Source organism: Callospermophilus lateralis, chromosome 20 (assembly GCF_048772815.1).
Source record: "Callospermophilus lateralis isolate mCalLat2 chromosome 20, mCalLat2.hap1, whole genome shotgun sequence".
Classification (NCBI taxonomy): Eukaryota; Metazoa; Chordata; class Mammalia; order Rodentia; family Sciuridae; genus Callospermophilus; species Callospermophilus lateralis.
The window spans coordinates 16,970,105-17,112,167 of record NC_135324.1 but is presented as its reverse complement, the minus strand read 5'-3'; the positions used below and the strand labels follow the sequence as shown (position 1 = coordinate 17,112,167).

Sequence of the window (142,063 nt, the reverse complement as noted above, 5' to 3'; positions counted from 1 at the left end):
GCACCCTCCAGGAGCGAGGCCACCTCTCCAGCTGGGCGTGTGACCTGTTGCGGGAGAGAGCAGGGGTGCTGGGGAGAGCCAGGGCGCCCCCCCAGGGTCAGGAAGAAGCCAGAGCTGGACCCGGGTGTTGGTGGGCAGCTGGGGGGGGGTGGGGAGGCGCAGGAAGTGGACCTGCTCCAGATTGGGTGCCCTTGGGCCGCGGATCCGACTGAACGGCGGCTCTCTAACCCTAACCTAAGTAAACCTGATCCACGCGGAAGGCAGACTCGCTGGGACAGGGCTGAGGGGCAGACAAATAGCAGCCATCACAGGAGCCGAGAGGGGGACACTGCACTGTCCGGGGACTTGGTGGCCTTGATTTTGGTTCAGTTTTCCCGGGACAAAGTGGCTCCTGTGACGATGTTGGTGTCCAGGGAGGTCCCGTCTGTCCAGTGGGGGGCACAGTCTGCCCTGGGGTCGGCTCATGTTGAGAAGGTAAAAAAGAAGCCGCTGTGCCCCAGGCTGTAGGGTGGACAGAGGGCTCCCCCGAAGGGCACAGGGCCTGGGGTCACGTTCCCAGCACCCCCGGGAAGGGGGGAAAAGGAGACTTTTGTCCCCTGTATTGAACCATCCTCCCCAGGAAGTTTGGATTCAGCCAATTGGATGAAGATGCATCCTTCCCGCCACCAGCGCCCGTGTCGTGGATCCCAAGCGCTCTGCACAGGACGCGGGACGGTGGACACCAAGGCGGTCTCCATCTTTAGGCCGCGGCTGACGGGTGGCTTCCTTCTCAGTCTCACACGGGTCATGAGTGATTGGAAACTTGGAGACCCTGAGAAGTCGGGGGGCGGGGTGTGGGGGGAAGCTGAAACAAAATTAGGCAAAACAGAGATGATGGTGCTGAAAGATGGATTTTTTAAAAAAAAGAAACCTGGAACGCCATTCGGGGCAAAATTTCCCCTTTTGGTGATCAAGAACTTCCTCTGGGTCCACACCGTAACTAGACCTTTCACCGTCACCTCGTTCGACAGGCCAACCCACCGACAGCCTGGCGGAGCGGCCTGATTGTCTGCTGGGGTGTGCGGCGGTAAGCTCGGCGATGACCCAGCCCTAAGCCAAACAACCCCAAGGCAACCGTGGGACAGCCAGGAGGACCACAGCACGTCCAATGACAGCATCCTGACACATGTCTCGGGAAAGGAGTGGACGAGCCCACTGCAGCGCTGGCCCTGCAGCAAACTGACCAGCAGGGCCACATACTCTTCTCTTCAAAACCACCCACAGGCCGGGCACCGGTGACACCCGCCTGACATCCTAGCTGCTCGGGAGGCTGAGGCAGGAGGATTGTGAGTTCCAAGCCAGCCTCAGCAAAAGCGAGGCCCTAGGCAACTCAGTGAGACCCTGTCTCTCAATAAAATACAAAATAGGGCTGGGGAGGGGGCTCAGTGGTGGAGTGCCCCTGAGTTCCATCCCTGGTACCAAAAAAAAAAAAAATAAAGCTTTTAAGGTATCCTCGGGGGACACACACTGCTCACCTCTAACACATGCGGCCTGGTGTGTTTAAATATCCACGCAGTGTGTAACTATAACCACCGTCCAGTCATGGACAACCTCCACCTGAAGGTGCCCCTTCCCGTCCTCCCTCCTGCCCGCCTACCCCTCCCCTTCAGGAGACCTCCCATCTGCCTCCTATCAGGATAGACCAGTTTGCACTCTCTAGAATCTTCTGCTGCTCCCTGGGGCAGATGCGGCACGTTTTATGTATTGACTGAGGATGGACTTTGCTCCCGTTTGGAGCTTTTCCACGTACAGCTGCCGTGGCCGTCCTGGGGTGGACACGTGGGCTCCTTGCTCCCGAGCGAGCACCTGACAGACTTTGTCTTTTTGATCCCTGAGCAAAGCAGGGCTCCGCCCTGAGCCACCTCCCGGCCCTGACCTTGTTTTAATCCCGGAGAGAAGCCTTGGCCTCAGCATCTTTAGGAGGAACCCAGGAGGCGGGGTGTGGGCATCGGCCAGGCCAGGATGCCAGGCCAGGACGCGGGGGGGGGGGGGTCCCATGGAGAGCCAGACCCCCCTCTGGTGCAGCCTGGTGAGCAGGTGTGGGGCGGGGGATCCAGTGAGCAGCTTTGGGCTTGATGCAATTGGGTGGGTTTCAATAAATCTTCTGTTAAAGACCGAGCGTCAGGGGAGGCTGCTGGGGAGGAGGCAGGGGCTGCGGTTGAAGCCGGGACCCTGGAGAGCCCCGGAGGGGGGGGAGCCGGAGGCAGGAGGAGGCCTAGCTGGGGCTGTGACATTGTCATCTGCAAAACGTGCGCGCGCCTTCCGCGAGGACCGCGGCCTCTGCAGCTCTGGGGAAATGACAGCCCGGAGGATTGCATCCGAAATCCTGCAACAACAAGCTGTTTCCAGAGTCTCCCGGCTAAAGAGCTCCCCAGCGGCCCTGAGCCAGCCAGCGAGCGAGCAGAGGCTCTCTCTGGGAATTCTTGATCATGTTTGACCAAAGAAGCCCGGTGACGTGCAGAGGCTGCTGGAGGGGACCCCGCGCCTCTCAGGGTGCACATCTCTTAGACCCTCTGCGGTCTCCCTGTGGTCACCGTCTCAGCCTGGGCAGCCTGGCTCCGGGCCTCTTGCTGGCTTCCTAGCTGCCCAGGGCAGGAGCCTTCTCTTGGATCTCGCCCTCTGCTCTCGGGCAGGGTCTGGCCTTGCCGCCCTCCTCCTCCTCCTGGGTGGCTCTGCTACCTCCGCCGACTGATGTCCCTGGGACAGAGGGGAGGGCAGCAGGACTGGGCAGGGAGGAGCCCTGTTGATGGGCCTCTGGAGGAAGCCGGGTGCTGCCGCAGAAGCCATTCGGACAGGTCCCCAGCAGCTGGGGACATGACCCCTGGCCCCAGGAGGACGGCAGCACAGCTGTGCCCAGGACACCTTCCTGCTCCCCAGCTGCTCCCTTCCCTGTCCCCGCTGACCCCTGTACTCTGGCCCCGGGCTCCGGCCTTCTGTCCTTTGTTTACAATCGGCTTTGTTTCTGTAAAACCCCTAGTAAAAGAAGGACCGAGGGGGCAGCACCCACCGGGTGACCGGGTGCACTTTGGCTCAGGGGCTCACTGAAGTCCTCAGCCGCCCGATGGCATTGGCGGGCACGAAAACGGCATTCTGTAGCCAAGGAAGGAGCCGGAGAATCGGGCACGTCCCCTCCTGCCTCAGCCACCTTCCATGGCCCCCAGTCCCGGTCCAGGTGAGAGCTCAGGCTCCTAACTCAGCACGGGGGCCTTGCACAGTCTGCCCCGAGGGAGGGTCCCTTTCCACAGGTTTCCTTCTTGGTCCTGCCCAACCAGCCCTGGGCGCCCCGCCGGCCCTGCTCCAGACTCCCGGCCAGCTGTCACTCACAAGCTGGGTTCCCTAGCTCTTGGGGCTGCCTGCGAGGCGCTGGAGATGCCCTGCTGACCAGGCAGGGCCTGCCCCGCCCTCCCTGCAGAATCGCAGCTGAACAGGAAAAGAGGAGGGTCATTCGATGCGTGCCATTTGCCGAGTGCTATTTCATTCCAACTTCGCCCTCAGAGGAAACAGGGCCCGCCACGTGGGTTGAAAGAAGAGGCTGCACACCGGAGAAGTCCCAGGGTGACGGGAACCAGCCACCCTTCCACCTGTCACCTTCCTGGGGCCAGCGGAGGTACTCCTGCCTTCCCAGCCCCCCTTGGTCCCTGACCGTGGCAAATGTGGGCCGTCCAATCCCACAACCCTGTGCGGCCCGGGATGCCGTTTCAAAGCACTCAGACACGCGGATGTCTTTCTGATGGCTGCGACGGCTGTCATTGGCTCCAGGACCTCCCCTGTGCCAGGAACTCAAAAGGCTCTAGCGCCCTGATACTGACAGCAGCGCCGGGCGGCCTCCCTCCTCGGCCTCGCCATCTTCATAGACTCCGGCAGCCAAGCCTGAGCCAGGGACTGAGACTAGGCGGCTTCTTTGGGAGCAGAAAGAAAGAGAGGTAGGTGAGCAGAGAAGTTGGGGAGTGGTGGGTGTCAATCAAAGCGACTTGGGAGGTTGAGGCAGGAGGACCGCAAGTTCAAGGCCAGCCTCAGCAACTTAAAAGCGAGGTCCTAAGCAACTTGGCAAGACCCTGTCTCTAAATAAGAAGTAGAAAGGGCTGGGGATGTGGCTCTCAGTGGTTAAATGTCTCTGGGTTTGATCCCCAGTACCCCCCACTCCCCGGCTCAGGGAATGGAAGCCTAATTCTGTTGGGGGTAACTCCAGCAAATGGTGTAAAGCACACATCTGGGTGTCACCGTCCCCAAGGGGTGGGAACGTGTTCACCAATTCAGCCCAACACTGGCTACGGGTGTGGGGGGGTGGCACGGGTGCCTGCAAGGGCTGGCATTGTGGGGGACGGCAAGCAGAGAAAGTCACACACAAGGGCATGCTGTTGCGAGGGGGCACTGGAGAGGCCAGAGTCCCACGGCTCCCACTCAGCAGATACAGAAAGCTGGCCCGGAAGCATCTGCCCAGGGTCACAGGTGCAAGACACCTGGGCCAAGAGGAAACGGGTCTTCCCAGCCCCCAAGCCACACAGGCAGGCTGAGGGGCGCCCTCGCTACACATCTCCCTGGAACGCTCGTGGCTTTAGCTTACGAGAAGCAAAGGATGACGGGCTCCTGCGTCCGCCCCCCGTCCTTCTCCAGGGCAGCCTGATCCTGCTTCCGGCCCGGTTCCCGGCTCTGCAGGTCCCTGCTCAACGGACCCCAGTGTCCAAGGAGCAGAGTGGAGGCTGGACCTGGAGGTGCTGCCGGGGCCTTGGGTGAGCATGCAGATGCCCTTGCAGACCTGTTTCTTGTCCAGGAAATCCCCCTAACTCAATGGCGGGCGGGGGACATCAATCAATTTACATGGTAACGGGAAGGGACAGCCAAATGGAATCCCCCTCTGCCTGGCAGGGCACAGCCTGGGGCAGCGGCCTACACGGCCTACACGCTCCAAGGGCGCAGCTGAAACCCCGGGGGATTTGTTTTTCTGTCCCTGACCCGGGGACTCTGATCTCTCACTTAACCTCTGACCTCCTCAGTTCAGATCCCCAGGGAACTGGCAGCTGGGGCTGGGCCGGGCTGGGCCGGAGGGGAGCAGGGGGAGGCAGAGGCCCAGGGCGGGGAGGAGCTGCGGCTGCAGACCCTGCCCCTAATCCTCCCCGGCACAGGGGGCCTCCTCCCAGAGGTGTGCACGCCCAGTTAGACCTTCCAGCACAGGTGGCTGGCGCAGGGGGCAGAAATTTAGATTCTGCCCTGACTCAAAGGCCTCCGCGGGGACTGGCTTCACCAAAGACTCACGGCCTCCCCACCCGGGCCTCCCCACCCGGGCCTCCCCACCCGCGCCGCACAGCACTCCCCCCGCCCAACAGCCCGGAGTTCCTTGCAGTGACTAGAGCCAGGGATGAGGACTTGTTTGAAATTGAATCAGCCATTTTTATTAAACCATATATTTTCATTCCTGCCAGGCTCCCTGTAGAACTCTCCCTGCATTCCCCGGGCTGAGGCCTGATCTCCACCCCCAGCCTCCCAGGCCCCCTCTTCTCTCCGGGGGCTGGGCCCAACTCTGCAGGAAAACCCCGGAATCACAGAGTCTTAAAGGCCCCCCCAGGCCCCGCCCCAGCGCCCCAGGTCTGCAGCCCTGGCCGCCACCTGGCCACACACGGCGGAGGCCCGGGCTGGAGGACCATCTATCTGGGTGTCTGCTGGGGCTCTGGCAGGAGCTGTTCCCCGCTCGCAGACCAACACTTCTGCAGCGTTCCCTGCAGCCTCCGGGCCCAGATGCGCGTGGGTGGCCTCCCCGCGTCCTCCAGGTCCTGGCGGGTCCATGCACTGACTTATTCTCCGTCTCCTTGGACGGGCACCTGGCGCGGGCGGCCAGTCAGCGCCGTCGTTCGGACTCCCAGGCTGCACGTACCGGGGGCCTCCGGCGGGGGCGGGGAAGGCCCTGGAACCCAGCCCCGCCCTCGCAGAGCCAGCCCTCTGGACGCGGTGCCGCCCGGGGAGCGCCGAGGCTCCGCCCACCCCCGACGCTCTGCTGGGATTGGCCGGCGGCAGGCCCAGGTGTGCGGGGGGCCTTTGGAAAGGCTCCTGCGGGTTTGGAAAGGACCCAGCTCTGCCCAGGGTGGATGCCAGGAGGCGCGGGATCCAGCTCCCGGCTGAGTTCGGCAGGCTTCCTGTGCATCGACGTCAGCAGAGCCCGGCCAAGGTCTTGGGAGGGGAGAGAGGGGAAACTGGGACAGTCCAGACGGAGGCCTGGGCTGAGAGCAACCTGGCCGTTCCCATAATTCAGTGTCCCTGGAGCTGAGAGCAGGAGGAGGGAACGGCCCCCTGGACACTGACCACCTGGAAGGGTGACCTGCTGGTGTCGCCGCAGGGTCTTTAGTCCCCGACACCAGGGCTTTGAACTTTGCCTAAGAGCAACAGAGGAGCATCCAGGAGGGACATGATTGGCATTGCGCTTTAGAAAGCCCCTTCAGCTGTCCGTGGACCCAGAGCAGACAGAGGGGAGTCCCAGAGAGAGGTGACGGCCTCACTTCGGACCCCAAGGCCGCGAGCTGACCCACCTAAGGAGTATAGGAGCAGGGGTGTTTGTCCCCCAAGGCTGCTCCTGGGAGGGTGACACCTTCCCTGCAGCCTGGCCCAGAGACCCCAGCAGCTCAGCCTGCCCCCTGCAGCGTCTGAGGGGACATGGCCCCCCCAGGGCATGTGCCCAGCTCCATTCCAGCCACTAGGAGGTGAAGGACTGAGGCCACTCACCCGGGAGAGGCCCGTGAATGGGAAGGTGACGGGTGCAGGGGGGGTTAGGAGGGAGCGAGACCCACACAGAGGAGGCCAGGCACTCAAGGATGCTGACCAGGGGACTAAGAGTGCAACCTTTAGCCCCCAGCCTAAGAGGAGCCCCAACATAGCATGACAGCGTGCTGGGCAGGTTCGTGGGTGCTGCTGGTCGCGCTGCCTGGACTCCTGGGTACTGGACGGAGGAACCTGGGTGTTTGTGGCAGGCCAGGTGTGCAGAACCTAACAGCTCAGCTCAGTTCTGCGTCGTCCTCGCCCGGCCTCGTGCCCCCTCTCCACAATGTCCTCCTTGGTCCACTTTCTCCTTGTCCCATCTGCTGCACAGTTGAGTTGTTGGTGAATTATTTGGGGTCCAACAGCAGAAACTCACTCAAACTAACTCAAGTCCAGCAGGACAAAGGCTGGGGAAGAGTCCAAGAAGGAGACCCAGCCAGACTCCCGCAGGCTGGGGACCAGAGACCGCCGAGACTCCAGACCAGGAAGAGGCTTCTGAACTTCTTTCCCTCGGTCTGTCCTTCTGTCTCATCACATGATGCGGCCACTTAGTATGCACCAACACAAACAGGCTTTATCCTCTGTGTCTCAATTCCTGATTCTCAGGGAAGAACCATCTGATTGGTAAGCAACAGAAGGTCCGACTCAAACAGGATTCAGGGAGGGAAGAAAACCCAAATTTATCGACACAGAAAACTCGAAAAGTCCATGTGGGCTTCAGGCATGGCTGGACCTGGGGGCTTACACCTGTCACTCCCTTGGCCCTATGTTGTGCCATGTTGTTTCTGTTCCCAGCAGGTTGCCTGCAGGGTCAGCGCCTCTGCTTGTGGGATCCCAGCAGCAGGGGGTGCTGGTGTCAGAGAAGGAGCCCTGGATGTACAGATGTGTGCAGGGAACCTCCAATGACACCCATGGGTGCCCCCACCCCAAGAGCTCCGAACAGAGCGGTTTCCTGATACCAACCTGGGAACCCACACCTCCAGGGGCCCTCCAGGCAGTGGGGAGCATCTGGGAGTGGCCAACAGGGAAGGGGATGCAGGCCATGCTCCCAGCTGCCCACTGGCTATGTGACCAGGGCAGGCAGGTGGCAGCCTTCTGGCCTCCGTAGGAGTACCATAATTCTGGAAAGCCATTAGCAGAGGCACGTGGGCATCGAGGACCACTGGCCACCTTCTCTGTCCCACCAGGAGAGGCAACGGGAGCAGCAGCAGGACAAAGTGTCCCGCTGACCACCCTGACGCGGTCTCTTGCTGCCCAGACAGGGAGGGGGTCTGGCTGCTTGCTCCTTGCTCCTGCAGGCAGCCACCTGCGGGTGGCCTGTCTGCTGTGTCCCCTGAGGCAGGTGGTGTGATTCTCTCAACCTTGGGGCTTGCATTCACTCATTCCGCAAGTCGCCTGGGGCACTCACGGACCCTCAGCTGAGGACAGAAAGGAGACAGGACCCCGCACCGCGGAGGAGTTTATATCTAGTGGAGAAATGCGGTCAGATAGGCACACTCCATTTCACACAATCAGCCCTGGGAGAAGTCAAAACCGGGCGAGGAGGCGGGGAGAGGGGTCTGCTGGTGACAAGAGCTTGGAGCACCCTGGCATCTGTCACCCAGCCAGTGAGACGCGGCCTGCCACACAAAGACCTGGAAGGGCTTCTCAGCCAAGGGGAAGGGCATGCACGGAAGCCCGGAGGCAGGAGCAGCGTCCGTTTCAGCTGCAGAAAGGCCAGAGGGGGCTGGACTGAGCAGCCAGGGTCAGGAGACCCTGGAGGGACTCACAGGGGTCCCTGGATGTTTCTGTGCTGACCTCCTGCGGGGAGGGCCCAGTTGCAGTTGGGCCCAGCCCCCAGGATCCACGTCAGTGGGTGCTGCTGAGCTCTGCGGCGGGCCCCGCCCCCGGGGGAGGGAGATCCTATTTCGTGACAGATGAGACGTTGGGGACGAAATCCGCGGGCGTTGAAAGGTGCAGCCGCTGGCTCTGTCGCTTTTCCTGCGCTCGGTGGGCGGGGCCCCAGCTGTGAATGAGGATTCCGTGGAGACCCCGGCCCGGAGCGGGTGGGGCGGGCTGTCATGAATCTAGCAGGCGGGTCCCCGAGCTTCCCCCGAGCTCATTGTACAGAATCTCTCCTTTCACCTGAGATGCACGCCCCCCCCACACCTGTCCACCCACCCACCGTCCACCCACCTACTCACACAGATGCCAAAGCCGGGGCCGGAGCAGCGGCCAGGTGGATTCAGCCGGTGGGCCACTTACTAGCGAGGGACCTCAGGGGACCCGCCTCCCTGCTCTGAGCCTCTGGGTGCAAACACCTACCTCTTAGGACTATTTGAGGATCGTTGAGATACTGCCCAGAAGGGACGGAGCTCAGGGCCTGGCAAGTACCCACGGGTGCTGGTTCCACGCGCCAGGGACCAAAGGCAGTGACCCCAGGGTTCAAAATGCAGTCAGAGGCCCGTGAGGAGCTCGCCGTTCAGGACCTGGGTGACCACGGCGTGGAGGAGCAATGTTTATTAAGTCTTCTCAGGGGCACAGAAGAGCGGGCACGGCAGGCCGCCTCCGGGGACTGGGAGTGACACTGGCATGAGCCATCGAGAATGGGTAGGGACCCACAGCCCTCGTGGGAGGCACGTTCTTAGAGGGTTGCTGGGCACAGTGTGGCTCAGGGGCATGTGGCAGGGCATCTCCAGGAAGCTTGCTGAGGGTCCAGATCCTCAGGCCCACTCAGACCCTCTGACTCGGCACCCGCCTTGGAGCAACTGACCAGATGGAGGTAGATCCACCGTGAGGGGCTACGACAGAGGATCTCTGATAAGCTCTACAATAGCAAAGGGGGGGGGGCGGGCAGGAGAGAGCTCTCCTGACCTTGGTGGGGCATCCTGGACCCAGAGGCCCCAGGTGCATGGGAGCAGAGACCCAGAGACCACCTGCAACTGGACGCGACAGGGAAAAATGGCGTCTGAAGCTGCATTTGTGCCAGTCGGCTCCGGGCGGGGGGTGCAGCCTTGCCACCCACCCCCTCGGCTCATTCATTCTAGAAATACCTGCGGGGTAGTGTGATGGGCCGGAGCCCACAGGAGTCCACCCCTGACCACATCCTGACCCCTCGTGTAAGCCGCTCTCTCCCTGGTCCTCATTTGTCCAGTCCGTCACGTGCCTGATTTCTGTTCTCGTCCCCCACTTTCCCCGCCACTTCCACCCGTGAAGAGTGGAAAATCCCAAGCCCTCGCCGGTCTTAGCTCCGGGAGGCAGAGTGAGGATTCACGTAGAAGTGACTCATTAGGAAACAGGAGGAGGGGGAGGGAACTGGGGACGGGGACAGAGGGTGGCTGTGGCTCCGTCCTGCAGGGCAGGCCCGAGTGTCCAGGGGGCTCAGGCCAAGGGAGCAGCCGGGGCCACCACCTCCCAGGTCCCTCAGCCCTGCCCTGGTGCAGACGAAGCTGTCCCGGGAGCCCTGGACAGACCCCAGGAGCCTGGCCTCCCGTGGTCCCTGCTGGACACAGCTGGCTCTGAAAGACACCAAAGGCTCTGCCAGGCCAGCGGTCAGTGCTTACCACCAGGTCTTTCCTAAGGAAGTCACTTGGCCCCTGTGCCCCACCTGGGGGAGTCCCCGCAGCTGGCCTGCAGCTGTGGGAAGGCGGCAGAGTCCGGAGTGGCCCCAAGGTGAAGTGGCCCTCGTCTGAGAAGTCCCTGGGTCTCCCAGCCGCGAGGCGCAGCACTGCCACCTCCAGCCACCACGCTCAGTGCGTCCCCTGGGGTTGGGCCCTGGGACCGGCTGGGACACAGTCCCGCAGCGCGTGCCCTCTACGCGGCCTTGCCGTCACCCGGCAGAGCTGACGAGTGGCAGCAGCAACTGTGTGGTCTGCAGAGACTCAAATATTTACTCGCCGGCTGCGCAGAGCGCCCGCCAGCCCGTGGGTGCTATTTCTGGGCTCCGGAGCCCTTGGAGTCCTAGAGCTGCTCATGACAGCCTCGGCTCTTCCTTTAAATCACTCTCACGCATTCGCGGAGCTCCCATCTCAGAATATTCCCTCTTGGTTTCCAGGGAACTCAGCTCACATGGGCTTCGGCTGCAAAGGGGAGACGGCCATCGTCTCTCAGGACGGGACCGTGCAGGGACCTCAAGTGTGCGGAGCCCAGGGTGCCCGCCGGGGGTCAGGGTGGGCAGTGAGAAGCAAGCTGCAGAAGGTCGCGGAGCCGGGCCCCCACGTCCACCGTCAGGTGCCACCTCTGCTGTGCCAGCAGTTTCCCTCCAGTGCCAGCTCATGGGCGCACTTTGACAGAGCCGTCATGCTGGGAAGTCCCCGGTGGGCATTCCCAGGAACCCAGGGGGGCATCCAGACAATAGCCAGCAAGGAACGGAGAGCCTCAACTGAGCAGCCTCCAAGATTGAAGTCTGCAGCAACCACAGGAGCTTGGAGGCAGACCCTGCCCTTCTGGAACCATCCATGGAGACCCCAGCTGCAGCTGATCCCTCAAGAACAACCTGACCAAAGACCTTGAATTAGAGGTGGCGGCTGCACTGTGCCCAGGCCCCCGACTGCAGGGCTGGGAGATGACAACGGCCTCAACAGGCAATCTGTGGGGATTTGTTACGCAGCAATAGCTGACAAATACACACCCGACTTAGACGGGCCTGGGAAGGGAGATCCAGCCGTGCACCGTGCTGTTGCTGACACACTGTGGTTCTCGGTAACAGAGGAGCTGCTGGGACAGTTCCAGGTGTCCCACAGAAGTCACTGGAGGGGGCAAGTGGTGTGCTGTAGTGCAGGTATCAGCAGGAGTGGGGAACTGACGGGGCTCCAGTACCTGAAGTAGCAACAGCCTCATTTCTTTTAGAACTGGCCTCCTTCCACTCAGTGACAGTCACTTATGACCAATGGGTGGAGTCCCCTCCCCGGCTCTCCTACACAATCTGGTTCTCAGAGACCTGGACAGGAAGTCCTCTGGCCAGTTCTAAACCACAGATTCCCTGTCCTTCCCGCCTATGGATGTCACTTGTGGCAGGACGGGGTGCTGGGTGCAGGGGGCTCTCCTCCCTGGGGAGTGTGGAACGTCTGGTTCCCGATGTAGAAATCAAACCCGTGCTTTAAACTGCAGAAATGGAAGGACACCCCGGCCCCTTATCCACACGTCCACATCGGTGCACAGACTCAGGGTCTGGACATGGACTCCGGGTGCAGCTGCCGGAGCCCTCTGCATCCTGGGCAGGGGAGTTGGGGAAATGGGCCATCTGAAGGGAGGTTGGATTCCTGAGCCCCGTCGCCATAGCAACAGACTCGCGGCTTCTGGGAGGCAGGACCCGGAGGCTGTTACATAAGAGCCAACTTCTCCACGGCAAAAGGAAAAAGAAAACTGGGGGACACCTAAGCTGCTGGATAAAACGGGGAACAGGAGCCGCGAAGAAAGGGGCCACGGCTGGCCAGAGCCGGCGAGGCCGTGGGCTCCTCGGGAGAGGAACACCCGCGTCTTTCCGTGGAAGCAGCTTCGTGGCGCAGGATGGCTGCTGCCGACTTGGGCAAGTAGGAGGTGCCCAGCAGAGAACGTGGACGCAGCCCCGGGGTGGGGGACCTGCCTCGCAGAGGTGAGGACAACAGAGAGCCCGTGGCCGGGTGGCCAGAGCCAGCCTGGTGGAGGGACCTCAGAGTGGAGGCCTGGGCCCCACGGGGCGCCACAACTGCCGCGGTCCCCCGATTTCCCCCATCCTGGGGAAGCTTTCCTTGGCAGGAAGAGAAGTCCAAGGCTCGTCTCCCCCCAGGGTCAGAAATCGCACCCCTGACCCTAAAAGGCTTGGGCTGAAACTGGGCAGGGGGAGGGGCAGCCTCCGGCCCTGGCCTCCTGCCTGGCCTCCGCCTTCCAGAGCCTCTCTGGCCCTCCTCTGGTGGGTCCTCCCCCCAGAGGGCTGGAGTCCTGGGAGTCCACTGGACCCGGGGTGCACCCATCAGAGCTCCAGGCACCTCACTTCTGGACTCCACCTGGACCCCTCCCTGAGTGGCCCAGGACGCATGTGGAAGACCAAACTGGCTGGCCAGCGTGGCCTGGGGCAGCCATGAGCAGGGCCTGGGGGTGGAGCATGGGCGCAGGGGCGAGCCAGAGAACAGGGCCAGACAGCGGGGAGTGGGCCGGGCTGGCTCTGCAGCCCGGGGTGGGAATCTGAGCCGGTCCTGTGCTGCAGGGCTCCCGGGAGGACCCTGCCCAGGCCAGGCAGCGGGCGGGGCCTCCTGCCCAGAACAGGTGGGTAGCGAGATTGACGGTTTGCAGACACCTGGGCCCAGCCCCTGGGCCTCTCTGTGCTAGGGCAACCTCAGTGCCCAGCCTAAGCCCCGCTGGGTCCCAGCCTGCAGGCCCACATTACAGGATAGTTTACAAACCCTCACACCAAAGCCGCCTCTGGTTCCCTTGCTGAGGCATGACGGGGCCACCTCTCCACAGTCACCCTCCACCACAGGGGACACACGACAGCTGCGGGGCGGGGCAGGGGGGCTCCGCTTCATCCTGGGGCTCAGCCTCCTGCACAGCCTCCTGCACCCGCCCAGGGCTCTCCTGAGTTGGCCCGAGAGACAAAGCGAAAGGCAGTTTCTCCCCTGCGCCTCAGGCCCTGGCCAGAAGGGTCCGTGGAGACTTGGCCCCTGGCCAGCTTCCGGTCACTCCGCGGAGGCCAGTCTTATTTGCTGTCCCCAGATAAAGGCAGGGCGCCAGGGCCTCCCGACAGAAGGACGTCCAAATCCTCTTCTGGGTGATCCCAGCGTGACCTGGTTTAGGATGGCCGACCTCAGGTGCCCCTGCCAGCCGCCCTCAGCCCGAGGAGGGGGTGACCGGTGAGTGGGCAGGAGGGGCCATCGGAGCTCTATCTGCCTGTGGGCTTCCCACTGACCGGGCAGGGAGGGAGGGTGGGGGCCAGGGGGAGATGGGCCAAGGCCTCTTCCCAGGCCCACTTAGCAGATGGCTGAGCTGAATTCAGTAGGTGCTCAAGCTGTGCGACGCACCGAGCGAGGGTTCTGAACCCTGGCGGTCCAAACACAGCCTCTGGTCTCTGCCCCTGAGCCACGGCCACCTGGCTAGTGCCCAGCAGAGCCCAGGGTCTCATTGCTGGAGTGGGCAGGAGGCCTTTCCCCCAAAATCTGTGTCCAACTGAACCCTGGAAATGGCACCTGCAGATAGGATCAGTGCACAGGCGGTCATACTGGATTGGGGTGGGCCCCAAATCTGACCCGTATCCTCAGAAGGGGAGGACAGAGGACTGGCGGCATGAAGCTGGCGGAGAGCGGAGCAGGGCAGCCCTGAGCCTCAGCTGGCCACAGGCCGCTGGAGAGCCTGGAAGCGGGGAGGCCAGGAGGGGTCCTCCCTCAAAGCCTCAGAGGGCACGGCCCGCGACCCCTGGATCTCAGATCCTATCTCCAGGACTGCCGGGGGACAGAGCTCTCACCTTAAGCTGCCCAATTTTGAAAACAGAGAGCATTCACGAGGTCCCCGGAGCTGTCCGGCGTGTCTGGGTGGCAGTCTGGGGCTCGGTCCCCAGCCACCAGCGAAGGGTGACTCTGTCCTCCGCCCACGTCTCCCTCTCAGAATGGCAGATGGCCATCCTTTTTTGGCCTCCCAGAGTCCACTGCCCATTCTAGGAGCCATTAGTTTTATCTTGAGGGAATTATTTCCTCCTGGGTGACTGGGATCTCCAGGAAAATCCCTGATGACCACTTCCTGTTAGAGAACCCCCGGGGACAGGTCCTGCCTCTCCCTGCCATAGTGTGGCCGGAGAACGGGTCACCTCTAAGCTCAGTCGGCTGGATTTTCTTTCCTGGACCACTGAGCGGGTCTGACCAGAGCAGGGTGGGCTGTGGGCAGACAGACTCTTGCTTTCAGAGGCTGCTGTGGTCCACACCACGGCCCCCACAGTGGCCTGTCTCCTCCTTTGGCCCAGAACCCATTTCCCAACCAACCGTATCCAGATTTCCTGTGGGAAATTGCCTTCCGTCATTGCGTGAGCAACGCCCACAGGTTAGCCAGACGGTGTCTGTTGCTTGCCACCGTGAGCTCTAAGACGGCCAGAGAGGGTCAGCTCGGTCTGAGGACTAGGTTTTGTGACCGTGAGCTCTAAGACGGCCAGAGAGGGTCAGCTCGGTCTGAGGACTAGGTTTTTCAGAACTCCTGAATAAAAACGAACGAACAAAAAATCCCAAACACTATGAAAAATGTTATCCGGGTTCTTATGTCACCGATCGGAGTGTGAATCAGCACCATCACTTTGGAAACCTGCGTAGCAGTATCCGCTGAAGCAGAATCACTTGGGCCTATGATCGCCTGAGGTTAAATACAAAACCTCAACAGAAATACACCCCTGGGTTCCCCCAGAGTCACACTGCTCACAGGGCACCCACTCACAGCGTCCCCAACCGGAGACAGCCCGAAGTCTATCTGCCGAGGAATGGGTGACCGAATTGTGCATATTCACACGACAGCATTCGGCAATGAAAACTGCCACTAGACTCGTTAATATACGTCACAGATAATCATGTTGAGCGAGAGAAACGGGGGACGGCGAAACGTCGACCTCACCCCATTTCCATCCGGCCCAGAGGCAGGCAGCACCGTCTACGGTTGGAGTGGGATGGCGGCTGCCTGGGTGGGAAGGGGGTCACTCTCATACCAGGAGGGGCGCCGGGGGAATCCTGGGCATGTTCCGTCCCTTGGTCCTGCGCTGGCCACGTGGGAGAGTCCATTTCGTGAAAATGCCTGGGACGGAAGGCTTAGGATCCGTAGACTTTCCTGAAGGCACACTGCGCTATAATAACGTCCACCAAAAACCTGACCTCGTTCTTCACCCTCTCACAGCACCCGGGCTGGTGGCTGCGCTCCCCACGTCCCTCTGGTCCAAGGAGGAGACCGCTGGAGACAGCTCAGTTCCGGTCCTGGGTGGGGGTGGCAAAGTGACCGATTCTCCACATCTCAGCCTCAAACCCCTTTGGAGTGACCACTGCGCACCATGGCCCCTCTTGGACAGAAGCCTCCTGCGGGGCGGCTCCCACGGGCTGTCCTAGGTCAAGGGCGTCCTCGGGTCCGGTCACGGCGAGGTCTGTGGTGCAGGGGAGACGGGGTCATGAAGTGACCTGGGTGCTGTGCTGCCCACCTGCTCTGCGTCCCCGTGGGGAGGCACAGGTGAATGGCTGCTCACCTCCACCCGGCCCCGGACGCTGGGCACCGACAGAACCCTCGGCCAAGGCTCCGTCAGGACTCCCAAGCAGGAGAAGCGAGTGAGTTCCATTCCATGACTGCGTTGGTGTGAAGAACGGCACCCAGCCTGGATGCCTTGTGGCTGATGCACTGTCTCACTGTGTTCCCCTCTCTGTGTACAGGAGGTCAGCATCGGGGCGTCGTCTCGGGGGTTCCTGCTGTCTGGGCCCTGCCCCGCCTGGGTTCTCAGCCTTGGACAATGACCGTCCCTCCTGCTCCGTTGGTTTGGATGTAAAACGTGTCCAGTCTGCAGGGTTTTCAGCCTGGTGGGAGCTCAGCCGCCTTCGACTCTGTCGAGACCTAACGGCCCCCCCGCTTCCCGGAGCCCCTGCTTTCCTTCCTGGGTGGCTGCCCCTCCCAGGAAGGCCTCGGGAGCCGCGGTCGGGGCACGGAGCCATGGGAGGCGCTGGCTGACCCCTGAGCAGCGCTCAGCCCCCCGGGCCCCGCCCGCCTTCCAGGAAGATGGACGGAGGCTCGGACTCCCTCTCTCCCCGCGCTTTCTTGTCTCCGTCCACAGACGGCTGCCCCGTTCCTGGGGCCATTCCTGGGGCCGAGGGGAGGCAGGACATCCTGGAGGAAGACTGTGGGGAGGAAGCAGCTCCCGCGGGGATCAGGGAGCAGGGACCCCACTCTCTGGAGGCCAATAGAGACCCCAAGCCAGGTCCCCAACTCCCACCCCACCCCACCCCCGCCTCCGGGTGCCACTCAGCGAGTCCCATCGGGGACGAGGTCCCTGCCTGGTTAAGGATGTCACAGCCCGGCCACTTGTCCCCTGGAGCTTCCTGCCCTGCCTCTCGCCAGCTCCTGGGGACACCTCACCTGCAGACCATGGCCAGGTGGGTTTAGAAGGACACTTCCTTACAGAAGAGAGAACAGACTGCTCTGGCTCCAAGACCACGGCCCGACACGCAGCCCTGCCCGAATGTCACCAGATGCCCGGCCACGTCCCTTCTGCCTGCTCTGGGAACATGTCCACGGCCTCTCCTCTCATCAGACGGGGCCGGGCCCTTCCTCCTGAGGTGTGAAGACAGCCGACCCGGTGTCCTTTGGGAGCCCCTGACCCTGGCACTGTGGCTCGCCCGCCCCAGGCCCACAAGTCCCCAGAGCGGGGACGTTGTCTCTGCACCGAGCTCTGGCTGGCACGGTCCCCGCCGCCTGGCATTCCCTCCGCTCTCCTCCACAGCAGGTTTCTGCTCGGAAACCCTCCCCCGGCCCCCCACAGCCTGGGCGGGGCCTGTCCTGTGGTCCCCCTGGCCCCCCAGGCTTGGCCCCTCTGAGCAGAGTCCAACCGGGCTGCCCATGTGACAGCAGCTGCCCACTGACCCACCCAGGCTCCACACCTGCCCGGCCGGCTGGCCAGGCAAGCACAGGCCTGGGGACAGAGCCCGGCTCCGACACCACCTGCCGCGTGCCCAGGGGCCTCGGGGCTCTGTGTGACCTGGGGTGTCACTGAGGGGCAGTGCTCACCCGGGTCTGTGTAGGTGACATGGTCAGGTCACCAGCCCGTCCTGGGAGGTCCCCACAGGTGAGCATCTGAGCCGGGGTGAAGACAGCAAGAACGTCAGTGGCCAACACCGGGGCTTCCTCTGAGCTGGCCGAGCCATGTCCCTGGGTCACGTCTTCACTGTTGTGATGACCGCCCTCACCAGGGATCCCTGTGGCCCCACACCCGGCGTTGACGCCACCTGCTGCCCGAGGGCCTGGGGAGGGCCGGCCACACTGTGAGCATGGGGGGGACGGGCCTTGGGCACCTCTGGAATGAATCAAAATGCGCCTGCTGTCATATAGATCTCATTAGAACAAATGAACATATTCAAACAGAAACAGCAGCCGTCACTCAGCACAGGGGATGGGGTCCTGTCCCCACAAACTCTTCGTCTCCATCAGTGCACACGGCCAGGCTGGGGCCGGGAGCTGGGAAGACCGACAGGTCGGACAGCCCTGGGAGGGGACAGACTGGTGCGCAAAGATCAGCTCAGGACAGAGTGCCAAGAAGAAATGAGTGGCCAGCATCCATGGCAGGGAGAAACACAGGGGGCCAAAGGCTGAGCCCATCAACCCTGCAGGCCACAGCAAGCAGGAGCTGGTCTGTCCAGGAGGCGAGCCTGCCGGACACGAGGCAGACCAGGGTGCTGGCGACAAGTCAAGCCACCAGCGTCCCCTGGAGGACTCGGCAGGTTCCGGGCTGTGGACACCTCGTCTGAGACGCCCAGGAACAGGGATCCCCCCAATGAACGGCAGGAAAGCAGCCCCGGCCAACAGAACCGAGAGCTGGCCGACAGGCTGGGCAGCTGACCGGGCAGCAATCACGGACGAGCCATTTCTCACCTCCAGGGAAACCTTGGCTTATGTGTTCTTCCTCAGGCTTTTCCCACGGTGACACAGACACCGTCTAATAAAAATGGTCAATAAACAGGGACAAACGGGCAGGGGATGCAGGTGCGGTCAGACGTCACAGAGAAGGGGCCCGTGGGGGCTCTCAGGACAACCTGGAAACCAAGCTCCCTCCAGGAAGGGCCCCAGGATCCCCTAGTTTATCTTTTGGTACAAAACACAGTTTTTGAGGGGTGGCATCTGCATGGGGACAGTTGGCTCATGGCCAGACGCACCCCCGCCCCCCGGCCCTGAGGACGCTGTTGTCTGCCAGGGCTTCGGGGGCTGGACCCATGAGCGTCTGGTCCGAGATGTCCTCCTGGCCATTTTCTGCCATCCTCAGACGTCGCACCGCTCCTCAGGGTGCCCCAGCCTGTGCACAGCAACGGGAAGTTCCGGCTGGAGTCACCACGGCCTGTTGTGCCCATTAGGCATGGCCCAGGGCCACCCTGGCCGGCTTGAGCCGTGTGCTGAGGCTACCCAGGCTACCCTCCAAGCAGGCTGCAAATAGTCTCTCCTCCCACTGGCCCCAAAGGGTCTTCTCTTCTGTCCAGGGGCCAACGTCCCTGCTTTTACCTGTCCTCGTCCCTATCCCTGTCCCTGCCATGGCCAATCTATGGAAAACCACTCCCTGTTGTCGACTGAAGAAATGGCCAGTGTGCGCGGCGGCTTCTCCTTCAGGAGGTGACGCCTGTCTCCACCGTAAGAATCCATGCTGTCCTGGAGACACGCTCTGACCCCCGGAATACAGCAGAAGTGACCTCATGCCAATTCTGAGTCCAGAAACTGGGCCCTTTCCTGGGGGCGCTTGGGGCCCTTCAGCACGTGAGCCACCAGACTGGCCTGCTGGATGACAGGAGCCCACGTGGCCTCGGTCACCTGAACTGAGACCATCAGAGGCCAACTGGACAGCTGACCCTGTGCATCTGAAACCAGACCACCCAGCCCAGAGCGGGACTGCCCAGCTAAGGCTGCTGGCCTGCAGAATTGGGGCCGAGGTTGATGGTATGGTTTTAGGCTGGTAAGTTGCAGAGCTGTTTGTTACAGAGCAACAGCTAACTGATACAGTCCCCTAAGAGAAGAATCTCAAAGTGCTGTCCCCTTGGGTCTCAAAACATGGGACACAGCACAGCAGGGAGTCCCTGCCCCAGCCCTCCTTACTCGGCCCCGGGAGGGTCCCGCCTCCATCTAGAGGATTTCTCTGTGCAGAGGAAGGCCCACCCTGACCCCCACAGGTGGCTCCAGGATCATGGTGTCCTGGAGCCCAGGGAGGAAGGAGGAGCCAGAAAGGAGGGAGCCCCAGGTGAGTCCCCAGGGCCCAGGGGGAGGGTGTCAGAAGAGGTGCTGGAATCGAGTCTCGGGGGCCACGCGGGTTGTTCTTCCAAGACCGTCATCCAGGGGACTCTGGGATGACAGCAGGTGCCTCTTGCCACCTGTCACAGCGATGGCCGTGACAGCTGCTCGGCTGGTGTCCTGGCCGCCCCAGGAAAGTTCCTGGGTTTGCTGTACAGACTGCTGGCCAGACCCGAGTCTGTCCCTGGCTGACTCTCTGGGGTTTCTGTACTGGGGATTAGATCCAGGGCACTGAACCCCTGAGCCACACCCCCGGCCATTTTTACATTTTACTTAGAGACAGGGTCTTGCTAAGCTGCTGAGGCTGGCCTTGAACTTGAGATCCTCCTGCCTCAGCCTCCTGAGCTGTGGGGATTTCTGGGTGCACCTCTGTGCCTGGCCTGGCTCACTCTCTTCAATGCGCTTTTGCCGAGCCCCTGCGACACGTGAGGCGTGGAGCTGGCTCTGGGACACACAACCGTGCCCAAGACTGCGCTCAAGCGGAGAGACACAGGCGGCAAGTAATAGCCTCCCTGTGCAGAGGGTGCCCGCTGGAGCCCCGCGGCGAGGCACTTCTGAACATAAGCCAGGGACGCTTAGAACTCAGGACTGTCCAGCAGGTCCCCGGGGACAGCAGTGGGGACATCTGAGCTCGGTGGCACAGGGCCACCTGCCTCAGCTCCCTCCGTTCCCCTTTGGCAAACTGTCACCGTGAATGGAGATGAAGAACGTCCCCAGTGCCAGCCCCGTACCCGCTCCACGCAGACTTGGGCAAGGTGCCCCCCCAGAGCCTCGGCGTCCTTGTGGGTAACAGGGCAGCACTAGGGCAGGGACCCACGGCCCCTACAACCCCCACGACACTCATCCTCCCCCTTTCTTGAGCCTGGCAGTCCCCAGGGCTGCAGCAAGACCAGCTAAGAGAGACACCCGCCAGCCTCCCTTGGGAGGCAGGGCCGACGGAGACTTCTCAGACTGCCCTCTCCGGTTGGAGAAGGGAGACCCTCACGTGCCGGCCGTCCACAGCAAAGATCCTGGCTGAGGTGACAGCGTTCAGCCACACTGAGGGAGGCCTGACAGGCGTCCACTGGCCTGTCCTAGGTGAGACGGCGAGATTCCAGCATCCTGGGCCCCGCCGGGCCCAGCGTGGGTCACGGGGCCTCCACCGCCCGGGCCCAGCGGGTCCAGTGGCTGGGCGGCCTTGACCCTCCCCTACATGTGCAGGCTGCGGAAGAAGGGTGATCTCACAGGGCCAGGCTGTGGGGAGAAGCAGGCCACCCCACGTCATCCACACGATCATCCCCAATCAGCAACAGGGAGCCGGGGCCATGGGGCGTCCACCAGGAGCTGCAAGGGCACAGCTAGGGGACCACGCGGAGGAGGCACAAGTCCCGGGCTCACTGTCCTTCCCATGGGTCCCAGCTGTCACCTGACGTTCCCAGCCTGTGCTTTCTTGCTGGGGACAGGGTGGCCAGCCCCAGCTGCCAGCATCAGCAAGCGGCCTGCGCAGGCGCATCGGGCATCGCACCCCCTGTCGGCCAGAGGTCCTGGCCCAGCAGCGGGACCTCGGTCTCCAAATGCACCTTCCTGGGCATCCCTTGGTGAGCGGCGGATGGGGCCGGGCAGCCGCTTCCAGGGTCCAGGGTCGCCCACCTCCTTCTCTGGGCGAGGCTCTTCCACCTCCTCTCGGCCAGCCCCACCGCCCTGGTGGCCACCCAGCCACAGGCTTCTCCTGCCACAGGCCTGGCCGGACCCAGAGTCCCCTGTGCCACGTGGGCTGTGCTCTCCGTTCTCGGCCCCTCGGCTCCCCCTGCTGGTCTCTACCTGCTCCCAGAGCTGCCGGAGCCCCAGGACCTCCCCTGCCCCCCCCCCCAGCTCCTCCTGGTGACCTCCAGAGGTGGCCCAGCCAGGCCGCCCTGACCTCCAGCCAGGCAGCGCGGGACTCCAGGGCCTGCAGCTGCTCTTCTGCTGACCCGGGCAGGGAGCGCGTCAAGATGGGCTCAGGAGGCCCAAGCTGGGACTGCAGATGTGGCCTGGGACTGACCGCCTGGGACCAGTGCTCAGGAGGTGTCGGAGGGAAGGACAACAGAAGCAGCGTCCTGCCCTGCCCGGGTTCTCCTGGCCTCCAGTCAGAGTGCTCCAGGCCCCGCCACGCCACTTCCCCCGTCCCCCGGGATCGGCCGCCTGAAGCCAGCTCAGACCCCGAGGGTTGGCAGTTCATATTCTTTTGGCAAAACACCAGCTTTTCTTTCCGAAGGGAAAAAGCAAAACACAGAGAGACACTCACATACCATCTTGGAAAAGTGCAGTTTGATGAGTGAGGGAATCAGAACCACGTGCGGCATCCTCCCTGGTCTCCTGGAGGGGTGGAGAGCCGCAGGGACAGCCGGCGGGGGACGGAGGGTGAGGTCCCCGAGGCAGGGTCCAGCACGCAGAGGGAGAGGTGACCTTCCTCTGAATTTCCCTCCCTCTGGACCAGGCTCCGGGGTCTTGTTCACGGCCAGGAAAGGGTAGTGGATGGACACTCAGCTTGTGTGGTTGACCCCGGAGAGTGGCCTCCAAATCTCTCCCCGAGGACAAGCCAGGGATATCGGTTGGAGCCGAGTGTCAGTAGGTGAGTGTGTTGATTTTTCTCTTTTTGAATGATCTTGTTCTGCCGATGCAGACGGGCCCAGAGGCAGACTCTGTCCTGCACCAAGCATGGCCCGGGCAGGACCCAGGACGAGCAGGCCTTTCGGCTTCCTCACCTACGGCCAACGGAAACTCAAAAGGTCTTTATTCTTGTCCCTAATCTCCCAGGGGCAGGTGACTGCACCAGCCACCCGCCTGCCCTGTGTCCTGAAGGTACACAGTGTTTAATGAGCGTCACGCAGTAGGAGACCCCAACACCACAGATTCCATCCTCCACTTCAGGGGGAGCTGCTGTCCTGCTCGTTTTACAAACAAGGCGACTGAGGCACAGAGGGGTTAAGAAAAATAACCAAGGCCACACAGCCAAGAGTTGGCAAACGTGGGACTTGCCCCAAAGTCTTTGCCAATGCAAAAGCCCGAATTTCTGTTAGGTCCTTCAAAATACCTTCAAATTTTGAAATTTGTGGCGCTCACCTACAAAGTTTTTTTTTGTGTGTGTGATATTCCTACTTTTCTCCTGTCACTTAGTAAAAACCTGTGCCACCCTCTGAGCCAGGATTCCTGGGTCCACAGAGCCTCCTTTTCTGTCCCCCCGGGGATCGGCCAGCCGGGGGCCCCCTGCGTGTTCGACAAGCGCCTACCACTGAGCTGCTCAGCCCTCCCTGCAGATGCTTGGGAACTCGGATCAGCCAGGACTGTGCCACCTCCAGTCTCTAGACACCGGGCGCCTTCCTGGGGCTGCGCAGGCGCCCCACAGCAGAGAAGCCGCTTGGCGCGATGACCGGCAGCGGGGCTTGGACCCACACACAGTGCGTTTAACCCCTTGCTGGAGAGTCTATGTGGCTCAGAGTTCTCGTCTACACAGCAGGCAGAAGGAACCTGGGTGAGAGACACGCGGCTGCCGGGCGCTGGCTTGAGCCCCTTCCCCTGACCCGGCGCTCTCCCGGGAGCGTGACGATCACTGGCTGTGGCAGGGGCTGGGTTAGGCCTCCACTCCTGAGTTTAGAGGGCAGCGGCGTGGGGCTGTGGGGGCCATGGTGGAGGAAAACTCGGAGGGAACAGGTTGCAGTGAGGACTGAGGCTCGTTAGGTGACGAGGCTTCTGGGATCAATTCATTCCAGCCTCCCTACAAACCTGGGCGGGGTGAGGGGGGGGTTGCTATTATTAATCAGCCTCATTTTACAGATGAAGAAACTGAGGCCCAGGGAGGACCTCAGACCAGAGCGAGGATTGGAACCCAGGCTTTCTGGGGCAGGGTGCAGAGCCTTCCCCGATAACCTGCACTGTCTGAGGGCGATGGCGTCCTCCAAGAGGACCGGAGCGAGATGGGTTAAGGGCAGCAGCTGGGGCGGGGGGTGGGGAGGCGGTTCTGGTCCCTGTGAAGGAGACGGGGCAGGAAGCGGGGTGGAAAGGCCGCGGCCTGCAGGACCACCTCCCACGAAGGGGCCTGTGCCGGCCTGCAGCGTGCCCTGCCCCAGACCCAGCGACAGACTCTACAGCCCAGCAGAACCGGCGGCCAGTCCCCGCCGGCCACTCCAACAAGGGCAGGAGGGGTCATGACGGCACAGGCAGAGCCAGGGCCGTGGGGTGATGCAATCAGGACGCGACTGTTGCACAGTGGGCGGGCGAGGGCTCTCCCGAGGGGCGCCCGGACGCCTCCTGGGTGCTGGGAGGTGACCCCGTGTGCCCAGGTCTTTCGGGAGTCCCTGGGGTCTGTACACCTTGGCCCGCTTCAGACGACGTTTAGAAAAAGCACTTACTGTGTGTGCTCGGGTCCAACGCTGTGCTCGGCCCTGGGCACGGGGTTCGGGAGCAGCCGGGGAGGCTGTCCCCAAGGGGCCCTGAGCACGGAGAGCCAGAGGCAGGAGGGCCCGGGGGCAGCCGCAGGCAGGTGGTCAACTCCAAAACCAGAGACTCCTGCAAGAAACAGGCCTCCCAACCCGCAGGCCCTGGGAAGCCCCTGGAGCTGCGCAGGAGGGGAGTGTGTTTGGAGAGATCGATGACAGCCCAGTTCACTGTGAGGTCCTCGGGCTCGGAGCCCCCGGGGACGGCTTCTTTCCTGGGGCCTCTCTGCACCTGGCCCGCAGTTCCTTTTGGCCTGGAGGGATCCGCTGGGAAATGACGCGGGATATTTTTCAAAGTCGGGAGGGATCCCTCAGCTCTGTGAGGGCCAATGAGACCTGAACCCACCTGTCGTCAAGACAGCGACCCCCTGGTGAGTCCCTGCACTCACTTCGCTGGTCGCCTGCGAAGAAAGAAAGGGAAAATAAAACGCAGACTCCTCCAAATGAGGCCTGTGTTTTTACAGACTAAAGCACAGAGAGGGAGGTATCTTCCCCCAGGGCCACACAGGGCTTCTCTCACCAGGACCTCAAGTGTGGATTTGAAACCAGCTTGGTCTCAGAATGCGACATCTCCGCGGCCCTCCAGAAGGAGAGATCACACATAGAATATTTTACCCGTGTCTGACTTTTCCTAAGGCTCTCTCTCCCCCTTTGAACTGTCCTATCTTTTCAGTCTGTGATAAATGCAAAAAAAGAAAGAAAGAAAATCCCACTAATGGAGTGTGCCACCTCCACCACGGGGCCATAATTGAGTGGCCCACGTCAGGCATGTTAGGAAAATGTCCACCAGGTGCCACGGCGTTCCTGGCCTGAGCTTTATTTAAACTGCCCGGATCAATCCGAGTCGATGGGACATGTCCCCGCCTCGGGGCAGGGCGCGTTTCCAATCAATCTTGAGTCCCTTCGGGGTGGAGAACCCAAGGTTATAAAACGCTGATAGGAAGATCACAAGTGGGAGCGTCTGCGGTCTGGTAAAGATGGCCAGAATCACCGTGGGGACCTCGCCGAGCCAGCGGCCCGTGGGATTCGGAGGTGACGCGGGGTTGGGGGCTTCCCAAGGTCAGTTGGCAAGAACCAGACGGCAGCGGTGGAGTGGGGGCAGGGAACCGAGTCGGGCGCGGCCTGGGGTGGATCTGCCTGGAGACGCGCTGCTCCGGGGTCTGGAGGCCCTAAGGCACCGGCAGCCCGTTCTGGTGATAAACAGATTGGGGTCCAGGCCTCTGCCCTCCACCTCCCGGAGGAGACGGGGACGCTGGTGGCCGGAGCTGGCAGGCAGCCACCTGAGACCATTTTAAGAATGGCAATGAAATATGATCCCTGCCTTCCCCGTTTCCTGCAGTTTGTCTCTCCGCCGGGTTCTGGCGCTCAGGAGAGGGTGGACACCAAGTGACAGTCCACCTTGAAATCAAGGAATTCATTAGAATAACAAAGGCCCGCCAAGACCCCTGCGGTTTGATGAATTAGATCTCAATGTTCTTAACCCCGAGGCTCTCAATCCTCACCTGGTTTGACAGTTTGAAGCACAGAGAAGGGAGGTAACTTCCCCTGGGGCCACACAGGAAGAAGGGAGGGACCCCAGTGTTCCCAGGCCCTCTACCTGCACAGGTGCATGGCGTCCTGCAGACACCTCCCCAACTCATGGGGACTGGGTCGGGAGGGGTCTCTTCCTCCTTTGCACCAGGTGTCCCAGGGGCTGCAGAAGGAACTGGCGGACCTGGTGGTGCGCATCCCAGGGACTCGGGAGGCTGAGGCAGGAGGATCGCAACCCAGCCTCAGCAATTTAGGGAGGCCCTCAGCAACTCAGCAAGACACTGTCTCTAATAAAATATAAAATAAGGACTGGGGACGTGGCTCAGTGGTTAAGCTCCCCTGGGGTTCAATCCCTGGAGAGAGAGAGAGAGAGAGAGAGAGAGGGAGGAACAGCTGTGACCTGCCCTTCTGCCATTTCCATTCCCGCGAAGACACCAGTGGAAAATAACCATTAAACTAACGTCAGAGGATAAAAGGTAGCTCGAGGAACTGGGGCTTCTTCAGTGGACGGTCCCCTCTTAAGGAAGGGCTTGTGAGCCGAGTTTGAATGACAAGGGGTGACGGTGACATGGAGATGGGGCAACGCTGATCCCCAGGTGGCAGGTGCAGGGCCAAGAGGCAATGAGCCGGTCACATGGAGGAAGAGGGCCTCGGCTGATCCATCTGCGTCCCTCCCCCTGACCCAGGTCTCCCCTCAGGACGAGATGCTGGTGGACTGGCGGGTTTTGCTCTGCGCCTGAGCCTCGGGGCACATGGCCGTCCCTACGCCCCTCGGCCCAAGCCCCAGTGTACAGGCCCGGGTTGCTCTGCTGCTGGGACCAGATGAAGGGAGGGACACCTGGCCAGCCCCAGGTGACCGGGGACACTAGCTCCTGCAGAAATCCTGCCAGACCCAGCACTTGAGCGCTGTGACCGCAGACGGCCTGGGCAGCCCACAGGATCTACCAGGTGGGAGCCCAGGAGGCCGGGCAGGTCGGCCAGGGCTGGACCAGGGGCCTGCGAGCCGGGCAGCCGTCGGGACTTCCGGCCAAGGGTGTCCAATGCGCTGATGGCCCCAGTGCCTTAAAGTCGCTCTGGCTGCTCCGTGGGAAGTGCACCGAGGGGCGGGCAGCGGAACAGAGGCCAGGTCTCCACTGAATGGCTTCCAGGCAGGGACTGGGCTGGACCCAGACGGCCCCAGTGAAGTTCAGTGAACCAACTCCTGCTGCCCTGGAGTCTCCGCCGGTTGGACACTCGCCGGGGGACCCAGAGCTGGGCCTGGGGACAGACACACAGGGGCCCACCTGCTCACTGGGAGCAGTGGGGTGGGGCGGGGTCCAGGGACCAGCCGTGCCCAGGAGAGGTTGAGACCACCCTCCGAGGCCACCCAGCCCTGGGTAGCCGAAGGTCTGGACCACCAGACGGGTGCCCGGAGCCCTGCTACAAGTGACCCCTGTGAGACCGGGTGGCACTTCTCCTTCCTGCAGGGCCCACGGGGGGGGGGGACAAGGAAGGGGGGGACAGGGTCGAGAGGTCATCCTCAGGTACCGCCACTAGCGCGGCACCCAGAATCCCAGAGATGGCTGCCCCCGGGCAAGAGCGGGAAGAGACATCAGACCCAACAGGAGGTGCAGGTTTAAATGACCCCAGGTGGAGCTGACCACCTCACGGGTTCAGTTACAGACTCCGGCTGACCACCAGGCTGCTTCGGGGGGAGAGGTCCCTTCGCTAGTGACGCAAAACAACCAACCTGTTCCTTTGATCCTGCAGGTGCTGCTGGGAGGTGTCCCTGACCCATCGTCCTTACCCCAGCCGTTAGGAACCCTCAGTACGGTCATCCGTGTTTCGCTGACCAGTCATTAAGGCCCCTTCAAGGCCACATGGCCACCCGGCGACGGAGATGAGCGTGACGTGGAAATCACACATCCTAACCAGCACCCTGACTCCTTCGGGAGGCCGCGTCCCCCACGTGGCAGAAGCCGCGAGGCCCTGCTAGCTCAGCCGCGGGCAGAGGCGGCCCCACGTCTTTAACCACTGACATGAGTTGACCATGTCCCCACCCGAAATGTCACTCATGTCACTGAGGAGCTTCCCCACCTGATGGGTCCCCAGGCGGAGTCCCACCTCTGGGTCTGTAGAAGCACCAAGCCCTGGAGGGTGGGGGATGGCCCTCCCCAGGCTTGGGATGTGAGAAGGGCTTGATGTCACTATTTGGGGACAGGCAGGAGCCGAGTGCCGGAGTGACTCTCACCAGCCGGGCATCTCCCGAATGCCTGGACAGCAGCTCTCTCAAGTTTCCAGTGGCCACATCTTCTGCCCTGTCCCCCGGCCCCCATGGATTCCGTAGCGCCCTTTCTTTCTCCAGAAGACCCGGGGCAGCTGGTCCAGCCTCACCAAGTGGAATTCAGGAGAGGGATACGGTCAACCTCTCAAAATGCCACCCCGCCCCGTGCACCAGGCGGGCAGCTCTGTGGGAGGCCCTGGGCCCTGTGGCCCCCTCCCGGCCCTTCCCCACACCCACGCTTCACACTTTCTGTCACCTACCTCTGACCGCGTGGTTTAGGCTGCAGCCCCGCTCTCTGCACCTTTATCACGACCCTTGAAAACAAAGCCGATCCGATTCTCCAACACCATCTCTCTTTCTCCCTCACCTCCACCGCAAAAAAAAATAAAAAAATAAAAAAATAAAAAAATTTTGCATCAGGGAAAGCTTGACCCGTGTGTGGGAGTCCCCAGGGCAGGACCCGGAACACCCTGACCTCAGGGACCCTGGGCTCCCTCTGTCCACCCCTCCCGTCTCTTTCCAGACACATCTCGTCTCACCTGGAAGGTCGGGGAGTGTTTCTAAAGGGAAGGAGGCTCTCTGCAGACGCAGGAACCCTCGTCACAACTTTTTAGAAACCTGAGGATTATTCCTTAATGCCGGGGTGTTGGCTGAAAGCCAGGCGGGCTCCGATTTCAGGGGTGTGCGTCGTGACACATCAGGGTGGGGGTCCAAAACCACGGGGGGGTGGGGGAGAAGAACGGGGCCTCCTGACTTACTGCAGGAGCCAGCCTGTGGCTCTGGGCAGAAGGACTGCAGTGTAACAGCCGAACCCATCGCCTGCTTTGCCAAGAACTCCAAAAAGACAGTCACGTGAGCAATAACCATGGAGACGGTGACAAAGGGGACTTCTCCTGCTCCGGGGTGCCGACCGGCCTCCGGGGCGGCTGGCACGGATGTGGGGCGTGTCCACCTGCAGGTGCTCTGGGCCCAGGCTCAGCCCGCGGCCCCCGCAGGGAACTGGGCAGTGTGGGAAGGACCGGGTCGCAGGGCTGGGCTCCTCTCCGCAGTGTCTCCTGGTGGCTCGGCCGAGGGCTTTGAGCGGGCAGCAGCACCGCCCTGGTCTGAAGAGGGTTCTCCCCCACTCCAAGGCTGGTCATGGACATCGGCCTCCCACCATGGTTCACCCAGGGACAACGGGTCCCTTCAGGCAGGTGCAGTATGAGCGGTGTGGTTACAAAGGCTTCCCTTCCGCCACCTTCTGTCGATCTAGGTGCCGGCACATCACCTAGGGAGGGATCTTGTGTTTTCTTGGTAAAAATGTTTGCCCAGAAATACTCTGGACCAGGCACGGTGCTGGACTCTGCTCTCATGCTGTGGGCATGACTGCCCGTGAGTCTCCCCTGGGCCTTCTGGGGGCTGTGGAAGGTGACAGCCCAGCACCAGGCAGGGACAGCGGCAGGAAAGCCCCTGGGGTGGTCCTCTGGAGCACTGCCCGAAGGTGCCCAGCGGGAGAGAGTCCGGCTGTCCAGGGGCTGAGAGTGCACTGAGGCCTCCAGAGCTGGCCTCGGCCTCCCACGCTGTCCCTGAGCGGGCTCCTGGGGCATCCTGGGTGGGAGAGATGAGCTTTCTTCACCCTCACCGTATTGGATGTTTTATAAAGAAGAGACGCCATTCATCCTTGCAAAAATAGACATAAAACCAGGGGCTTTTTAACAATTAAATATGTTTTATGAATTTTAAAGAAATCATTCAAGGTTTTTTTTTTTTTTTTTTTAGCGAAGAAACTAGGTTTGATCTATTTATTTTTATTTCCCCAGTCCTGGAGAGCAAACCCGGGCGCCCTGCCACTGAGCCACATCCCAGCCCTTGTTATGTTTTGAGACAGGGTCTCACTGAGCTGTCCAGGCCCTCCTCCAGGGAGGCTTCGTCACGCAGGTCACAGCCTGACGTCCCTGACGGTGACCTAGGAGCAGCCCCTGTAACACAGGCAACAGGTGGGGCCGCTCCCCTGCCCCCTGGCACCCTGGCATGGAGTGACTCAGGCATCACCGCCCACCCGCAGGTGCCCGACGCTCAAAGGCACAGCCAAGGGACCTTGGGAGCCGGGGGGGGGGGGGGCGGGGGGGAGGCAGGAGAGAAGCCGGAGCCACAGCCCGGTTCCCCGGGTGGGCTGCCCCTCAGAATCACCGCAGAGATCCAGGGGCTGTCGGCACACTGGGGGGGTCACGGAGCTGCGGCAGGTAACTGAAGCCCTGTGGCCACTTCCTCGGGACTGTGGGGCTGGGACCTTTTAGATGTTGGCCAGTGGCTCCCACGTGCACACACACGCACACGCACACGCACGCACACGCACATGCTTTGGACAGGAAGCAAGTCTCACACTACGCATTGGCCTGACACCTGCAATGGCGGGTGCTATGCCAAACCTATAACCAAAAAGGACAAGTTACGTCCTCCTCAGGGGGGGAGGAGGGGGCCCCGGGAAGGCTGGCGAGGAAGGACGGGGGACTGGCGCTCGGGCCCTCCAGACAGTGCACCCTGCCCACCCGGGGCCGCCTCCTGGAGTCCTGCACGGCCCCTGCGAGTCCCGGGCATCAACCACCAACAGCATCTCCCACTCTTGGCTCAAAACTCTAACGTAGTAAAACCCAGATTCCCAAAAAGTGTTCCGCGGCATGACTGTGGGCCCGCGGATGCTGAAGCGGGCCTGGGGACTCCTCTTGGGGCACAGACGCGGTGTCTGGAAACGTGAGAGGCAGCCCAAGGTGGCCAGGACTCGGGTGTCCCCTGGCTCCCCGGGGAGCCCCTCTTCTGCACCCCTCTGTGTCTGCATTTAAGCTAGAGATGAGGGCCGCCCATCACTGCCCGGGGGCACCCTCTCCTCCTGCCCAGGAGGAGCCAGGCGTTGCTACGATGACCCGCAGAGCTGCCCGGGAAGGAAGGAGAAGGGGACAGGTCCCCAGGGTGGTGACAGGTTGTCACAGGGGCCCAACCCCTGATGACTTCATGAAGGAGAACTGAAAGAACCTTCCGGTGGCTTCGATGAAGGCTCTGTGAGAGAGACCATGCAGGATGGGGGGGCTAAGAAGACGGTGCTCCCATTGACCACGTGGGGCGGGGGGACAGGAGCAGGCTGGGGCGCAGTGGACCCGCTATTAAATCACCAGCCTGTGTCCATCTTCCGTGGCCCCTTGACGAACTTCTGCACGTGGAGCAGCTTACACAGAAGCCACCCAGGAGTGCACACCGCTGTGTCCCCAGGCCAGGCCACACAGTCCCCTCTGCTGGGGACGCTCGGGGCCCACGCAGGAGGCACTTGGCAGCCCGTCTCTCCGCTGGAAGACTCGGTTCCCTGTGGCCATAGGCCTGGGCTGGCTGACCCCTGCTGGCTGCCATCTGGGGGCCACTCCTAGCTTTGGAAGTTCCACATTTCTTGTCCCAAGGCTTCCCCCATCTTCAACCCTGACCTGAGGCGTGGGATCCTTGGGTAGAGATGGCGGCCTCCAGAGGTGTCTGGCGGGGCTGAGGCCCGCTTGGACAAGTTCCCTGGGGACAACCGTGCTGTGTGACATCACCCTGGCCTGGGAGTGAAATCCATTATACTTACAGACCCAGGAATTATGGAGTGTCCTCCAAAAACTTCCAGGACTGGAGGGTGGGCGGAGGGGAGGGGACCCTCTGGAACCAGGAGCCTCGGGAAAGGAGGCCAGGCCCCACGTGCCTCGAGGCCCCCACGGGCCAGCCCGGGACCCTCCTGCCCAGCCCCGGGCAGCTTGGCCGCGGCGCCCAGCCTGGCAGGGGAGCCCACGTTTGGCTCCGCTCCTGGGCCTTCTTGGAAAGGCCTGGGCTCCAGGTTGGCAGCTGATTGGAAGGAGGGAAGCGAAGGCCAAGTTCCGGGGCCTCCCTGCCAGGCAGGACACCTGGGCCTGCGCTCCTCAGCCTGAAAGTGGAGGGGGACACCCAGGGCAGCCCGCTGGAGCGCCGGGGTGACCATCTGGGGCCGTGGTGCTCAGTTCCCCACCTGCCCTGAGGGGCTGAGGCTCTGACGCAGCGAGCTCACTGTGGATCAGCTGGTGCAATGGCTGCCGGCGAGCACCGTGAGGCCTGCCCCGAGGTGCCCTTAACTGAGGGACGGGCTGGGCAGGCAGAGCTGGTTCAACCAGAGGGGACTGAAGAGGAGGAAGGGGTTAGGCGGAGGGATCTGGGGTGGGCCAGCCCCCAGTACGAGAGCTCATGATAGAAGAGCTCTGAACCTGGGGGTCACGTGGCTGAGCCCCCGGCGCCAGGGGCCTGCGGTTCAGAGAATCTGCCCGCCATGTCCCAGCAAGCCGGGCCGGGGGCTACTTCCTGTAGGGATCCAGGAGGGGAGGGCGGGCGGCAGAGGAGCCTCTTGGGCCACATTTGGTCTCTGCGACCGCAGCCTGTGCTGCTCCCTGGACAGAGGGGCCCTCTCCCCACAGGGCCCACCGAGAGCAAAGGGTGACATAAAATCAGGTCTCATTCCTGGCCAAGGTGGAGGCTGTTTGAAGTCCCCGCGGAGTCGGGGCCTGGAGCGTCCCAGGACGGCCGAGCCCGTGGACACCCAGGGACGCAGCCCAGCCTGCCAGGCCCCCTGTGCTGGAGGGTCAGCTCGTCCCTGTCCCTCAGGGTCTGGAAGCCCCCTCCACCTTCCCGGGGAGCACGCTTGGCTCTGGGTGACCTTTCCATTCCAAGTGGCAGCTAGCTGGAGTCACGCGGCCCCAGTTCCCCTGGTGGCTCCTGGGCAGGAGGCTGCCTTGGACTCCAGTCAGTGTGGGGTAGACGTGGCTGCTTGCTCCCCCTGTCGGTCCAGCAGGCCGTGAGTGACCGGACTCTCAGAGGAGGGACGGGGACTCGGCCACACCCCAAATATGTCCCCCACCAACGGCCCCCAGCCCAACGCAGGCTGCAGGAGCTCGCCGGGCCGCCCTAGGACCGCGTTCCTGAAGTCCAGAGTATCCAAGGACACTCCCGGGCGGCCCGAGGGGAACGGGTCATCTCTTTCCTCCTGTTTTTCTAGAATCAGGATCTCACTTATTTCCAAAGCAGCTCCGCAGCCTTTCTGTTTGGTTAAACGGCAGCCCTTGGGCTTAATTAAATAATCATCTCTCGTTCTTCTTTCCCACGGGGCTCCGTGGTCACAGCGCGGCGGGGCACCCCCAGGTGGGTGCTTCTGGGGCCGTGGCGTGTCAGTCAGACGACAGCTGGCGGGGGGCCCGGGTGAAGGCACAGCCGAGCCCCTGGGGACTGGCTCTCTGGGTTGGCGCAGGTCCCCGGGTGGCTCTGGTGAGGGCTGTGTGCTCCGACCTCCCTGAGTCGGCACTGAGAGGCGAGCGCGGAGGCTGTCACTGCGTGAGGGATGACGACAATAAGGCGCTCACACCAGGACAGGCGGCCCATCCATCACGTTGGTTTACCCTCTCAGCGACCCGGCAGGTTGCCGTCCCCGTCTCTGGGGAAGCCACCGGTGTAGGGAAATTGGACCGCGGTGGAAAGACCCTGGGCTCTGCCGCCACGTGGGCTGCCTTCAGATCCTGGCCAAGACCCTCGGGGTCTCTGAGGGGACAAACCTGTGTGGCGCTCTGATAGGTCAGGGCCAAGGCCCTAACCCCAATTGAAAAGCCCAGACGGTCAGGCGTGGCCGGGCACCCCGGTCATCCCAGCTGCTCGGGAGGCTGAGGCAGGAGGATCGCCAGTTACTGGCCAGCCTCGGGAGCTTAGCAAGGCTCTGCCCCGATATAATTTTTTTTTTTAAAAGGTTGGGGGCTGAGATGCAGCTCAGAGGCAGAGCACTGCGGATTCAATATCTAGGACCCCCAATATATATATATATAGTCCAGGCTCCTCAGGGAGCTGAGCAGAGGGGTCCCTGGAGCCCACCAGTTTGAGGCCAGCCCGCCTAACTGTTTGAATCACCTGTTGACATGGCAGAGCGAGTGTCCCTCACCAGAGACAAAATACATGCCCCCAAGGCCCGTCCCCAGGACCTCTCGCCACACCCCAGCTGTCCCTGGCCACCACCCAGTTAGTCCCTGCGAGTGGACTAGGGCGCCGACCAGGCTGCAGCTCTCACGGCCCCGTGAACTTTCTTGACTGTCTCCCACGTGAACTTTTGGGGGACACCTCACACCCTGTCTCACAGAGAAAGGGAGGAACAGGGTGGGGGGAGAAAGGGAGAGCTAGCTAGCTGGCGGGGAGCTCGGACGTCCACCCCACGTCTCTGGCTCCGAGTTCTTCTCTGGAAAGCGGGGCCTGGGGCACCCTGCACAAGATGCCTGGAGGTGGCCCAGGCCCCCGTGTGGCGGAGCCTGGGACCCAGCCAACGTGCTCCTGCGTCTGCTTCTTTCCACTGTGATGAGCCTCGAGGCTCGCGCTGCTGTCCTGTGAGGGTCTCTCCCCTGAGGGTCACGAGGGACCCCCTCATTACCAAGACACCCAGCGGGGGAAGGCAGCCTTCCTGGGTGGGACCCGCCTCGGGCTGGGCTCCCGTGTCCTCTCTAGGTGCTCTTCCCACTGTGGCACAAGGTCCTGCTGTCCCCTAACCCCGACTTTCCCTAATGCCACGCAGATCCATCTCGGACCTGTGGCCCGCAGGAGAGGACTTCAGCATCCCTTGCAGCTAGACCTGACCAGGAGACCAAGTTCTCACCGGGGGAGAGGGGCCGTGAGGGGCAGAGAGCTGTGCAGTTCCGACAGCTGAGCTCCCCTTCTGTTGCTGCCCACTGGAATGTGGACGGGGAGCTCCTGAGCCCGCTCTGACCACGGATGGAGACCACGTTGGCCAAAACTGGAGGAGCCTGGGTCCCGGGAGGCCCTCTGCAGAGGAGTTTCCCTGGGCCACCCACCTGCCTCCAGCGACTACGGAGAAAGCAGCAGGCTTCTGGCTGCCAAGACCGTTCCCGGGGCTCCCCCAGCCCATTCTGAACTTGGATATCCACCTCCTCTCCTGAGAGCCCTTCCTTGGAGCCCGCCTTTGGCGACCCCCGTCTGGAGCTAAGATCCTCCTCCGGGGCCGGTCGGGTTTCATGATCTGGCTGCCTGTGAACCAGATCCAACCCACAGATGCGCTCGGCTCGGCTTGGGGAGCACATTTTATTCAGATTGGAAGTCACCGTCAGCTTGGTAAACGGAGAAACTTCACGTGCAAGTTGAAGCGCCTGGCTTCTCTTGGGCAGTGCGAGGGTCTGCAACCCGGGGCCGTGCTGCTTCAGACGGGGTAGACAGGCTTCGGGTCACCATGGCCAGCACCAAGGCGCATACTGCTCTGTGCGGGGGTCTTGCTGTTTTGGGGGGGGTCCAGCGGTCAGATTTCCACCCAGGTCCCGTGGTCCTTGCCCAGGGGTTCTGTCCAGCCTCGGAAGGTCCCTGGGAACAACTCACAGGCCAGAGGGGCTGGAGGGCTAAAGGAGCAGCAGAGAGCAGGCGTGAGGGTCCCCGCTCCCTGGCCCTCTGCGGGTTAGCCAGAGGGCACCTCTGGGGTCCGTGTGCAGCTGATCCTGGTGGTTTGAGTCGCGCCCTAACACGCCCTCTGGTGACCGGCGGCCATCTCTCCAGGTCGCCAGCACTCAGAGCCTTTGCCACCAGTCCCCGACGTCCTGTGACAGGGACCACACACCAGGAGGCACGGCTGTTGCCTTTCTCCCTGTGAGGACGTTGATCTGCATTTTGCATTTATTAAAAGTGAATGGAAAGTGGAGAACCTCAGAGAACAAAGCGTTTCAGAGCAAAGTGGGCCAGCGTGTCCCCTCCGGGGCCTGGACGGCCGGTCCAGGCTTGATGTGCCCACGCCGGTCGGCTCGGCTCACCCAGTCACCTGCCCGGCCTGCAGCTATGTGTGTGTGACCAGAGCTGCTAAGTTTCAGGACCCCTGACCCCGGGGTTGGTGCCTGCTCCCAGCATGCCCCGGGGGAGACAGGCGCACACAGGGCCAGTGGGCAGAAGGACCAGGAGCCAGGGGAGCAGCTCAGGGTGGCACCAGTGCAGACCTGACCTTTGCTGGACCTTGATCCAGGTCAGCCCTGTACCCAGGAGGCTGGCCAGGGGCATGGCTGCCATGGGATGGGAAGAGGGCCTCCTCTAGTCCCTGCAGAGTGACCACAGCCCCAAAGCCAGGCAGTAGGCAGGAAGTCCCTACATGTTCCAGAGCAGGGCTTCTGCTCTGTCCTCTGCCCTGTGGCCCTTTTGTATGGCTGAAGCCGCAAATTCCTTTTCCGAATCATGGTTTTAAATGCACAAAATAAAATGCACATAACTGTCATTCCTGAGGCTCTGGAGGCTCAGGTAGGAGGACAGCAGGTTTGAGGCCAGCCTCAGCAACTTAGCGAGACCCTGTCTCAAAATATAAAGTAAATAAAAGACTGGCAACATAGCTCAGTGGCAAAGCACCCCGGGTTCAATCCCCGCCCCAAAGCATTAGATTACAAAGAAAATCAGCTACACAGCCATCAAAATCTTAAGCAAGTTTATGATACAGTGATACTGGTGACTCTTTATTAGCACATGAGATCATGAGCTGTTCTGATTACTACTGCAGTTTTTAAACAGGGACTTACTGTGAAACATGGTTTTCAGGTATCTGTGCGAACCATGGTATGATATGCAAGTAACCTCCCGTGTTGGCGGGCGGCCGTCACAGGCCGAGCTACTGATCCCCGGGAGGAGGGTGAGGCCTCCATATGGAACAGAAGGAGGTGCCGATTCTCAGCCAGAGATCAGCAAGCGTAAGACAGAAGTCTTGCAGGGCACCGTGGTGCAGGCCTGTGATCCCAGCGACTCGGGGGGCTGCGGGCAGCAGGAAGTAGGTTTGAGGCCAGACTCAGCAGCTTAGGGGAGACCCTGTCTCAAAATAAAAGATGAAAGGCCCGGGGCGTGGCTCAGTGGCCGGGTGCCCTTCAGCCCCACCCCCAGTACCTTAAAAAAACAAGGATCGGCGCAGGTGAACCCCTTTCCAAAGGGGACCCACTAAGCGGCCACGTGTGTCCAGGTGGGCTAAAAGGACCCACAGAGGCCGGCTGGCATGGTGGGGACCTGGATTGCAAGTGGCCTCCTGGGTGTTAGAGGGTGGTCCCCAGCCACGGCACTATTAGGAGGTAGGGGGACCTTTAAGAGGCGGGGCCTTCTGGGGGGTGGTAGTTCACTGAAGTGTGCTCCTGAGGGGAAGTGGGAACCCTGGTTTCTCCCTCTCTGTCCTTCCAGCCACGCGGGGAACAGCGTTGCCATGTTGTGCTGCCTTAGCTCAGGCCCCAAAGAAATGGGTCGGACAGAAACCTCCAAAACTGCAAGCCAAAGCAAACCTTTTTTTCTCTGTAAATTGATTTGCCTCTGGTGTTTGTTACAGTCACGGAAAGCTGACCAAGACCCTTCCTTCCTTCTCTCCAACCTTCAGGAGGAGACGTGGGAATGGAGCTGGACTGAGCCTTCTGGAAAAGGGGAGCCCTCCAGGAGGGCAGCTTGTGGGGGCTCAGGGGCTGTGCAGACTGGGCTGGACGTGGGGGAAGCCGCTTCCCGGGGCCAAGTCCTCCAACATGGGGAAGAAGCTCCAGCCTGCTCCCCCAGGCTGGGCCTCTGGTCACCTGTGGGCAGTGCAGGCCGGGTTAGGCTTCTCCGCCTCCCCTTCCCCTTCCTGCACACCCGTTGCCTGGATCCCTTCCCAAATACAGCCCTGGCTGGGGCCCAGGCCTGGGGCCAGGTGAGGGGACCCTCAGCCACCCCCTGGTCCCCACACGGCTGCCGGCCTCAGGTTTCCTAACGTGGGCTGGAAACGCACGCGGCTCGTGGCAGACTGGGAGCCCTGGGGAGGGGCGGGGGCGGGTGTGGAGAGAAATGATGGCGGTGGGGAGGATCATCGGGGAATTATGAAACGCAGCGGGTTGAGCGGAGCAGAAACCTGGCTGAGAAGTCCCCGGAGGGGCCCAGGTTGAAAAATGTGCCCTCGGTGGCAGAGCATCCGTCAAGTGCCAGGGGAGGCTGTGTGAAGAACGGAGCCCGGGCGCAGGGTGTCAAGTGGACAGATTGGCCCAATTAAGGCCGGGGGCGCTGGGGAGGGGGGACGGATGGCCCGGCTCAGCCGTGGGGGTCTGGAGGAGCCGCTCACCGCAGGGTGAGGCCCCAGTCCCAGAGGACACGGAGGCCGTTCGTAACCTGCCACCTGCCCCTGGCTTCCCCTGCCCGTCCGTGGGGTTCTGTGGGACTCGAGCAGGGCCAGCGGGAAGCGGCTCAGGAGGGTCACTGTCACACGGGTGCTCACAGAGCCCGTCTCCTCCAGACCTGGCACAGGGACCAGGACCGCAGCAGGGAGCGGGCAGAGCACCTCCCAGGCCCGGGACAGTGACGTCTCCCGAGGAACAGCGGCCTCAGCGTCAGCCTTGGGCCTGCGTTCCCGGGCACCGCGTCACTGCAGGGCCACCCCAACCTGTGGGGACGAGAGCGGCAGGTGGCTATCTTAGAGCTGAGGAGGAGGCACAGGAAGCTCGGGGAACTGGCCAAAGACAGCCCAGTGCAGGCCTTGCCTTCCACATTAAAGGACCTGGCCAGTCCTGCAGGCCGGCGGGCCACTTGATCTGTGGCACCCATTAACAGTGGAGCTGCCAGCCCTGGCTGGTGGGGAGGAGGAGACGTATGGCCCGCCCCCTCCCACAGGCGCTCCAGCCATGGCCCACGAGGACCCCAAGGGGTTGCACTTCTCGGGACCTGGGTCGGAGGTGGGTGACAGGCCCCTGCTGGGCGGCCTGCCAATCACGTCCTGGCGCTGCCAGCCTGGCCTTGGGATACGGTCACCGCGCCCTGCCGGGAGACACCACCGGAGGGGCACTCGACGTCCATTCTCTCCTCCCCAGCAACGGGCCCAGCGGAGCCTCTTGCCGGCGAGAACCCGTCCCTGCCCTGGGCACCGTGGGCTGGATGCTCTGCTGGTCTGGCCTCTGGTGGGGGGAGACAGCGGGGCCAGGGGAGGGGACCATGCAGCTGCAAACCCGTTCGGGGAGGCGGCTGGGAGCCGTGTGACTGGGACACCAGGCCCCTGACACGCCCACCGTCCCTTGACCTCACTCCCAGACAGAGAAGCAGCAACAGGGACTCCCACGGCAGCACTCACGAGGCTCGGGACTCCGGGTGCCCGGCCTGTGTGACCACACGTCCTGGCGCTGGCCTTGCCTGCGAGTGGGCCCAGGCTGCTGTTGGCTCCTGAGAGTTCTCTGCTCTCACAGCAGCCAGGGCCCCCACCCCAGGGTCACCGTGCTGCCAGCACCCCGGGGCCACCCTTAGGGACATGCTGCCCACCTCCTGGCTGGGCTCTGGCTCTCCTTCTGCCCCTCCCTCCACCTCCAGGCCTCTCCAAGCAGCCTGTCCGGGAAGGGACAGGGAGCGATCCTTGAGTGCAGACATTTCCTCCCACCTTCTTCCCCTCCCTCCGTCTGCCTCCCCTCAGGAACCCCTTGGGCACGCAGCCACCATGTGCAGAGGGAGCCCTGTGCGCGCGGGGAGGCCGGCACCAGGTGCTCCAGCCATGAGCCCACCTGCTCCTGGGAACAGAGAAGTCCCCGGAGGAGGCCAGCCCCATGCCCTCGGTTTCCACGGAGCAGAGAGAAGCCACCCCACCGTGCCCTATCCAGCTCCCAGCCCACAGGAGCCGCGGGACGGCAACCCCTTCCCTGGGGGGGGGGGCTCCCTGCAGCAGAGAGCCAGCAAGCACAATGCAGGCCCCTTTCGACTGTCCCCCAAAAGCCACCAGCTCGCGCCAGCCCTGCGAACTTGGGCATGTCGCGTTCCCACGTATGGGCTCTTGAGCAAGGGGAAGTGGCGATGGGTTGGTGACCCCAGAGAAGCCCCAGGACGCTGCCAGCGCCGTTTATGGACCGAGTCACCCAATCGGAACCATGTCGACCGCGGTGGCAGGAGGTGAGCTTCTTAATTGAAATACTTCATTTTTTTTTTTTTCCTTTTCAGTCTTTCTAGGAGATGAACTCAACTAAAGCCATTAGGAAAGCAGAAAGGCTCCTCTCATGCATAATTCACGAGGGGAGAGTGGGCTTGACCCAGCAGGTCAGTTGGAATAAAAATGCCATAAAAATTAAATATGTCCTCCTCTCCCTTCAGCCCCCACCCCCACAAGCTAATGGAGGGAGAAGCATGAATTAAATGAGAGGAGGCCAAAGGTCAGCTGACTCACTCCCCCGCGGTCACGCCCTCCGGCCACGTCAGTGACTGCAGGATGGCAGATGTCCGGGCAGTTTTGTGCCATTCCAGAGCCCCGTGTTCTGAGTGGCAAGGCCTCCCTCCTGCCCAGGGAAGATGCAACTGGAAGACGCCACAGGTTCCCCAGAAGGGGCCACCATGGGTTAAGGAGGCACTTCAGTATGCGCTGGAGCGGGGGACCGGGCAGGGAGGGGCCGACTTCAGGCGAAGTGACTCCAGGAACCCGTGGAGAGCACGTCAAAGGAAGCCAGGGGTGCAAGCTACTAGAAGCCAGAGGCAGGAAATTTTCCACTGCCATCCCTGATACTTTGGTACATTCTCACCTCATGGTTGCAAGATGGCTGCCTCAGCTCCTTCCACAATATTCCAGGGCAAGAAGGAATGAGCAGGGGCTAGCCCCTCCCCCTTCCCCTTGGCTGTTCGTCAGCCAAGAACATTGCTCCCAGACTCCTCCCGGGTACTTTGCTTAATGTCCTATTTGTCAGAAGTGTGCAGTGTATATTTTTAAAGCAATCACCACCCAAAGAAAATAGGATAGGAATGATCCTCCCCACCCATGTGATCCCTAATGGGCTCTTGTTAGCAAGGAAGAAGGAAGACAAGGCTTTTAGGTACACAGCATCCACATCTACTACGCTGGCCAATCAGCACCCGCCATGCTCTCTGATTCACAGGGATTGGTTCCGAGATGGGCACATGACTCAAGCTCAGCCAATCAAAGTTAATCCTAAGAATTCAACTTTGCTTTCTGAGAAGAGGGGCTAACCAGAAACAGGAGCTGTGGCAGCCATCCTGACACCTTGAGGAGCCAGAGAAGACAGCAAAAATGAAGTGGAGAGGAAGAGAGAGAGGGAGGGAGGGAGGGGGGAGAGAGAGAGAGAGAGAGAGAGAGAGAGAGAGAGAGATATGATTTATTCAGAACCCCTGAATTTAGCCTTGTCTGAAGCCAACTCCAAACTTGGCAAAAATAAAAAAATAAAAAAAAAGCAGCCAGGTTTTAATTTAACCAGCTTGGCTAGGCCTTTCTGCTGCTTGCAATTAAAAGACTCATGAGTGATACAAGTGGTAATAAGGCCGACTCAGTCTCTGAGTTCACAGTGGAATGGGGAGGCAGGTCCCAGACAAGGAATTACAAGTGTGATCTGGGTCAAGGGAGGTGTGGATCGAGGGGAGCTTGGGAGGAGTCCCCAGGCTCCTGACCTTCCCAGGGGAAACAGGGAGGCAGCCTTGCTGGGGGCTGGCTGGAGTCCAGGCCTCCCCCTCCGGCCGGCTGCCTTCTCTCCCAGGCTGACCTCCATCTTGCCTCCCTCCTGCCCACGTGCCTCCTTGTTCAAAAGCTGCCAAGGCTGATCAGGTTTTCCCTGAAGTGCTGCAAAAGCCTCAGCTCTGGAGACAGACTGATTTCTTCTCCGACTGTTTTCCTAATTCTTTTCCTCCCTGTGCAAACTGGAGAAGTGCAATCAGGTCTTGTGGTAGGAGAGGGGTGCAAAGAACCCGCGTGCAACAGCAGAGAAGGGTGTGCGCAGAGGAGCCTGCAGGAGCCCTGCACCTGCCTCCTCTCATGCCCTGGTCACTGACTCGCAGGGAGGAACGCTGTGCAGAGGCCCCAGTGCCTGCCCCTGCCCTTAGCTACGTGGTCTCTGGCAAGTGTCTAAGCCTGGGTTTCCTAATCTGAGAAACGGAAATAACAAAGCCTGACACTTCTGTGCCTCCTGCCCACGATGATCAGCAGCGGCCGTCCTCCCTCTGTGGTCCGCGGTGCTCACAGGCCCTGCCCTCCCGCCCCACGCAGAGGCCCCGGAGCCTGAGTTCTCTTCCTTTGCCGTCCGGACCACCCTCCTGTCTAGCCGGTGTCCCCCACAGAGCTTCGGCAGCAGGCATCACCGGACGGACGGCTCGGCCAGTGTGTGGCCGAGGGTCACTGCTGTGACTCACCACCCTCCGCCCTTATGCTCAGGGACCGCTTCCCTGCTCCAGGCTGACTAATCCGCTCCCTTGGGGCCTGTCTCGGCTCATTTTCTGCTACTACAATCGAGTACGAGCGACTGGGTAATTGATAAAGACAGAGATTTATGACACCTGCTTCTGTGGGCTTCTGGCGAGGCCTTGTGCTGCTACGTGCGCCGTGGGAAAGAGGAAAAGTAAGCAGGTGTGTGCAAAGCCCGGCAAGGGAGCTGGACTCCTGCAATCAGAAACCAACTCGCAGAAGAGAGGCATGGAGCCATTCACCAGGGCTCTGCCCCACAACCCAAACACCTCCCGCCAGGCCCCGCCTCCCGCCAGGCCCCGCCTCCCACCAGGCCCCGCCTCCCTCCAGGCCCCGCCTCCCGCCAGGCCCGTCTCCCACCAGGCCCCGCCTCCCACCAGGCCCGCCTCCCACCAGGCCCGTCTCCCATCAGACCTCACCTATCACCAGGCCCCGCTATCACAAGGCCCCACCTCCCACCAGGCCCCGCCCCACCTCCCACCAGGCCCCGCCCCACCAGGCCCCGCCTCCCACCAGGCCCCGCCTCCACCAGGCCCGTCTCCCACCAGGCCCCGCCTCCCACCAGGCCCCGCCTCCCACCAGGCCCCGCCCCACCAGGCCCCGCCTCCACCAGACCTCACCTATCACCAGGCCCTGCTATCACAAGGCCCCGCCTCCCACCAGGCCCCGCCTCTATAGGCACCGCCTATCACCAGTCCCCATCTCCACCAGGCCCCGCCTCCACCAGGCCCCACCTCCCACCAGGCCCCGCCTCTATAGGCACCGCCTATCACCAGTCCCCATCTCCACCAGGCCCCGCCTATCACCAGGCCCCGCCTCCCACCAGGCCCCGCCTGTCACCAGGCCCCGCCTCTCCCGCAGACCCAAAGGAGAGAAGGGGCCTTTCCAGTGTCCTCACTTCAGATAGAGAAGCCCAGCTCCTTCCTTAAGGTTTGAGAGTTTTCTTGAGAGCAGGTTTCCCGAGGGAGGAGGGGGAGAGCCACCTGGGCCGCTGGGTCGTCAAGCCCATCCAGGGTTTACATCTGATGACTTGTTGCCAGCCAAGAATCTCAACTGCATCTTGGCTCTGCTGAGTTTGAAGGGTCGAAGTCCTTCCACGGCTCAAGTGGAGCAAATAGATCTGCTATTTCCTAATACAGAATCATGCGAGTGGTTCTGGGATGGAAGACCGTCTAAGGCAGCGGCGCCTCACCTTAGCGCACCGTCACCTGGGGATGTGTTGAAAGTCCAGGCTGCTGAGCCCCACGCTCCGTGTGCAGGGCTGTGGGTGCAGGCCTGGAGCCGAGCCCCCTCCCCACCCAGCAGAGCGCCCCCACCTCTCTGTGCCTCGGCTTCTCACCAGCGGAATGGGCGTGCGTTCCCACCCTCGGGGTTGTGAGGACGGCTTGAGTTAGTGAGCAGGACGCTCTGGGGCAGTGGCCAGCAGGGAGTCATCTGTCACACCCGGGGACAGCAGCCTGGGCGATTCCATGCAGAAGATGCGTGCGCCGACCCCGTCCCATTTCCAAGGGGCCAGGAGCAGGGCCCTTCTGTACCACAGGGCCATCTGGACCTGAGACGGCAGCAGCTATTTTTCCAAATGGAAGTCGCTTGTTTTTCCAATTAGAGGTGGAATACATGCCAATTATCCCCCAAATTAGAAAGGTCAGAGAGGTGGAAAGAAGAAATAACTATAAATAACCCCAAAGTAGAAAAAACAGCTAGTGAATGTGTTGTTTCTGTGCGCACACATACATACAAACAGGAAGAAAGAACTCTTCTTAATCACAGTGTGGCCGTAAGGTGATTTATTGAACCAAAGGCTCGTGCAGACATGGGCCGCTTTCTTTCTTCAGGGGCCGATGATCGAAGCTTCTGTGACACCCTGGGTGCCTCTTTCAGTGACAGTGAATTGTGTGCACTTGGCTCTGTGCTAGTCACCCTGGAGCTCGGGAAGACCCGAGGGCTCCAGCTCCCTCCGGGGGCTGTCCAACCCCACCTGCGCAGAGCCCGGGCAGGAAGCAGGTCAGGAGCTGGCAGGAGTTCCCGCCCTGAGGTTCCAGGCAGTGGGCACACTCAGTTCCACCTCCAGTCCGCTCTGCCGCTTTGGGCAGCTACTTAACCTCTCTGGGCCTTCAGTTTCCTCTCTGTAAGACGGGGCTGGTGAGGGTGGCATCTCGTGGGGCCACCCCAAGCAGCCTGTCACATGATGTGCCTACAAGCCTCGGTCTCTCAAACAGTAGGTAGCAGGGGCTCAGGAAGCTACAACACCAGAGGTGAATTTGCAGTTCAGCCAAGACGCCTTGGGACCCACGGCTAACGTCAGAGGAGCAACAGCTCAAACTGTCCCCCAGAAACACCATGCCACCCACAGATTATCAGAACGCCAGGTTTCCCCCTGCAGCACAGCAGGGTTCTCTGGACTGCTAGGTCCCTCTGTTTGGCGGGAGGAAGGCCTGGGGCCAGCACAGCCAAGGCTTGAAGTCATCCAGGTGAGGTGAGCTTGCGCCAGGTCCCTCCAAGGGAAGAGTGACGCGTGGCTTCTGTGGGCAGAGGGGCATCCACCCTCCTGTGCCCCGGGGCTGCAGCAGGTGACCCTGCCTGGACCCTGGCGTCACGTCTGCCCACCCGTGTCCATGTAATAGTCTGCGTCTGCAGCTTGGACCAGCAGAGCCCCTGCCCGTCTGCCGCGGGCCTGTCCAGGGGCATGGAAGCAGGCCTCACAGGCCCTTCCCAGGGGACTGAGGTCCGTCCTCCTCTCCAGCTGTGCCCAGCTGTGTCTGGTTTCCAGCCGCAAATCCAGGGTTACGCTTCCTAAGTTGCCGTAATGTGATACCCACAGCGTGAATGCTTCGGAGTCGTAGCCAGCCGGGCGCTCGGCGGGACCCAGCCAAGCCCTTTCACCACACCTGGGGAGGGGCCCTGGGGAAGGAGGGGACTCCTGGCCAAGAGGGGGAAACCGTATCCAGGGTTGACAATCCGAGGAATTGGAAAGTCCGTCCTCCGTCACGTTTTCTAACCGTAGAGAAAGGACGGGGCCTTTCTTTTTTTTTCCAGAGGGTGGAACACTCTCTGCCCAAAGTTTTGGCTTGATGGCCGTCATTTGGAGAGGGGTGAGATGAAATCTCAGTGAAGTGTTAGATAATCTGAGTTTCCCTAACTGCCACTGATGTTGGACATTGTTTCATTTATTTGCCGGCCATTTAAATTTCTTCTTTTGAGAAGTGTCTGTTGGATGATTTGATTGTTTTGGGTGTGAAGTTTTTTGAGCTCTTTATATATTCTCGATATTAATTCTCTGTCCAGGGAATACCTAGCAAATATTTCTCACCATTCTTTAAGTTCTCTCTTCCCATTCCAAAAAAAAAAAAAAAAAGATTTTTTTTGTTATGCAGAAGCTTTTTAATGTGATGCCATCCCATTTATTAACTCTTGGCATTATTTCCTGAGCCTTGGGGGGTCCTATTTTTTAAAATATTTTTTTTAGTTGTCAATGCACTTTATTTATCTATAAGCAGTGCTGAGACTCGAACCCCGTGCCTCACCCATGCCAGTCAAGCTCTGCCCCTGAGCCGCAGCCCGGCCCTTAGGGGTCCCATTGAGAAAGTCACTGCCTGTGCCTAAAAGCTGGACAGTTGAACCTACGTTTTCTTCTAGGAGTTGCACCGTTTCTGGTCCAGTTCTGAGTTCTTTGGTCCATGTTGAGTGGATTGTTGTGCAGGGTGTGAGAGAAGAGTCTAGTTTCACTCTTCCACGTGCATCACCAGTTTTCCTAGCACCAGTTACTAAAAAGGCCGTCTTCTCCCCAGTGTATGTGGTGGGCATCTTTGTCAAAGACAAGGTGACTGTCTGCGTGGGTTTGTTGCTTTACATTCCCCTGTGGTCGGGGGGTCTGTTTTTAAGCCACCACCGAGCCTCGGCCAGGCAGGTCCGGTCACTCTGCAGGATCAGTTGGACCCAGCCTGGTGATGCCCATAGCCTGGCTTTTTTGGCGTAGTACTGCTTTGGCTATTCTGAGTCTTTTACTCTTCCCACTGAATTTTAGGACGGCTTTTCCTGGTTCTGTGAGGAGTGTCTCGGTATTTTGATGAGAATTGCATTGAGTCTGTCTGTACATGGCTTTTGGCAATGTTCATTCTGCCTGTCCATGAACATGGACATCCTCTCCATCTTCCCAGGTCTTCTTCGTGTTCTATAGTTCTCAGTTTAGGGCTCTTTCACCTCCTTGGTTAGATTTATTTTTTGTTTGTTTGTTTTTGTTTCTGGGGGGGGCGTTATTTTGAATGGAGTTGTTTTCCTGATTTCTCTCTCAGCGGACTCATTGTGAGCACCTAGGAAATCCGTTGGCTTTCGTATGTTGATTTATAACCCGCTATGTGTCCATCGGCTCTAGCAGCCTGGAGTGTTTTGGGGGTCTTCTAGGTATAGGGTCACGGCATCTGCAAACGGTGACACCGTGACACCTTCCTTTCCTATTTTTACCCCTTTCCTTTCATTCTCTTGCCTAATTGCGCTGGCTACCTGTCCCTTTTCAGGGCAGCACCCCCAGTGGCCCAACCATCCTCCACGAAGCCCCCTCTCTTAAGGGTTCCACTTCCTCCCAGTGTCACCGCACCGGACATACGCAAACCAGGTCCAACTCATAGCACAGCCTGGCTCTCGTTCCTGGCACCACACCGAGGGTCCCCCACGTCTCTGCATGGAGCAGTAGGCTGTTCAACGTCACCACGGCACGGCCAGGGGAGTGTGGCGGGGTGAAGGTGTGGATATCCACTCTGTAGCTGATGGGCATTTGGGCTGGTGCCAGTTGGTGACTCCTGCCAATGGTACAGCCACAAACATCCCTGGGCATTTCTTCTGGAGCATTTAGGAGGGAAATGTTCAGCTTTAGGGGACTCTGTTTTCCAAAGGGGTTGAGCCCATCTCACAGTCCCGCCCGCAGGGTGAGAGTTCCGCTTGCTATCATCATTGCCCTCTGCTCTAGTGAGCTTTTCGTCGCTGGGACCAGAAGACTTGACAAGAACCGTCCATGGAGGATACTCTGGCGTATGGTTTCAGAGGTCTGAGCCTATAGACAGCTGACTCCGTATCTCTGGGCCCGAGGTGAAGGAGAACATCATGGCGGAAGGGTCTGGCTGGCTGGGACAAGCAGCTCAGGAAGCAGAGAGAGAGAGAGAGAGAGAGAGAGAGAGAGCTCTGCTCCCTAGAGCAAACTCCCAGTGACCCACCTCCTCCGGCCATCCCCTACCTGCCTCCAGGTACTACCCAGTTAATCCATTCAAGTGGATTAATCCACTTATTAGGTTACAGCTCTACGATCTAATCGACTTCACCTTTGATCATTCTTGGATCATCTCACACATGAGCTTTTGGAGGAAGCATTTCCTTGAAACAGGACTCTTTTTATTATTTTAGCCATTCTTTTGGGTGGATGCTGGATAACTTTTCGGATTCTAGCTCAGGACTCAGTGGGTGCTTAAGGGGTATTTGTTGAAGTATCAATCAGTGACCCCACAGCTCAGGAGGCCTCCTCCTCCTCAGTCCCAGACCCCACCACAGCCCAAGTCCCAGCTTCCCCCTCTAAAAGCCACACGGCAAAACAGGCTGATGAAATTGCTTTGGTCTCCTAAGATTTATAATCAATGGTAAAAAGGAAGCCACGGCCAGCCACGAGCTGATTGAGGACCCATGCCCTGTGCAAATCAGGCACCGATGTGGGTGCTGGGGTCCTGGGCTGTGGCCAAGGCAAATTCTGCACCAGCGTCACCTGCAGCGAATGTGCCTCTTGCTGCAGGCATGGCTGCCCCAGCACGGGTTGGGGTAAAGTCCCTGGAGCAAGAGGAGAAAGGGGAACACAAGGTGACTGTGGGCACAAGCCCACATGTGCCTGAGCTCCCTCAGAAGGCAGCTGCTGAGACTTCAAGACTCTTGATCCCTGGCCAACTACCGGGTTCGCTGGGCAGCGTTTCAGAGGAAGTCGAACAGATGACTGTTTTGATCTTCCAATGCCCTCTGGAGGACAGGCCTGAGCACGGTGGAGATGGCCCTCTTCCTGGGGATACTCAGAGCGCTGCCCGGCTCCCTGCCCTCCAGCGTGCCTGGGCGGAATTTCCCAACCCTCACCTGCTTTGTTGGTGGCTGGGATTGAACCCAGGGCCTGTGCATGGGAGGCAAGCGCTCTACCACTGAGCTGTGCCCCCAGCTCCCCGCCCCTGCTTCATGACAGTGCTGGCCAGGCTAGGGGAGGAGCCAGGCCAGCAGGGCCACCTCCCAGTGCTTCCTGTGTGCCAGGCCCCGCCCCAGCACCACGCTGCGTCTTCTCCTTTGATCTTCACCAATATCCTCCCGGGCAGGGATCGTCCCCTTAGCAGTGAGGGGCCTGAAGCCTGGGGAAGATCCTTGGAGACTGTCAAAGACCAAACAGCAGGTTAGCAAGAGGTGAGGGCAGGACTGGAGCCCTGCAGATCCAGGCTGAGCCAGCAACGCCCTCAAGACTCAGTGGCTCAGGACGGCCGCCAGGGAAGGGGTCAGCTCCACGCAGCATTGACTGGGGTCACTGTGAGGTGTTCAGCTGGCAGAGGGCCCCTCTGAGGGTCCGGCATGGCCTCTCTTGTGTCCACTGCCTTGGCAGGGCGGGCAGAGGCTCAGCTGGCCCTGTGGCCTGCAGGGTCCAGGTCTTGTCAATGCAGTGCAGGTTCCCAGAGGGCAAGAGGAGGCCACCTCGGGCTTCGTGGGGGGCGGTGGGCACAGCCAGACTCAGGGGGGCTCGCCAACTCTGCACCCTCGGCACCCATGAAGGCGTCCCGGCCACTGTGCCGCCACGTCCCACAGTGACGGCTTCCGTTTATTTACTCCTAAAAGAAAGGGAGGGAGGGGGAGGAGGGGGCCGTGGAAGTAGGCGCCTGTCCCATTTCACAGAGGGAGGGGCAGAGACCTGGAGAACTGAAGCCGCATGTTCAAGGTCAGCCGTGAGCAAGGGTCATCCAGGACTTGGGCTGAGCGTCTGCTTCCTTCTGCGTCCCTGAGCCCTGACCTCCCAGCTCCCACCTGCAGCCCTGCTCCATGGCTTAAAGAGACCCCAGCTTCCAGACAGGGCTCCCCGAGCAGGGTGCTGGAGACGCCTCTTCTCCTGGGGGGCAGCAGCAGTTCCGGGCTCCGCTGCCTTGGAGCCCACCCCGAGGCCTCGTCTCCTCAGAAACGCTCTGCAGAGACGCTGAGAAGACAGATGTCCTTCAGGAACACACACGTCCATCCTGGTGGCTCCCCAGAGCAGGGGGCAGCTTCGACGACCCGCTCGCGGGCTGGAAACCAGAGGACCGAGCAGGGCGCTTTGTGGGGACCACGATGCTTCAGGCGCTGACCCAGTACCTCTGGTGGGGTTCAGAAAGCAGGCTTGGAAGCCCTAATTATAAAAAGGGATCTTCCCAAGACCTTTCAATTCCCTCATTTCCCCCCCATTTCCAGCAAGAACCTCACACACATGCACCAGGACGTGAGTTTGATTGGGGGCTCCCGGAATCTCCGATAACTTGATTACTTAACCCCTCCTGGTTCAGTCTCAGAACTCCAGACATTTCTGTTAGTTTCCTTTGCTGCAGGCAAAGGAGGGTGAGAGCCTGGTTCTGGGGAGCCCTGCCCGGGCCTCCTCCAACAGCTGGTGGGGTCTGCTGGTCACCGGGGGGGGGGGGGGGGCCTGCCTCACTGGGTGACCAGGGAGCCACCCCTCGAGAACAAGGCGCGTCCTTAACCAAGCCTTATTCATGCTGAGGCCTTTCCTGTCTGCACTTCACAAAATCCCAGAAACTGGCAAAATTGAGAGTCAGTGCTGCCCTGTCCAGGCCCGCGGGCAGCACTGGGAGGGGAGCCGTCTTCGGGGACGCTGTCGCCTTTCCCATGGGACAGCCCCAGGAGTGAACACCACTGTGGACCGGACACTGTGCTCAGGGCTTGCCCAATCCTCTCCTCCCCTGTTCCCAGGAATCTGGCATTTGGTCCCCATATTACAGACGAGGAAACGGAGGCCCAAGGGGTCCCCTGCAGGGGGTGAGGAGCCGCCAGCCAGGTCTGGGGAGGTCCACATCCTACGTCATCCGTACAGCAGGCTGCTCCTTCTGTGGGCACCATCACATGCCACCAGCCACCTGCCCGGCAAAGCAGGTGGCATTAAAGGGGCAGCAGAGGGCTCTGAGAGTGACCGTGCAGCTAGGGGACAGCGGGTCGGGACAGCAAGCTGCAGGTGGTTCTGAAGAGACGCCAGGCTCAGGGGCCGTAAGAAGGAAGACACATTGAAAGAAAGTCCCTGCGTCCCTCTGCGGAGGGCACGGCTATCAGACAAAGCCCCGAAAAGGAACTCGGGGGGCGGCCACCTGAGCGGGCTCTGCCTGGCTCATTCAGGCAGCACCTACTGTGTGTCCAGCACGAGGCCAGGCGCGGTCCTGCACCGTGAGGCCAGTGCCCCGGTCAGGGAGACGAGGCGGAGTCGCTGGGCCTCAGGGCCTAGCCGCGGGCTCCCCGGTCACGCGGCTGCGTCCCCCATGCCAGGGGAAGACGGCCCAACAGCGTCAGCCAGCCACCGTCTCCACGGTCACTCCGTCTCCTACGTGAAGTAAAGGCTCAGCTTTGTGCCTCCTGAATCTTGTTCCCTTGGAAGAACCGCCCCTGGGACACGGATGGGACCAGCACTGGCTTGTGCGGGGCTGCAGGGGACACAAAGGCGGAGGGCAGGCAGGCCAGAGTCATGTGACGGCCGGCGGCCACTGGGGCTGAAGCCCAGGGGCCCTGGGGAGACGAGGTGTTGTCAAAGGCAGCTTCGTTATGACCTGGGGACGTCAGGGCCAGCAGAGCTGACTCAGCCCCAAGAGGAGGGGGCGCCAAGTCACGCAGGGCCAGGTGGGGGATGCCCGGTGGGTCAGAGGACAGCCTGGACGGAGCTTCCTGGGTTCCGTGGGAAGGAGCAGGTGTGCAGGGGCGGGCAGGGCAGGCTGGTCAGGTGGGATAGCTCGTGGCCTCTGGGACATCTGGCTGTCCCTACTGTCTGGTACCCGGCCTTGGGGGCCGCAGGGCAGGTGGAGAGTGACCCTGGGGGTCAGAGCTCAGACAGCCTGCAGGAGGGGGTTCTGGATGGGGCATCTGCGTCTAAACGTGCCCCCTCCCTTGGCCCCGGAGAAACAGGCCACCTTGGCGGGGTCACCTGCAGTGCCAGCCAGGCTGGATGTGGGGCATCAGAAACACAGACGGCAAGAGACCGGCCAGCGCACACACACCCACGGGGGCCAGCCACGGGGCAGGCGGTCACTGGCTGAGGGCTTCCGGGGTGGCGGGGGCCTGTCCTGGCACCTGTGGGGAGCAGGAGGCTGGGGCAGGGGACAGCTCAGATGCCGGCACCAAGCGTCTGGGCCCAGGGCCCCCGTGTGGAATGGCCGGGCCCAGTAGCGCAGGCCCTCTGCCTGATTCACAGCCGTATTCCTTTCTGTAAAGAAGGCCGTAGAAACTTCCTCGGGCCCCACAAAACCAGGCCTGCGGATTGTCACCGGCTGCCCCATGTGGCCCTCCAGAGCACACGGAAGTCCCTACTCAGCTCCTAGAGCGTGACGGCATCTGGAGACGGGTCTTTAAAGGGTGATTAGGCGGTTAGATGAGGTCATCGGAAGAGAGCCCTTGCAGAGGTCATTAGGGGAAAATGAGGTCATTAGGGTGGGCCCTAATCCAATCTGAGTGCTGTCCTTGTAAGAAGAGAATCAGACACAAGACACACAGAGGGACAGGAAACCAGGACACAGGGAGCAGCCGGCAGCCAGCCCCTGAGCGGAGCGAGGCCGCAGAGGAAGCCCCCTGCTGGCCTCGGATGGGCCTCTGCTGGGCATTCGTCCTGGACGCCTGCACTGTGGCCCCGGGGGGCTCATGTCCCTGCTAAGGGGGCTGCCGTTCTTGGCTCTAGCTCGCTCTCCCCGGACCCTGTGGTTTCCTAAGAGAAGCCAGAAATCTGCAAAAAAAAAAAAAAAAAATCCTATTTTTAGAAGCTGACAGTGAATTCAAGCATTTCTGGACGCCGTTCAGGTCAAACAGAGCATCTCCGCAGTGGGGTCAGGGGGCAAGCCCGCCGCGCCCCGTGCGCGCCCCTCGCTGCACGTTTCTGCTCCACGGTGTCAGTGAATCTCGTGGCAGGGACCCGGAGCTGCATCGGCCAGGGTTAAAAATCCCAGCTCTGCCACCCACCCACAGTGGCGGCTGCAGCTGGTCACTTTGCCTCATGCGAGAAGGGGCTGTGAGTGTCCCATGAGCCCAGGGACAGAGTGGACGTCAGCAAGTGGCATCTCCTGGGATGTCCCACCACTCCCCGTGGGCTGGCGCGGCCTCTGGGATCTGTGCGGGCCTGCGGGGCCTCCCGGGGCCTGACCCCCAGGATCCACCACCCAGTGCCTCTCAGCGCCCCGATGCCCGTCTCTCCCAGGGAGGCTGACCTTGAACACCCCTCTGAAGGCCTTCCAGGTTCCACAGCGCCCGCCGGAGAGAACCTCCCTCCCCAGGAAGGCCGGGCCTGACCGTGTCAGGGTCACGGCCTCTGGCGCCCCTCCCCCAGTCCACTGCGGGTGGCAGCGAGCCCCACAAGGGACGCCCCCAGGGCGAGCCAGGCTCAGCAGGTTTCTTTTTAACTCCCATCCTGCGGTGGAAGGACGAGGACACCCCTAAATGTGGATCCCAGGAAGAGGCCCAGAAGGAACTCGCTGCGTCCACCCGCCAGGCCATGTTCCTGCAGGTGGCTGCACGAAGGGGCTCATCTCCTTTTGGGCAGAGGCCGGTGGGTCAAGGCAAGAACAGGCCACGCGTCTGCACGGATCCGGGCGCACGTGGAGGAGGACAGGGAAGAGGAGGACGGTGGTGAGGCTCGGGTAGAAGAACCCACAGCCCAGCAGCCTCCATCCATAAGGATGGGCCCTGGAGCTGGTGACCACGCGCTGTCCAGCTGGCAAGTGAACACCCGGGGCTCAGCACCGTGAATGAGCCCGATGCAGATCTGCAGAGGCCAGGCCAGGATCAGCAGCAGAGCTCCCTCGGCAGCAGGGGCTGCCCCAACCAGCGGGTGCCACAGCAGCCGCCGTATGCTTCGAGCACCTGGCTGGCGGGAAGTTCATCTGCGGGTTGCTGGTGGGGGGTGGGGGAGCAGGAGCAGTACCTTGTTCCTTCATGCTGCCGAGTGGTGGCCTGTGCGTGGACACAGGGCAGTGTGGCTTCCCCGCGGCAGACGAAGGGCACATGCAGCTGGGCACATGCTCCAGACCAAAGCTTGTCCTGGGAGCTTCTCTGGTTTTGCTGCTGAAGGGTGGGCACCAGGAAACGCCGGGCAGAGGGACAGAAGCCAGCACCAGACACACCAGAGGATGCCACTGCAGGAGATGACCTAGAGACAGACGCAGAGGAGTGGCCGCGGGGCCAGAGGGGAGGACGCAGGGGAGGACGGCTGAGGGAAGGACCCTCTTCAGGGGGATGAGGCCCCCAGACCCTGATGGAGCTGGACGACAGCCCACAACTCTGGACGCCTAGGGTCCCTCGGCTTGTGCACCCTGGTGGGTGAACCGCACGCACGGGAATTGTCACCTACCAAGTGCCAGGCGCACCAAGAACCACCTCTGTTCTAAGCGTAAGTATGTGTGTGCAGCTACGTAGGGGACTTCGCTGCACCTGCCTAGTGACACTGCAGCCAGACCCTAGCACTCTTTCTCCTTTTTTTGAAACATGGATGCACAGAGAGGGTCCCTAACTTGCCTCAGATCACACAGCTAGTATATGGTGTGCTGAGACCTGAGCCCAGAAAACTGACTCTGGGGTCCATGGTGTTGAGTGGGCTCCCTGAGCTTGCTGCCCACTCAGGGTGACCTGCTCCCAAGCCCGGGGCCCTGGCCACAGCAGGGAGTGAGCTGAGGGCACTCTCGCGTCTCCCCTTGAGCAACTTGTGCTCCTGGTCTGGCTCCTTCCCCACCTCGCCCTGAGCCCGACCCACTCCAGACCCCACAGAAGCACCCCGTCTGGTCCCCGGCGGCAAAGCAGGAGCACGCTCCACTTGCTGAGCAGAAGTGTGACCCCCCAGCTGCACATGCTGGAGCCCTGGCCCAGCGCAGATGTGGCCGGGGCCGCTGCCAAGAGACAAGGGGGACAGACAGCGCTGTGCTTGCCAAGGAGGCCACTGCAACTCAGCAGTGGGCCCAGGGAGGAGGAGGGAGGGAGGAGGAGGGGAGGGAGGAGGAGGGGAGGGAGGAGGAGGGGAGGGAGGAGGAGGGAGGGAGGAGGAGGTAGGAGGAGGGAGGGAGGAGGGAGGAGGAGGGAGGAGGAGGGAGGAGGGAGGAGGAGGAGGGAGGAGGAGGGAGGAGGAGGGGAGGGAGGAGGAGGGGAGGGAGGAGGAGGGAGGAGGAGGGAGGTAGGAGGAGGGAGGAGGAGGAGGGGAGGGAGGAGGAGGGAGGGAGGAGGGAGGAGGAGGAGGTAGGAGGGAGGGAGGAGGAGGGAGGAGGGAGGGAGGAGGAGGGAGGAGGGAGGAGGAGGGGAGGGAGGAGGGAGGGAGGAGGAGGGGAGGGAGGAGGGAGGGAGGAGGAGGGAGGAGGAGGACGCAGCAGCAGGAGGGGACCCAGCCTGCACAGGGAAGGGAGAGCGTGTGCAGCATGGCGCTCTCTGTCTCTGTCTCTCTCTCTCTCTCTGTTGGAGGTGGGGCTGGACTGCACCCCGAGGCTTGCTCAGGAGCTGAGCACGTGCCCCGGGAGCTGCACCCACCTTCCTGGCTGATGACACTGTTACAAGCTGGACTTCAGCCTGGCTATCCAGTGACCCGCTGGTGGACATTCGCTAATCCCTGTCCTCGGCGGCTGGGTGTCCCCCAGGCGGACGTGTGTTTTGAGTTCTCTTGGTGCCTAAGAGTGCGACAGGTCCGAGGCTACGTTGGGGTGACCTTCATAAGAGATATCAGAACAAGTGCAAAGAGCGGACCCCAGAGACTCTCCCCGTCCTGCTGGCTCCGCTGGTGTGACCCACCACGGGCCGTGACACGGGCCCCACCACGCGGGGGACAGCGGGGTGCAGAGGCGCATGTGTGACTCACCGTTCCTGTTCCCTGGGCCCGTCTCCCTAGATGAACGTGCTACACACAATGGACGACCAACAGCCGGAGACCTGGGCGCCAGGTGGACGTGCTGTTAGGACTCTGCGTTCCTTTCCTTTCCCTTTTTGGCGCTGGGAGCTGGACCCAGGCCTCGTGCGTGCAGGCACCGGCTCCACCCCTGAGTCCCGGCCCCAGCCCCTGGTTCCCCCCACGACAGTCCAGGAGAGGCGATTGCGGAGGACGGACAGTCGGGGGCTGGAGGGGACGGACAGCCCTGGGCGGGAGGGGAGGGCGCTGCGGGTGACGGAGCGGCCACCCTGTTGAGCCAGTGAGGGTCTCAGGGGTGTGCTCAGGGGCCAAAGCTGTGTCTTCCTGTGTGGAGTTCAGGCCTCCACAGAAGCTAGGGAGCTGTGCCACCTTGGGAGAGCCGTTCTACCCGCTGGGCCTCTGCAAGACGACACTCGACACTCAGCGGCTGTGTCACCAAGGCCCCAGGGGGACTGTGCGTGTGATGAGGGTGTGCGCCACGCGCGTCTGCCTCCCATTTCCTGTTGCTTTTCGTTAAAAGATCGGGCCTTGCCATAGGGGTGGCTCACTCTACGGGAAGGTGCCAAGCCCGCGCTGTGTGCCAGGTGTGGCTCCAGGCACGCAGAATGCACCGGCAAGCCAGAGACGCAGATGTTGGCTGCTGGGTGACTGTGCTGTCAGGGGACCATAATGAATGGCACAGACAATAAGCAAGCAGACCGCGTGGCCCACTAGATGACGAGCGCATTAGGAAACGCGGGTAGAGCAGCGGGGCCAGGGGGAGGGCTTGGGGCTCCTGCAGGTGCTGGGCGGCCTGCTGATGGGTGACATCCAGGGAAGACCGGAGGCGCTCTCCACAGGGACAGAGAGGGGAGGCTGGCAGGGGGCGGGAGGGCAGTCGCGCTCCCGGTGCCTGGAGCTGGGGTGAGCTCTGCAGGGGGCTCTCCTTCTACAACAGGGGTATGAACAGCTCACTGGAGCGTGAACTGACAGTGACGACGGGGGGAGTGTCTGCAAGTCCCGGGGAGCCGCCCTGGCACGCTGCATCCCAAACCCCTGGGCTCAAACCCCTGTCAGCTACACGCTGGCCACGTGACCTCTGGCAGCAAACTCCCCCTCCAGAGCCTCGTTTCCCACGAGAGGCAGAATGACAGCGGCACCCTTGGAAGGCTGCAGGGAGGAACGGAGAGGATGCGTCAGTGATCCCTGACGTGCCCAGGGTCCCCCTGGTTTAGATCTGCAGGGCTGCCTCTGTGCTGTGAGCCAGGTTTCCACTACTGTAACAAACACTGAGATAAGTCAAGCTAAAGAGAAAAAAGGTTCATGTGGCTCAGAGCTCTGGAGGTTCATGGCTGGTTGGCCTTGCGGCTCTGGGTCTTGTGGGGGGTCAGAACGTCATGGTGGGGACCAGAGCCACTCACTTCACACTGGGGATAACAAAGGAGGAACGGTGGGGTCCTACATCCCCTGCAGCACACATCATCGGTGCCTAATGAAGCAGCCGGTTCTGCCGTGTCCCCTGCTCACAGGGCTGTGCACTGCAGGTACCCAAAAGTGGGTCCCAGCCTCAGGGAGTGGCAGCGGGGAGAACTCCGAAGCCCTGCTGGGCTCCTCCTGGTGGCGGTGGCCAGGGTGCGCCAGGGGAACCACAGGGCCTGGAAGGGGCGGAGGAGGGCTGTGCTGCAGGCTGGACACCCAGCAATCCTGGGGACGCGGCCTGGCTGGGCGCTACGCCAAGGGTGGCTTCAGGCTCCGGTCAGTAAACAGGACACGGCCAGGGGCTCCTGCAGAGTCCCCAGGAGGAGGCCAGGAGAGGCCCGCCAGGAGCAGGACTTCCTCCTTGGCTTCCAAAGACGGAGGGAGGACAGGGCCTCAGAGCTGGGGACAGGCCTGGCTTGACCATGGAGCCCCGGGCACTGGGTGGTGGGAGCAGCAGCCCCGAGCCCTGGGACAGCGTCAGGATGCTGTACACTCACGGCCCGTCACTGGAGGGGACGAGGACACAGGCAGCCCTGCAGCCTGCTGGACACAGGGGACAGGGTCCTGCTATGGCATCAGGAGGGCCCCGAGGTTACTCAGGCTGGGCACTGTGGACCCCTCCCCGGATCTCAGGCAGCCCATCCGGGACACCCTGGGCCTGGCGGGAGGACACCCTGGGCCTGGCGGGAGGGCACCCTGGGCCTGGCGGGAGGGCACCCTGGGCCTGGCGGGAGGGCACCCCTGGCCTGGCAGGAGGGCACCCTGGGCCTGGCGGGAGGGCACCCTGGGCCTGGCGGGAGGGCACCCTGGGCCTGCCCTCACCATGGCGCCTGGGGCAGGGTGGGGATGCTCACCAGGGCTCCCCTGCTGGCTCCCTCCCGCCCTGCTGCCCCTCGGGCAGGGCTTCCCGGGACCTCCCAGATGTGACTGCACCCAGGCCACCTGGGCTCTGCGTCCAGGGAGCCCCAGCCAAGGCAGTGCCGGGTGCGGTCCCTTGAGAGCCACCCTTTGGGGACACACTTTCAGTGCTGGACCTGGGTCCCCTGCGTGGCGACGCTGAGAGCCTCGTCTTGTCCCTGGCGGGAAGTCCTGTGAGCAGGCGCTGTCAGGGGCCTGGCAGCTTCCCGCGTTACCTCGCTCAGGCTCTACCACGGTGCCCCCCGCCACGTCATGGTGTGGCCAGGGGTGTCACCAGAGCCCAGCAGAGGCCAGCAGCAGGCCACCTGACCTCCCGGCTTTCTACGCAGAGCACCCAGCCCCGGGCCTCTCCCTAGACAGCCACACAGAGGGGACTCCTGGGTCCCGGGGAGCCAGCCACAGCCCAGCCTGACAAGCCCGGCAGCCAGGGCGGCCAGCGGGCACGGGCACAGGACCCACCCACTGGCTCCTCTACCGAACACCTGTGCCCTACACAGGCGCCCTGAGGCCACCACCCTCTTCTGTCACGGATTCGGGGAAGGCAGCATCACTGTGGGAGGAGACATGGCCACTGGGGGCATCTAGAAACTCCAGCGAAGCCTCTGGAGGGTCCGGACCTTCCTGGCCATCCCAGGAGGGAGCAGGGTGGGGGTGCGGCCGGGTGTGGGGACAGCTCTCTTCCCATGCTCCCTGCCCCTTCCTCTGTGTGGCCTTGGTGACTGTCTTGGCTCCCTGGAGCCTGGGCAGGAAGGGGTGGCCCCTGCATGGCCTGACCTACAGAGCCCAGGGCTGGAGCTCCTACCTGTCCCAGCCAGGCCAGCCCCTGGGCTACTGTAAAGTGACCGGAAACCACACACTGATGTGAAGGGAAGCCGGCAGCTCAGGGGACCCCGAGGAAGCGCAGGCCCCTGTTCCCCTCCTCTGCTCCCTGGCCGCTTTGTGCTGGGTAAACCGGTGCGTGGAGGACCACAGACTCCCAGGCCAGGGGGGCAGTGCCCTTCTCTGCTGGCGTCTGGACTCAGGGTCCCCAGGGTAACAGGCATGGCTGTCACTGACTCTCGGGGTCCCTGTTGTGCGGATCCGAAGGTGACTCCCAAGCCTCCTGACCTTGGGACAGACCCTGCCAGGCTCAGGAGTCAACCCAGGGAAGCGTCCATGTGACCTGTGAGAAGAGTCTGGGGGCCTGAGCCCCTGCCCGCTGCCTCCAGGCCCCCAGAGCGGCCCAGCCAGCCTGTCTCCCCCAGGAGGCCCGGCCTCGAGGTCGGGCCTCGCAAGCTCACTGAAGCCCAGGAAGAAGAGAAGCTGTAACTCCAGCTGTTGGGAGAAAGAGACCCGAGTGGAGGGTCCGCTTTGTTCACTGCCTTGTTACTGTATCTAAAGTTCATGAAGTTGTTACTGATCTAAAAACAGTCTAGGGCCCCACTTTCTGAGAAATCCCGCATCGGCAGGATGGTTGCTGAGAAAGCAGAGCCAACCGTCAATTAAATGAGTTACTATTCATAGCCAGGGAAGTTCAAACGCAAAGATTTAAAAGTTCTTTTCAAATGTGTACAGGCGCATCCATCAGATACGGTGCATTATCATGTTGGATACAATGTAAGATGAGGCTTCTACAGTCGGGTGGCCGGGTCCACGGAGAGAGGGAGTCACCATTGTTAGTTCTTGATGAACTCTTTACTAGGGTATGCACCCTCCTCTGAGGCAGTCCCAAGTTTCCCTTCAGAGTCAGTCACTGGACTGATTATTATCCCAATGGAGGAACAGAGCCGTTTTGTCCCTTAGAACTGAGAGTCTTCTTGACTGGCATCTGTACCTTCCTCCAGAGCCCTGTCTGCAGATCTGCCCACGTGGCCACTGCCTCCCGTTTCAGCCTCTGGAACCTTGCTGCCCACCGAATGTGGGAGTCCCCCTGGGCGGCCTCCACAGGGGGCTGGCTACCACGGCCACCACCGTCTTCCCACCTGCTTCTCACTGTGGATGTGGCCCCAGTCACCCAGGAGAGCTCTTCCTCCCCATGGTCACCTCCCCATCCTGCTTGAGGCCAGGGGTGGGGGGGAGGCCATTGGTCACGGGTCACCAGGAAAACCCTCAGACTTGCCTCAGCGCCTCTTGGAGAAGCGCGCCGACGTGGCCGTGTCTCCCACTAAGGCAGGAGTCTCCGGGCGGAGGCCTGCTCCTGGTGAGGAAGGCCCATCCAGGCCAGCGCTGGACATGCCCTGGGCAGCTGCCAGGCCTAGGGAGATGCCAGCAGAGCCACAGGGGACAGGTGGGAGCTGGCTCTGCTCACTCACATCCCGAGAGCCCCGCCGTTGCCGGGCACCAGAGCCCCGACAGCCCAGTCAGCACGCAGGTGGGCGGGGACAAGCCTGAGGAGGCAGCAGCGGGAGCTGGGTCCCCAGGACACCCCAGGACACTCAACTGGAATCTCCAGTGACGCCAAAGCTGCCCTCCCAGGCTGGGCAGTGAGGGGTGGGTTGTCGTCAAGGGCACAGAGGCCACGTGACACGGATCGTGCTGTGCCACTGACTAAGAGGGGTGGGTCACCCCGGTGCCTCGTGCGCTTTGTGCTGGATCCCCTCTGCCTCTGAGAGCCACCGAGAGGCAGGTCCCATGCAGCCACGGGCTCATAAATCAGGGCTCCATTCAGGAAAGGCACAGAGAGTGCCCGCCAGTGTCCCAAGGAGTGAGGGGCTGGCTTCTTTGTCTTGGGAATTTAAAGAGAAAATTCCCCTGGACCCAGGCTGAGAGCCAAGTTACCAGATTTATCAGGGTTAGAGAAGAAAGCAGCGCTCCCACAGAGGGACAGCCAGAGGGCCCTGGTCTAGGGTTCACAGATCCAGAGGTTCACGGAAGCCAGCGCCACCCAGTCCTGGAGAGGGCACTCACGCAGTCCAACCAGGAGGCCCACCAGGCACCTGCCTCTCTGGCGAGGCTGGACCCCACTCAGGCAGGTCCTGACTTAAGAGTAGCCTTCTTCTGAGTTCTCAGCACGTATCTGCAGGTGCTGTCTGTCTCCGCTGCCCAGGAAGTCGCCCAGGGTCCCTCCCACCCCCAGCCTCATCTCTTCCTCCCGACGTCACCAGGAGACACAGGGTCAGGTAGGAAGGCGAGCCCCAGGTCTCAGTGGTGCGTTCCCTTTTGTGGAATCACTGGGGACCAACAGAGCGGAACGGAGCTGCGCTCTAGGCCCAGTGCCGGGCCTCCCAGAGCCCCCAAGGAGGGCCCACTTCCCGCATCACAGAGGAAGAGGTGGAAGACCTTGGGCAAGTCTGGTAAGATGCCAAGGTCACGGAGCCCGGCGGCAGCAGATCCCAGTCCGCCTTCCAAGCGGGCAGCGTGCGTCCCTGGCCAGCCTCCCATGTTCCTGGCCCACACCACTAGTCCCTCTTTAAAGTAAAAGCAAACTCAGCTGCTGAAACCAACACTGAAGAGCTTCCCGCGCAGTTTTCCCCATCTGTAAAAAGGGACAGTCTCTGTGTCCCTCGTGGGGATTCGAGGCCGGCGCTAAGTGACTGCTCCATAAACACGGGCTGTCGTTAGGAGCAACCTCGGGTGGGCAACGGTGAGTGACACCTAGCAGATCCCAAGTCCACAGGGGAAAGGCGCGTCTTTGGGGCCAGCAGTGGTCAGAGTGTGACGGGCAGCACAGAGGGGGCAGCACACACAGGGACCACGATAAACGGCCACTGCTTCTCCACGGGGTGGGCGCTGGGCGCATCAACCTTCCCTTTCTCTCTGCAACACGCTGACCCTGCGCCTTTCTGGGGTTGCCCGCCTACTAGCCCTGCTGCTGCCCCTTCTGTCTCAGCCACCCGACAGTCTGCGTCCTCACCCGCAGGGTGCAGTCCCCTCTGCCCAGCCACTCGTCCTCACCTTCCTCTGGACTGTCTTCCTGCCCTCTCCTGCCTGGCCACGCTGCCAGCTCCTGCCGACCCACGTGTCCTCTCTAAATGACATTGCAGGGGGCTTCCATCTCCGCCACCGCCCAAACCCACAGACCCCCTTCCAGCCTGTTGGAAATGAGGACAGGCAGGAGAGGAGGGCCAGGCACCTGGCATGTGGTTCCAAGCAGGGCCCAGTGTCCCTCGCCCTGTCCTGCCACCCTCTTCAGGGGGAACTTGGCTGAGCCGAGAGCCCGGTTTCCACACAGAGGGGCCAGGGGCGCCTGCAGTGAGGATGCTGCTCCACGCCGGGTGACACCTCACGTAGCTGGGGCTGGGGTGGGCCAGGCCCCGAGCTTCTCCCCAAGCCCCCGACACACCCCAAGACCGGTTTCCCATCTTGGAAAACCCAGGCTTCCTGACTCCAGCTCGGCTCACGTCCTCTGACTCTCACACACCACAGCTCCCCGCCCCCGCCCTGGCAGGCTGTGCTAAACAGAGCTGAAGCCTCGGGAGCCCGGCATTCGCACCTGCCACGGCCCCTTCCTGCCACACCTGCTCGGTGCCCCACCCCGGCCCCGAGGCACCAAGAGCAGATGGGTGATCACTGCCGCCTTTGGCCAGAGGCCCCTGCTGGGGGAGGGGCGTGAGACACTAGTCAGTCAGTGGCCTACCCGCAGAATGGGCACTGTCACCTTGGGCATGTGGGGACCACGGCTCAGGCCCCTCTCCCCAGGGCCAGAGGCTGGGCCACCGCCGGCGGGTGCAGTGTGGGTTTCCTGGCCCTCCCAAGAGGTACCTGGCTTTGCCTTACATCGCCAGAATGAGTTATGTACGAATTAAGCCACTCATGTCGGCGTGTCATCTGTCAAGTCCCCAGGCACCACGTGGCAAGGCCTCTTGTCTGCACAGAGGACAGGTGGTGGCACGGCAGCCTGCCTACCACCCTGCCCTGCCCCAGTGAGAGCTGTGATCCAGCCTCTCCCAGCATGAGCCAGGTGTGGCTGTGAGTGACAAGGAGCAGCACCTAGTGTCCATGAAGCGCAGCTGCAGAGGTGGAGCTGCAGGCCCAGGGTGACGGAGGGCAAGTCATGCAAGCCCCAGCCCAGCTGTCTGCTCTTGCGAGGTGACGGTCTCCACCCAGGCACTGGGCAAAGCGCCTCGTGGAAACCCAGGGATCTCTCGGGGCAGCTCAGGAACCAGAGGTCAGCTTAGTCCTTGGAAGCAGGACGCCTATGCAGCGTCCCCGAGGATGGAGGCGACGGGCCAGGAAGTGGCGGAGGAGGGAAGATTGGGCCTGAGCCAGGCATCAATGGGCAGGGGGACAAGGGTGTCCTGGTGGCCCCTGCCAGGCTGGGGACGCGCCTGTAGCAGTGGCCCAGTTGTCACCTTGCCTGGGCAGGGCCTCCATGGGAGGGAGCAGGGCCTGCAGCTGGGAAGCCGAGCTGCAGGCTCACTGCTGTTTTAGGAACCTGGGGCCTGGCGCAGGGTGGGCGGCGCTGTGCCACTGAGCCACTGAGCTGCACGCCCAGCTCCCGAGGTTCTCTTCACAGAGCCCGCTGGGCACTCAGGCTGTGCTGGGGCTGGGGACAGGGGAGCGGCCACCTCCCTGGGTTAGTCCTCCAGCCTCATTTCCCAAGTCTCCCGACTCTGTCCCCGCTCCAGGTGTGGTCAGTGACTGGGACAGCCAGCCAGCACACCAGGCCACAGCGGCCCAGCGTGGACGACCAGCGATTCCCTCCGCTGGCCCCGAATGAGCCTGGGTGTGAGCGAGAGTAGGTGGCTGCAGGGTGGAGTGGTGTCCGTCCAGCGAGACAAGGTTGACATGGATCAGGGCTGTGCAGGCAGAGCCCAAGAAGCAGTGGCTGTGGGCACACCGTTGAGTGGTGGGCAAGCCCCTCCTGAGAGCCACCTGCTGCTGGGCGCTGAAGCACGTGATCTAGTAACTTCTCCTCGCTGCTTGGAGTAGCAAACTGCGAAGATCAGCAACAACTGGGACCAGTTCAGGAGGCCCAGGCTCCAGCTAGCCGCCCCAGCCCAGGAGACCGGAAGCCAGGTGGCCGTCCCCAGCTGTCCCTGATGCTCACTCCAATAGAACCAGTCCTAATGGTCGCCCTGGAAATAGGTTCCAAGACAAGAGTGGCCACTGAGGACACTTTCAGTACCAGGTGGCAGCAGTGTGGCCCCCGTGAGCCCTTCCCAGGAGCGGATCCTTCCTGCTGCGTCCCTGGTGCCTGGTCCCTGCCCACAGCCATCCCTCTGCAGCTTATCTTCCGTGACTTTGGAGAGCAGTCTTCCTTATCTCAGAAACGAATGGCCTCCGGGAGAGTCGGAAACGGCAAAGCCATTTATCTGGCCGACACGTGTTTCCCTGTTGTGTTCTCCAGCCTGGAGACGAGCTGTCTGCGTCCACTACCGTGCCCCCGTCACTGGAGACGTCCATCAGCCTCCCCGCTGCGTTTATCACCGGCCGCCTTAAATCAAGCCTCATCGACGCCTCCTCCACTGGCTGTAGGCCGGGGCCGTAGATCACCCACTGGGAAGGCGGGCGGGGCGGAGGGGATCCCACGGCAAACTCCCACCTGGGCAACACCTGCCGTCTCTGATGGGCTTTCACCGGGACCCTGGCCAAACGATCAGAGATCTGTGTTCCTGAAGCGCACCTTCCGTTTACCTGGCGTGCGGGGACTTCTGTGGCAGATGGTCATTCGGGGAGATCCCTGCGTCTTTCAACATTTTATAATGTGTTCCGAGGACTAGTGGATTTTTAGGTGGATTTTTACTCCTGTATTAAGTCATCGTCTCATTTCCATGTCCTTTAGAGGTGTCTGTTTTGTCACTGTGACCGTGCAAGATGATGGCTAGTGGTAATACCTAAAATTAAAAATCCCTCTCCGCAGGACAGCTGGGTGGAAGTCCTGTTATAAAGTACTGACTCCACAGTCTCAGGCCTAAGAAAGCTGGCTTTCTCTCTCTCCCTCAGTCCTCGGTAACAGAATTCGATCCACAGGACCACAGTGGATTTCTCACCAGCAGGTGTGCAAACCGCCCCCAGCTGTCTGTCAGCCATGTGGAAGGAGCAGCCGGTCTGGCTGGTAAATCCGTCTTGTGCCAGTGACAGATGACACTGGCTGCGTGAGGGCTCCTGAAACGCCCACAGCGTGGCCCAGTAGTCGTCAGGGACCCCGGGAGAGGACATGGAAGAGGTGGGCGATGAGCAAACCGCGACGAGGGTTCACACTTCGAGCTGATCGCTGAGCCCCGTGGACTTCCACCGCCGGCCGGCCTGCCTGCGGCTGGTGCCTCTGTGAGGGAGCAGCAGTGTCCTGTTCTGCTCTGGGGTGGTGGACACCGATGACCCCCCGCGCTGCTTCACCACGTGCATTTGAACACAGTCTCACGGGCCAGCAAGATAAGCAGCAAGACTCACTCATGCCCTGTCTTACGGCGTCTTGGCCGACAGTGGACTGCACGCACCCCCGTGGTCCCAAAGGCCATGACACATCGCCGTGGAGCCCACACTTCTCAGAGTGGAGCCCCCTCGTTGGTGACCCATGACTGTAGGCTACTCCCATTTTCCAGACGGAGGGTGAGGCCTGGGGCCTGGTGTCCACCCGCCCTCCTGGCCGTCACACCTGGACTCAGTGCTGTCCTGCCCACCTCAAGCCTCGGTCCTCCCTGCCGAGCCGCACCCAGGCGTCACAGCTTGCCTCCCTGCTCTTCAGCTAATTTCCCCTGCTCGCCCCCGTCAGCAGGGACCTGGGAGTCTCAGGTGGGTATAGGAGGTGCCCAGGGCTGCCTGGCAGGTTGCCTCCTTCAGCTGTGAGCGTGCTCTGGGTCACGGAGTGAAGCCGCAGTGAGCGCAGAGGCTCAGACAGACGGGGAGTGGGAGGCAGCAAACAGGGGGACCGCCACGGACACGGAGCCCAGGTTGGGAGCTTGCGCGTCGTCCCTATGACCACAAGTGGCCCGCAGAGCCCTGTGGCCGTGGGAAGCCAGACAAGGATCGCACCTGCCCATGGTTTGAGGAAGGCGTTTCTCTCTGACGAGTCTCACTGAACCGGGTCCCGTCGAGGTTCCTAAGGACAGAAACTGAGGAAGGAAGACAATTTCCACCGCTTGAAACTCTGAGGCAAGGCGGGATCAGCCCTACCTGCGGGGCTTTAGTAGGAGCAAAGGACTGCAGTGACAGATGGCGCCTTCCAGACTGTCCCCAGGGACTGTGCTGCAGAGGAGAGACACCATCTCGACGGCCACAGCAACCTGCCGCTCTCCAGGGAGGCTGCGTCTGGAACGCGTCTCGCCATGCCGTTGGTGGGTCCAGGCGCTAACAGCCACGTCAAGTGGCACCGTCGCCCACTACCAGGTTAACGCCAGCTGGGATTTTACCAGAAACACAGACCCTCACAGTCCTCCGAAATCCGACCCTTTCTTGGAATAAAAATGCAGTTGAGATCAACGCGTATCAGATTTCAGGTCCTTTCTTCCCCAAAGCTGCTCCACTCGGTCGGCTCACTCACCGCACGCCGATGGCGCACAGAGAGCACAGTACCGAGGCTCCTGGTGACAAGTGCGACACAGCCGCCTCCCGAGAGCCTGCACTCAGAGGGGACAGACAGGTGAGACGCGGCTGCAGACGCTGCTTCCGGTCCACGTGGAGTGACGGAGGCCAGATGGGCTCCCTGGACAGGCACAGCCAAAAAAGAAACAGGGAACGCACGGGACAGTGGTGGGCACCACACTGAAGATCCGCAGGACTGACACCGAGGGACGGGGGAGGGAACCCAGGGCCCCTGTCAAGGCCCCATGCACTGCCCTGAAGGACCCCAACCTAGGCAGGAGGGACAGTCCAGGCAGAACCCGGTGGACCCCAGAGTTCACGACACAGCTGAGGGCCCGCAGGGACCAGGACAGGGCCCGGGGAGGAGAGGGCCAGGACAGGGCCCAGGGCTGAACAACCACTGGTAGCTGGAGGGAGAGGAGGCAGGGCAGGGCACAGGAGGGCCCTGCAGCCCTCAAGAGCGCAGTCAGAGACCAGGCGACACCACCTGAGACCAACAGGCAGAGGGGAGGGACCCAGGGAGGACCCTCAGGAGAGGCAGCCTCCAGGAAAAACGTCCTTGGCACCACGCCTTAGACCCACCCAGCAAACCACCAAGGCCAGGCCCACAGGGGGACACCACAGCAAGCCACCGAGGGGCACCCAAAACAAGGTGAGGAACAGCTGCAGGAATTCAAGCCCAGCACCCACAAGATATGACCAAACCAAGGCACCCAAAGTGGCAGGACACACAACCCCCAAGACACAGAGTCTAGAAAACAACAATCTGTCTTCAAAAGAAAACTGGTGGAAGATTCACAGACACTTCAAAAAGACACCACCACCTAGGTGTCAGGAGAAGAGCCGACGCCATAGGAGCAGGGTGTGGGGTGCAGCCCGTGGTCCCGGCAACTCAGAGGCCGAGGCAGGAGGGCCGCAGGTTCAAGGCCGGCCTTGGACACTCTGCAAGACGTCTCAAAAGAAAAAAGAAAAGGAAATGGGGTGTGGCTCCACTGGACCGCACCCAGTGAGGGCAAGCCCGGGGAGGAGCTGGACTCGGGTCCTGCTGCCAGGACAGCAGATGGCCAGCTGTGAGCAAGGCTGCTCACGGGCCCTGGAAATGTCAGGGGGCACAACCTCCGGACGGCTCAGCCGCTGCACTTCCAGATGATTACCTGAGAAACAGAGCTCTGTCCACACCTCGCCTGAGCACAACCGTCAGCAGCTGTGTTTCCAACAGCCCCAAACTGGGAACGACTCAGACACTCACCAGGAGGTGAGAGGAGCGAGCTGTTCACCGACTCGGTCGTCAGCAATGGAGGAAAAGCCCCCGGAAGCTCCTGGCCCTGCTGCCACGGGGGTCAGCGTCAAGGCAGCTTCGAGGGGAGGCCTGGCCGAGAGCCAGCCGCGCTGCACGAGGACAGCCCAGGGAACCCAGTGCTGCAGGAGGGCACATCAGTGGTCGCTGGTGCTGGCCGCGGGCGAGGCCAGGACAACACAGGCTGGAGGACACGAGAGGTGACGGGAAGCCCCGACTGTGGTACTCAGCACGCTGCGCAACAGGAACACGAGGTCCTCGACGGAGCAGAGAGCACTGATGTTCCCGAGAGGCCAGCAGCAGGACCCCTGTGCCCCCTTAGACATCAGCTGAACTTCAGTTACAACACTTTAGAACTTTAATTTTCAGGAAGCAACAAAGAGTCCAATATGTATAAAAATCAGCTCACTCAAGAACAATGTTGTATGTACAAAGAAAAAGTGCCAAGCCCATGCAGCCCACGGAGGGTTCTAGCTCAGGAGAGGCGCCCACCCCGTCCTAACTCCCTGCCAAGAACGCCCGGCCCGAGTCAGTCCCCGGCGTCGCCTGCCCCTCTCCGTCCTGTGTTCTGCGGTGGCTCCTTGCAGTGGCTCCCTGAGACGTGGAAATCTGCAGGGTCGTCCTCAGACGGTCGCCGAGCTCCTCTATCAGAGGCCTGCGCCCTGCAGGCTCCTGGGGAACGGCCAGCAGCGCCCCCTGACCCACTGTGGACCCCAGGCCGGCCTCACCACCAGCAGGAAGCGGGGCACCGCTCTCCAGAAAGAGGCCCCGCGGAGAATCCCCGGGCGCACGCTGCCGCTCTGCCTGCTCCTCCTGCTCTGAGGCCGAGTCTTCAGAGTCGGAAGATCCCGACCCCCCGGAATCGCTGGGCGAGCGGGCTGCGCTTCCGGAAGCTTCCTCCTCCTGGACGAGAAGGGCCGCAGCTTCCAGCTCCTCCAGCTCCAGCCCCAGCTGCCCCTTGGTGAGGGAGACTTCTCTCAGGGCTTCCGCAAGGGCAGACAACTTCCTGGACCTTGAAAATTCATTAAGAGGAAAGATTAATTAGGAGAATCATTAACTGGCTGAGGACAACCGGGTGACAGGGCTTCAATAAATAAATATGTAAATAAAGCAACACCTGATCCCATACATGACACCCCAGGAAAACGCATCAAAGCCATCAGTGTGAAACATGAAGCTATTAAAGCATCAGGAGGAAACAGACCTTCCTTATGACCTCAGAACAAGGAGGCCAGCTACGTCTCAAAATACGGGATCTACACAAGAACGATAAACCCAACTAGATAAAACCCTACAGCTCTGTCTGCACGGGCAACAAAAACCGTCAGGAGCCAGGCGAAAGGCTAATAGAGAAATAGAGACCATTTACAATGCACCCCCCAGGCCAAGGCCTGATCTGGTGCGAGTTTCTGAACAGGGATGTGATGGGCCAACAGAAACTGCCCAGAACACCAGCAGGTGATTATCAGAAAAGGAGACACGACGACTCACATGTACGATGTTCAACTTCCGTTAAATAAAGAAACACAGTTTAAAGTCATGTGAGCTGTGTCATTCATCAGACAGGCCAACGAGCAGACGTGATGACACCGTTACTAGGCTGGGGTAAAGGCTCCACGCAGGGAGATGAAGCCCGTTACCCCTTGAAGGAGAACGTGGCCACCACTTCCAGAATTGACCAGGTCTGCACCTTAGGCACACACACTCTAGGACCTGGGTCTGTGGTCACTTACTGTGATGTTGTTCTTCTCTTATTTGGTACCAAAGATCGAACCAAGGGCACTTAACTACTGTCTCCTTCTTTATATTTTATTTTGAGACAAGAGTCTCACTAAGGCTGAGGCTGGCTTTGAACTTGCGATCCTCCTGCCTCAGCCACCTGAGTTGCTGGGATTATAAACAGGGCTACTGCAGGTGGCTCCCCGGGACATTCCTCCACTGAGCCACACCCTGACCCAGCCTGAGACAGTGTTAAAAGGATAGTTATAAACCAGGCCAACTGTAATATAATCTGCACACGTGTTCAGGACAGCTGTGCATGACACTCAGCATGTATTCTGAAACTCTAACCACCAGTGGTCACAGGTAGGACACAGCTGGCGGACACTTCAAAACATCACCCACCTAAGGCCCAGCGGCTGGCAGGAGCTCACCCGTTTCTCACGGAGGGGACACGCGGCTCTAGAGGATACCGAGTGTGTTTCAGAAGGGGGTGCTCCTCCCGCCGCACTGCACTGAGAGCTCACAGCTCCTCTTCGACAGTCCCGACAGACCCGACAACACCCCACACGGTGCCGTTCCATGTTGAGCACCAGAGCCCTGAGGGGATCTTGAATGTCCTCCAGGGCCGTGTGGAGGCCTGGTCCCCAGCCCGAGGTGCCACTGGGAGGTGGAGGGGCTTCTGGGCGGTGGGCCTCAGGTGGGAAGCCAGGCCACGGGCTGCCCTTGAGGGCTGCTGGACCGGGCCCGCTGGTGCCCCTGCTTCCCTGTGGCCATGAGGTCACTGTGCCTCCGGGGACACGGACAGGCTTCCTCCGTGAGGTACCGTGCGCCCCGGGGTGACAGCAACAGAGCCCAGCAGCCCTGGGCCATGAGCAGAAACGCCCCTCCTCCTGCTAAGCTGACTGCGCCAGGTTCTCTGTCACCGCAGGGAGAACTGGCTGACAGTGTTCCACAAGCGTCACCACGCTGGCTCCTGGTCACCTGCTGCACCACTGCATCATCCCCCAGACCCCGGGGACGGCTGGGGGCCCAGGGCCCGCAGCTCCCAGCCAGAGGAGGAAAGCCCAGCGCTCCCCCTGGCTCCCGGCTCTCAGAGCTGTTTCCTGGCTTCTTCCCAGTTGGGCTCCCCTCTCGCTGTCGAGAAGGCAGGCTGTGACCTCCCCAGGCCTTCGCTGTCTGGAGGGGGCGCGGCTCCAGCCTCAGCTCAGCACACTGACTGGGTCCCCTCCAGCTTTAACCACGCAGACTTAGGAGAGCAGGGAACTGAGCTGCTGTGAGCATCTGGGTGCAGTCAGTGGAAGAGCCTGTGTAGTAAAGCACTCTGAGGACTCAGATCCTGGCACCACCAAGAAAAAAGGGAAAACCAAACAACACCAAAAGACGTTCTCATGAACACTGCTGGATCCACTGGCTTCACCAGCTCTCCAGTGGGAACCCGTTCGGCTTTCTCATCCTCGAGCACCCAGAGGCTGCAGGGTGTAAACACATGTCAAAGCTCCTTACCTGCAGCCCGGCTCTCTTCACAGGGCACACCCCACAGATGCTGGGGCTCAAGTGGGAATGCAGCAGGCAGGAAAGGGCGAGGCCAGGCCACGGGGCCACGTCACAGCCTCGCCTGGAGCCAGCCATGTGAGACTTCACACCAGGGAAAGCTTGCCCTCACTTAGCCGTACAATACGACTGTTAAAAAGTGACCTCTTTACCCAAGAAATGCTTAAAAACACTGCATGTTCATTTCTGCTCCGTCACCAGCTCTGGCTGGCTGGCTTCCGCGTGACATCGAAGCTCTGATGGGAACTTGGTTCAGACGCAGCGCTCCAAACTCTCCCTACAGAATGCCAGGGTAGAAGCAGCTGGCACCTCGACACAGCGCTGGTGCAGAAGGGGCCCAGGAGGCGGAGGGATGGAGCTGGACATGTTGCTGCTCAATTATCCCACACAGGTGACTTAGCAAAAAAGCCAACTGTCCCTGTGGGGGAAGTTAGGCTGGGACAGAGCGGCCACCTTGCTCCTTCAACCACGCACCACCGTGAGCTCTGACCTGAGTCCCCCTCTGGAGGGGTCACACTCACAGAAAACAGCTCCTCGGAGGTGGTCAGTGCTTTTCCCTGTCATATTCAAAAGGGACCTGACTACTCCACATCAAAAAGCTTCGTCAAACAGCATCATCAGACCCCGGGTTCTTACATGCTCAAGGACTCAGGTTGAGGGAGCAGCTGTAGTTACAGTAAGCACCTTCACACCTAAGAACATTTCACCTGTTAAGAATGTGTTTAAGGCTGGGGAGGTGGCTCAAGTGGTAGCGCGCTCGCCTGGCATGCGTGCGGCCTGGGTTCGATCCTCAGCACCACGTACAAACAAAGATGCTGTGTCCGCCAAGTACTAAAAAAAAAAATAAATGTTAAAAAATTCTCTCTCTCTCTCCCTCTCTTTCTGAACAAAAAGGAATGTGTTTAAGAGAGATCTGACAATCAGACCACACCAGTGTTAAGATTTTAAAAGTTGTACCTGAAACAATTTTTTTCTTAGAAAGTTACTAGAATGTAATCCCACCATGTAATGATAAGAAAGCTTTTATTCGTTTCACGGATGTGAAGAAATATCCTATTTGATGTTGGTTTCTTTATAAATCAGAGATGGCTGACAGGTCGCAGTAAGTGAACTACTGTGAAGGAGCGGTGGTGACAGCCGAGAGCTCACAGCCCCAGCAGGGCTGGCCTGGCAGCTGAGTGCAGGGACAGTCCCCGTCTGTGAGACAGTCAGCCGGGGGCACAGAGGGCCTGGAGGGAGCGTGTACCTGCCTCCTGCTGCAGAATCCATCTGAACCACCACCAGCTTCTCTCCACTGCCTGCGGAGCGGGCCTCCTGTGGGTCTCACTTCCTCTGCCCTAACTGAGTAGCCGAGTAGCCGGCCAGGCGTGACACCTGAGACTCAGCCAGTGGCTGACCAGGAAGGACGGTGCTCCAGGGAGCAGTTAGGCACTGGCACAGGGCTCCTGGGCTGCTGGGCCAGGACACCATCCCTTCCGTGGGTTAACACTGACCAACACCATCTCAGGTTCCATCTGGGGCCAGGGATTCCTTGTGAAGGGCACTGGTGATGGTGGCCTGAGGTCATTACTCCTTCTCCTGTTCCAACCCCAGGCCCTCGGACCAGGCACTCTTCATGGCCAGACCAGGAGGACTGCTCTGGCTCCCGGTGGAGGCGGCCAGCGGGTTCCCATCTTGCACCCTCCTGGGTGACAGGAACGGCAACAGGAGGGCACGTGCTGGCACTCGGCAACAGTGGTCATTAGCGAAGGCCTCCCTCGCTGATTGAGGCTCCAGGTTGACAGGCAAACTACACCACAAGGCGCCCACTCTGGGCTCCTCGGCCCACCACACCGATCCTGAGGCCCAGGCTCAGCCACCATCTCACCATCCGGACGCTGCGAAGCTGGGGTTTCTGCTCGTTCTCCCGCAAACTCTCCAGCTTCCACAGGGACACTCCTGGGGCCAGGATCCAGAGGCCACTCAGATGCCACCAGCGGCGTGTCTCCCATCACCTCCTCACCTCCCCTACACCGCTGGCCTCCAGACCCCGTGGGGGAGGGCAGCAGGCCTGCTCCTCTCTCCGTCCTTCAGGACTTGCTGAGCAGGGCTGTCTGCTCAGGGGCTGGGCGACCCAGACAAGGATCCCGTGTGCAGGGACCTCACACCCCCGCGTCAACCCGACGATAAACACCAGGCAGGATGGAGCTACACGGCGCAAGTGCCTCGGAGGAAAGGGCTGAGCAGGGGTCGGGTGCCGGGAGAGGGGCGCTCCGTTCAGGAGCCTCGCTGAACAGTGACAAGAGCACCACCCGGGTGGCCTCCACACTGGGACCCCGCCCAGCCCTGCTCTGGCCACTCTGCTTCCTCAGGCCTGAGTGCAGCAGACGCGTCACCCCTGCTCGGCCCTTCCCACCTGGCTGCCTCGTCTCCTGGTCACCGTGGACCCTGTCCAGTGCTGTGGGCCAACTCCAGGCCCCACCTGCCCAAGTCCACCACCAGTGTCTGAGCCTGACCATCAGCCGGCACTGCCTCACACATGGCAAGTGGCCACGGGTCCTCTGGCTCCTTAGAGGAAGATCCGGAGGGCTAGCGAAGACAGGAAAGACCCTGCCTGAAGTTTACGTGATTTTATATCATAACCTATAAAACGACTCGAAGGCTCAAGCTGCGTCATTCCAGAGATGCCACAAGCAGGACCCACATCCTGCCACCATGAGGTCAAGGAGAAAAGACTCTGCACACCCAGGTTGGTGGGGCCACTCGGGACAGTCCCCTGCAGAGAGCTGCGTCGGGGCTTGTCCATCTTCCCGAGTGCTTTCATGGGCCCGGGCCTGTGGGATTCTCTCAGGTCAGCAAGCGCAGCTCTCCGTATTCCAAGACGCTCCCACTCTTGCCTGGCGAGTCCCAGCTTGCACTGAGCACAGTCCCCATGCCATGCCACTCACACTCAGGAGTCACACCACCTGGGTGAGTGAAACGCTCACCCACCACATGAAACTCAACCAAATGAACACTGGCAGCACAGCCCGTGGAGACTCTGTCCCAGTCTCTGACAGACTCTACACAAAGACCCCAGGACAGCTTCATCAGGCTGGGAGCTTCGACTTGTCCTTTCCATATTTTATCATGGTGATCGCGACCCTCAGGACTAGCCCTCTACTAGTTAGCTGGGCATCTCTTTAAACCCACATTCACTCCATCCTCAAGACTTAGGCAAAAGCTCTTCTATAATTGGAACTGAAGAGCTGCCATCATGTCCCAATCAGACCCAAATCACTATCCACAAAAATTACCAGCTACTAAAAATAAGAAGGAAAAAGTGGCTCAGAGATATTATTTTGCTAAATATAGGAAAACCCAGTGCGACTTGAGGCTCTGCTGTCAGATGGTCGTCAGAAGCAAACCTGTTGGGTGCTGAGCCTCTCGTGTTCCTGCAGGAACTGGATGCCAAGGCCCAACTACAGTGTGACTCAAACGATGATGGAAAATGCTTTCTGCACGCGACGGGACGGAAGTGCTCTGCTTCTTTCAACCCTTGTGAAGGGAGTCTGGGTGTGTTTTCTTGGGGCCTCCTCAGTCCAGAGACAAATCTGGCCCCCGGGGTGCAGGATGCTGCAGGATGCTGCAGGAGGGGCAGAGAGCTCGGCTCTGATCACAGCTGCAGACCCCACCTGCTGAAAGAAAGCAGCAGCAGCAACAGAGCCCCTCGTTGCCCTGCTCACAACATAAGAGATCAGCAGACGGGCGGACGGGGACACGAGGCACGTGGCTGCCCTGCCAGGAGGGCTGCTCGGCTCCGCTCTGGTGCTCCCACCGCACCCGAGGGACAGACGGGCAGCCTGATTTTCTTCTCCCGATGGCGAGGCACAGGCAGATGGAGCCTGGAGGATACCAAGTGCAGAAGAAAGGGGATAAATAAATAACAAGACAAGAGCACAGGCCAGGGGGAGCGCTGCCAGGGCAGCCATGAGAGGAGCACGTGCCCTGCAGAGGCCGCGCAGGCTCAGGGGTCTTGCTGACACACTCAGGCCCAGAGCGCTGGCTGTGGTCTCTGCTGGGTGTGGGAGGCGCAGAGGCACGCGCCCCAGCCTTCCTTACGCACTTGTACTCCACTGTTCAGCCCGTGTCCAAAGAAGACAAGAGCCATGCCAGGGCGGCCACCAGCCCACCACGGGGGTGGGGACACAGCAAGCCTGGAGCAGCAGTTCCTTCCTCTCACACACAGTTGGGGCATGGGACCAGCTGCAGTGGGCCTTGAGAAAGGCTCAGAGTGGCCGCCAGCGGCCCTGTGAGTCCTAGAACCGCTGCAGGATACGGCCAGCGGCCACACAGGTGCCACATGCAGAGTGCCCTGTCTGCTGGGCATGCTGCTAAGCCCTCCCCAGCCAGCAGTACAGGACAGAAACAAGCTCCCGCTCGCAGGGGGCTGCAGCGTGGAGGGAGGAAAGCACAGGGCCTCGGCCTGCACCAGGCTCCCAGCCATTAGGCCAAGGCCACCAACTACAGCCCGTGAGGCCAGGCAGATGGAGTCTGGCAAGCAGGTGGGTCTGAACAGAATGAGAGCACGTGTCCTGCGTAAGGGAGACAGCTGGCCCCAGCTCTGCCGAGTGTCACCACGTGGGGAGGGGCCAGCAACTGCTAGAGCCTCCTCCCTTGGTTCCAGGGCAGCTGTAAATCCCACTTACATAAAACTCTCCCAAGTTGTAAGTGTTGACAGCCAGTCCAAAGTCCTTAGAAACCAGGAGAAAACGTCACCCGAGGGCCACTGGCTGTCAACTGTGACACTCACAGACTCAGTTCCATCTCCCTAATTCCCTGACACACACTCAACCCGCGCCTGACCAGGCACTGTGCTCCTGCTCCCAGCCCAGCACAACCGCCTTTCCTTTTGCTCTGCAGCTGGGGACTGACCCCGACCTGGAGCTGGGCGGGAAGAGGGTACCACGAGCTACAGCCCCAGCCTTCCAGCATGAGTGTCTGGACTCCGGGGATTGCCCCAGGCCGTGTCCCTGCCTACCCATGTCCATCCACGTTTCCTGTGTCCACTCGGGCCCCACCTATCTCCAGATGCCCGCTCAGGACCCCTACTCCACCAAGCCTCGCCCACCAGCCTCCTCCCAGTCACTGTCTGGCGCGGGGCAGGGGTTCCTCGAGCTCCTCTGACCGCCTTCTGCCCCGCCACGATGAAGGCTCAATAGGAGACACCACGCTGGATTCTAGGCCAACAAAACAGGGAGTGTTCTGCAGGGGCCATGTGTTCTAGGAGACTCTAGAAGATGCCAGAGGACTGACATAGCAGGTGGTTAGGAGCTCAGGTTCTGAAGTCAAACAGGCCAGGATTAACCAGTCTCTCAGCCTCAGTTTCCATCTGGGTTACCTGGGGTTGTGATCAACGGGGTTCACAACCCAGATTCACATGCAGCCTGTGAGACGGAATGGGAATGTACACAGGTCCCAGCACGAAGCCCGGCGTGCAGTGAGCTCTTGCGACGTGGACCGACGCCTGGCTCAGCATCTCGTCCTCGGGGCCTCTTCTCAGCGAGCATCACTGACCACTGCTACAGGTGAACACGTTCTAGACAGACTGAGTGTGTTAGGTCAGCCGTGTCTCGGAGTCTACCACATTTATGGAGAGCTGAAGCCAGAGTTCAAAGGGCTTCTCCAGGGACACTTCTCACAGGGATCGGGTGAAGCTGCTGAGTGCGGCAGAGCACCCGGCCATCCACGGCCTTGCTGCACATGACCTCCCGACCTTAGCCCTCCCTCGAGAGCAGAGCTGGCTTCACGGACCTCAGGGGAGGATGGGAGAACGGCCAGGGGCTGGCTTGGGCCAGGCTGCATCTCAGAAGTCCAGGACGGAGTCTGCTTCTCTGTCATTTTGACCAAGGGCTCTCAGTTTATTCAATGAACTAAGATGAAGAAGGAACAGGAGACCCAGGAAGGCCCGCGAGACCACAGCCACTGCTGTGGAAGACAAATCTCCGGCACATGGTAATTCCGGTGGCAAAGGCATCTGCTGCTAAGGAATCAATGTACCAGCCTCTGACTCCGAGCAGAGAGGAAAGCAGCGAGCGTGCCTGCTCACTTGCAGACAGGCAGAGGGACGTGACGAGCCTGCAGTCCTGAACCAAGACTCGGGAGCGTGGGCAGCGAGAGGCAAAGTGGCACGCCACGGAGCTGCCATGGTTCTCGGGACTGCGTCTGGGTTTTAACAAGGCACAGGGCAGTCTCCTGTGGTCTCCTGATGGGCAAAACACAAGGTGCAGGGGTACTGATGACGAAGCTGACCGGGCACAGGCGAGATGCAACTCAACCTGAGGAAGGTGCCCGGTGGCAGGGTGCCAGGTTCCCCTCTCAGCCTCGCTCACTCGACAGTCTGTTGCTTTCTTAATGAAACACAAAACCTTCTTCTAATTCCTTAAGGCCAGGCGCCAAGTCTATTTCTTCAGTTCCCTGGTGTCTGGCCTGGTGCCTGGCTCACAGCAAGTGTCTCAAAACGATTACTGAGGGGTTCTGGGGTCAAGTTTTCAAAGAGCACCACAAAGGTAAAAAGACTGGGAGTAACCCACACCCAAAAGATCACAACCAGTGGACTGGGCACCCCAACCCACAGGGGACCCAAGCATGGGCAGAGGCAAAGCCCTGCAAGGGCTGGCACAGAGCAGAAGGACGTCTGAGGCAGGGACGTTGGGTCCTGGCCAAGTTTAAGCGGCATGTCCAGGCGCAGTGGTGAGGAGACCAGCTCCTAGACCACCCTGGCCAAGGAACGCCGCCAAACACAGCAACTGCTCCCCCGACTTCAGCCAGGCCTCGAGGGCTCCTCCCTCCTGAGTCTCCCAGGTCAGCGCCTTATGCTTTAAGATGTCCTGGTCAGTCCAGTATTTCCAGCCATTCGCCCATCCTGGTCTCACGCAGCAAACTCCTGCTGTGGTTGAGGGCTTTTAAAAGTACCCTCCAGGTTGAACCCAGCACTCAAGGCGAGGGACAGAGCTTAGAGGATGGGGAGGAGGACGCAGAGGGTCCAGGCGGTCAGGCTTCATCCATGGACAAGAGAACCCCGGGAACTTCTCCACCAGTCCGTCGTGATCCAACGGCATCTGGACGATGGGCACTACTGTGGGAAACAAGGCAGGGGAGTGGGCAGCCGCGGGGGCGGAGCAGAGGAACAGCCTGAGGAAAAGGAGGGCAGGGGGACCCCAGGGCGGGTGTACGTCTACAGGAGAGAGGCCATGGGCAAGAACTCAAAGGACTTGGCCATCGACCCCATGTGGTCTAACCACAGTCAGAGGGCAAGACTCAAGGGACCCAATGTGATACCTGTGTCACAACAGACCAAACCCCAAACAGACAAGTCCCAGTGGTTTCCAAATTACTGATTTATTTACATTAAATGCTTCAAACATATCTTTCACATACAAAAAAATTGTGATTGTAACTGAATTTGCTGGATACCAGCCACCAGAAGTTTACTAAAGCAATGTTCACAAAGACTCAATCTTCCCAGGACCAAGAAGCCGACACCCCAGGCGAATACTGATCCAGAGGGAGCTGGGCTGGCCATGCTGACCCCAGTCAGACAGACTGAAGGTGATACCCTCCTCAAGATGAAATGAAACCTCTGTGAAAACTGACTGTACGCTAAAAATAAGACCAATCTCAATTCTAAAACAGTACAATTCTCTAAATAAGCTAGAAATCAGTAACAAATACATGAGTATAAAATCCACCCACTGGGAAAGGAGAAAGAAACACAGTTATCACATCCATGCGCGAGGAAGCATCTGGAACATCTGGAACGGAACAGGGAGGGCGAGTCAGCACGCAGCCCGGAGAGGACGAGAGTCTTCAGGGAGGGAAGGCTCCAGGCCGACAGGGCAGGCTTCTCCGTGTCGGGGGAGAAAGGCCAACGGGCCCTGGACACAGACAAAAGCAAAGGAGTGACGGAAGGCAAGCAGAAGGGAGGGCTCCAGAGAGCCAGAGTACCGACGGGCAGCTGGCACACTGCGCCTGCAGGTCAGAGGGCAGTGGGCAGTACAGTACAGCTGTGGATGACACGGTCACAGGCACTGTGGAAGACAGGCAGGTCAGGGTAAGTACAGACCCCTGCTGGCAGACAGCTGGGACATTCAGAAGAAATGGGCACATTCTTAGAAAAGGAGAACCTATGAAACTGACTGCAAGAGAAAGAAGGAAACAGTGTTTCTATCACAAGTAGAAAACCTCAACCAATCTTTAAAAATCTCCCACAAAGTACTTTTATTTTTGATCCTATCAAAAACTCAAGGAGCAAATAATTTTCATCTTACATAAACTACTTACAAACCAGGAAAAGCAATGCTCCCAGATCCGGGTATCAGGCTGGTAGAGCCTCGATAACAATCCAGAAAAAGGAGGAGGACGCAGCACTCCAGGCCAGCCGCCCCCTCCCTCCCGCAAGGGGCACGCGCACCGCAAGCCTGGCCCAGAGTCACCATTTGTACACGGGGTGGAGCCTCCCAGGAAAGCCAGGCCCCTCCAGCTGGACCTTTATCCAGGCCGTTCATTACATTAACAGATTAAAGTGGAGAATGTCTAAAGATCATCTCAAAAATGAGAAAACACAATAAAATCCAATCACCATTTGGGAACAAAACTCTGCAAACTAAAAATAACACGAACCTTTTAAAATTTAACTTGATGAAGACTATCCTTTAATGCTTGCAGTAGTCATCCTACTTACTGACTAAGTGTCCAAGCGTCTCCTGAAAGACACAGGTGGGAGATTCATTCCCACGTGCCCACCCGGCACGGTACCAGACGGCCTGGCCAGGGCAGCGAGGTTAAGAAGGAAAGGGAAAAACAAAAGGACACACGGGCTGGACAAGGAGAAGCTGGAAGCGCCCTTCCTTGACCACTACTGCCCACCAGAAAACGGCAGAGAAACACAGGTAAGAATCAAAGTAGAGGGGCATGGCAGCGGGCATGGAATCCAGTGTGGAAAGTGAAGGCATTTCTAGACACCTTAAATGGGCTCTCTGAAAGTCACTGCTTTTTAAAAAAGAAGTTCCTGTTTACAGGAGCAATCAAAATATGACAATAAATCTAACGAAACGTGTAAGCCTTTTATGGAAAAATCATGAAATTTCATTGAGAAATATGAAGAAAACTTGAGTAGTCATGGTACTGGAAGAAGACTAAACTGATGAGCAGATTCAAAGCGATTCTAACCAAGATGCTTCCCATGGCACTTGACAGGCCGACTCTAAGGAACAAAGCCACAAGAATGAGGGCAGAGGGGACTGGCACATGACAGACCAGCAAGGTGTGGGACCCACAGACACGGAGAAGCAGACCCCTCCACGTAAGCCTGGTGTAAGACAGTGACCCAGGGAAGGCCAGACTGTTCAACACCTGAAGCGGGGACACCGTTATCCACACGGGGAAACAAGGAAACCAGACGCCCTATCTCCTAACATAGGAAAAATCCATTCCAGGTGGACTAAGAACTTACATGCTAATTGCAAATGAACGAAAATTTTAGAAGATACTAGAGCAGAGTATCTTTATGACTTCCAGAGCATACAGACTTTTAACAAGAAACAAAGCAGAGCCATAACAGAACACAGCGATAAATCCTACGACGCTAAAATTAAAAACTTCTGTTTAGAAGACACTACAATAAGACTGAAAGATAAGGTTCAAACTGGGAGAAAATGTGTGCAACATATTTAACTAATAAAGGACAAATATCCAGAGTATTGGAAGAATCCTATAAATCAAGAAGAAAGACAGCTTTACTGAAAAATGGGGAATAGGGTTCAGCTCACAGAAGAAATGCCAATGGCTCAAAAATATATCAAAAACGATGGCTGAAAGATACTTAGCATCATTAATAATCAGGAAAATACAAGTTAAAATAAGAGAAAGTATTTCATATCCCTTTGGATCATCAGATTTTAAAATATGACCATGTGTTGGCAGAAAAGCAGAATCAGGGAAGTTCTCCTGCACCGCTTGTGGGGAGCATGAGCTAAAATAAGTCGGTGCAACCACTTTAAAAAACCACTGGCTGTTACCCAGGGAGTCCACTTCACAATTCTCACCAAATCCCAGCAACTCCATTGACAGGTACAGGGCTCACCCCCAAAAGCTGCCTCAGTGTACCATGAACACACCCAGAGATGCACAGAGCTGCCCACTACCAGCTCTAGAGCAAACTGTGAACCAGCAGGAACAGGTCAGCTCTCAGAACAAGGAACACTGCAGCGCCCTCCCTCACACAACAGGACAGCCCACGGCAGGAAGATAAAAGAACCAAGGACAACTCTGTGCACGATCGTGAATACATGTTTAAAAATTAAGGGCAAGAAGCAAGTTAATAGAACAGATACAATATGATTTCATTTGTACAATATTCAAAAGCAAGTGAAACGGAAGGTAAATGTGGGAGACAATAAGTCAGTGGCTGAATAATAGGAAAAGCAGGGTACTGACCAGCACAATGCTCAGTTGCAGTTGGGGAGGGTATGAGGAGGAGAAATGGTCTTGCAGGAGCCTCTGGGAAACATAATATTTTTTTTCTTAAGATCAATGATAGGAATGTACATGTTCAATTTAAGATTCCTTTATTTGCATGCGCGCGTGCACACACACACATACATACATAGGTATATTTTATTCTTGTTTATAAGAAAATAGGGACACTCTGTAAACATACAAGAATGGTCTACCAAAGGCAAACCTTGAACAGAAAACGAAGCCCAAAAGTTCTTTTAAATAATCAGAGGCAAAGAAAATCAGTCGCTACTTAGAATCATGAACTGAAGTACAAATGGCCCCAAAGAGCCCAAGCTCTGCAGACGGGAGCCAACATGCTGACGTTTCTTTCCCAAAACCAGTTTTCACCATTCCTTCAGCTATGCCAGCCACAAACCCAGGCTAGGCCCCCTCTTCATCCCCCTAAATTCAGTTTATTTCCTACATCCTACCTCCTTAGCAGGCAACTCTCGTCCTGCACAAGGACACTATTACCAGCCTCGAAGCTGCCTCAAAACCCTCCCCACAGCCCCAGCATGCACTCTGGCCCTTCCTGGCTTTCTGGGCTCTTGAGCAAGGTGACAGCTCTGACGATGACTGAGAAGGCTCGGTGGGGTCGAGCCTGCCTACACGGCCAGCCCCACCCTGCCCCTTCTCACACACAGGCGCCCTTCCTGTCTGGCCCCTGGCCGTCTTGTGATTTCTTGAACACACACACACTTCCCTCCTGCCACGGGGCCCTGGCACACAGGAGCTCTGCTGCACCTTCCCAAAGCCCACTGCCCCTTTCTCCTTGACCTGGCATGTGCTTGAGTCACTGGCACACCTGCTTCCCAGGGAGGCCTCCCAGGCAGACCCCACCTCCTGTCCACCAGAGCCGGGTCAGCGGCACACGCTCCTGGAGATGCGCCTGTCCTGTCGCAGCACTTTCCTCGGCTCTTACTTTTTGTCTGTGATTCTCCGACCAAGGTCTCCCTCCCCAAGAGGCTTGAGTTCCAGCAGGGAGAGTCAAGTCTGGCTTTTGCTAACCACTGGAGGCCTGGGACGCAGGCCCAGAACCGGGCACACTTAGCCCTCTGTGAATGATGGACTGATGGACAGTAGAGACTCGGGGTGAAAGAGCCTCAGTTCAAAACCCACCAGCACCGCCGCTCAGGATGACCAGACCCCACGAGCCTCGAGGACACCCTCTAACCTGGCAGGCGCTCTGCCACCATCCACGGGGGACGGCAGCACACTGACCCGCGCTGCGATGGGAGGAGCGGGGCTGTGTTCAGGACTAGAGAGGCACCTCCTCACGCACATCTGGAGCCAGCTGAGGGCATCCTGGTAAAAGAGAAAGGCGCACCGAGGCCTTGTCACGGAGTCGGGGAGCGAAGCTGCTGGACCATGAGCAGGGCAGCGCCACGTTCAGAAGGAAAGCCCCCCAGGGACCACAGCTGGCCTTGACCATCAGACCAGGCTGAACAGCGCAGAGACCCTGCGCCGAGAGCCCATTGGATGGCGCCAGTGTACACGGCTCTGAGCTCTCAGCGCAGTGCCCACCATGGCGGGTGCTGGGTGCACTTGGAATTTACTCATAATCCAAATTCATTCACGAAAATAAGGCACAAAGTGCAGAGGTGTTCCCGTGGTTTGATCCAGGGATCTCCACCACCCACAGGCATCCACCTGCCGTCCTTCAGTCCCCTCACACGTCACTCCGTCTGTCTCCCACTCTGGCACATCATCTGTAGGGGACGCAGGCGTGGGAAACTCCCTGGAGCCGAGGTCCAGCGCCACTTCCTCTCCACTGGTTTCTGTCCCCTGACTCCAGACACAGCAGCAGCACTTGCCTGAGGCCCCAAGAGGGCCACTTCTGGAGCTGGTCTCCTGAGGAGGCTGCTGGAAGCCCCGATGCCTGGTTGGCACTGCTCAACACAGAGCAGGCAGCATCCAAGTGACCTCAATGTCCACCCAACCACACTCACATCCCCACATGCACTCTTATCAGAGCGTCCAGCCCATTCTGACCGCCTCACACCCAGGTACATGAGCATCACGAGAAGGCTCTTTCCTGTCACCTGTGTGGATACTCGACATCTGTGTATGAAGTGCATGTCCCTGTGACTGGCATGTCACAGGGCCTGCACTGAAGGTCCTCCCAGACAGGTCTGCCCTGTGGAAAGAGGGGTGAACTGCTTACTTCCACTGGACCTTCTAACTGAGCTGAAAAGAAGCTTCTCCAGGCTGGGGCATTTACTGAGCACCATCAGGAAGAGCTGGGCACGAGGTGGAGGAACCCTGACCTCTAGGACACCCAGAGTCCCGATTGCTTTGGGCCCTTCTTCCTTGCATCAGTCATTAACAATGAAATCAGAAAATCATTCCTATGGGTCAGACCTCTATCATACCCTACCCTACACGACTGTCCATTTCAGGTTCAATTCTTTTTTCTTTTTTCACAAAATGACAGCTTTTGTTCTTTAATGTTTTAAATTAACTTAAAAAGGAAAGAACATAAGAATCCCCAAAGCAAAGATGAGGGAAGCCAGGCGTGCGCGCCCAGCTGTGCACACTGGCACCGAGGCCAAAGCTCGGCCTTCAGCAGCCAGGCCACGGGAACTTCCACCAGAGAGCAGCGAAGGAACTGGGTCCCTGGCCACAGAGTCTCCCTCTCCAGCAGCTGAGACTGTCTTCAACTTTAAGCAACTGTCAGAGACGCTGGGAATCCCGGAAGCCAACCCTAATGTCCTAGGAGAGGCCACTCCACCCCTTGTCATATTTCTGGCTTTGAGAACAACATAGATGCTTCTCCTTGGAGATGGACTGTTGGTCCATGAAGCAGTGGCCTTGAAGCTTCTCCTGATCAAGTATTTCATCACTAAAAAATGTAGGGTACCTACCTCCTAAAGAAGCTTTTTGTCTTATATAAATATCAGTGAAGCTGAATTTCATTCCTAAAAATAAACTTAGACAGAAGGTCTATAGCTGGTGTGGAGGGCACACCTGTAATCCCAGTGACTGGACAGACTGAGGCAGGAGGGTCACTAGTTCAAGGCCGGCTCAGCCACTTGGTGAGACCCTGCCTCAAAATAAAAGACAGAAAGGGTAGGAATGTAGCTGAGTGGCAGGGCACCCCAAAATGACTGTCTCATATGCCTCCTGTGGTTAAGTGCACCTCCTCAGAAAATGATAATAGAAAGTCTGGGAGATAAAAGTGACCTCAACATCACAGGTCAGGATATTAAGAAACTCTCCAGGTAAAGAGGTAAAGCAAGCACAAAACAGAAAACACGTTTTAACCTCAATAAAAGCACACAGCTCCCACAAAAAGACATGGGAATACATGAGGGCTAATATTTTCTTTAAACCATCTAAAAGGTCACATTAAACAAAAACGTTTCAACATGGACCAGAAATTTGCTGATATTAAAATTCAATCTGTCAAACTCTTCTAACACTTAAAATTTATATTTCTGAAATCATTTCTTGGAAAGCTGCTTAAATTAAAATCAATACAATAATAATCAATGATAAAAATCATCTAAAATAAGGCTCCTATAAGTCACTAAGATCTGGAAATGCGCCTCACGGAGGTTCCTTTCCAACTCTGGTGGCCCACAATATGCTCCAGAGCTCTATTTATTATTTTCCCAGCTTCTATTTATTCAAGAAAGTAGTCAGAGGAGGAAATGGGACAAGTCAAATGATCACAATCAATCTCGTCACCTTCACAACACACAGTGACTGTAATTAATCCTCTGTTTGTTTAGGGGACTTCACACCCTTACATCAGGGCGGCAGCTCCCTGCTGGCTTCAGTTGAGATAATGATGCTGTAACAAGGATCGGGTTTCAATCATAATAGGCAGAAGAAAACCAAATTGTACTTGAGGTTGTCAAGATTTTTAAGAAGGCTTCCTTGTGACTCCATTGAAAGGCCTCTTGACAAAGCCCTCCCTACACAGGGCCCTTTCTAAGTGCGATAACCACATCCAGGCCACATTAATCAACGTAAGCCTCTTCTCCAAATAAGAGGCTAGGACAAGCCCAGCAGCAGGAGGTTCCGGTTTATAAAACCTGACTGAGTCAATCACCACCCACACCCCTTGATCCTGTGGGCCTCTTCCCCTGAGCTTTGAGGTGCAGGAACCTAAGAGCAGGAGGAGGAGGAGGCAGGGGCTGGACAGGCAGCCCAGGGCAGACACAGAGGGGCCCGATCCCGAAGGACCCCACGGGTGAGGGCCTGGCGCTCCACACCCACCCACTTGAAACCGGTGATCATTTTGCAAGAACTCCCATGTAGATCCTCTCCCCAACCTCCTCCATCTTAAAACATTAACACAAAAATGTAAACACTCAGATTATTTTTGTAAGTCATCTCTGCTTTATCAATAAACCAAAATCATAATGCCCACAGGATACATATCATTAAGAATGAAAAATGAATTCTGTTTGTAAATTCCTAAAAAGTCTCAAATACGTCAGATCTATTTTTTCAAGGCCTGGATTCATGACAACGTGAATGTCTCCGGGTTAAACTCCCTGGCAACGGGGCACCTGGAGTACTACGTTACCCCCCCAAGGGTGTCAGCTGTTAGACACCAACACCACCAAGAAGCTGGCGTGACTGACGGGAGCTCTAGAGCCTACCAAACAAAACATGGCCGACCGAGCTGGAAAAAGGACATCAGGTCAAAACTAGAGGAGTCTAAATCAACCTTGGCTAATAATCACGTTTCAATACAAGTCCATTTTCCAAGAGATTCTGGAGGGGGCATCTGGGAACTCTCTATGCCCTCTCTGTAATTTTTCTGTAACTCTAAAGCTATTCTGAAAAAAAGTTTATCTGAAAAAGCCCAAGGAGGATAAAATTACAAATGAAAAATATGAAACAAAGAAAAAACACCCATAAAAACCCCAACAAAACTTCAACACTCAGACATATAATTCTCTTGTTAGTTTTCTCAATGCACTTAGTTACAGGGAACATTCGCGTGTTTACCTAGGGTTATTTTGGTCTTAAGTCTGCAGGAACATTTGTAATCCTATGATTTATTGGCACACTCCTTGTAAGAGAGGTCTAATGAAGAGCAACAGTCCCCAGCGGCACCGCTGAACCGCTGGTGATAAGGTAAGGAACCCCTGAGTAAATCCTTTCCACACGGAACCGCGCTGAACAGAGGCAAGCGACTGGCGTGTGCTAATCTTGTCTTGTGGAGATAAAACCCACTTCCATCCAGGATGAATTTGTGGGTTTAATTAAAAGTAAACAGTAAAACTAAAGAGCAACTTGACATGCCGGAATAGGCACCTTACCAGGAATGATTTCAATTCAAGGGAGGTTTAACTTGCTTGAAATTGTGCACAATTGTTTCTTGGAATTTCTACATGCTGATAATTAGCTGCTAATGTAACACTTAATGCTTCACTATTTGTCAGAGGAGTAACTTGCTACTCAAAAGCAAAGCCACTCAGGTGGCTGAGGAGCACCCTGCATGCCGGAGCACAAGATCCTGCCAACTGCCTTGGGTACTGCAGGGAGGGTAGGTACCACGGCTCCTCCCAGCGCCGACTCAGGTGACGGGAACTGCAGCAGTGTCCTCATGAGGTGGCACTGTTCTCTGAGGAACAGTGCAACTTATTATTGTAAAAGTGGGTCTTGGGGCTGTAGGACTGCTTTAGGGGGTACCCTTGCACCCACTGTAAACCGGCAGCTGGACAGGAGAAGGCACTGGCCCACATGGGCCATTCACTGTCTCCCTCCCCTGGGACTGTAAACCAGGGGCTCTAGCTCATCTCTAATGAAAGTAAGACCACCTTGCAACTGTGAGTGGCCGCCCTCTGCCACGCGTAGGGAGAAAGAACGGCAGAGACTGCAGAAGAGGGAGCATGAGACCTGTGTAAAGCAGGCCACACTCCAGCAAGACATCAGCTCCTGAGGCCCTGCTCTGCTCCAGCACCTGGGCACCAAGGGAAGGTCAGCCTTCCAATAAGGCCCAAGGCACCAGGTCCAGAGGAGATTACTATGTGACCAGCTGACTTAAGAATTCTGCACCCTCCGCAGCACAGACTGGAAAGTCAGCAATTCTATATGAAGCCCCGAGGGCTCCTCTTCTGCTGTACAGGGATAGTCTGAGGATGACACACGCCACAATACGGCCGTGTGACACGCAGGGTTTCCACATCTTCCCACTCGCCAGGGACTATTCCCAGACCAGAACCCCGCTGCCTCTCCTGCTATTTGTTCCTGTGGGCAACAGTACCCGGCCAGCAGGGCGTCTGCATGGTCTGCTGTGATTCGGACCACCTGCCGGGTGCTCCAGTGTCTGCGCTCCCCTGCAGCGGCTGTCAGGACAGCCTGATATCCTGCTGAAGCTGCAGTCCCCCGCGATGGGTCTCCCATGCTCAGAGCATCTCTTACACCGACCTCGGCGCCTGCCACAGAAAGGCTCACAGGTGTGGAGAACACACACCACTCTCCTTGCACACCCAGCACCGTGTTGGACCGCTGCAGACGAGTCGGCCCAGTCCCTCCTTCTGGCAGACACATCAGGAACCACCAGGAGCCCAGAGAAAGAGGTATAAGCATCTGTGTGGTTCTGAGGGGCATCCAGACCCACAGAGCTCAGGCAGAGGAAGCAACCCAGGCGGCAGAGAGCGTGCCAAGAGTTTCCCTTAAAACTGAGGAAACGTTTCCCTCTACAGACTTCACTCCAGAGCCTGAAGGGTCATGAAGTGAGACTTCATTTAGGGGGAAAGATGTCAAAAAGCCATGGAGAGGGGCTGGGGCCGGGGCTCAGCGGGGGCACACATGCCTGGCATGTGTGAGGCACTGGGTTTGATTCTCAGCACCGCATATCAATAAATATAATAAAAGTCTACCTAACTAAAAAAGAAAAGAAAGCGATGGAGAATTAAGTCCTCAAGAGTACTAGAGTGAAGTACAAAGCGCACAGGAAAGAGACTCGCATTTCATTCACTTTTTCCCCTCCCCCACAACGGCTGACCTCTAAAAGGTGCCTCACTAGATGGGGTGGGGGTCCAGCTCACAGGCAGAGCACCTGCCTGGATGCACACACCATGGGGTCAGTCCCCAGCACCACATAAACAGTAACAGGAAACTCGATTAGAGAGAAACAGTGATCTAACACTTTAGTAACAAGCGCAGATTTATACTGAAGAAAGCCAGCATTTTAGATTTCAGTGTTATGAAAAGAAAACCAAACTTTCCTACGTAGAAAGACAAAAATAAAAATATACCATGAATTATGACTATGTTTTAATTCCTAAGCTACCTTAATGCCAAATTTTCTTTAATGGGCGTATGTTCCTTTTACAATGAATTTAAAAAACATATGTAATGGCTGCACATTATAAGGGGAACTTACTTGAACACTATCATAATTAAAAAACAGGTCATGAAGTGACACATGTGATATTCCTTTCAGTTGTTTCAGAATGCACTGGCAGATAACTGGAGGAAATGTCACCACACTAATACCGGCTGCATTAGATGAAACGGCAAGTCACTTACTAAGGTCCCATGGCTAAAGGGGAGTAGGGCTGAGCGTATCCCATTCCACTTTCTCATCCCGGCTGACTTAGAGGGTATAAACCGCTAAACCTTCACCAGGTCAGAACGATCACTGCTCCTCCCAGCCGCAGCCCCCCTGAGGGAAGCAGAGGAAGGCCAGGCCGGCGGCCACACAGGTCATCCGGCTGCTTAAGAGGCTCAGGCGAGAGGACTGCATGTCTGAGGTCAGCCTGGGCAGCTCAGCGAGACCCTGATGGAAAGTGAAAGAGAAGGCCTGCCTAGGAGACGTGGCTCAGGGGCCGAGCGGGGCCTGCCTAGCATGGCGTCCCCAAACAAAAGAGGGAAGAAGAAATTTGATATTGAATGTGGTTGAAAATCTCAATAAAAATAAATGAGAGCTGGTTCACATTTTTGAAAGTGCTACACATTAAAAAAAAAAAATGCTCTTTGAATTGGCTCTAAAAGGTACTATTCAATTCAACTCAAATTTACTGTGCTCCCAAGGAACTGTGAGGGGCTAAGACGGGTGCTCTCTCGCTTGGCCCTTAAAGCTCCAGAAGGAGAAAGAAACATGCACTTGATTCTGCAACCAGGGGCAGGCAGGAGCTGTGCCCGGTGGTCTCTCCACCCCGGGGAAGACAAATGCGTCATGGATTCCTTTTTCCGCAGGACAAGACCTCTGCAGGGAGGGCTGCTTTCTCTGGCTTCTCTTCCATACCCCCTGAATGAACCCGACTGGCTGTGCAGGAGGCCTGTCTGGAAAATGTCCAGAACCAACCGTGACAGCGTGGCAGGCCTGCTCACAAGCCCTGACCTCAAGCAGGTCACCACCTCAGCTGCCACCCAGGGAACACTGTAGGGAGCCGCTCACAGGACGCTTCAGGAGGGCACTTAGTGAAGGGTGGTAGGAAGCGCTCTTTTCCAGCAAAATAATTGGCAGAACCTGTAATTCAGAATCATCAGGAGACTTCATTCCCAGGCTCACACAGAAGAGACCAGAAACCCTAAGGCAGGATAGCCACCCAGACTGAAGCAGAACCCAGAGGACTGTCCTCCCACTCCACCCCAAGACAAAAGGCCCGCAACACCGGCATTCCAAAGTGTTTGCCAAAATAAAGGTCTGAAGGTAAAAAACAGAATGCTGTGTTCTTTGTGCCAGTCAGGATTTCATACTTGTCTGGTATTCAAATAAAATTTTATACAGTTTTCATGATTATAATCAAAACCATCAAATATAGACTAAGGAAAATTCACAACTATTTTACACACAGAAAAATAGGACGCCAGGTTTCACGGGTGCACTACCTGAAGCAGCAGCAAACCAGGAGGCAGGAGGTGGGGGAGCAGAGACACACCCCCGCACCGCACCTCGGAGCCCAGCAGGCTCACAGCAAAGCGCAACACCCGAGCTTCAGACTCAAGGATGAAATTAGAAAATTTAATAAAAATTAGATAAACAGAAATATTTTACTTCAAAGGAAGAAAAAACAGCTGGATCATCATTGAATTTGACATGCAAAGTAAAAACAACACAGTCTATTTAGAGACACACTCTGTCCAAAGTGGTGAAGTGGAAGAAACACTTTGACAAAGTGGTGTGAAGAGCTCCTGCTGGTCTCCCCTCTCCGCCTCTCTCCAATACATTATCCATTTTCAAAAAAAAAAAAAAAAAAAAAAATCACCGTTGATAGATTAAATACTAGAACCTGTAAGAATTTCACTTCATTCCCTGCAACTTAAAATCAAGAGAAAAAAAAATTTTTAAGAGAAATAATTCTGACAATCCCCATACTGACCCGAGGTGCTGTCTCCTGCACTTTAATGAAATGTGATTGTCACTGTAGTTAAGAAGGAATGTCACAAAAAGAGAAACGCACACTCTCTGAAATGGGATCCTGGAACAAACTTGGTACCAATTAGTTTGTAAAATACCTACCCTTAAAAAGAACTACCCGCCCCCGACAGATATACTATTTCAATTTCATTTTATTATGAAAATGAGAGAAGCAACAGGGAATGGCAGCAGCAGGTGTCTGATGGGTTCCATCAGCAGGAGGGTCCACAACAGGCCACCATGACCTCAGTGGTTGAAGATTTGACCTTCCCTCTGGTGAAACCTAGACTTCCCGCCTGCCTGCTCAGGTGTGAGGATCCCTACGCAGCATTTTTCACACAACAGACACAGTGCCCAGGTTTTCCATCTTTCACTCTGTGATATGATCATTTACCAACGGTCACAGCGGACATTAAAAACCAAACCGGCCTCAGCAACAGCAAGGCGCTAAGCAACTCAGTGAGACCTGTCTCTAAAATACAAAATAGGGCTGGGGATGTGGCTTGGTGATCGAGTCCCCCTGGGTTCAATCCCTGGTACCAAAAAACCAAAACCATACTAAAGTATTCACTGACCAATCAAGTAATAATAAAAACTCACCACTATTTTTTTGCATGTCATGACTAAAGTTGTGCCATCGATTTCTATGGCACGCAGGAACCATTCCAATCAAGAGCTCAGCTAACAGCCTCTTGGTGTGAAAAAGATACTTGGCCATGTCTGAGAATGCCCCACTAAGTGAATTTCACTGCATTTTAAATTTAATTTTATTTACTACGCTCCCTCAATTGAAGAAATGGTAAACACTTTTTGAAAATGCTGCCTCCCAAGTGCTGGAACCCGTCTGCGGGCTCAGACTCTTGGATGTATAGGCCATCAGGAGTCCTGCTCTTAGGCTCTGAATATTTTTTGTACTTTGAAATATGGACTCTGAAAACCAGCGGAAGTCAGGTGGTCAGTTGGTGATGCATTTCCCACTGGGATCAGATCTGACTGGTGTGCATCCCCGCTGTCTACACACGCCAGTGAGCGGGCACAGCACACACATGCTCACACCCACTATTTACACCAGGGACGGAGGTCGGATGCTGTCGGGAGCCGTCCTGTTGGGCAGCCAGGAGTGCAGCACGACGCCACGGCTCCACGGCTCGTTTTAATCCCCACCTTCCAGGTCACGCCAGGGCCAGCTTCTTCTGATAAAACTGACTCCTGGGCATCTGCACTCCCTCCCATCCCAGCACACGCACCAAGGTCCCTGCTGATCGCCACTTTTCAAGTGCTTGGCAGCTACCTGTGTCTCTCACTCATTCCAACTTACTCTAAGTGAGAGCATCTAAAAGTCCAGTGGACAGAACTCACTTGGCTTTCTGAATCCACACACAGTAGTCTGAGATGTAGAGGTCGTTCAGAATGTAAGCAGGGTCATTTTCCTGAAATATTTTGTGAATATCCAGTAGACACTTGAGAACTGCACTTTTACCTGAAGGCAATTGAAGAAAGAAAAAAGAGGAAAATCAAATCATCCTAAAGAAAAAACACCTGATATTTTTAACTGAGAAATTCAGACACCAAGGAATAATATATCTAAAGCAGCTTAGAGTTTTAATCATTTCTTAAGAACATTTTTTTCTAAACAATATTTTTAATCTTCCTTTAGTACATGAAAAAATACCAGTCATATTAGGTCCAAACCCTTCCTTTCCATAAGGGTTATGAACACTCTCTATTGTTACAGTTGATTAATCATAGCTATCATAAAGTATCATAAAGACTCTACGGAATATAACTGTCAATTAAACAAAAGGAGAGTTTTCCAAACTAAATGGCTATTTAAGAGCATCATATTTATTTATTTATTTATTTTTGGTATCAGGGATTGAACTAGGGGTGCTCAACCTCTAAGGTACATCCTAGCCCTTTAAAAAAATTTTTTTAGATGCTTAGGGCCTCACTAAACTGCTGAGGCTGGCTTTTTTTTTTTTTTTAAATATATGACAGTGGAATGCATTACAATTCTTATCACACATATAGAGCACAATTTTTCATATTTCTGGTTGTATACAAAGTATATTCACACCAATTCATATCTGTACTTTGGATAATAATGACCATCACATTCCACCATCATTAATAACCCCCTGCCCCCTCCCTTCCCCTCCCACCCCTCTGCCCTATCTAGAGTCCGTCTATTCCTCCCATGCTCCCCCTCCCTACCCCACTATGAGTCAGCCTCCTTATATCAGAGAAGACATTAGGCATTTGGTTTTTTGGGATTGGCTCTGAGGTTGGCTTTGAACTGTGATCCTCCTGCCTCAACCTCTTGAGCCGCTGGGATTATAAGCGTTTGCTCTGGCCAGAGCATCATACTCTTTTTTTTTTTTAAAGATGGACAGAATATCTCTATTTATTTACTTATTTCTATGTGGTGCTGAGGATCAAACCCAGGGCCTCACAAGTGGGAGGCAAGTGCTCTACCGCTGAGCTATAACCCCAGTCCTGCATCATACTTTTAACTAGATAGTATTTTTCAACCCAAGCTTTCAAAATAACAGAGAATTAAATTCAGCTTTCAAACTTCTTTACTCTTATGGCAACATTTTTCATCAAGGAATTACCTAGAACTATTAAAAGTTTTCACCTTAAAAAATTGAAGAAAACTTAGATTGAAACTAAAACATCATAGCACTAGTTGAGAAATGAGCTGACGAACGTCACATGAAAAAGAGCCATCAATTATTAAAGTCTTGTTCACCCTAATTACCTCCTCCTGGTTATTAAATGAGCCTAATTTTAATCCAACCAACGGGTACAAAGGGAGCCTCTTACAACCCCACAGTTCCCTAGGTGTTCCAAACTCCATGGCGTCCCCTGAAATTTATTAACCACGGGGCAAATTACTACCCCTGGGGTAAGAGCCACTTCCTCTGGTCTGCAGAACAGCGTCCCCAGGTCCCCCCGCTCTGAAGCATGAACATGCCTGTGCGGATTTCAGGGAGCCCCTCGCCTTGTGTCCGCTGCATTTCCATCTGACTTTTAGATTTCACAAGAACCATGAGGGAGATGATGACCCGGCACTTTAGTACAATCCACTAGCAAGCCAGCTTGAAAGAGCCGCCACTCTGCTGAAGAAGCGCAGACCAGGGCCCGAGGGAAGCCTGCAGCGGCCCAGGCCTGCCATCAAGCGCCATGAGAGGGATGGGGTCACAGGCCACCCAGCCACACCCTCCAGGCGCTTCCCCACTGGCCCTGGCGATCCTTCTTGGACATGCCCTTCCCCCCACCTCCTGAGCCCCTGTCCCATTCAGACACACAGTGGCGGCTCAGAGAGGATCCCAGCACAGCAGGCACGTGCACATTGCTTTCCCTCTGGCCAGCTTCCTCCCTCTCTCCTTTTGGGAGGAGAGGTGCAGAGTGGAGCTTAGCTTCATGATAACCTCCTCCCTTGACCATGTCCCTTGACCGCAATGGGGGTGGGGGTGGGGGGTGGGGGAGCGACGCAGCTGGCAGAGCGTGGGGAGAGGCCTCAACTCCGGCATGGGCACTGAGGACAGACCCTGCCTCAGAGTTTCATGGAGAGCAGTGTGGTACTAACGTCACTCATTCATAGGACCCTTGGCCCAGCGAATTACAGACCTGCACTCAGCAGATTCACTCCTGCTAAGAGCCTTGCACAAGTTCAACTCTCCCCTCTAAGAGTGAAGTACTAACAGTGAAAAGAAACATCAAGATAAAGGGAAATATCAAATAACAAAAAACAAGAAATAAACTAGATGCGGTAGCGCACGCCTGTAATCCCAGCAACTTGGGAGGCTGAGGAAGGAGGATCCCAAGTTAAGGCTAGCCTCAGCAACTTAGCAAGGCCCTGTCTCAAAATAAAAAATAAAAACAGGCTGGGGATGGGGCCTAGTGGTAGAGCACCTCTGGGTTCAATCCCTAGCACAGCAAAAAAAAAAAAGGAAGAAAATATTTTTAAAATGTTTTTTAAAGTAAAGTAAAAAAAAATGCATTGTATATGCATGTTCTGACCTCTATTTCTTCAAAAATGAAAAACAGACATTAGAAATCCTAAACGTGCACATGGCCAGACGATAGGGATCAACAGCACCGGCCTCAAAGGTCACTGAGCTTGGGGAGGGCAGCTGGCCATCCTTCACGGTTCCCCCTTATTTGCACAATCATCCTCAAGAAAGAATTTGGTAAAACTCAGGACATGCTCCACTACGAAGCCGACCCTGAAACACTGAGAGTAGTAGTTACAAACTTTGATCCGCATTTAAAATCACTTCATTTATGTATCCATGTATGTATTTTCGAGAGGGGTTGGTCCAGAACTCCTGGGCTCACGCACCCCTCCTGCCTCTGCCTCCTGAGCAGCTGGTGAACCGTGCTCTCAGCATCTTGGTGACAGACACAGTAAGAGATAACCAGGCGACTGGCAGCTGACAACCTGGAGCAAGACTCTAAAACACCCGCCCTGCAACTGCCTTGCTCTGTGGTCTGACTCCATCTCCACAGGGGCCTGCGGTGTCACAGCCAGGGTGCCCCAAGGTTGTGGGGGTGGGGAGAGGAGGGTGGGGTTCTGTCCTCTGCACTGACTGCCCCAGCAGGTCCCCAGGCCTTCTCCACTCATCCAGCAGCTACTGGCCAAGGAAGAGCTGGCCCTCTTCTGGGCTGTCCCCTAACCAGTGCCAGAAGCCTTCGGGGACACCCCAGTCCCTGGATCCCTTGGGGCTTTATCTAGTGACGAGCTTGTCAGACGTCCTGGGAGCATAAGAAACTGCTAAGGCCCAAATCTAAGACAGTTATTTCTGCTCAAAGGCACTGCAGGAAAGTGACATTTTTCAGGCAGGTCACTGCCTGGTTCAAGGCAGCAAAAAAGGAGGCACTATGGAGACAGCATGGCAGGTCTTCTCACTGCAGGTCCCCAGGCCCAGCCAGCAGGCCTCCAGCTCCCAGGAGTGGGGCAGGAGTGGCTCCCTCGGACTCCCTTAGGAGGGCACTTAACACTAGCACCCCGGTATTGTAAGTGACAAGAGGCACAGACGGCTGACTTCAGGGAAAGGACTGTAACAATAACACGTGGAAACGTAATGACGACACAAGGAGACACTGCGTCCCTAAAAGCGGGGGGCGGTTCACAGAGGTGCACACAGCCTCTGGCTCTGCTGTCACAGGAAGGTGAGGTCGATGCAGCGCGCTTTGCTGCCTGGGCAGACGCGGCACCGCAGGGTCACACGCCTCAACATGAAGACGAGCCGCAGCAGCAGTCAACGGCAATCCTTTGGCTACCCAAAGTCCTCTCAGCAGGCCAGGCCTGGCAGTCACCTCCTGACAGACCGGCTCCTGGCTGGAGGCCCCACAGATGAGCAGGGCACTGAAAGCCAGCTCAGGAGGAGGCGTGCCCACCACCAGCTCCACACCTCTCTGCAACTGCTGGCACCCACGGCAGCTGGCGCCGGGCAGCTCGGAACTGCACGAGAGGAGAGGCCGAGGCGGCCGAGGAAAGGCAGGTGGTTATTCTAAAGACCTGAAGGAAAACAGCGTGGTCCTTGTTTATAAACCACCTCAGAATGAAGGCCGACCTCACCATCATCTTCACATACGTAACTTAGACACCTTGCTGGACTCCTGGGTTCTGATGAGAACTTATGACCAAAACGGATCCTAAGGACTATTTAACATTAATTTTCATATGCTAGAAAAACTGTGTCAAACTAATTAAAATGAAGAGAATCAAAGCAGGCAGCCCACTTTAGCATCAGGCTGCGTAAGGTCAGAGAGTAAAATCAAGTCCCCAAAGAGTAACACAGATATACATGTTAAAGTCAGCATTAAAAAAAAAAGAGCTTATCAGGGCTGGGGGTGTGGCCCAGTACCCAAAAAAGGAAAGGGGGGGAAAAAAGCTTCTCCATCTGTGAATTTTTAAATTCTCAAATTTCTCCGATGCTGTTCAAGTTTTTACATTTCTGAGTTGTAAGAAGAAACACATACTTCAAGCAATGAGTTACTATTTTAAGGACTAGTCTTATAGCAACTGAAAAAGTACTCCTGTGTTTTTAAAATTACATTTATTATTCCTATATTCACAGACAGAATTAACATGAAGCAAACAGCCCGTGTAGATGCTCCCTTTGCTTAGAATCAACAAACCTCAACCAATCCCAAGCTACCACCCAGGTCTCAATCGGTCACGACTTTGGGAACAGAGTTCCAATTCTCCCCAGGCTGGCGTGGGGTCCCTGCGACAGCAGGCAGTAGCAACCCAGTGTCCTGCGGAGGGCACTTCACGTCCGTTACGTCATCAAGCCTTGTCTCATCAGAGGACGACGAGTGTGGAGACTTTGAAGGAGCTGGCCCAGATCACAGCCAGGACTGGAAACCAGGAGCGTGTGACCTGCAGCCGCTGTGCAGTACACACAGGGTCAGCGTCCACCACCTGCTGAGCTGAAGGGACATGACAGTTCATCCTTCCTCTCTGGTCCAGAACATTGTCCTGTAATTGTGTGATCTTGTTCAATAAAGTGTGGGTTAATCTACCCCAGAGGACATGCCTCACTCCGAATGTACCTGGCCAAACTGCTCGGCTAACAGGCACTGGTCATGTCACTTGTGCTCTGAGGACTTGCTATCGGTTACTGCATTGTGACACAGGCAGAGCAGAAGTTCCATGACTCCTTCCCTTATGATATTTACCCCCGAAAGAACGTGGCTGTCCGACTTTCTCACATCTCTGCATCATGAAAGTTCAAATAAGAAATGCAATCCTCAGGAGGCTGAGACAGGAGGATGACGAGTTCAAAGCAGCCTCTGCAAAAGTGAGGACCTAAGCAACTCAGTGAGACCCTGTCTCTAAATAAAATTTAAAAATGGGCTGGGATGTGGCTCAGCGGTCAAGTGTCTGAGTTCAATCCCTGGTACCCACCCCACCCCTACCAAAAAAAGAAACCCAAGGCTGCTTTTTGTCTTTTCTGCAGTAGCAGTCCCTGTAGGATCCGCTTGTCTGGAAGGACAGCCCTGACACCAACCCCAGCCTCCTCCTGGACCACCTGTCAGAGCAGTGCCTGTGCCAGGCGTAGTGGCCCACGCCTGTGATCCCAGCCTCTCAGGGGCTGAAGCAGGGGGACTGCGGGTTCAAAGCCAACCTCAGCAACTTAGCGAGGCTAAGTGAGATCCTGTCTCCAGATACAACATAAAATAGGATGGGGATGGGGCTCAGCGGTTAATGCCCCTTGGTTCAATCCTCAGCACCAAAAAAAGAAAAAGAAAAGAAAATCACCTAATGGTAGCATGTCTGATTTCAGCTTCCTTAGACCGCTGGGAGGGAGGCATCCAAGGTCAAGGCGGAACACACACAAAAATCCCCATTTATACAGTACGTAAAAAGGTAGGAAGGCTCAGAAGTTGACAATCTAAGCCGGTCTTTAAAATCCAGCTGTGCAGCCGGAGCCTGCAGGCGCCTGTCTGGACTTAATCTGAGTCTGTTCCCAAACAGGGCAAACGGAGAGGCAGTTGTTCAGAACTCACTGGGACTTAGAATGAGACAGTGAGCACGCGGATGTTCACACATGTGGCAAGGGGAACGAGGACAGAGGTCTCGTGGGACCAGATCCTGGCACTCCCGTCCTGCCTCCAGCCTGCTACCTGTTTGTTAGGCTCTGTCCACCGTGCCTTCCTCCTCCAGGCCACACTGCCTGTCCCCGGCTACCTCAGGTCCAGACAGGAGTGTCTGCTCCCTTCAGCGTGCCACCAGCCTCACCTCCATGCTAAGTGCCGCTGCCAGATGGACTGGGCTCCTCGGGTCCGTCAACAGGCTGACACCACACGCTGGCAGACCTCCCCTAAGGCCCCATCTCCTTGGCGAGTGCCTGGGGGCACAGGGCCATCTTTCCCACCTCTCTTCTCTCAGCCAGGCCCCCAGACAGGTGGGCAGAGGTGCTGCGTCCTGGACACAGAACCGGTTACCCCTCTCTACCTACTGCCTCCTGTGGCAGTACCACTCCCCCACTTTCCCCAACACTGGGAAGGTGCCAGGTGCCACTGGCACCTCACTCAGCAGCCTGTGCCGTCGGCTTCCTCTTGGCACCCCCTGCACACACAGCACCTCCTGGAGCAGAGCGAGGAGTGGTCCTAGAGCTCCACGGCCCACCCTCTCCACCCTCCTGGGCTTTCCCACGGCTTTCCTGCATGAGCTACCTGAGACGCGGGAAGGTACCCCGTGGTCCCCTGACCTCATCCCGGGTCCTGCACAGGGCTGAGACATGGGCGCACGCTGGGCCTGGAGGAGCAGAGCCCTAGTGCAGCCCTTGCTGCGGCTAGAAACCGGCAGGTCCACAAGGGTGTGAGAGCAGAGGCTCCAGAGCAGACACAGAGCAGGGTGGCCCCACGCGGATGCAGGCTCAGTTGGGTTGGGCTCTTACTGGCCGTTTACAGCCTCTTCCTTTATCAGAGGTCCACACCAACGACCACTACTTCTGCTTCTTTAACCACACCCCCACCCCCAAGGGGGAAAAAAAAAAAAATCAAACTGAACTGGCTCCACAGGCCCAGCTGGGCCGCACCTCCCCAGTTCAGCTGGGCTGCTCACTCCTGTGCCCAGGCGGCCATGCAGGCTCCTGAGCATGCACCTCCTAACTGTGAGCAACAGGGTCAGCCATGGCTCACGATGGGGTGGACAGCGGAAACTGCTGCACTTGAGACGGGGCGCATCCACTTGAGACGGGGCGGTGGCTACTCTGTGAAGAGCTGGAAGGGGAGGACTTTAGCTTTGAAGGCCAGGTAGTATTTGTTGGAACCCTGCTGTGAAATCACAAAGCAGCCACGGGCAGTACGCACGTGAACGAGCATGACTGTGTTCCAATAAAACTTTATTCATGGGCGCTAATATACGAACCACACATAACTTCATGAGTTACAAACACTCTTTTCCTTTTAACCACTGAATTCTTAGTCCAAGGGTCACAGAGGTGGATTTGGACTAGTAGGGGCAAGTACAGTGCTTTCTTAAGGGACTGTCTGCTTTGTGTCTTATAACAGTGTTTTGTATCTTATCTTTGGTCCTTTCATTCCTGTTCCACAACAGACTCCATGAGCCGAGACCAAGACATGCACACCCTTATGAATCTTCACTGATTCTATTACAATGCCTCGCAGAGAACAGACCCATTCATGTCTGCTGAATAAATACATGTCTGTTACTTGTCACGTTTTCAGTATTAATTTCTTACACGTTCTCCAGATAACACATAAAATATTACTCAAGTCCCAATATTAATATACAACAGAACTTTGATCCACTAATGTCAAATAAATAAAAGCTTTCTTTCTTTATTCCCCCAAATTTGTCTTAAACATATACAATTTCATGGCTTTATCTTTTTACTTAAACAAACCAGGCAGAAAATTATTTCCTAAAAAGAAAGATCTCAAAACTGACTTTAACCCAGGAGCAGTGAAGCATGCCTGTCATCCCAGCAACTCAGGAGGCTAAGGCAGGAGGATCACAAATTAAAGGCCAGCCTCTGCAATTTAGTGAGACCCTGTTTTAAAATAAAAAAATAAAAAGGGCTGGGGATATAGCTCAGTAGTAAAGTACCCCTGGGTTGAATCACCATTACCAAAAGATCAAATTAAAAAAAAAAAAAAACAAAAAAACACCTGACTTAAAAAACTAACCTCCCAAAATTCCTGCACTGCTCAGCTCACAAACTGCAGAAATAAAACCTACCCTAAATAGTACAGAAGTAGAATGCAAACTTTATAAAAGCATAAGAAATCAGCTTATTTTGTGCCATCGCCACCCCCGTAGGTATTACTATTTAACTCAAATTTTCAAAGAATACTAACGTTAAAAATATTCTAAGAAATTTTTTTTGTAGTCGAATAATGTTAATCATTTGTGGCAATTAAAAGGTAATTTATAAACCATGCAGAAAATGCTGCAGCAACAAAAAAAGATTTCTATGTATATAAATGTAGCCCCAAACCTGCCAGGAGAGCAACCTGGACATCTGTGGCTGACGACGTCCCCAGCTGGCAGCCCTCCTGGGGCACTGGGGTGACTGACCTGGCTCTCCCCTCTCGCTCACAGGCAACACCCTCCTGTGCCTGGACAAGTGAGGGTATGGGGCTTCTAAGGGGGAAAACGTGCCACTGAAGACATTCAGAACACAGGCCTGCACCCTAAGGAAGGGACAAGACGGAAAGGAACCTGCTCTGCCGAGGACAGAACCCCAAGACCCGGTGGCCGGTGGCAGTCCCCGTCCCACCACCTGCAGCAGCTCTCCTTCCCGGGGCTGTCTGCGTGTGATGGTCGGCTACACTGGGAGAAGCCCTGCTTCACTGCGTGACTTCAATCTCACCCATTTTGAATTTACTGAAATGCCACGACTGTTCCACCTTAGAAAAATAATTGCTATAGGGGATTCATTAGGAAATAAAAAGCTCAAACCAACTTAGAACAGGAGGAAGAAACAGGAACGAGGACCGTCTCCTGCCGGGGAGCTGGGAGTTCAGTGATAACATTAAAGCAGCAGACATAATTCTAAACGACCAGGGACTACCAACGAGTGTAGAGGATACAGGGCAAAAGCTCAATCGGAAGGCACACGGGCTTTCCATCATCTGGTTCCAAAAGATAAATTTTGTTGAAAAAAACCGCGCTGCTCTGGGCTTCCTCACGCTCTTCATGACAATGACCACACTGTCCTGCCTCTTCCGTGACCCAGCACCATGCTTCCCCCAACCCTGATTCCAATCCCTTACCCTGCAAAGCACTCCCTGTCCCCCAGGGAAACCCACCTCCCCCTCTGTGAGCCACTCAGTCATCCCTCCCCTGGTCCGCGAGGTATTTGGCTAGTGACTGCCATCTCAAGTGTCCCTGCTAGTGCTCAGGCTCCGCGGCGTCCAACACCATCCACTGGCCAATTCCTGGCTACTGCTCTGACTTCCCTGGGCGCCCTGCACAGAATGGCTGCTGAGTAGGTGATCATCCATACACCGTGGGTGAGCCAATTCACAGATGAGCTCGGCAGCCAGTCAACACACACTCTAGACAAAGTCAGATAAAGCAGAGGGTCCCCTCTGTAGGTGGCTACGTGTCACAATGCTTTAAGCCCATCAGGTTCCCTGGCTTACCCTTTCACTCCCCATATTTCTCCTCTGAGTTTCTTACTACAAGTAAAAAAAGAAATTATTCTTTAAATCTGCAACATGATTCTGTGCCCCCCCCCCCCATTAGAACTACTGCTTGTCCAGGACCCAGTTCAGTACGGCAAGCCGGCGGGGGCCTGCTGGGTGAACCGAGGACTGCGCCACAGGTGATCTACAGAGGAAAAGTTGAAAGGCGTAACAATTCCTCAGAACGTCCCCAGCCAGGAATGCATGCAAATTAAATAAAGATGAATATCAATATCGGACAATCTTAGACTTCTGCCTTGCTAGTCTAGATGTATGTGATCCCCTCTACAGTTCCATTTTCCTGAGTGTTTGCTAAGCTAACTGGAATAAATAGAGTGTAAACATTAAACAGAAATCCCCGTCACGGCCTCATCAGCTCTGGAGCTCCTGCAAGGAACTTACCAGACCTCATTTTCCTGCCCATCCGTTCTTCGTAAAGATCAACCCGAAGCCCTGTGCTTGGTGCCCTGACCCTTCCTTTCTTTCACACTGGCCAAGTTCTAGCTGTGGAAGGGTTAGGAAGCAGTCACTGCTGAGAAGCTGGCTATTACTGAGCTTGGGGATCGCCTGACCGGAGGGCTACTGGCTGTCTGAAGTCAAGCCAGACGCCTAGGGTGGCTTCCCTACCTGGGGCTGCTAGTGGCCACACTCCAAGTGCGTGCGGAAGTCAGGTTCCCACCAGACTGGACGACAGAGAGGACAGACAGAAAACTACAGGTCTTCATAACCCCAACATTCTCATACCACTGCCTAAACGCACATTTTGTTTTCCACACAACAAGGGATAAATTTAAATTTGAAATATAAAGTGGTGAAGAACTCAGACTTGGAGGAAACAAAGCAATATTATTTATAGAGGAAACCCACTACACGTACAAAACAGGCCAGTATTGTGAATACCAAGCCCCCTGTGCCCTCCAGCAATGATCACCTGTGACCAATGTGCTTCAGCCGCACCCACCACTTCCCACCATCCACCAGGAACTGTGGAGGCCAACCTCAGACTCGATGTAGTTTCGTTTACAACAATTTCCATGGAGATGCGGCCCAGACTTGGTTGGAGCTGGGTCAAACCCAGGCTGCGCCATCTAGCAGCACAGACGGTGGCCCTGGGCTACTGACGTGGCTTCCCGGACACTCTTTTCTCCCTGCCCTCAGGGTCACAGTACAAGGGAAACGTGATTAAGGAGGCAGCGAGGAGCTGGACCCAGTGGTGGCACACAGAAAGAAGCCCGCCCCAGGCTGTCACTGCTCCCTGTGCCAGCTTGTTAAGAGGCACTTTCCGGTTCATTTGCCCTGAAGTCACTAAAGACAAGACTGATACCAAACACGTATCTGAAAGAGGCTCGTGAAAGGGGCAACCCCGTGCCCTGGAAGCTGTAACTGTGAGGGACGAGGACTGGTACAGCAGCAGAGTAGCCAGGTGGCTCCGGGAGGGGCTGCTCTGGGAGCCAGGGGTCCTTCTGTCACAGGAGCAGCAGTGGGGTCACCTCCTCCCTGCGGCATCCCAGCAGCCGGACCCAGGCGGTGGAAGCCAGGGGGGCTTTTTAAGTAAAGTTCAAAGTGAGCATTGTAAGTCCTGAAGTTAGACTCCTCTTGCAACTAGAAAGTATGAGAAGACTTGTTTGCTATCTAAAGTGACAGAAAAAAGTTACTGGGTGTATATTATAGGAGACCCGGTGTCACAACTCTTCCACCCACGGGGGCAGGACGACAAACGGGCTCCAAGGGGAACGGGAGGAAGACCGAGCCTGAAGAGCTTCCCCCATCATCACCCTCGGCCGCCTCACAGAAGCAGGTGAGGACCCCTTCGTAAGCCCGGGGCAGCCAAACGTCCAGGAAGGGTCTTCGTAGAGTGAAGTTGGCGTGATCTGCCGTGAGCCAGAGGAAGCTGATTCTGGGCTGTGAGGCACATATGCGCACTCAACGACCTGCACACGTGACCTGTGGCGACCTGCACGCGTGACCTGTGGCCAAGCGTGAAGCTGAGGCTCGTCCCTCTGAGGTCGAGCAGGACTTCTGAAGTGCACAGAGAGCTCTTCCCATCCCTTCTCCTGTTATTCCCAGGTGACTACGCAGCTCAAGGTGCCTCCCGAGGGATTCCACCTCTCCCTTCCCAGAGGCACGGAGTGAGGAGGAGGTCGCGAAGGCTGCTGGGAGACAGGGACAGAAGGAGAAAGGGGGGAGCTGCAGATGAAGGGGGAGTCGCGGGCTGCAAGCTGACAGCTGGAGGGAGCGCAGCGCCGTGGGCAAGGTCCGGTGCTAGCACTAAGCGGTACTTAGGGGGCAAAGCCGGATTTCCTGCCCTAAAGAATCAGGATCAACATTGGGAAACTTCAAGGGATAAGTACCGCCTTCTGGAAGAGGGAGGGAGGGTGGGCAGGTGCACAGACCTAACAGGCCAGGGGTCTAGGAAAGGTATTCACAATGGCCGTGTGAGTCAGACGGAGCCAAGGCTGGGCTCCGGGCAGACTGCGGCTGCAGCCCCTCCGTTACAGTGAAGGGTCTGCAGGTGCAGACGCCTTCTGGGGGTTTGGGAAGCTCATTCGAGATGGACATCTCTTGGGGGGCGAGTTTATCCACATTCTTGTCCCCACCGTGGAAGTACCACGCTGGCGTGTGTGAAAGAAGCGGAACGCTGGGGCTGCGCTGCGAACCACCCGCAGGCACCAACGCATGCCAGGATAACACTAAATGCCACAGCAGAGCCACCTTCACTTACTTATGGATGTCCGTGCAAATGAGTCTAGAGTGACATCACCGGTGTCCCTGTGCTGCCACAGGATCACAACCATTACCAGGACCCTAGCTAGCATCCTCGAGTCTCACGGTGTGAACTCGAGACAGTCCAGTCCTGTGTCTGGCACTAACCAACCACAGCCCAAATGAGCCACAGCACCCCGCGCCTGTCTGCAGGGGGCTCTGACGCAGTCCCAGGAGGAGGCCCACACGTGTTATTTCAAGTTTCCTGCAGCTATCACAATACTGCCAATAAAACTACTTCTTATCAGAGTGACAATGACGAAAAGTTAAGTCTCAATTTCAATTCTGATCTACTAAAACTGTTTGAATAATTGATTAGAGTGTAAGTCAAGGCAATCAAGTTTATTTTTCAGTTTTGCAATCAAAGAACTGATTACTTCTCAAATAAAAAAAAACAAAAAAACAAAACAGAGAACTGGATTATTTCCCAGAATAAAAAGAAACAAGTAACAGTTTCTATGTAGGAGAGCAAGCGTGTGAGCATGAGTGTGGGTGCAGCCACACACAGGTCTCGCTGGCTCTGCTCCGGAAGCCGTGACGTAACAGGATAATCACATACTGCTTAAATCTAGGAGTTCTTGTGGTTTAAATCTATGAATCATGCCCAGATAATCTAGCATGACTTACAAAACAATTAATTGTGATGTGCGGCTCAAGCCCTACAATCATTCTTTATAGTAGATTGATTTTCAAGGTGATTTTAGAAATACAAGAACTATCTTGGACAAAAGGCAAGAAGAAATAATATATTTTTAAAAAAAAGGCAGATTTTCCTCCCACTGGTAAAGAAGATTGATTTCTCAATGATATTAGCTCTTTTATCCTATAATCAACAATCTTTCGAAACAGTCTAATCTAACTAGATGACTCAAAAGGCTTCTTTCATTTAACTATGATTCATTTTTACAATTATTATCTACTTTAAGAGGATCTTCTTCAGACCCGCCTTTCTCCCCCAGGGCAAGACAACTCCAGGTCACACAGAGGACAGAGAACCTCACAGGAGAATCACAACCACTGGCCACAAGAGTCTGCCCACTGAGCCAAGCCAGCACCTGGATCCCCAAGCAGGGACTCCCTTCTTGCCCTCTATCCTCAAGTCTGAAAACGAGGCTCCCAGAAACACTTGTGTCTAAGAGCAGAAGAAGGACAAGACTCCACAGGGGGACATCTGAGAAGGACTATGACGCCCTACAGTGACTTCTGCATGGACATACTGCGGATCACACACACAGAGATGCCACCCCCCGAAGTCATTATCTTGGCAACTATACCCTTAACGTGCTTTGGAATTTGTTTTGGAGCCTGGAAGTTTGCATATCCTTCGGCTAGTGAGTATCTGTCTTCTCAGGCTGAATTTAGCAGCAAAGTCGTCCCAGTAGCTGTACTTTTCTCTGGTAGTCCCTCCCGACCTCCCAAGTCTAGGTGACAAGTGCTCCCAAATGGTTCCTGCACTTGCCCAACGAGCTCTTCTCACTGCCTCGGCCACTCGCGAATCATCTCTGACACAGCGCCAGCCCTCACTGGGCAGGCAGTTACTGTCAGGCCCACAGTCCACCACAGGCCTCCGAGGAATACTGAACCCATTACCCACCACAGGGCGAGCTGGTTTGCAACACTGCATGCTCTTTCCTACCCCCTATTCTTGGAGAAGAACACCAGGCCTCCGGGGCAGTGTGTGTCTATGCAGAGGGACAACTATTTTATACCCCCGGGAAAGGCGTCACTCTGACTATTTTAACTATTATCACTTACATACAGGCAAAAGCAAAAAACATGATTAAGTCTTCACACCCTAAAAAACTCACGACTCTCCCACTCCCAAATTTGCAAGCCCGATATCTTACCTAGCTGCAAGATCTTTATTACGTCTCTGTAGGCCTTTGTCACCAGCTTGAAATGGCGATAAAGTGGGTAGCACAAAACTCTCCTTCCAAAAGACACCAGGATTTCATGAATATCGTTCCAAGTCTGTGAAATGCCATTTTAATCAGCAGTCATTTCCATAAAGTGTTACCAACAAAAGCATGCAATGAAACAGGAAACCATTCTCAATCAAACACTGTGAACCTGGTCATCATGAAGTAAAGTACTAGAGAAACAGAGAGCCAGGAAATGAGATTCTTTTTGAACAGTTCACAATATTTTACTGCAGTCTTTGGAATCTCTCATGCTATATCAACATATCACAAATGCTCCTTAAAAATCACTTATGTAGCAGGAAAGTTTTAAAGAGTCTCCAGAATTACAAATAAAAATCTAAAACACGTGGCACTAACAAAACGCAGGTGCACATGAAGGATATTTTTAACTGGTATGCTTTACGTCCTTTGTCTTGTTCTAGGATGGCAAAGATCCAGGATGAGGAGCACTTGAGTGAAGCGTGGCCACAGTCTCTGCCCTCCTGTGTGTCTTTATTTCTCCTTGGGGCATGAGTGGCACCTGTGATTTACCTCAGTAATCTGCTTTCACTGATAAAAAAGACTGGGCTGGTGATTTCTGAAAAAATGTTTTATCTTAAAAGGTAACAAACTGATACCATTAGCAACTCGAACCCACTGAGAACTCGAGATACAGGCACTAGAGTGTTGAGGTCCCAAGTTCAATCCCCAGAACCCCTGTAAAAAAACAAAAATCGAGGGAAATTTTCTACAAAATCGTTTTTAAATTGGTTTGGGTAAGTATAAAAAAAGGAAATCACATGTAAAACTTGAAAAATAAAATTAAGACTAAGGGAGTGAGATAATCCCTCCGTATCTTAACTCTCACAGCCACGAAAGCTCTGATCAAATATGCTGAGTATTTAACAAAGAACATTTTTATCTAAAAGGAATTCTGAACTTTAAAAAAACTCTAGCAATAACCTAAACACTTATGCATTTAACATAGCTGTTAATACATGGGAATTAAAATTATCTCAATTCAGAATTATCTCAGAATAAAAACTTCTAAATAAACTCACAAATGTGTGGATTTTCATGCAGATTTTAATTCCCTCATGAGGAAATGACTAGTCACCGACTTTGAAGATACCTGTTGGCAGAACTATCACAAAGCTCAGCCCCCCTGCTGCGTGTTGACGGTGGCCACGGAGGAGCGCACAGGGCCTGGAGAGCTGCTCTCTACCAGGACCTCGCCTGAGGGCCACCCGAGGCCTCACTGCAGGCTCAGGCTCAGACCCGGGGCGGGGCGCTGAGATGATCTTTCTAACTCTCTCCCTTAAACAAAGCTTCTGTGCTCATCAGGGTCCTTGATGAAATGCCTTAGAGTCCTGTCTCCTCAGGGAACAAAGTGACACCACACACAGCCTTGACTTGGCATCCCAAAGCATGAGGGTCTCACCTGATGTCATTGTGACCAATGGTCTAAACTGATACTGTTTTTTTTTTTAAAGCTTCTACTTTTAATTACTGAATTCACGTAAAACAGTTTGTTTAAAAATCAGAAACTGTAAAGATGTCATCCTTTGATATTTCTGGTGAGACCTGCACATCTATTTTCTAGAAAACAGACATGAGAACAATCATTACTGCGCTAGGAGTCATCCGAGCCACCCTGACTGAGGGACGTGGGGTGCGTTGTCTAAGCTTGGTCCCCACGTGTGCCACAGCGACACTCAGCTCACAGACTCGCTCAGAGGAGGAGCTAAAGTCACAGGCACGAAGGCCTGCCGCAGGCCCTGGGGTCCACCTCCCGAGTGCTGAGCTCCAGGACCGGCCACTCTGCACACCAGCTTCCAGTCCACCCACGTTCTCCCCCGACCACGTCCCTCTTCTTTCTCCAAGCTACATTTCCCTTCCCCAATTTCCAAAATACCTAGTCAGCTCCATGACCACGAAAGATGAAAAACAAACTTGCAAACAAAGCTTCCGTGCTGAGACAGAGTAGCTTGAATTACCCAGAGTGAAGTAATGAAACTGAAAAATAACGTTCTGGACAACAAAAGTCTAAAACCTGGAGCCAGAACCATACCTCAAACCAGCACAGCGTGGCACTCAGTTTCCTGAGATTCCAAGAGGACTCCACCTTTGTTTTGGAGAAAAGAGTAACATTTGTTTTAGAAGCAAAGTCATTTGAAAATAAAACAAATGTCTCTACTCAAACTTGTACCTGAATAGCACTGACAAATACAAGAACTGAGAAGTGTTGTATGACAAAATGACTGCTTTACTAGTGCACAGACTATTAGACATTTCTGTTTAGTTTGCTTGAAATTTTATAAAATAAAAATTTCTTACTAATAAGAATACCAAAACACAAAAGCAAATAAGCCGGGGCTTTGAAACTAAAAGCTAAAGGTAAAAAACGCTTGGTTTCTGTCCCTCTCAGCTAAGCCCCTTAATACTAAAGTGCCACCTGTGTTAACTTCACAGTGATCAAGAAACGGCCCTTCCAGAGAATACCTGTGAGGTTAAGGGTGTTCTAGAAAAGTTCTCCAAGGTGTCAGGTGTCACAATTTCAAACAGGTAAACAGGAGAATAAAAAAGGTAAATTTTATCAAATATAACCGAATGCTCTCACTCACCAAGATTTAATAATCTGAAGTACTTTCTGGTCAAAGAGAACATTTTATCCAACCATAGTGTCTTTATAAATGATGAGTGAAAACAAATTATTTTCAGATGCTCGGGCACCGAGTGACCCTAGGGATAGGTAGGACCCTCGCCAACAGAGCTCAGGTGCCCATGCGTGTCCCCAGCGTAGCAGATGCAGGGGCGTGCGCCCACATACACTTACATTCCTCTCGCCCTCGGTGACACGGGTCTCGTAGCAATACGCCAGAAGAATGTCAATTAAGCCGTAGCACACCTGCCGGCGAGCTCTCTTGTCTAGCAGGAAAGATTTATTGACCAACTTCCGTAGCTGATATTTCTCTTCTTCAGAAAAAGACACTAGGAGAGAAAACATTTAAAAATCATAGTCTCATTCAGTTTTATAAAATCCTCAATGTGGAAGATTTGCCAAAATTAGAACTTTGAATATAGAAACTGGAATAAGAGTTCTTTCTACTTAAGTCTACACAGCTAAACTACTTTTTAAAGTAGACGGCATGGTTTTATACTGCTTCTGTTCCGGACCCAGTAGCACTGAAGGAGAAAACGCTAAGTATCCGCTCCTCATTCACTTTCAGGCCCCCACTGTTCTGTGTTTCAGGCATTTAAACTCATAGTCACGAACTTTAATATTAAGACAACACATCTGGACCACAGAAAACATAACAGTCATAAAAATCACTGACAATATTTATCACCCATTTTGAAAATTCAATACAAAGAAACAGAAACATTCCCATATGCAAATCAGTTTTATTTTTTTTACCACATACACACAGTGTAGCATAAATGCACAGATGTGACTCCATCACACAAGTCAGACTCAGGAAGAGGGTGCTTCTCTTCAACAGTTTCCTTCCCACCTTCGGCTTCATGAAAAGCTTTACAGTAAAAATCTAATACACATCCCTGCACGGTTCCCTCCACACCAGGTGACAACATACAGACACACAAACGTGCAGGTACCACTCCACAACACCGCTGGTAACCTGCTAAGTCACCTGGACAGGCTCATTTTTGCAATGGAGTAGACGATTCCGCGATGGACTACGTTTTATCCAACCACGCCCCCTACTGATGGCCAGTCACCTCCTCCTGCCTTCCTGCTACTCAATAATGATGCAAAAAAACGTCCTTGCCACATGTCCTTGCGTATTGGAGGCTTTATTTCCATAAGGTTCCCAAGAGTACATTTATCGAATGCAAAAGTTTATCTGGCTTAAAGCAAACACTTAAAAGGCTACAGTAATTCTCCCTTCCTTTGTATCCAGTCAAGGATACAAGGTCCCTTTCTTACACAGACCTCCCATCCAGTCATTTCCAGGGTAATGGGCTGACAATGATTATGGGAGGCAAAACCCTAAGACGACACGACCCCTCCAAGGAGTCATATCACCACGCAGGATGGGGCTGGTGACTTGCCTCTAAGAATATGGCAAAGCTGGGCAGTCACTCCCACGGTAAAGCCCTGTTATATACGCAGACCTGAGCCGGGCTTTTCCTGCCCATCTTGAAGAAGTGAGAGGACATGTGGTGAGGAGGCCTGTGGGGACACTTTACAGCAAGTGCCTGTGGTGGCCCCAGCAGATAGCCAGCAGCAGAGGGAGGCTTCTGTGCTACCACGGCCGCGGACAGAATTCTGTCAGCAACTGTGTGAGCCTGGAACAGGACTCCAAGCTCCAGAGAGGAGCCAGCACCTGTCTGAAGAAGTTAGAGCCTCCTGAGACCCTGTGCAGAGGACCCAGCAGAAGCAGCCTAACTTCTGCACGTGGAAGCCATGAGGACATGAATGTGTGCTTTGTTAATTTGTTATACTGCAAGATAAAAATAAAACTGTCACACACCATGGGTATCTCATTAGCACCTTAATGCTAAACTTGAGCATTTTGTAAGTTTATTGGAAATCTGATTTGCTCTCCTGTGAATTACCCATCTAAATGTGCTCCACCCATTTTTTCTGCCAGATGCCTTGTCTTATCAAGTTGAAGAGCTCTTTGTGTATTAGACATAAATCCTAACCACCTCTCCAAATCCACTGTATCTCGACAACTTTGTTTACGGTTCCGTTTGCCATTGAAGTATTTATTTTTCATGTAGCCAAATAAATCTATCTCTTAAAAAATATTCTAGATTTATAACCTCGGTTAATGTTTTCCCAACCTCTGAATTGCACACGAAGTCTAAGATTTATTATTTTGCTTTGTACATTTATGCTTTAATCCATCTGGGAGCTATTTTTTCACATTTTAAGATTTCAGTTGATTCCAGATGAACAGTTAATTGTGCCAGCAAAATTTGTTTAGTAATCCATTTTTTTCCCACTATATTGAACCACCAACTTTGTCAAACAGATCTATTACTTTTCTTGCTAAAAATTACATCAAAGTATTCTTGTTTGTTGTCACTATTGTGAATACAATATTTCCCCCCATTTTCATAATTAAGTACTTCCTGATAAGAGGTATCAGACATTTCACTAATATTGGCACCCAGTACAAAACAACAAACTTGAAATACTTAGTGCGGATCACAAAATACCTTAAGCTTATGTAAAGGCTGGCAAGCATGAGATTGGAGATCACTGCCCAATTATCATAAAGCAATGTTTGAACACCACGTCTTCCTGTGCTTACACAAAACGATGCACAAGACGCTTTCCTTTCCAATCGTGTATGTTCTCACATTAATGAAATATAAGTATTAGTTCATTATTTTACAAATGAAGCAAGATACCTTGCCTAGAGCAAGATGCACAGAAAGAGCAACAGCTGGAAACAGGAACTAAAGGCTCAGTCCTAGGTATTCTAAGTACAGCCTTGTCTTTCTTCCTCCCAGTGTCAGGGACTGAACCAGGGCCTTGTGCAAGCTAGGCCAGCATTCTACTGCAGAGCCCCATACCAGGCTTGTCTCAGAGCAATTTTAAAAGAAATCTAAGCATTTATATATCCTTCTAAGTAAAAGAGTTACTACTCTTTCATCTTGCAAAGTTCTTTGTGATTTTCCTTCTATTCCCCCTCAATCACTTTCAAATTCTCTAAGTTTTTCACCCCAAGAGAAGCATCCTGTTTCTACTTCCAGGGCTTCACATCAACATAATGTCAAAGTGACTTTTGAGTCTTCTTCTCCAGGTTTAGAGTCGTCCGTGAAGTTCAGGTAAAGACAGGCTACACGCCCGACAGAGACCCCAAGACGGGGGCTGACACGAGACAGAAGTCTCTTTCTCATGCTACCACCATGGCCCATGACTCAGGCTGGCCGGACCCCAGCTTCCCATCACATAACTCCCACCCATCCGCCTGAGACAGCTACTCTGGCTTTTAGTAATCTCCTGGCCAACTAGAAGCAGAAAGCAAGAGGGTGACAGGCCCTCTCTTTCCAGAAACGTCATCCGTAAAGCGCCCACAGCACCTCCACTCACCTCCATCAGTGAAGGAGGACAGGAAGCAACTGTCATCAGCTGAGAGAGAGGTCACAGCTCAGCTGCAATCAACAAGGCCTCTGAAGGACACTGAAAAGACCCCTGGGCTCTTGGCCACCTCTTCAGAGGCCAGAACTTATTATTCCTGATATCCCCAAATCCAGCTTTTGGTGGCCAGCCGGACTGCCTTTCTGCTCTTCCCAGCCTGGTCAGGGCAAGGGAACGACCACACACAGAGGACAGGCCCCGGCCTGCTGCACTGTCCCCAAAGGCCCATGTCTATTAGAGGCTTGGTCTCCGTGCTGTGGCCCGTTGGTCGTGCAGTCTTGTAAGGGCTGGGCTTCCTGGGAGTTTTACATCACTGGGGTGCCCTGGATGGAGGGATGGAGCCCCGCTTCTTCCTGTCTGTCTGCAGCGGCACGGCTGTGAGACAGTGTTCCAGACATTTTGGCCCTGACATTCTGTCCCATCACTGGCCAAAAGCAACAGGTCCAAACATGGACGGAAATCTCTAAGTGTAAGCCAAAATAAAACCTTTCCTCTTTTAAACCAATTATCTCAGGTATTTTGTCATAGTGATAGAAAACAGCAAACAAAAGCTTTTACACATATAATTTTCCAAACTCACTTCCATCTGTCTTAGGAACCTGAAGTTTAAGATGGGTTCTTTTTATTTAAACACTTCCAGTGGTTTTGCGCCCTGTTCTTGTGTTGGAGCGCGGGTGGGGGCGACACTTAAATATACTTAATTTAAATTACTGGAAGCAATACTCCTTTTACTAAAATATATTTACTGCAAGAAACAGGTTTTGAAATATATTTATGTAATTATTTTTCAACCTGTTAGCAATCCTATGCTAAAAAAAGGGGAAGATATGTACTTGTATAGCATTGTTTATATAAATAACAATAATTTTAAAAATTTATTTAATTTGCTGGCCAGTAATGTTCCTAAATACAAGTTAAAATACTGGTAGGTATCAAGTCAAGCATTCTTTAAATACCAATATTCAAAAATTAAATTGGTAAGACAAATAAACCAGGTGTTGACTCATCTAAAACCCCCTTAACTTAAATAGAAGCACTCAGTTCTCTTTAAGCAACTGGATTTAAGGCAGCCCCCCAAGGGGCGCACACTGACGTATGAAGAAGGTATGCTGACAGACTACCTGAAGACCCAGGTATTTAGCAAAAGACTCGAGACAGCATTCCCTTAAGCACAGTTTTTCAGACACTCATTAATTTAGCTAATAGGAGAGTGCCAGGTGTTCAGGGCACTATCACTCACTCGAAAAAAGCCTTTACTCCCTCGTTGGCCAGTGAAGACCTCTGCTTTCACAGCTCTGAATCACACAGTGAGTGTGCCCAGAACCACATGGAGACAGGCTCTTCTGCACGCTCTGCCTTTACTCTTACCCCGTCATCCTGCACGTCTTTCAGCCGTCTGGAAAGGCTGATCCAGACGTCACACTACCCACACGCAGGGACATGCACGTGTTACGTGTCACTTTCAACCACTGCACAGCACCCGCACAGCTGACCCGACTGCACCCCTGGTTCTCAGGTGCCAGGTGCCCCAGGCTTTCCTGAAAACACCAACTTTTCTGAACATTTCTCAAGTTCCATTTCAGCCTGCTTAGTTCACTGATGATACACAAACACACCCACATGCTGAAATTCATGCCAAGAGACAGAGAGGATGAATAACCTAAAGGAGCCAGGAAGTCTCTAGAGAAATCAAGAGTCTGGGCTCCCAGAGGCTTTCTTATTACAACTGTAGATCCTGGCACCCCGGGGGAACTCGGGGAGGCTCGCACACGGCCAGATCTAACCACGCAGCATCCTGGAAATACCTGCAGGCCCGAGCCAGCAAGGCTTGGATGATCGCCACCACACGTGACATCTGCCAAGCACTTGTATGATTCAGACACACTACAGAGTGGCTCCGCGGTACAGTCCACAGCATTTCAGTTAATTATACTTGTAAAATAGTTGGCAGTGAACAAAGCCGGCTGAAAGCTCAGCAGGTCTGGGAAGCACAGGGCCCAGGGTCACCTCCCAGCGTTCAGAAGATGCCCACCAACATGTGCAGATCCGCCAAGGCATTCCCACCAACAGGGAAAGGTGCAGTGGTGCCCACCTTCCTCCCGGACTTTTAAAAATTCTGTTAGTTTCCAGTCCTCCCTGCTCTCTAAACACCCCCCAGGCACCCTGTCTCTGGGTCTGGGTCAGCAACTCGGTCACCATGGCCTGGCTCCTGCAGAGCACTGTGCCCCCTGGGGGCAGGTCAAGGGAAGGAGGAGCGTCTTGCACTTGGGCCTCCCGCTAGACGGCCAGCCCTCAGTGCTGTGATGTCAGAGCTGGCGCCTAGAGCACTTGTGCCAACAGGGTGTCCCTGCCAGGAAGTCCACTGATCATGAATGTCGCAATAAGCCAGTATGTGCCAAGATGCTTGGGCTGAGAGTGACCACTGAAAGGCACCAGGAGAGATGTGGCAGGGCCATCTTCAAGAATCCAGCACCCGGGGCTGGGGCTCAGGGGTAGAGGCTCACCTCGCACGTTCGAGACCTTGGGTTCCATCCTCAGCACCACATAAAAATAAATAAGTGAAATAAAGGTATTGTGTCCAACTACAACTAAAAAATAAATATTAAAAAAGGAACCAGAGTTCCAGGGGCACAGTGCTCACCACGGCCTCCACGGCCTCAGGGCTACGAACCGAGTCCAACCACAGAGTCAGGAAGATCAGAACAACAGTCACAGCCCAGGCCAGGCCAGCCATCGTGAGACTGCAGATGGTACAAAGTCCCCACGGGAACTCTGAGCCAGGAACACTAGTCTAGAACCACAGCCCAGGCCAGGCCAGCCATCGTGAGGCTGAAGATGGTACAAAGTCCCCACGGGAACTCTGAGCCAGGAACACTAGTCTAGAACCACAGCCCAGGCCAGGCCAGCCATCGTGAGGCTGTGGATGGTACCCAAGTCCCCACGGGAACTCTGAGCCAGGAACACTAAGTCTAGAACCACAGCCCAGGCCAGGCCAGCCATCGTGAGGCTGAAGATGGTACAAAGTCCCCTGCAGAACTTAGTGTTAGGAAGATGGGGAAAGAACCACAGGCCAGGCCAGGTCAGCAGCTAAGGTTCCCACCGAGGTCCACATGGAGTTCAAAGCAGGTGAGCGACTCTCAACGTGAAGAATGGACCAAAGGAGCGCCCTCACCACAACCCCACGCCCCGCGAGGAAGTGTTCAGGAGGCAGCGCCTACTGCCACGACCCAGGGAAGAGACCAGAGAGGCCGAAGGGACACGGGGGAGTGGGGGCAGAGCAGGCCCACGTGCCTTGGATAAACAGATTTAAAGGTTGCTTCTTGGTCTACTTCTTTCCCCCTCATTTTATTCTGCTTCAGCACACTTTGATGTATTCCTCCAATTCTGAGTATCCCGAGCGTTTGGGTAGGAAGCCAGGCCCAGTGCACACACTGTCGTCCCAGCTTCCTGGGAGCAGAGGAGGAAGGACTACTTAAACCTAGGGTTTCAAGGCCAGCCTGGGCTACCCTGTAAGACACCCTCTCAAAAAAGGAAAAAAACCAAACATGTGAATAAGAAAAGGGGGAGGAGACATCTCATTAACAAAATACTTCTCCTTAAAGCTTTATAAAGTACACAAAAATGGCAATTTCACAGGTGGGCCATTGGATTCCTGGCTGGCTCTCCTACCACTGATTTACTCTCTGATGATGACTTCTAACCTTCACAATGCACAACACCTCATTCAGTCCTCATGACAACTCAGAGACAGGTGTAGGATTTCCATAGCAACCAGAAGTCAGCAGACCACACCGCTAGACGTCTGAGCTCAAGCCGTGTTTAGCTCACCCGGCACCTCCCTGGACAGACTGGAAGAGGCGCCCCCTGCTCAGCAGAGCCCTGGGTCCCCTACCTCAGATCACAGCCCTGGCTGTGCCTGAAGCCCCACCCCCAGTGCAAGTCATGGGACAAAGCGGGATCAGGAGAGCCCGTGGCTGGGAGGACAGACGCTGGGTTAACCACCCTTAAGTCACACAGAGAGCAGTGATTCAAACGGAACACTGGACCGAGAAGGAGCTCTTCCCCAAGAGTGAGAGTGTGAGTCAAGGGTAAGGCCTCCCTGGGTAAAGCCTTCCTTAGATCCGAGGGCAACTAGCTCTCCCTGGTGGACAGAGAGCTCAACTACGCAGCTGCCAGGGTTTCCCACCCCACCTCCCTGAAGTGCTGGGCTACACCTGGGGAAGGGGAGTCCGCCAGCAGACATCCTGCACCATTTCAGCCTGGGCAACCTTCTGAGAAGACACACAGGCACAGAGCTAACTGCCCAAATCATGTCAGCAACTCTACACCTGAAAATCTGCCGGTGACATGGGGGAACTCTCTGAAGGCTTCTTAAATTATATATAAACCCAGGATTTGTTGAAGACAATAAATGTATCAAGGGTTATTATAAATGAGTTTCTCTCATGCAAAAGAGCCAATTATCTATTTTGTAAAAGCTTAGAGCAACGATTTTTTGATCTACGAGAATCTAACAAAACTTAACTACAAAAATCTTAACTGTTTTTCCATAAATACTTATTTCGTACCTGTTGCATAACAGGCACTTAGCTAGACACTACTGCACCGCTAGGCAAAGAATAAAAACAGACACCACAGACCCGCAGTGATCGCAGATGAAGTGGGAGTGCAATGGGAGAGAATTTAAAAATACACAAAACGATCACCAGCAACTACTTCAGGAAGAGGAAGCTGGGGTAGAAAAGGTCTATATTTCATTAAATATTCTTGAGAGAAAGAGAACCTTTCACTTACCCAATGAAATTTTAGTTTTTATATATAAGTCAAAGCCAAATCAGTATGTTGGCCAAAACAGACTGTTGTTCTTGATCTATCAGAAACGGTTACAACCCGAGCATGCAGACTTAATATGCAACCTTGAACTTACTTAATATGCAAACTTGAACTTGTTTTAACTCAGGAAATAACATGCGCTCCTAAGAAAGGACCTTTGTGGGCCGCGTCGGGCTGCGTGTTAAACATGGCACAGCCGTCCCTCTGGTCATAAAACCCCAGCTCAGCTTTCATGGGGACATGCTGGCCCACCCGTCCCCTGGAAGTGGTGGGCATGAGCACAGCCATACTGGCCTCTTCCTACAACTGGGTGTGAAAAAACACGGAGGGCATATCAGATTCATTCTGATGAATGAGAGACGGAGAACTGGGTCTGTTCCCACCATCACCAACACTCAAACGCCTCCCCCATGGGACTGTGTGACCCTCTCAAGCAGTTTTTTTGAAAACCACAAATGTCCTGAATGTTAATACCCCTGAGTTTACTACAAATTGATAAAAAAAATTTAAAAGGACTCCAGTGGTTCTAAAGGAAACTGAACTTCAAAAGCATTTTCCAACACAAAGAAGTGAAATGTAAATTTAGTGGCATTTTCAAGGATGAGGATCTCTTTTCTAGAATCAACAATACAAGATCATATCTTCACATTGTGAGATAATTAAAACCATGTGCTTAAGAATAGGGAAGGCAGCAAACTGGGTACTCAGAGATTTTTTTTTTTTTTTTTTTAAACTTTTTATTTTAAACTGATTTTAGACTTACAGGAATATAGTTGCAAAAATAGAAGACAATTCCAGAATACTTCTCACTCTGCTTTCCACCATGAGATTTTAAAAGTTTAACAAACGAGTCTCATTGTGAGTTTCTTACCTAACGCAGCATGACTTTCTGGCTGCCGACTCTTCCCCAAACAGGCCATCATTTCTGAATATGGATCATTCCACCAAGGATTATACTTCAAAATCTGTTCGACTGCTTCGTCTTCAAAGAAGTCAGCTCTGAGGAGGAACAGTGAACGGCTCGTTAGGCAGGACTGGCTGGCTTCCATCTCTCCAGTTTTATCTTCATTCATCACATTTCCGCTACAAACATGGACTGTTAATCCAGAGTTGTTTCGAGGAAAGATGGAGCCCTTATTTACTCCTTTCACTACCCCCCCACGAGACCATGTGCAAGCCGACATTTGTGATATTTGTGATCTCTTTCAACAGAAGCACTGGACGGTCATCCTGACCTCGAGGCACATCCCCCTTCAGTGTCGTGGGAGAAGTGAATCTGAACACACTCACTGAAACCCAGCACACGGGCTAGGATTTCACGCACCACAGATTTTGGTAAGGTGTCAATAAAGGAAAAGACCTTTCAAACCACCAGCAAAGGAAAACAGAGCAGGAAATTCAGGACAACTTCACAGAGAGGCGCAGACACACACACACATACTTTTTATCATGTGCATGGATACTTTCTACGACAATGCAAGCTATTTTACAGGGTTTGCTAACAGTTCCTTGATTTTAAATTAGTGAGAAAGATAAAAGAAGTCAGCTTTGTAAAGAACAGAAAACTAATTTTCCTGAACTCCACTTTCTCAGTTTTAACTAGAAAAACAACAGCTATATTTAAAACATACGTCTCACTCTCGGAGGACAGTCACTCAGAAAATATGCTATCTTGCATTCAAGGCTGGAAACTGGAATTCTTGGGAAAAGAGTGAGAAAGCATAACTCATGAAAAATTTTGTCTATGTTTCAGACAATGAGAAATTCAAGGAAATGGTTGCTTTGATAAATCAAATTTGCTAGCTGATATTTTTATGACTTTAGACACTTTTTTCTTTCATCTGAGATACTGAAATCTTTTGAAAATCAGAAAGACCAGGTAAGAACTGAGTTCATCCTTGGTTTCAGCCACTGCTCTAAGTGCTGGGCACCCAATCCCTCCTTCCCTCCTCCCACCATCACCATGGGTGTGTGGAGGGGCTGTTAAAACGCCCATTTCACAGGAGGAAACTGAGGCCTGGAAAACTATGCACCGTGGCCAAGCTCAGTGAGCTGGTGGGAAGTGTGGCCAGGATGTGGGCCCACTTGAGCCTCGCTCCAGAATCCAAGCTCCTACAAACACAAACTTCCTGTTTTTGTTTTTTTAATGAGGAAATGAAAAAATATGGGTCAAGACTGAATAGCTAGTATCTTAAACAGGAATTCTCAAATCCATTTTCGCCAGGCACACAAAGCATGTGGCACTAGGGTAAAACAGTGGCTTTACAAACGAATCCTCTTTTCTTACTAGCTATTTCTTTTTCCTTAAAGTGAACAAAAATTCTTTTGACTTGAAGTTCTACTATAGACTCATTCTCAAATCAGAAAGTGAGCTTTTTCTAAGAAATGACTTTCAAAAATGATGAACCAGAGAGTAAATGGCTAAAATGCTTCAAGAACTCAATCATTCCACACTTCCAAGCTGCATGTGGGGCACTGGATGCCGCTGCCTTGGCCCTGCGGGAGAATGAAGCGATCACAGCAGCAAATGCTGCTGCCACTTAACAGCAACGACCCTAGGGCAAAACGCACCCAGGGGGCAGGCAAGGGCCAGGAGGAGCGAGAGCTAACCCAAGACTGAATGGCCACTAGTTTATATTATTAAGAGGTCTGGACAGAATATTCTGGGCCAAAGAATCGTTGTCAAAATCCAGGTAATAATGCCACACGTTGAAGAAAAAGGTGCTGAGAAGAGATGAAAATAATATGCTGTGGTGACATCAATCTTGTAATTCATGTTTAAAAATATAGGGGTTTATCTGTAAGAACTGAACACGTGAACTCCCACATATGGGAATGACATGCTGAAGGGGACAACAGGAGGAGGGGCAGAAACAGTAGTGGCCGCAGGAACAGCATGGCAGTGGACATGAGCGAAACCACCCCCAGAACGCTGGGGTGAGGGGCAAGGGGTTAAGGAACTAGAAGAGTCAACAACCCAGTGACACCCACCCTGTCACTGAGACGGGGCACAGGCTTGGGACAGGCTGAGTTCTGGTGCCCTTATGTGACATAAAAACAGAGCTGTCCAACAGCATCTGGACACGTAAGTTGGGTACTTGAGGAAGGCACGGGAGTCATGAGTATTTGGAGCAAGGAAGAGGACAGACCCACCCAGGAAGAAGGGCACAGTGAGAGACAAGGGCCTTGGACGCCGGAGCACTGGGGACGCCCAAGGCAAGGCCAAGGGCCTCCAGCTGCCCCCCCCCAGGGGAAGTCTGCTGGGGAAAGCCATCACCTGGCATGGTGGACGGCTCTCCTACCCCGTTTACCCACCTCCGCCAACTCTCTAACTGGTGACAGTGAATAAGATCCACTACTCCTGTTCCAGTAATCCAACGGGGTGGTGCCCTGTCCAGTAGGTCCGTGAATTACGAGTTTCCTAAGAAGATTTGAGGCTCGTGTTCTCCTTTCCAGCCAGGAACACCAGGTGCCCGCGGCAGACCCGGCCTCAGCACAGGATCTGCCCAGCCCTTCGGTGGACAGGGCTGAAGGGCCCTGGCCTGGGGAGCTGGGCAACACATCGGTCAACCACGGAGGGCTGAGAAGAGGGGGTGAGGACAAGGGAGAGGAATGGCACAGCCGTGGGACTGACGGGTGTGGGGCAAAGGAAGAGCCAAGAGGAGTCCTGGTTTGGGAACCTAGGCGCCTGGGCTGGGAAGTGGGGCAGGACGAAGGCTTCAGAGGGGACGGGAAGAGTCCCCTGGGGTCGAGCTGAGCACAGTGCCCGGTGTGGTGGTGCTCCAAGCCCTAGGCTGGCTTCTTCACAGCCTTCACCACCACAGAACTGTCCCCTAGTGCCGTCACAGCAACAGGCCCCCGTGAGCACAGACCACCATCCTCACCACAATGGTCCCCTTGTGCCCGAAGCACTGCCTGGCACGCAGCTCACTCAAACAAACGTCTGCCATCCTTAACAAACGCTGAATAACATGAATTGTGAAGGGTCCCCAAATGGTGGATGGTCACTTTGTGCTATTTTTATCTCAGACATGTTCATGATTTTGATTAAATTCTACTGTTTTCTCCCAAAGAAAGAGGCAAGGTCTCATGAATCGGTTAAGGCAAAGACTATGTCAACAATTAAACAACAACTTAAGTGTGTCACATGCCCAGCACTGTGCGGCCACAAAACCCACCAGGAGAGAAGTCCCAGCACAGAAGCACCCAGGGAGTACAACACAGGGTTTTAGAAATAATAACCCAAAGTCAATTATTTTTGCCTTTAAAATTCATGAATTCCTTTCTATCATCAGTGGACCTCACTGTGTGCTGCTTAGGCTGAAATCAGTTAGCTTTCATCATGTGCCCCCCAAACCTGACATCCTGAGACCTCATGACCTCTGAGGACAGGCTGGACGACTAAACACAGGGACTGCTGCACCAATGCCGCACGGAAGGGGTAAGAGCATGAGAGCCACGCACCACCTCGGGGTCCCAGGAACAAAGGGACAGGTTTTCTAAACTGAATTAACCATTAACAAAAAAAGCACTGAACTAAAATTTTTTAATTGAAAATTTACAAGAACTTTGTGTTTCATGAAACATAAATGATATTTGGGCAAGTCGGCCAGCTAATATGAATAATAAGTAAAGGATCCCACAAATCACAACTAGCCAAAGTCTCACTGCCTCAGAAGTCACCAGGAACCTGGACCCTGTGACTCCACTCTTATGCCCCAGCCCAGGGCTACACGGAGGCCCCTCTTGTAAGAAGTCCTCGGTGAGCAAGGGAGAGGACCCTTCCCACACGCTACTGAAGAAGGTGAGCTTCCAGACAAGAAACAGGGGTGCAGAACAAGGGCTCCTTCCGATACCACCCCGCCAACACAGGTCTCAATCTCCCAGTTCCCTCGGGCCACACTTTCTCGTTCTTCCAGCTTCAAAATAGACAGGCAGTTCTGATTAAGCCCATCCCCCCTCCAGTTGAAATTTCAGTCTTGTAAAGCTCATTCTGTTTTCATGCTAGCCGGAGAAATCTGCTGACAATGAAATTTCCACCTTAAATATCCAGCATGATTTTAAATGGGTTTCTTCAGAGGACTCTGCAGTGGACCTTTAAACCACAACTGGAGAGAGAAAGGTAATGAGAAATGGCAACGTAAGTGGAGCTCAACCTCTCAGATGCCCTCCAAAACGCAACACAGCCCGCTCTCCCTCGGCTGCCTTAGGGTGGTGAGGAGGTCCACCCACCATCGTCACACATCACAAACAGATCTCTGCCAGTCCACTTAGCATCCACATGTCACAGGAGACGGCATGTTAATCACAGAGCAACCGCAGTTCAACCAGAATAGTGTACACAGAAAGGAAGTACCAGTGACAAGTGCAGAGACTCTCTCCAAGTCCTGGCCAGGCCTCTTGGCAGGAGCCTGACCTTGGTCAAGTCTCTGGACTTCCTTTCCTCGTCTGTGTGAAATCTAAACTAAATAATCCCACGAGAGCACTTGATAAGTGAAATCCCAGGATGGATGTGTGGGCTGTGATGGTTAAGTCGCAGTGTAGCAGTTGGAGCCGTTGGCCTCGGGGAAGGTGAGGGAGGCCCAAGTCGAGGCACAGGCCCATCCTCCACAAAGGGGCCACCGAGGATGGCACAGGGCTGCTGTCATCACAACCTCTCCAGTGATGGCGAGTCACAGAAGCGTGCTGTGTAAATGGAGCCTGAGAGAACGGCGCTCTGGCCAGACACCACTAAGCCAGGGGAGAAGCACAGCCAGACTGCAGCCCCCAGGTTCTCCTCGTGCTCCCCATAGGGACACACACTCGCTCATCTGAACAGACTGCTCATACAGGGAAGGCCCTGGGCCAGCGAGAAATGCAGGACCTGAGGTTCAGCCTCGTCAGGAAACGGAGACATTCCTTCATCACCCTATACCACCAAACACAGCAAATGTCTACTTAAAAGGAGGGTAAGCCTTCTCATGGATTTACTCTTTTCTTACTCGTAGTGAGAAAAACCTCAAAAAAGGATGTTAGGGAGTCTTCTGTTGCTAGGGTGAGCGACAAGACGCTTACAAAGATCACCACCTTGGGGGCAGCTGCAGCTAACCCCAAGGTCAAGTAAGTTTTCAGCCACCACTAATTTCCAGCATCCAAAATGTGTCCAATCTGTAGAGTCAGACACTCCTAAATGGATGTCAATAAACTCTTTAGTCCTCAGAAAGCTCAGTACTCACAGATAATGATCAGGGTCGAATTTAGCCAGTTCGGCAGCCAGGCGCTTCTGCCTTCGCACAGTCGCAGGGGTAGAATCTGGATCCTTAACGTCAATCACGTCACTTAGCTCATCCTAAAGCACGCAGAAAAAGAAAGATAATTTGCTATCTCCTATTTTTAACATTTAAAAACTCAAATTTTTCAAGGAAAAGAAATTGCAAAACACAGAAAGAATCTTAATGGATCAGTAAACTATGATGGTGCCCGTGACCCAGAGATTCGGATCAGGCAAATGACTGTGAAGGCCCTGCTGGAGGTGATCCATCTAATCCTTACAGCAAGCAAACCGGCCAACATTACTGCAGCTCCAACAGCTTGACAGGAAGCCACAATGGAATATAACCCTGCAGCAAACAGGACACTTGGTTCTCCATCATCTCCCAAGTGATGGAGATGCCCCTCAGGTCTGAAGGCTGAGTATAGACAGCCACCTGCTGCTTCCTAAGTCTAGCTCGGCGGGTCTCACAGAAGACTCCTCACAGGGGCTGCACACACAAAAAGACACGTGCTACTCTGGAAGTGGATTTGACTAGTTTGTTTTGTTTTGTTTTTCAGTACTGGGGACTGAACCCAGGGTCATTTTACCACTGAGCTACATCCCCAGTCCTCTTCTGTTTTGAGACAAGATGTCACTATGAGTTGCCAGGGCTGGCCTGGAACCTGTGATCCGAGTAACTGGGATGACAGGAACGCACCACCATGCCCAAGTGATCAAAGAACTTTTGTGGGCTACTTTGACGTATATGACTTTTCATTGAAAAATCTAAGAATCTAAGAATCAATTTTACCATAACTGTCATTACAGAAATGAGTACATGTAAATACATGGCATGTTTTCCAAGAGGAATCCTACTGAAAATATGTATATTAGAAAACCGCCTAGCATACCATACTGTCTTTATTCTTTTGGTCACAATTGTGAAGCAAAGAAACCTATACAATGTAAAATACCCATGACTGTGCTTCTCCTTTCTTCAACCGCCCCATCTCCACCCCACGCCCAGGTGAGAAGTAGAGAAAGTGAAAGAAGCCTAAAGGACATTACTTGAAAAGAAATCAAAGGAAACACCTAGCTGGTCAAATAACAGCAATGATATTTAATCTTAACACATTCTAATACAATCAAAGGGACCAGAGACATTTTTGGAAGTCACTGGAACATCTAGAATACCTTAATATTTCCAAGTACAAACATTTTGGGCAAAACCAGATTTCTGACCGACCCCAAACTTATAAAAAATTTGCATTCCAAAAGTTTCCTTGCAATTTTCTTTTTGGAAACCTAACATGTCTTTTTTTTAAGTTTAATATTTTACTAGTTGTTGATGAACTTTTATTTATTTATGTATTTATACGTGGTGCTGAGACTTGAACCCAGTGCCTCACCCAGGCTAGGCAAGTGCTCTACCACTGAGCCCCAGCCCCAGCCCTTAACATATATTTTTCTATAGAAATACTAGTAAACAGTAGCTAGATTCTCAGGGCAAGCCACAAGGCAGGGGAGAAGTGCAGCCAGACTGCAGCTCACAGGTGCTCCTCGTGCTCCACCACAGGGACACACACTCGCTCATCTGAACAGACTGCTCATACAGGGAAGACCCTGGACCAGCGAGAAATGCAGGACCAGCCCTTAACATATATTGCACAGGGCACAAACTTGTGGCTTGCCCTGTACAATAACCCTTACATAGAGGACCCCCGACAGAGACAGTCCGAAGAGCACGCAGCAGTGTCTGCCTGGGAAGTACGTGCAGAGAGAGAATCCACCAGAAACATCTCCCAGGGTAGCGCAACCTGGGTCCTTCCTGTCTCCCTCTGCTTCCTTACTACCTGAAACTAGCGCGTGCAGCCAGACTGGGTAGGGTGCTGGGGAAGGCTTGGGAGAGGAGGAGTTAGAGTGCATCTGGGCTCACTGGCTGGAGAACACTAGAGCCACTTCCCACCCCTGGATGCAAGTCCCTCCCCGGCACCCGAGGGCCACCCCTTTTCCTCCCTCCTTCCAGCCCCAAGGAGTGCCCTGGTCCCAACCCTCACTCCACTCTCCCCAGATACTTCTGAAGACAGTCTGATGAAGGGGAAGGGCAGCCTGGAGTGAGGCCTGTCCAGCTCCGCAGCCCAGCTCCAGCTGTGCCATCCACTGGGAACCCCAGCCTGCTGTGTGAGATGAGTCTCGAGGCACCTCCGTCATGGGACTGGATTAGGTTCCCCTGCTGCCTCTGCTGTGGCGATTACCACCAATTGACTCTCCTACAGTCTAGAGGTCAGAACTCAGAATGAGTCTCAGTGGGCTGAAGTCACTGGCTGGGCTGCATGCCCTCTGCAGGGTTACAGGAGAATCGTTTCTTCGCCTTCTCCATCTGAGAGGTGTCCTCATTCCTTGGTCTGCAGCCCACATCATGAGACCCTCCCTCTGAGGTTTCTGTCATCACGTGGCCCTCTCTCTCTGACTGACCCTGGTCTCTTTAAGGGCCCACCTAGATAACGCAGGGCGCTCTCGCCATCTCAAGATCCTTCACGTGATCACGGCTGCATGGCCCTCTGCTATGCAGTGTGAACACCTTCACAAGTCCCGGGGAAACCCCGAGGACATTTTTTTCAGAGAGGGGGTGGACATCACTCAGTTCCACAGGGTGCTGTGGGATTAGGGCATCGGGCATTAGCACGTTCAACAGGGTTGAACTGCCCCTGTGTGCCCACTCCACTGAGGCCCCCGTTACCCACAGGATCCTGCTGAGAGTTCTACCCTTCCTGAGCTTCAGTTCCTCACTGGCAAGTAGAGGCAGTAATGAGCTGGGGCAGGGGTGGGGGGGTCTGCTTCGTCACTGTACCTGGACCAAATGTCGGGTCATGATGGGGCACCGTCAGCACATCGTGGTACACACTGCTGCACTGTGGAGGACCCACACAGGCACCCACAGACATGCCACATGCCAACGGCAGCTCGACAGTTTGCCGTCAGCCAGGCTCCCGCACCCCAGCCAACCAAAGCCCACTGCTGCAGCACACCAACCCCACCCCAGGCTCTGCACTGACCGGGCCCGCTCACCCTCCAGAGCGCAGCACAGAGCACTGTCCTCAAGGGGCCTTTTCTGTACTGAAGGAGTAGCCCCGTCTCTCACCAGCACAACCTGTCATGCCCTCATTTATCTGCTGTCTACCTGCTTACTATGCCACCCACCAGAATGTTCCACAGGGCAGGACCTGCTCTATCTTCTACACTGCGCCCCGGGAACTGTGCCTGGTTTGATATAAAACCATGAATGAGCAGAGGGCACCGGGCTGCTGCGGGCGGGTGCCGTGCTGGGTGCTGGCCTGGAGGCCCAGTACTACACACACAGATAAGCTTCCTGCTCTCTTGGGGGTGAGGACGGACCCGTAAGCAGGCGGCTCTTTTCCTTCTCCCTCCTCTCACGGCTCCTGTCTCAGGGCCTTCACGTGCAGTCACAGGACACCCACATGGTCAGTGTGGAGTTCATGGCAGTACAGGTCCTGCCCAGACCTGCTCTGCACACAGACATGGTGGGAAACTCAAATCAGACCCTAAGGAAAAACTGAAATAAACTAAAAGCAAAAGCCAAGTTGGCTTGGAATATAAAAATGCAGGCACAACCAACAGAAGGAAACGAGGGTAAGCATTCCCCTCCTCTGCCCTGGTCCCCAGCCGTCTGAGCATTTAAGACAAGCACTGCCAAGGAAAGCTCAGGGGGATCTCAGTCGGGCTCGTGCACATAGCACAGGGAAGACAGAGCAGCCCAGAGCAGGAACGGAGCCCGGCGCACACATCTGGCCGCTTCGTCCTCTGGAGACAAAGGCCAGGTCCCCAGTGCAGCCAAGGGCAGCAAAGAGCCAGCAAGCCCAGTGTTCCACAGCTGCTGGCAGCAGGGCCCCCAGGGCTGTTGGGTTAGCGCCCAGACTCTCTGGGACTGTGGTTGCTGGCAGCCTCCGGTGCCAGAAGCTTATTGTGCAGCCCTGACTCTGAGCAGCCAGGGACGTTTTCCAAAGGCGCCCTGGTGGCTGGCAGTAATTTCAGAACGGAAAGAAAGAAGGGTGTGTGTGTGTGTGTGTGTGTGTGTGTGTAAGGATGTGGGGGGAAGAAGAGATTATGTTTCAGCAAAAACTTTTTCTTCTCATTTATCAGTATAAAACATAGACATTCACGAGCTACTTAAAAGGCTGGCAGGAAAAAACAGGAGAGACTACACCACTTGTAAAGGGTTAAGTTACTCTATGAAGACAAGATGCTTGGGTATTTGAATTATGGAAGATTTAATTTCTTCTTGTGTTATATTTTATTTATTTATTTATTTATTTATTTAAGAGAGAGTGAAAGAGATTTTGTTTTTAATATTTATTTTTTAGTTATCGTCAGATACAACATCCCCGTTTGTATGTGGTGCTGAGGATGGAACCCGGGCCGCACGCACGCCAGGCGAGCGCGCTACCACTTGAGCCACATCCCCAGCCCTGTGTTATATTTTTATAATAAATCTATATCACTTTTATCATCAGAGGAAAAAAATAGTCATTTTTAATTTTAGAAGGGGGAAAAAAAAGAAGCTGTCAGAATACACGGAAAACCTGAGCAATGAACAAAACGACAGATACCTTCTCATCCAAAGGCAGAACTGGAGAGACTAAACTTGTGAGGAAACACTGTATTTTAGAAGATGGTGAAGTTTTAAAAATTATTTTAACTTAGAAGAGAAGTTCTAAGATCGCTTCCTTGTGCAATAGTTGTTTTCAGTATTTCCCACTGCTTTACTGGTAGAAAGGGCCACACTGTTCATCTACGTAGTCACTCAGTTTTCAACGGTCACACACAGGCAGCTGTGAAGACAAACTCCAGTACTGCCACTCACGTAGGTCTCTGTGCCAACAGCCCGAGGGACACAAGCACCCTGCAGAGACCAGCCTTCATGCACAGCCTGGGTGTGCTACGACTTCTGAAAGTCTGGGTGTTTCCTAGCTGTCAACGACACCATATTCCTCAAATTTAATAAGAAAATAAGATTCTCTGTAAAGACTACACATCCCCTGGTTGGTCCAAGGGTAAAATGCGCACCCATCACAGGAACGAGCCGTGATCCAGCAGCAATGTGGGCTGATGCAGAGTGCCTGGAGCCGTGCCCTCCAGGTCCTCTGAAGCGGGTGGGATGCAGGATGCAGCCCCCATCAGAGTGGAAGAGGTGATATGGTGCAGACACCACACTTTATTTAACTTCCTCCAAGAAGTCAGATGCACCCCCTGGCATCCAAATAGATCACTCTTTCTAATTTCTACAGTAAAAATTCAGAATATGCACACTACTTGCATATTTAAAAGACAACTATTAATTGTGTTATAAATATGTAACAACGAATCCCACTATTATGTATATTTATAACTCACCAATAAAATATGAAAATATATTTAAAAACCTATATTACTTCAGATAAGGTTTTACTACCAAATTAAATATTTTTAAATGTTTCAGTTTTCAGGACTTTTGGGGGTCCTAGTATTGCACACGTGGGGTGAAACGCTGTGCCACCAGCGGTACAGCAGGTTCACAGCTGAGCTCCTAGGACAAACACTCATGCTCCTCCAACTCTGAGGAAATACACAAATTTTTTATAAAAGGAATGTTCTTTCAGTTAAAACCTAAAGAAGAGTTTGATGATTTTAGACAACAGAGCTAAACGATTGGGAACTATAAACATTAAATTCGATGGTTCATTTCTGAGGGGGAAACATAATAAGAGCAGTTAGGAACTTCAATGACACTGAGAATGTTTCCTTTTCAAGCAGGTGACAGACTTTTAACACCTGAGTGAAGGCATCAAGGTATCAAGAACATTTCACAATTACTTGTGTTTAAAACCATTCTAATAACCGTAGAGAGCATTTTCAATAGACACCAGCACTCTCGCCTGCGAGTGCCTGTGTGGGTCCTCCTGAGCTCGGGCATGCCTATGTCCTTCAGAACCTGTCAGAGAGTCCCCAGGGCTCCTGCCTTCACAGCAGCAACAATCCCAGCGCCAAGGTCCCTGGCTGGGGAGACACTTTTAACAGGGATGTACAATCTGTACTTAGACTATGTGACATTTACTTGCCTTTATTTATGGCTTTGGACTGGAAAGCCCCTAGTCTGACCACCAGCTAGCTCTTGAGCAAATAGGTGAGGTCCCTCACTGCCGTTCCTGCAGCTGACAAAGTGGCTCAGGTCTGACTACCTTCCAGCCCAGCAGGGAACATGAGCAGGCTGAGGAGTATGCAATCCACGATGCACCAGAAAAACACCCAGGCTTTTAGGAGATATTTCACCAGCATGACTCCTATGCAAATCCCAGTTCTGTTTCCTTTTAGGAGTCTTGAGAGCACTTTGTGTCCTAAAGACAGGAACTGTCAGAGCTTTCTACACTTTTCAGAGATTTCAAATGCAGCATCTCCTTAAATTTTCCAAACAGCCCTAAAGTTGGTGAACACACTGACCCCCCATTTTACAAAAGACAAAACATTTGCAGTCAAGGAGTTGGCACAGCATCCCAAATTTAAACAGAGGCACACGTGGAAGCACAAGCTAAGTCCTTCACCTTTCCTTGGTAAACCCAAATACACTTAATACAGACTGAGCATCAGCAGCTAGAATCCCCAAATCCAACATCTCCTGAGCAGCACTCAAAGGAGAGTCTCCACGTGAGCTCCACACGGAGGAAACCAAGAGCACCTATCCTACACCAGGACCAGCCAGCGATCCAAACACGCGCCCTCATTCTCACTAGGAAACCATCTTATATGCATATAAGACATTTCACGTCAGAAGTACGTCTCCATTTTCCAGAAGTACAAATCAAAGCTTTCCAGGAGGCATTTGGAGAGTTCCTCTCTGAATCAAGGGGCAGACGGCACAAGGATGTCTGCAAGAGCAGTGAGGCGGGCAGACAGCCAACAGGGGGGAACACCTGGGGGACAGTTATGGGCAAGAGTTGTGCCAGGGGCTCTCAACACACCGTCTTGATCCAAACTGCCCAGCACAAGCAGAACTGAAATAGAATGCCCAGAGAAGAGCCCTGCGTCTCCGTTCCGCCACAGAGGCCACGTACCTGCAACCGCCGAACCACTCCTGCCCGGGAGTTCCCGAACCCGTAGCAGCACTGAGGACTCAGCGTGCTTTCTGGTACCTCTTCATAGGGGGTCTGTTCAATTTCCCAATCAAACTCTCCATCGTCGTCTTCTACTACTTCTTCAGAAGCACCTGTATTAAAAAGTAATAATTTTTAAAGTATTGGATTTCCTAGGTAAAACTAGAGGAAGAAAAAGTGTACAAAAAACCTGCCTGCAGATATGCACTGAAAGACGCACATAAGGACAGCCACAGCTCCATTATTCACGACAGCCAAGCAACTGGGGCCAGCCCAAGTGCTCATCAGCGGCAGGACACATAAAGAAATGTGGACACCACAGAGCAATGAGAGCAGAGGGCCACGGCTGCAGGAGGGACGAGGCTGTCAGAACAACGGTGAGTGAAAGAGCACACAGCCCGTAAGAACCACACATGCCACTCAAGCACAGGCTAAACGAGGGCAGTGGGGCCTTGGAGAGGAGCCAGGGCAGCCACACAGGTGGGGGTCAGTTCTAGACCCTGCTGGTGTCCACACTGGGGAACTCCTTCCACTGTACACTTCTGATCTTAGCACAAAACGCTAATACCCTGACTGAGACAAGACAATGTTTTAGTTGGTCTAAAAATGTGGAGCATCTGCTGGTCCAGTGGGTTCTTTACATCTCTTAATCAGAACACCAAAGTGAGCTTATGTTGTCACCTAAGATATTCTCTCCCATTTGCTACTCACTAAATCGTTTCTCCCCCAGAAACACACAGCAATCTAAATATTTTTAATTATCTCCATTTCTTCCCAACTGCAAAGCACATACCTATTTCTTCCACAAGTGGTCTGGCTGTCCTGGGTTTTCTTGGTGCCAGAAGAGCAGTCAACATGTTCAGCCCCTCAAAATGCTCGCCAGGAGTTTCTTTGGGTAACCGAATGGTAAAAATTCCTTAAATATAAATTTGTTTTATGCTTAGACAAATTAAAACTTTCAAAGGTTTCACAAATATACCTGTGAAATATATATCTTGGTAAAATAATTTTAACTCACTAGGCTCCAAAATATGCCCTTAATACCGATTTAGCGAACACAAATCAAAACAGCAAGAGGCTCAGACAGGGCTTTTCAGGAGCTGTTACTTCTCCAGGTCAAACTGCACAAGGGACTGAATGCTTTAATCCCACCCAGTATCACCTCAACCTACTGAGACTATTAAAGTTCCAAATCAAAACTTCTGAACATCAATGGCCTGAGGAGGTAACAGCTTAGAATTAACCCAAGAGTTACTCATAAAATATATAAATGTAAAATATATTCTGGGCTGGGGGAAAATCAAGTATCAAATCCAAGGAGAATAGCAGTTTAAAAAATATAAAATATTCTAAATAAAGCAACTGTGGCTCACCGGAGTGGCTCTGATATCTCAGACTCCACCCCAGAAGTCTTCTGCCAGCACACTCCAGTGTATGCACACCCCCTTCCCGTCTTCCATCAACCTCGTCCAGCCCCTGCAATCCTCTAGTCACTACTCTGCATTTCAAACATCTCAGCTCTTTCAATGCATCAACTACATCCCAATATATCAGATACAACTCAACCCAAGCATTCCCACATGTCTGACCTTATTAAACGCCCGTGAACTTTCACAGTTCAATGACTTCATTTCTATGTGCAACCGACGTGTGACTAAAGGTAGACCTCCCACTAGGACAGCAGTGCCACTCTTCCCATGCTGCACTGGGAGAACTCTGCTTTAACAACTTCCTGCCTCTCCTCTCTCTTCCCTGGTGCCTAATCACACAACGTACACAAGACACTCTTACTACAGATCCAGTGGCTTTTAGAAAAGGAAAATAAATGGCTCCACGGTTAGCTAAAATGAGCTACTTATCAATCATGAGAAGAAATTCAATCAGGCTTTAAATGCCACCCATGGATAGTTTCTCATCTACCCGTTATTAAAATTCAACTTTGAAAATTGTACAAGAAAGATTCCATTCAAAAGCTTATGAATCATCCACACCTTTTATAATCAATCATCTCATTTTACTTTTAAACACCTACTTAATGTAGAAGAAGTACTTCTAGAAAATGGGGTCAGAGTATTTAACTCAACTTTGCTTTGAAGAAATACTGTGAAATACTTTAAAGGACTGAGGAAATTCTAACTGTCAAAAAATCACGAATAAAGGCAGCAGGCAGTACAGAGTGTCAGGAGCCCACTGCGACTGTGCGACACCTAGGTCCCTGGGTGTACTCTGGAAAGACTACCTACAGACAAGCTAACAGGAAGAACCAAGGGAAGGACCACGCGCATTCCAGAGGGGTACCTTTATCTGCGTCGTAGGATCCCTGCTCACTTCCATTCTCCACAACTCTTCCAGGAAGGGTTAGTCTGCAGAGTGAACACGGGGGTCATGAAGTCCTTTAATACAACACAACACAGAGATCACCAGTCCACCAAAACCTATCAACCAAAGCAACTCAAGAGGCTGAGGCAGGGGGATCTCAAGTGAGAGGCCAGCTTTGGCAACTTAGTGAGTCTCCCAGCAACTTAGGGAGACCCTGTCTCAAAATAAAAAGGACTGGCGATATAGCTCAGTGGTAAAATGTCCCTGGGTTCAATCTCAAAAAACAAATAAACAAACAAATAAACCTTATTGACCTATTGAAAGAAATGTGAAAGCATTTCTTTCACATTTATAAGCCAAATAACTTAGTTCCTCCCCAACAAAGAAAGTAAAATTACAGATGACTCATCTTTCTATTTGAATGTCCCCAGTCACCAAAAAAATAGATACTGAAAAAAAAAAATCCAAAGTGTTAGCTACCACCACTGTAATAGCACTTCCCTTCTTAATGAGAATTATTTATATATCTGGTACCGACATAGCAGGAGCTTAATAAAGGTATACTGAGTTCTAGAGGGAGTGGGTAGAGAAGAGGGGGGAAAAAGATGGAAAAATGACAAATAATAAAGAAACATCAAAACCAATTGTGTATATCAGGCAAAATACTACTTTTTTAAAAAAGAGAAAGCACAAGTGCTTCTGTCAAGTCTCATTACTGTATGGAGATGTCCTCCTCTTTCACATCAGAGGAAATGAACTGATTTCCCGGCTTCAAGCAAGTCTTCCATTGAAGCCTCAAAACAATTTTTCTAGAACAGAAAGCTCAGTATCTCTTCTATTTGAAAAAGCTCTTATGGCTGCCTGATGTTGATTCCATAACTACAACTCATCAGTGAAACTACCGGACACCTTCCTGCCACCCCAATGTGAAGCTGGAGCCTCCTTTCCTTCTATGCCTCACTCTCTTATTCAAGTTAAACACACACACACACACACACACACACACACACACACAAAACGTGACAGATCCCAAATGGCCCAGACCTCACAACTTAGCTGCCACCAAGGTTTCCTCCAGCTACATGCATTGTAACGCATGTTCAGAGCCAAGATCCCTTCAAAGCCCAGAATAATCAGTTTATGAATCAGCCATAGTGGTTACAAACTCTACAGAGGCAGAGCCTGACTCAAGTCTCAGCTCTGCCACTCTTCAGCTATGGAACTTGGCTGGACAAGCTAGTTAAGTTCCAGAATCCTAAGACCTCATAACAGCACCTATCTGCAGGTTACCATGAGAATGAAGCAACAATGCAAAGAGCTTAGTGGCCGGCACAGCAGGTGAGCTTTCAGAAAACATAAGTGCTGCTGCTAAACCCCTTCTCCCAATCCCTTTATAGGTACAGTTATATTCTTACTGCATAGTAATAAAAATCATCTGTTTGCAGGCGTGCCTTCCCAGCTAGACCCAAAATTCCTTAAGGAGAATGACAACTTTTATTCACCTCTGATACACTGTAGCAAGCTGTATTTTCAAAGACTGCCATCTCACATCACTACTCCCAACCACAGGGTCAACATCCTTTCCCCTTAAAATTCAGCAGGCTTCTGGGGCTGTTTTGATCAATACCGTAAAGCAGAGGTAACATGACACTCTGCCCTTTCTGAAGTGCTGTGGTCTTAAAAGTTGATACAGATTCTGCTCTGCTTGCTGAAAATGTTCTTGAAAACTTCAGATGCTTGTTATAGGTCCAAATCTCCCAAGGAAACACCAAATAGACATGTAAAGAGACCACATGGGGAGGTCCTAGGAGACTACATGAAGAAAAGACACTCCACTAGCCTCCAGCTGTTACATCCCTTACTAACCTATATTCCAAGTCAAGCCACAATTTAAACACAATGGCATTAAAATCTTTAAAGCCAAGCCAGGTATGCTGGGGCATGCTTATAATCCCAGCAACTTGGAATGCAGAGGCAGGAGGAGTCTGAGGCCAGCCATGGCAACTTAACAAAGCCCTGAGCAACTTACCAAGACCCTGTCTCAAAATAAAAAATAGAAAGAGCTGGGTATGTGGCAGAGTGGTTAAGGGCCCCTGGGTTCAATCTCCAGTACCAATAAATATATAAACAAACAAACAAACAAACAAACCTTAAAGCCAGAACAGCCTAGCCAAACCCTTACCAAATTCCTTGTCCACAAAAGTAGGGTAGATAATAAAATAACTATTGCTGTTTTACACCATGAAGTTTGACTGGTTAGCTGGCAACAGATATCTGGCACCATGAGCCCTCAATAAGTAATAGTATAGTGGTCCTCCTTATCTACTTTAATTTTCTGTGATTTCAATTACCCACCCCAGCTCCAAAAATACAGTATAGTACATATGATAGTACAGTACAAATGAGAGTGAGAGAGAGAACACATTGACATAACTTTTATCACAGTATATTGTTATAATAGCTCAATTTTATTATTATTGTTCATTTCTATAAATTAAACTTTATTTTAGGTATGTAGGTACAGGAAAAAATACAGCATATACAGGGTTGGTTGCAGGCATCCACTGGGTCTTGAAACACATCACCCACCAACAAGGAGAGGACTGTCTATTCCAGCAGGTAGATAAGTTAGGGTCTAACTGAAATCCAGGCAGAGTGTTTGAGGCACTGTGAAGGAATTGGCTTGACTGGAGGGGAAGGTGTATACTACACAAGTACTTGACCAAGAAACACAGGCTGGAGCCACACAGAAGAGAGATCAGGACAATGATGTTAACCTAGTCAGAAGGGGGAGGCGAGGAACTGGCAGTGTCCTAGGAAGAATAATCCAGCAGTGTCCCCGGTAGCATGGGGCTAATAGCAGTGCCTAATCTGCAAGGATTTCTGTCAAAGTTAAATAAGATGAGGCACAAATCACACCCACAGGCGCTACTGGCCCACCTCTCTGAGGCTGAGCAGAGCAAACCGCAGATGCTATTGCCACAGTTCTGTAAGGACCTACACAGAAGAGACCAAGACAGTGATGTTAACCTAGGAGAACAATCCTAACAAGCAAGTTCTGGCAACCCTCACTGAGACGCGGAACAACCACATTAAAGGGCACAACCGATCAATGAAAGGGCACATGGGGAGGCAGGGGCCCTGGTTAAGGGGCACGCCTGAACAGGAGTGGTACACAGGGGCGAGAGCAAGCACCTGGCCAAGGGGCACAGCCCAGCATCGAGTGGAACAAGGGGAGATGGGGAAGACAGAAGACCTGGCCCATGGGCACAACCAAGCAGTAGAGCAGCACACAGGGAAAGAGCCAGCGCCTGGTCCAGGGAATGGTCGAGTAGCGAGGGGCACACGGGGAGGCGGAAGCGCCTGGCCCAAGGGCACCACCAAGCAGCAGCACAGGGCAAGAATGAGCGCCTGGCCCAGGGCACTGGGCAAGAGTGGCACACGGGGCAAGAATGGGCGCCTGGCAGGGGAACGGCGGAGCAGCGAGGGGTGCAGGGGGCTAGAGCGAGCGCCTGGTCCCGGGTGAGGCCAAGCAGTGAGGGTGGGGGGACAGGGAGGCAGAAGCGCCTGGCCCAGGGGCACCACCAAGCAGCGCAGCAGCACAAAGGGCAAAAGTGAGCGCTTGGCCTCGGCACGGCTGAACAGCAAGGGACTCACGGAGAAGCGGCAGCACCTGGCCAAGGGGCACCACCAAGCAGCGCAGCAACGCACAGGGCAAGAGCAAGCGCCTCGCCAGGGACGCGGCTGAGCAGCGAAAGGGGCACCGGGCAAGAGCAAGCACCTGGTCGGGGCACGACAGAACAGCGAGGGTCGCATGAAGAGGCGGCAGCGCCTGGCCAAGCAGCACCACCAAGCAGCGCAGCAGCTCACAGGACAAGAGCGAGCGCCGGGCCTGGGGCACCATCAAGCAGCGCAGCAGCAGCGTACAGGGCAAGGGCGGGCGCCGGGACCGGGGCACCACCAAGCAGCGCAGCAGCAGCGTACAGGGCAAGGGCGGGCGCCGGGACCGGGGCACCACCAAGCAGCGCAGCAGCAGCGTACAGGGCAAGGGCGGGCGCCGGGACCGGGGCACCACCAAGCAGCGCAGCAGCAGCGTACAGGGCAAGGGCGGGCGCCGGGACCGGGGCACCACCAAGCAGCGCAGCAGCAGCGTACAGGGCAAGGGCGGGCGCCGGGACTGGGGCACCATCAAGCAGCGCAGCAGCAGCGCACAGGGCGAGAGCGGGCGCCGGGACCCGGGCACCATCAAGCAGCGCAGCAGCAGCGCACAGGGCGAGAGCGGGCGCAGGGACCCGGGCACCATCAAGCAGCGCAGCAGCAGCGTACAGGGCGAGAGCGGGCGCCGGGACCGGGGCACCACCAAGCAGCGCAGCAGCAGCGCACAGGGCGAGAGCGGGCGCCGGGACCGGGGCACCATCAAGCAGCGCAGCAGCAGCGCACAGGGCAAGAGCGGGCGCCGGGACCGGGGCACCATCAAGCAGCGCAGCAGCGCACAGGGCAAGGGCGGGCGCCGGGACCGGGGCACCACCAAGCAGCGCAGCAGCAGCGTACAGGGCAAGGGCGGGCGCCGGGACCGGGGCACCACCAAGCAGCGCAGCAGCAGCGCACAGGACAAGAGCGGGCGCCGGGACCGGGGCACCACCAAGCAGCGCAGCAGCGCACAGGGCAAGGGCGGGCGCCGGGACCCGGGCACCATCAAGCAGCGCAGCAGCGCACAGGGCAAGGGCGGGCGCCGGGACCCGGGCACCACCAAGCAGCGCAGCAGCAGAGCACAGGGCGAGAGCGGGCGCCGGGACCGGGGCACCATCAAGCAGCGCAGCAGCGCACAGGGCAAGGGCGGGCGCCGGGACCCGGGCACCACCAAGCAGCGCAGAGCAGAGCACAGGGCGAGAGCGGGCGCCGGGACCGGGGCACCATCAAGCAGCGCAGCAGCAGCGCACAGGGCGAGAGCGGGCGCCGGGAGCCGGGACCGGGGCACCATCAAGCAGCGCAGCAGCAGCGCACAGGGCGAGAGCGGGCGCCGGGAGCCGGGACCGGGGCACCATCAAGCAGCGCAGCAGCAGCGCACAGGGCAAGGGCGGGCGCCGGGACCCGGGCACCACCAAGCAGCGCAGCAGCAGAGCACAGGGCGAGAGCGGGCGCCGGGACCCGGGCACCATCAAGCAGCGCAGCAGCAGCGCACAGGGCAAGGGCGGGCGCCGGGACCGGGGCACCATCAAGCAGCGCAGCAGCGCACAGGGCAAGGGCGGGCGCCGGGACCGGGGCACCATCAAGCAGCGCAGCAGCGCACAGGGCAAGGGCGGGCGCCGGGACCGGGGCACCATCAAGCAGCGCAGCAGCGCACAGGGCGAGAGCGGGCGCCGGGACCGGGGCACCATCAAGCAGCGCAGCAGAGCACAGGGCAAGAGCGGGCGCCGGGACCGGGGCACCATCAAGCAGCGCAGCAGCGCACAGGGCAAGGGCGGGCGCCGGGACCCGGGCACCACCAAGCAGCGCAGCAGCGCAGCAGCGCAGCAGCGCACAGGGCAAGAGCGGGCGCCGGGACCCGGGCACCACCAAGCAGCGCAGCAGCAGCGTACAGGGCAAGAGCGGGCGCCGGGCCCGGGGCACCACCAAGCAGCGCAGCAGCAGCGCACAGGGCAAGGGCGGGCGCCGGGACCCGGGCACCACCAAGCAGCGCAGCAGCAGCGCACAGGGCAAGAGCGGGCGCCGCGGAGGCGGGAGCGCTGGGGCAACTCGGAGTCGGGCGGATTCGGGCGCCACCCCGGGAAGGAGGCAGGTGGACGGGACGGAGGACCGGGAGGCGGCGGCGCCGGCGGGGCGCTCCCGGGCCGCGGCACGCGCACTCGCCTCAGGAAGTAGGGCTTGGCGTAGAACTTGAAGTCCGCCCCCTCGAAGTACACGTCGAACTCCGAGGCCCGGGCGTAGGGCACGCGGATGGCCACCGTCAGGAAGTCGGGGTCCTGGCTGAGCTCGAACGCGGGGGTCAGCATGGCCGCGCCGCACGCCGGGCCGCCGCGATCTGGAGGCTGGACTTTCAGACAAGTCCCGCGCTCCGGGCACCGCGCCGCTTCCGGCGCGAGGCGGAAGTGTGCACCGCGGTGCCGGAAGTCCCGCCCCACGCCGGGCTCCCTGGAAACGCGCCCCTTTAAAAGGCGCGGCGGCGCTGTCTCCGGAGCCCTGAAGGGTTGGGAGGACCCTGAGGGGTGGTCCGCCGTGACTTCTCCGGGCGTCCCTGGTGACGTTGCAGGTAGACAGACGTTTCCGGTGTGAAACCTCAGGGAGGCGCTGTGCCTCGGAAACCTCTGCTGTGAAACGAGGCTAGGCCGGGCGCGGTGGTGCCGCCTGCTGTCCCCGCCGCTCCAGAGGCCCAGGCTGGAGGATGCAAGTCCCAGGCCAGCTCGGCAACACAGCGAGGCCCTGTCGCAAAATAAAATATGAAAAGGGCTGGGAGTGTGGCTCAGTGGCTAAGCACCCCTGGGTTTAACCCCCCAATACCTAGTAGTGGTCACAGTAGTTGTATTAATAATAATAAAACGAGCTAGCCTCGCGGAAACGCTGTGAGGGTAAGGTGACATGGCGCGTGCGGAGCTCCAGCGTCGCAGCTCCTGCGGTCAGCGCTCAGTGTGGTGCAGCAGGTGCAGCAGAAGCTGAGGTTTCCCTTAGTTCTCACGTGTCTTTCAATCCCCATGCACACTCTCCCTCCCTTCCTTCCCGGCTCTCCTTTCTCTCCACTTTTTATATAATCCCCTATTTGAATAGGGTTTTGTCATTAGCAGAGTCTCCAGTGTGACATCTGGTCCACCCTACGAACTCCAAAGAAAACTGGGCGCAGAGAGGTTACGAAATATGACTTATAGTCTTGCCGTTTGCAATGATGAGAAACCAGAACGTCTGGCTCTTAAACCGAGCCCCTGTCTGCGCTGAGGAATCGTGGTCCCTCTGGATGTTACCCCGTTTCCTTCTTGTCACTCTTCCCCTCCCACTTGTCAGAGGCTGGCTTTTCTCTTTTTTCCCTTCCCTGCTTGTACTCCCTTTAGTCTGTGTTCCTCTGGGTCTCCCATCGCCCCTCCCACTGGTCTCCCTCTTCTATATATTCCCTTGGACTCCTTTCCCTCTCATTCAACTTTTTTCCTGTTATTTCTCCAGTAACTAGCATAACCCAGTTCTCATTCCCAGGTTTCAGGTGTCAGTGGGAAAGGGATGAAAATTATCTTAACAAGACAACTTCAAGAGTCTTTTCAGGGGTTGGAGTTGTGGCTCGGTGGTTGAGTGCTTGCCTAGCATGTGTGAGGCACTGGGTTCGATTCTCAGCACCACATATCAATAAATGAGTAAAATAAAGATCCATCAACATCTAAGAAAAATTTTAAAAAGGAGTCCTTTCAACAACTGGTTTTCTATGCTTGTAAAGAAAGTCTTGAAACTTATTAGGATTCAGAAAAAATAACAACAGGAGTTATTAGTGTTCGTTGAATACTTATTATGTACCAGCACTGCAGCAGACCCTATATATGATCTCATTTTCCCTCCCAGCAGCTCTGTGAAGAAGGCATTCCATTTTCCCTGCTCGGGATGCTCATAAGTGGTTCCATGGGAATTGAAGCCTAGGTAAGTGTGACTCCCAAGTCCAGGCTCTGAACTACTGCCGAGTTGACTCCCTCTCATACTACCTCTTACCTCCCTGTTTCACAATCTAAGGCAAGCCGGCCTGCTTTCGACCACAGTGAGATCTACAAATCATAGACAGTCAATACGACAATGAATTGATGCCGACCTGGAATTAGTACCACCCTTAAAAGGTCTCTTGAGAAAGGCCTTTGGCTAAATCATTCCAAATTAGCTTCTCTGGAAAAAAAAAATCTTTACATCCACCATGGGACCTCCTTCCTGTAGGTCACAGCATTCATAGTTTTAAATTATTAATGCCAGAGAATTCACTGTAACAAGCTATGCTGTCTCTGAGCAAACTCTAATTAAAAGCAGTTTACACACCAGAGCTGTGTATTTCCTGGGCGCTTGGTTATGTGGTTAATGCACTCACTATACACACTCACACACGCAGAGTGATGACAGCAGACTACATGGTTGTGCTGCTATGATTTATGAGAAATATAAATTACAGCTGCCTCATCACAAAATACTGACAGTTATAACCATCTGGTGGGGTTCTATGGTTTGGGGGAGATTTGGCTGTTTTGGTTTTTGTTTTAGAAAGCAACAGTTCTAACTGTATTTTGCATTTGTAATTGTGGTAAATTACACACAATTTAAAATTGATTTTAAAAAGACAAAATTCCCTTTGACTGCATGTAGCTTTTTCTCTCTCCCCCAAAGATGACTTTTCTAGCCACCCTTCAGACCCTTTTATTTTTCTCAGGACATCTCTTTGTACCCTTGTGACTTTGTGCTCAGACTCTTTTATGTGGGTGCATTATCACACTATAAATGTAACGCTGCAGTTTTTTTTTTTTTTTACTTTACTACATTTTTGAGACATAACTGTATTGCTATATAGATCAAAATTGAAATCCTTTTTGTGAAAACATAATGCTTAAAACTAAAGACATTATTAACAAACATTTCATATTAACTCTGATTTAGAGGTGGAAAACAGGAATGAAATATCTTGTCATGTTTTAACCAAAGCTGGCAATATTAATTTTTTATGTTTCCATATCCTTGAGTCTTACTTTTGGGTAGACATTCATTACTTTAAAAATAGTTGTGCTTTTTTGTTTTATTTTTTTCTGTAGCCAGCTTATTGAGGTCAAATAGGTAGCCTGTCACCCTCAATTACATTAAACTGGTCCTTTCCTGGTGTACTGATTGAGGTCCATAAGGTTCAATCTTAAATAAATTTTATAAACAATTTTAATTTCAGCTTCTGTTCTTTGAAGTCCTTTAATGTTGAAATACCCTTGGTTTCCAGAAGGTGGCATCTATCAGGGTGATTAAGACAATGTGATCTCCAACAACAGTTTTAACCTGGAGAGTGGTTTCTGAAAAACCGTCTCCCTCCAGTTCTTCTCTAAGGTGTTTCTAGGAGGAGGTGACTCACACAGAACTGGCAGGTGACAG

General features: G+C 55.4%; 1 protein-coding gene across 1 annotated transcript; it reads right to left on the bottom strand.

Moving 5' to 3' along the window:
* Positions 1-67,756: 67,756 nt before the first annotated feature.
* Positions 67,757-139,027, bottom strand: Shq1 (SHQ1, H/ACA ribonucleoprotein assembly factor). The gene is made up of 11 exons (XM_077106237.1): positions 138,833-139,027; positions 132,962-133,026; positions 131,457-131,579; positions 130,625-130,776; positions 123,502-123,614; positions 118,158-118,285; positions 109,172-109,326; positions 108,407-108,460; positions 106,282-106,405; positions 91,856-91,976; positions 67,757-68,386 (listed from the first exon to the last, which is right to left on the bottom strand). Exons 1-11 carry the CDS (start codon positions 138,973-138,975, stop codon positions 67,873-67,875), a joined length of 1,692 nt encoding a protein of 563 aa, XP_076962352.1. The 5' UTR covers positions 138,976-139,027; the 3' UTR covers positions 67,757-67,872.
* Positions 139,028-142,063: the final 3,036 nt, after the last annotated feature.

Coding starts and splice junctions, on each gene's coding strand:
- Shq1 (XM_077106237.1), bottom strand. CDS start 138,975: ATGCTGACCCCCGCGTTCGAGCTCAGCCAGGACCCCGACTTCCTGACG. Junction 118,286..123,501: donor TTCGACCCTGATCATTATCT/GTGAGTACTGAG, acceptor GTTCCTCCTCAG/AGCTGACTTCTTTGAAGACG. Junction 68,387..91,855: donor GTGTGGATTCAGAAAGCCAA/GTGAGTTCTGTC, acceptor TGAATTTTCAAG/GTCCAGGAAGTTGTCTGCCC.